Source organism: Lacerta agilis, chromosome 5, assembly GCF_009819535.1.
Source record: "Lacerta agilis isolate rLacAgi1 chromosome 5, rLacAgi1.pri, whole genome shotgun sequence".
Classification (NCBI taxonomy): domain Eukaryota; kingdom Metazoa; phylum Chordata; class Lepidosauria; order Squamata; family Lacertidae; genus Lacerta; species Lacerta agilis.
In genome coordinates, this window is record NC_046316.1 from 2,282,890 (window position 1) to 2,388,855 (window position 105,966).

The 105,966-nt window shown below is 41.6% G+C and overlaps 1 protein-coding gene across 1 annotated transcript; it reads right to left on the minus strand.

Annotated features, from left to right (window-relative positions):
* Positions 1 to 14,722: 14,722 nt before the first annotated feature.
* ATXN10 (ataxin 10) lies at positions 14,723 to 84,488 on the minus strand. The gene is made up of 11 exons (XM_033148023.1): positions 84,337 to 84,488; positions 78,643 to 78,834; positions 76,719 to 76,801; positions 61,357 to 61,453; positions 57,670 to 57,834; positions 51,112 to 51,192; positions 44,675 to 44,822; positions 42,960 to 43,068; positions 40,528 to 40,691; positions 28,989 to 29,052; positions 14,723 to 15,094 (listed from the first exon to the last, which is right to left on the minus strand). Exons 1-11 carry the CDS (start codon positions 84,486 to 84,488, stop codon positions 14,904 to 14,906), a joined length of 1,446 nt encoding a protein of 481 aa, XP_033003914.1. The 3' UTR covers positions 14,723 to 14,903.
* Positions 84,489 to 105,966: the final 21,478 nt, after the last annotated feature.

Here is a 105,966-nt window from a genome sequence, read left to right on the forward strand (position 1 = left end):
AGACCAAAGAAAGGCCACGGGAAGGTCAGAAAGTGAACCAACAAGCATCTCCAACCTGGCTCCACAGCAGGTTCCACATCCTCCTGCTCTTTACCCAGACTTGCCTACGCCCTTGAGAAACTCCTGTCCCCAGCATGACCTACATTTCCAGCTGGTAAAGCCTTCTGGCATTCCCCACAATGTCATGAGGAAAATTGCAGAAGGCATTTTGAAAAGAAAAATATCTGGTCACCCTAACTTAGCTTCAGCATAAACAAAGACAAACTAAACAACACAAACATGTGGAACAAAAACAAAAGAATACCCAAACCACTTTATTGGAAACATGTCTTGAGTCTTAAAGACATTCATTGAAATTCAGGGACACAAAATACCCAAAAAATACCCCCAACATGTCCAAACTCTCTGAAGTGTCCCTTTCACTCCTCCAATCTGGGTTCCATCATCTTCTCCCATACCCAAAAAGTTGTGGTGACCGTAGGAGTATGAAACAACTTTTGGTGTAACCACCAGAAGGAACTTTCCGTCTGGCGAAGGAAAGCCATGTGTTCTCCAGGAACCAAGTTTTGCAGTCATAAAATGTTTTTCAATAGCAACCATGTGACAGGCAGTCCTCCAGACTGAAAATAATAATTTATTTTTGGAGACTGGATATGTAATGCCACTGGGAAGTAATCATGGCTAGCCCCACCCTAAAGGCCAGATGTCAGGGACAGGAAGGAGTCCGGGGGGGGCAGAGGAGGCAGGGGGCAGGAGGATATCTAGGGCCAGTGATTTGTGGGGTTCTGCACCACCCATGGGGCAGGGGGAAGAGGAAGTGGCCAGGCAGTCAGAGATGGGGGAAGAGGCAGGGGGAGAGGTGCAGGAAGGCACAGACGGGGAAGAGACAGTCCCAGAGAGAGTCCAGCCTTTAGAATCTCCTCCATCCTCTCTCCCACTGTCTCCAAGGACAAGAAGGAGCTGAAAGTGACAAGAGCAGCTGGAGATGCTGCCCAGAAAAAGTCACTGGTTGGTTGCTTGCATGCACCACACCAGGGGGAGTTTAAGCATGCTGAAAGGGCCATGGTCGTGCTCTGGCTCCAACTGTCTGGGGTCAGAGCACAAGTCTGAAGAAGGAGATGCCCAGCTAGCTTACTTGCAGGGGTGGGGCATGCGATTCTTGCACCGCAGGAGCTGATGTAATGGAGTGCTTTGCCAGCAAAGAACTAAACTTCCAATTGCATGTCCTCCTTGGGGCTGGGGGGGGGGCTGGGTGTGCTCAGGACACCAGGCTACATTAAAAGCAGTGCAGTTGTTGCTGGATTGTGTGCCATTCCATAAGGCAGGTAAGGAGGTCAGTGAGAAAACTGCACATCAGAAAGAAGTGTTTGTCGGGCTTCCTTTCTGACATGGTAGCTTTATATCCTGGCCACCTGGTGCAATTTGACTTGGCTGTCAAATTAACTGTTAGACAGCATAGCAGAAAACTTCACAGAATTCAGTTGTCTTTGCTCAGAACCAAACTAATGTCCCTCAGTGCAATTTTATCCTTAACTAATGCCTTGTTCATTCATTCTCTACTATGGTACCAGCTGGATAGCTCAGTTGGTTAGAGCGTGGTGCTGATAACACCAAGGTCACAGGTTTGATCCCCATATGGGATGGCTGCATATTCCTGCCTTGTAGGGGGTTGGACTAGAGATGATCTTCAGGGTCCCTTCCAACTCTACAATTCTATGATTCTATAATTTTCTGGACCCAGTATACTTTATGTGAATCAGGTCCCCCATGCAACACAAAAGAGAGGACAGAAATCAGCATATCCTGATTTAAGTGTGCAGATGAATTAAAAGAAAAGTGCAAGAATAATCCAAGCCAAACATCGCCATGATGTCCTCCTTAGCAGAGCTATGACGAGTGTCAACGACTGCTGGACAGATCACCGATTAATACGTTACACGATGGCTATCAATATTATATCTCAACACAGGTTTCAAGGAAGGAAACCAAGGCACAGAATGAACACTCAAGCCCTTCAAGAACCCATTAAGCAGGATTGCTTCCAAATGACTCTTAAGGTCCATCTGCTTTCAGAGTTCCCTGATAACATCGAAGAATACTGGATCAAGCTAGAAACATCCATTATTGCAGCCTGCAAACAAACTACTGGATACCAAACCAAGAAACACCAGGACTGGTTTGATGAGAATGACAGTGAGATTGAAGGCATTATCAACAAGAAAAGGAAGGCCTTTCAGAGCTGGCAGAGATAGAAACTGCGCCACTAAGAAAAAAGCCCTATTCCAACACTAAGGCTGAGGTTCAAAGAAGAACCAGAGAAATAAAGAACTCCTGGTGGATAAAGAAAGCTCAAGAGATCCAACACTCATGTCATTAATGGGCCAATAAATCATGGCATATGTTCAATAGACAGTACTACACTTCTACATTGGTACCACAGTTTTCAAACAGCTTAGTTCCTGAACAACTTGGAAATCGAACACTGCAAACCCAGAAGTCAGTGTTCCGGTTTGCAAACTTTGCTTTGGAAACCGAACGTGCTCCTGAGCTTCCATTTGTACTGTTGTGCTGCTTATTTGCCCCCCCCCCCCGCCATTGTAACTGAAGCCTTCCGTTTCTGATTGCAGTGTTCTGAGGTGATATTTGGTGCTTTTGTTTTTGCTATTTTTTGCGTTTTTGTTTGTGTGGTTTTTTCGTTTTTGTGACTGTGGCTTGCTGTTCATTTTATGGAACTCTGACTTGTGACTTCATTTTTGTGACTTGTTTTCGTGACTGGAACCCAGTTGAGCTACTGATTGATTGGTTGTGTGACTGTGGAAATGGATAAAAGCCCCCCGCCCCCATCCAAACAATGACTATCATCAGTGCAGGTAAGAAAAAAAACTAAGTTAATTTTTTATCATCTGCAATACTGTCTTATTTATTTTATAGTACAGTACATTTATTATTCCTTTCATTTTATGGATCAACGGTCTTGTTAGATAGTAAAATTCATGTTAAATTGCTGTTTAGGGGTTGTTTTTGAAAGTCTGGAACGGATTAATCCATTTTGCATTATTTTCTATGGGAAAATGTGCCTTGGTTGTGGAATGGACTTCTGGAACGGATTAAGTTTGGGAACCAAGGTACCACTGTAAAAGATAAAGAAGCTGTTGCATTGATCTGGAAAGAACATTACCAGCATCTCCTTAACTGCAACTCCCCCGTAGTTGCTGAGATCCTCTCACAAATCCCACAAAAACAAATTAGAGGTGAGCTTGCAATATCTCCAAATCTGGGAGAGTTGTGTACAGCTATTAACCAAATGAAAAACAACCAAGCCAGCGAACCTGATGGGATACCTGCCAAAGTCGTCAAAGTGGGTGGAACTGATCTTACACAACAACTTCACAAACTCATCAAAAAAAAAAAATCTGGAAGAAAGAGGAGATCTCAGCAAACTTTTTGTACCTTTTTGTAACTTACACTCTAGTCTTTAAGTTGCTAAGCTTTTAATTGGGCTGAGGTCTACTCTTGCACTTTTTCATTTAATTCATCTGCCTCTTCTTCTCTATCTTCTTGGTGATCACTCATAGCTAAGTAAGATTGTCTTCCATGAACACGGTCTTAGCAGTGAGTCCGTAAGTGACAGTGGAGACCAATTCTGGATCCACAAGTCCTTCCACAGTGGGGATGTAGGTTTCTGGCCAGGAGTTGGTCCCGGTGAGGGTTTGCCAAATGTGCCTTCCTCTGAGCTCATTTCTCCTTTTTGCCCTGAGTTCGTGCTTCTTCAAAGTCCATGACCCCTTTGGTAAAGGCTGTTCTCCAAATGGAGCACTCGTAGGCCAGTGTTTCCCAGTTATTAGTACTTATACTACATTTTTTTAAGATTTGCCTTGAGAGCATCTTTAAATCTCTTTTGTTGTCCACCGGTTTTTCGCTTTCCATTCTTAAGTTGAGAATATAGTAGTTGATTTGGAAGACAATAATCAGGCATCCATTGCTTCTTTCAGTACACCTTTAAGTTGGATTTGTGGTGCTACAGAGGGGTTGTTTTGTGCTTGTTGGTGCAGCACTTTGGTTTTTTGGATGTTGAGCGATAGGTGAAGCTTTTTGTAAGCTTCTGCGAAGATGTTTAGGATGGTTTGGAGATCATCCTCTGAGTGTGCACATGCTACATTGTCATCAGCATACTGAGGCTCTATGACGGAAGATATGGTAACCTTACTCTTTGCTTTCAGACTACTCAGATTAAAGAGCTTTCCATCTGTTCGATATATGATTTCTACTCCAGTGGGGAGTTCCCCTTCAACAATGAGTAGGCTCATGGCGATGAAGATAATACATAGAGTTGGAGCAATAACACAACCCTGTTTAATGCCCGATCCCACTGTGAATGGTTCACTTTGAGAGCCATTGTTTTCCGCGATTGTTGCTGTCATATTATCGTGGAGGAGCCAAAGGATGTCCACAAATTTATCTGGGCAGCCGTTTTTCAGAAGGACAGTCTGCAGGGCAGTGCGATTTACAGTTTTGAAAGCCTTAGTCAAATCAACAAATGCCCCATATACAGGGGTTGGTTTTGCTCTCTGCATTTTTCTTGAAGCTGTTGAGCAGTGAAAATTATATCCACTTTTGCCTTAGAAGGTAGAAAACCATTTTGGGATTCAGGACGGGGAAAAGACAAACAGGAGGCAGGCGGAAGTTCAATGGGAGAAGCTGTGGGGAGGAAGGTGGAAGTGGGGGGGGAGACAGAGAGGTGCCAGGCAAGAGTTCAACAGGAGAAGCTGTGGGAAGGCAGGCAAAAACGGGGAAAATATGGAGAGGAGGCAGGCAAGAGTTCAACGGGAGAAGCTGTGGGGAGGAAGGCAGAAACGGGGAAAAGACAAACAGGAGGCAGGCGGAAGTTCAATGGGAGAAGCTGTGGGGAGGAAGGCTAAAACGGGGAAAGACAAACAGGAGGCAGGCGGAAGTTCAACAGGAGAAGCTGTGGGAAGGAAGGCTAAAATGGGGGAAAGACAAACAGGAGGCAGGTGGAAGTTCAACAGGAGAAGCTGTGGGGAGGAAGGCAAAAACGGAAAGACAAACAGAAGGCAGGCAGAAGTTCAACGGGATAAGCTGTGGGGAGGAAGGCAAAAACAGGAAATACAGAGAAGAGGCAGGCGGGAGTTCAATGGGAGAAGCTGTGGGGAGGCAGGCAAAAACGGGGAAAAGGCAAGCAGGAGACAGGCGGAAGTTCAACGGGAGAAGCTGTGGGGAGGCAGGCAAAAACGGGGGAAAGACAAGCAGGAGACAGGCGGGAGTTCAACAGGATAAGCTGTGGGGAAGCATGCGCTTTCTCTTTTACATCTTCCTTTTCCATTCCACAAAATGAGCCACAGCAACGCGTGGCTGGGTCAGCTAGTAAAATATAAAAATTATTAGAAGCACCTTAACAAAGTTTTGGGCAACAAGATTTGTTAACCTCTCTTATAGTCAAACATGGGTATTCCAAGATATCTAAAGTAGTCTTTTTTCAAAATAGGAAGTTGTTTTTAAACTTCACACAGGCATGAACACATACAAGCTCAATTCAGGCCAAGGCAATGAGGCCAAAGCATCAGAGGAGGGGGGTACACAAGCTGACTGTATTTACTGTATGCTATTACGTAAGTTTCTCTGTACTCCTCAATTTTTGAACATATCTTAACTGAACAAACCCAGAACCATTCCTTGACCAATCCAAATTTGACTCAGTGTACTCTGTGCCAAAAGTTTGATCACTGAAAGTATCTTAGATAGCAGCTATAATCTGAACTAATTGCTAATAATCTTGGTGCTTTCAGAAAAGCCTCCACAGGGCTTACTTCCAAGTAATCATCTTCTGAATCGGATTCTAAAGTGGATTAGAATCAATGTAATAAGATGCGCCTTTGTTTACAAGTGTAAGCCAGGAATTGGGGCCCTGGAGTCTAGATTCAACACACAAAACCATTTATCTGGCCCCTGGGTAGATATTGACTGGGCCTGGTCAACTGGAACACATTTCACCAGTCTTGAAAAAGTTTCTGAGCACAGCTGAAATCGCTGGCTCACCTTTCATGCCCAAACATTTTGGGACTTTAAAGAACCACCTTCTCCCATGTGAACCTGTCCCTGTATTAATATAATCCTTAGAGGCACATCTCTAGGTTTCATCTACCAGGTAGTGCCTAGGCACAGGGTCTTTTCAGTTGTGGCACCCAGGATTTAAAATGCTCACCCCAGAGAGGCTTGCCTAATGGAGACTGTGGTGTTTTTCTGCACCAGGTGAAGACATTTCTATTTCCCAATACCTTCTAAATCTTAGTTTTCATGCTGGCTACTAACTGTTTTGCTAGTTTCAATCATTTGTAATCAGTATTGTTGTTTTAAATTATTGTAATTAACAAATGAATACATTCTTGAAACATCCCCCCTGGTGCCTTCGTTACATATATTTAGGCACCAAGCAAAAACATTCCCCTTCTCCCAGGCCTTTGACTAATTAAATCATCTATGGCCTTTTAAACTGTGTGTGGCGGTGTTGTTGCTTTTGTTTGTTATTATGGTATGCATTTTTGTGTTGTTTGATGCAAACCGCCCAGTTATCTTCCAATGAAGGGTGGTATAGAAATTCCATATAATGAAATCATCATCCACATTTCCCTTTACATGCAATTTCCACCTTGGGCCCAAGGGCCTCCGTTCCAAGGGCCTCTGAAGTATGTACTTCCTGCTGCATGGCACCATATTTAATACAAAGTCTGACTACTTTGTGAGGGGAGTGGATCAGTTTGTGAAGCAAAATGCATTTCTGGCCCCCAGATAATTAAGTGGCCTCCAAGAAAATTTTCCATGGCGTAAGCAAATAGCCCCCACAGCACTTCATGGTGGGTTGGGCCTTTTTCTGTTACACATAATTCAGGAAGGTTCCAAGATGCAACTTTTTTTTTAAGGACAAGGCAAAAGAGACAAAGAATACACATGTCCACTACGGCAAAGAGAGAGAAAAGACAGGCTGGGACCAGTCACCAGGGCTTGTCAAAGCATTCCAGACTTCCTCTCAGAGGTGTCCTTGCCCTTTGCTAACCAAAGAACAGACTTGTCAATGCAACCCTCTGGATTCTGGGGTTTCTATTTTGTCACCTATTCCTGCAATCTCCCCAGGGGATCTGCTAAACAAGCCTCAAGTTTCTAAACAAACAAGACTTTAATTGAGAAGCACATGCAGAGACAGAAAGAACTAGCCAGCCGATTGGAATTAATAATAATAAAAAGGAACATATTTAGAAGTGTTCATAAAAGAAGAAGAAGAAGAAGGGGGGAGGAGATGGGCCCCAAGAATACGTCATACCTGTAAGCACACAGTATTACTCCTTTCATAAGATCCCCTTGATGAAATGTGTAGGATTTGACTGCACCCTGTGAAGAGCTGCTTTTCCCAACAAGCTTTTCCCAGGGTGTTGAAAAGCTATCATTCATAAAAAATTATTGAGGGGGAAGGAGGTAGCAAAGGGGAGTTCAGGAGGCCACTAGCTCCAGTCGAAACTACAGAATAAGGTTCTCTGTAGAGCGAGCACCTGTTTTGCAGCCTCCACAAAAGCTGAACTAGAAAGCCTAAGATCCCAAACAGGGGGCGGAGGGAGAGGAAAATATCTAAATGAGAGCTTGTTCTTGTGTCAAAATACGAGTTTTAACCCACAGACTGCTGCATGAAGTCTACTCTAGAGTGGAAAGATACAACACACATTTGCAATAAATATGTATCAGGCAGAGACCCACACAAAAGTTGGGTGGAATCTAGCCTAAGGCAAGCTTTGTCTGATTCTTGTGATACCAATGGGAAGTTAAGTATTTGCTTAAGCCTTGGCCACTGAAATCAATGAGACCTAAGAAAGCTTAGCTTTAGGAGGCTCATGTCTGTTAATACTAACGTTTATTAATTAATTCAGTGGAAGGATCAGGTTTATTGTGGTGGTGAGGGGGTAACCTCAGGGTAGGCTGATGCGCTACAACTGCTGAAAAGGAAGTTTTGCCACAGTTGTCCAACTCCAGTTTGGTATGACTCATTTAGTACACCAATTTAGTGTTCATAATAATGGAAGTACCGTATTTTCCGGCCTATAAGACGACTGGGCGTATAATAATAATAATAATAATAATAATAATAATAATAATAATAATATTTATTATTTGTACCCCGCCCATCTGGCTGGATTTCCCCAGCCACTCTGGGCGGCTTCCGACAGAAATCAAATACAAGAATATCAAACATTAAAAACTTCCCTAAAAAGGGCTGCCTTCAGGTTTTTTCTGAATGTCAGGTAGTTGTTTATTTCCCTGACCTGTGATGGGAGGGCGTTCCACAGGGCGGGCGCCACTACCGAGAAGGCCCTCTGCCTGGTTCCCTGTAGTTTTGCTTCTCGCAGTGAGGGAACTGACAGAAGGCCCTCGGCGCTGGATCTCAGTGTCCGGGCTGAATGATGGGGGTGGAGACGCTCCTTCAGGTATACAGGACCGAGGCCGTTTAGGGCTTTAAAGGTCAGCACCAACACTTTGAATTGTGCTCGGAAACGTACTGGGAGCCAATGCAGATCTCTCAGGACCGGTGTTATGTGGTCCCGGCGGCCACTCCCAGTCACCAGTCTAGCTGCCGCATTTTGGATTAATTGCAGTTTCCGGGTCACCTTCAAAGGTAGCCCCACATAGAGCGCATTGCAGTAGTCCAAGCGGGAGATAACCAGAGCAAGCACCACCCTGGTGAGACAGTCCGCGGGCAGGTAGGGTCTCAGCCTGCGTACCAGGTGGAGCTGGTAGACAGCTGCCCTGGATACAGAATTAACCTGCGCTTCCATGGACAGCTGTGAGTCCAAAATGACTCCCAGGCTGCGCACCTGGTCCTTCAGGGGCACAGTTACCCCATTCAGGAACAGGGAATCCTCCACACCTGCCCTCCTCCTGTCCCCCAAAAACAGTACTTCTGTCTTGTCAGGATTCAACCTCAATCTGTTAGCCACCATCCATCCTCCAACCGCCTCCAGGCACTCACACAGGACCTTCACGGCCTTCACTGGTTCTGATTTGAAAGAGAGGTAGAGCTGGGTATCATCTGCATACTGATGAACACCCAGCCCAAAACCCCCTGATGATCTCTATAAGACGACCCCCAACTTTTCCAGTTAAAATATAGAGTTTGAGATATACTCGACCGCAGATTCTCCACCCGGCGTATAAGACGACCCTGACTTTTGAGAATATTTTCCTGGATTAAAAAGTAAGTCTTATAACCAGAATATACAGTAGCTTTGCTGTCCTTTATCTGTTGTAGAGCAGAAAACGTCTCAGACATTCAGAAACCACAAACTATCAGGAAATGTATTAGAATATTTGGCCAATATTTCATGTTGGTCTAACATGGAATTAAGATTCAATGGTGCTATTCAGCTAATTTTGCTCAGAATCAACCCACTGAAATTAATAAACACAACTAAGTTGGATCCATTCATTTCACTAGGTCTACTCTGAGTAAAACTTAAAACTTCCCCACCCACAGGGTTGTATCCAACATTTGCAGGACTTCCCCCCTATCTCCTACCTGTGTGCCTCCAGGCTCTCTGAATATGCTCTGAAGTGTTGGGAATCCCCAGAACAGATTGGGGGGGGGGGTTCATGGAGAGAAGAAATGTGTTTACTTTTTTATCCAAAATGATTTAGATTTTACGGTTAAATAATTCTATGCATGTTTGCAGCTTAAGATTCCACCGAAACATTAGGAAGAACTTCCTGACAGTGGGAGCTGTTCGACAGTGGAATTTGCTACCAAGGAGTGTGGTGGAGTCTCCTTCTTTGGAGGTCTTTAAGCGGAGGCTTGACAGCCATCTGTCAGGAATGCTTTGATGGTGCTTCCTGCTTGGCAGGGGGTTGGACTGGATGGCCCTTGTGGTCTCTTCCAACTCTATGATTCTATGATCACTGAATATCTTTGGTTGTTTGTGGATAAACATGGAGAGAACTGGTCTGTAGTATATTTGGCAATAAAATAAAAAGGTAAAAAGAACTTGCCCTATGCCACCAGGCAAATTTATGTATGTTTCCATAGACTCTCAAGTATCAAGATGATATATTATTGATGATTGCACCACCACCCAACCTTGTCCTAGGACTCTGATACAACATTTCATTCCGTTTGTTTTATAATGAATTTAAAATGTTAAAATACCCAATTATCAAAATAAACTATCTGGATTGCTGCATTATGCTTTGAAATGAATTAGCATTAGACTGTTAGCATAATGATGTGTTGGTATGCATTTTTGCTGTCGTGTTGAAAAGCCCCTTTGGGCTCACAATTGAAACTGAGATAATAAATACGCAGTGTCATCCATGTGCATAATTCTGTAGAGTACAAGAGCACAGCTCCTTGCTGCTAAGAACTTGCAGCTTGAAATTAGCAGAGGAGAAACAGAGAAAGGAGAGAAAGGAAGTAAGCAAGGGGGGGATGTGTGTTTGTTTTCATTTCCACTTTAATAATAGTTTGCCTGATATTGCATGTAGGTAAACTTGAAAATGTTGTTTTACCTTGTTTTGATAAGAGCCTAAAGATCAGTGGAAAAGTTCAATACAAATGTTGGACTCTCAGTATAAAGAAGAACCCTGATGATCATGTCAGCATTTTAAAGTGAGTTTGACTTTTAAAAAGTTCATACCTTGGGGGTGGGGAGGCCACCAGTTCTTTTTAGTTTTAAATTTAATGTGGGGGAAAGAGGAAATTATCCTTCTGTTAAAGTGTAAGCAATTTTAATTAAAGCTACAACCACCTTAAAAAAGCTTTCGTAAATTGAATGTCTAATAGAAAATTCTACAGGTAATGCCAACGAAGTACTGACCAAAACAGATATGCAATACCACTGTGTCGTAATGTGAAGAAATTGCAAAAAGGCAAACAAAAAAACCTCATTTGTTTCCCCCCAAAGTTTTTCTAATATTTTAAGCCTTTCAAGGACAAAAATACTCTTCAGAGAAGCATTTTATCAGAACCTTGGACAGCACTGCAGACTCTCTTCGTCTTATTTTGCCCCAAGATGTTTTTTGCATTTATTGTGCTTCATGAAATTCTGAATTTACAATCTTCCATTTTGATCCAAATATTGAATTTCATGTAAGTTGCATTTATATTGTGGAACCTACCATGCCAGAATGACCAAATTAGAATCACTCTGAAGCATTTAAAGGAAAAATTTAACATATTTAAAAACCAAACCAAACCAGTTTTCAGTCAGCTTCAGACTGATTTTGCTTTTAAAGAATAATTGTTAGTGAAGGGGAATAAATTAGAAATATTTCTTTATAATGGCATTTTTAAAAAGCCCACAGCAAGTCAAGAGTTACCAAAAGGCACAGTGTACAATTCAATTAAATAATGGATTCATACCTTTCTATCTGATTTTTGTAAAAGATAGCACACACTTTCTGCTAGGATTCAGTTACCCATTATCATGAAAACCCAAATCCTCACTTGCTTTTAAAGAAAAGGGAGAGATTGCCACAAGCCTTGCTCTGACTACTCTCTTTCCTTTCAATCTTGTTAAGGCATTTTCCTATCATTAGCTGATGCCCTGTATTAATCCTCAAGTGTGCAAAGCACACCCCTCAGAAAACACAACACCGCTGAAGCAGGGCAGGGAAGTTGTTGAGCTCAAAATAATTAATCCATCCTGGAAAATCAAGAGCTGGTCAACCTTAATACAGTAATCAGCATGTTTCCCACTGTAAAAGTCTTGCATTTTCTACTTAGAACTAAAATGTTACCCATTACAACAAACAAACAAAGGAGAAAATGCTTCTCTATCCATTTGTTCTTCCTGGCCTCTTATTTATGGGCTACATAATACTCAGGGTTCCTTCCAACTACAGTTCTATGCTTCCTGATTCTATGCGCATGTGCACACCCCACAAGTCGACACTCTTCAAGTGCAGCCACTGACACAAAGGAGGAAAAGCAGAACCCCATTTTTAAAAATATTGCGTGCTATCTGGGTATACTTGTAGCACACAATTTTTACTGTCATTCTGAATTGCATTTTCCTTCCAGCAACCATTTCCCAGAAACGTGCTTTAAATATTAACTATCAGTTGCAAACACCTACAGTGCAACATTCTGCATGTCTACTCAGAAGTAAGTCTCAACACAATTATAGCCTCAGGTACAGATAAGATTACAATGCTGAAGTTTCAAAATTCCAGTTGAATTTGTAATGCTGTCTTTTCCCATATTCTCCACTAAAACTAAAATAAATATTGGAAGGGGTGAAAAGAAACATTAAAGAATAACGTTATGAACAATTTTATTTTACCAGAGCATGAGTTCTTATGCATGATTTGAGATTTTATTCTTACAGATGTACTTTTATTTCCCATAACCACAATAGAAGTATACAGATTACTCAGAGATGCCCCAGTGAAATGGAAGTAGTTTATACAAAAGTATTCCAGTTTCTCATTGGAATTATGTTTTTTGTTTAAGCACAATTGAAATGCTAGATGCATGGCAGGTTTTTTTTTTTTACCCAGCATGCTCACATCACTTGAAAGAAGTGCCTGTCAACATATTTGTGCCTCTAGTTAGATTTTACTGCCGCCATGAAGCTGTGCTGCTGATCATGGGGGGGAAATCACCACTGGAATTCTGTGATTCAACTTACAGGGCATATGAAAGCATCCCTGGTCTTCTTATGGGAATATTTCATTTATACCAAATACATAGCTGAACTTCCTTCTGTTCTCTCCCATGTGTTCCATTTAAAAAAGGAATATATTGCTTGTGTATCGTTTAAATCACATTCCTTTTCTGCTTTTTTGGGGGTGGGTATGCGTGAGAGAGAAGACGGACATTATGTGAGGGAAGCTGCAGTAGCTTATCTTAAAATAATACACATTTTTGGAACACATGCCCAAAGTTTGGTAACTGAAGGAAGCGTATTAAAAATATTAAGAATTCATTTGTTCTGGTTTTTGTTTTTACCTGAGAAAATGAATTTGGGGCACAGGGAGTTAATTGACCACTGTCTCTCTCCCACCCATCTCATTCATGCCACATTCCACAGTGGCAGAGTTCAACAACAATACAGAATGGTATCCAAAATAGAAAGGCAGCGCTTTCCATTCTCCAGCCTCTCTTGAATTAATTAACTGGAAATGAGTTTTGTCAATGTTTAGGGAAGGCACGGGGTGAAAAGAAATTGCTAGAATTAATCACAGTGAGAAACTACCTCTTAAGTCTTCCAGAGTTTAGAAAAAGCTCATGAGAAGCAAAATAATAATAAAGGGGTAAGTGGGCTGACTTACCAAGGGAACAAATAAAACTCAAACAAACATCCCGTTCTCTAGAAACAGAGACAAGCCCTGTGACAACTAAACCTAACACCTGCTGCTGCAGCAGCTTCTGCGTTTAATCTCTATGCAAATGTTAAATTACAGAAGAACACTGATGTGTAAGTAGTGTGTCAGTTTTTTTGCAATGATAAATTGATATTTGTAATAAATAAAAAAAGAGCGACAAACAGTTCTAATGGTTGCAACGTATGAGGCAAAGCTGTCAACTTTTCCCTTTTCTTGTGAGGAATCCTATTCGGAATAAGGGAATTTCCCTTTTAAAAAGGGAAAAATTGCCAGCTATGGTACGAGGGCACATTTCAGTAATTCCTTAGAAGATGGCTTCTCGTGTTCACCTTGAAGACAGAAAATTCATGAGTGACTAAGAATCTGATATGTTGTGTTTACACAAGGGAAAAATGCATTATTGCAGGTAGACATATTCATCTCCCACCTTTTCATAACTTGGAGGTGAGCTTCCTTTTTTGCAGCTTTAGATGAAAATATGAATACTAATAATATTGTTTATACCCTGCCCATCTGGCTGGATTTCCCCAGCCACTCTGGGTGGCTTCCAGCAAAATATAAAGGGGGGGGGGTCAAACTTTAAAAACTTCTTGATACAAGTCTGCCTTCAGATGTCTTCTAAGAGTTGTGTAGTTCTTTATCTCCTTGGCATTTGATGGGAGGGCGTTCCAGAGGGAGGACGGCACACTGCCGCGAAGGCCCTCTGCCTGGTTCCTTGTAACTTCTCTTCTCACCAGAAGACCCTCAGTGTCTGGGCTGAATGTTGGAGGTGGAGATGCTCCTTCAGGTACACTAGGCTGAGACTGTTTAGGGCTTTATAGGTCAGTACCAACACTTTGAATGGTGCTTGGAAATATACTGGGAGCCAGTGAAGATCGTTTAGGACTGGTGTTATATGGTCTTGGTGGCAACTCCCAGTCACCAGTCTAGCTGCTGCATTCTGGATTAATTGCAGTTTCTGGGTCACCTTCAAAGGTAGCCCCACGTGAAGCGCATTGCAGTAGTCCAAGCGGGAGATAACCAGAGCATGCACCGCTCTGGCAAGACAGTCTGCAGGCAGGTAGGGTCTCAGGCTGCGTACCAGATGGAGCTGGTAGACAGCCGCCCTGGACAGAGAATTGACCAGCGCCTCAATGGACAGCTGTGAGCAGGGAGTCCCCCATACCCACCCACACCCTGTCCCCAAGAAAATTAGTTCTGTCGTGTCTGGATGCAACCTCAATCTGTAAGCTGCCATCCATCCTCCAACTGCCTCCAGACATCTAGCAGCAGTGAATTAGTTTGGTAGATACACAGTATTTTTTAATTAATGGAACAAAAGAGTGAAAAAATTATCAGCCAGGTATCCATAATTTGGGATTTGCAGTTTATTTGGTACTAACATTTTATTCAATCTAGGAAGGTTTAAAATTAACCTTTGACTTTGGTAAGAAATAATGGCAACAATCTGGTTGAGTGTCCACTTTATACCACACTGGTATCGTATCTACAACAAAACAGATGAAAACCATTCACCCTGCAGTTGCTTATAGATGTGGTGTCTTTCCACTGGATCTCAAAATCAACTTCTGATCTTGTTTCTCAACTTTCAATCCCATGTTCTCAAGGACAGAATTGTCAGCCAGGCCCTGCTGCTCCATCTGTGCAATGAGTTCTTGGTTTCTTTCATTCTGTTCCGTGAGGTTGCGGATTGTGTATACTGCCCACTGGCTTACAACTGTTGAAAAGAGTTAAGGAATTTATCCCATGTTTATTTCTAGTTAATGTATATATTATGGGGCACATGTTACAAATACTTGTATTTCAATAAATTAAACAGACTGATTAAATCCATATTGTCATTTACATAAGTCACTTTAACCACCCAAAAGTCTGTGTTAAGGGAATGTCGGTTCACAGATATCAGAAAAGCAGGCCATGGTCCTGTACTCAGCTACTGTACATGTTTGCCACTCCTATGAAGGTCAAAGTAGAAGCTCTCATGACTATGCACAGAATTATACAGGTGAAACTCGAAAAATTAGAATATCGTGGAAAGGTTCATTTCTTTCAGTAATTCAACTTAAAGGTGAAACTAATATATGAGATAGACTCATGACATGCAAAGCAAGATATGTCAAGCCTTTATTTGTTATAATTGTGATGATTATTTACAGCTGATAAGAACCCCAAATTAACAATTTCAACTTTGGGGTTTTCATCAGTTGTACGCCATAATAATCACAAACAAAGGCTTGACATATCTCACTTTGCATGTCATGAGTCTATCTCATATATTAAACTCCAATAGCTAATGAAAACAATTGCTTACATAAATGGACTTTTCCACAATATTCTAATTTTCCGAGTTTCACCTGTAGTTAAAATCAAAGGTGTGACCAAAATATTCAACATGAACCTAGTATGATTTTCATGCAGGAAATTACGTGTAAGAAAAATGCATCCAGACCAAAATCTTTTCTCACCCTTACATTTTAAATAGCATAAACATAAAAATAGCCTGTTGGGTCCAGAACTGTGTTCCCAGTGGCGAATAAGATGACAATGCAAGCGTATTTTCCATATTTTAATACGTTCTATCATTATTGGTTGTACTTTATATTTAGTTATTTCTTGACATGCGTTGCTTCTGTAAAATGAAAAATGAACTACCTTTTTAAAGTCACCAAACTATAAATACTGGTTTTGGAAAGACACTTGGGGCTAGGATAGCCTGCAATGATCCATTCCTCTTTCATGGTGGTCTCCCTTCAAGCAAAGTTTCAGGCAAATGTTAGATCCAGGTTTAATAATTTCCATCACCATCAATAAACTACATCCTGAGCATTCCATTAAAACTATTTGCTTAAATGCTGCAAGCAAGGTGTTATGTCACAAAATGTAATTGCTCTCAAAAACACCTACAGAGGAGACAAGGAATTCCAACTCTCCATGCAAGAACAAAAGGCCTGCAGGGCACCAATTATTTGCTACGTGTAGCTTCACATACAAGAGAAAGCTGTGCATAATTTACTCATATCCTTCATAGTTTCTTGCTAAGTTCCACATGGCCATTCACCTGCAGGGCATAGGCAGAGCTGTCTGGAGTCTGGGTGTGGCAAGAATACCAGTCAAAAGAGTGAAGACTAGAAAAGTATGGAGAAGTGTTGGTCAACATGGATCATTGCTGTGTATCCCATATAAATTTAACAAACAAGAAATGCCTAGTTTGAAGTTGGATCTTCGAGTATACCAGACTACTTATTTTTACTGTGAATTCACTTTAACAACCTCAGACCAAAGCATGAAACACAACTGTTTATGACCAGAGATATGTTAATTCAAGAACAGATTTGAAGCAGAGCTCCACCGATTTTATTCACTAACCCACACAGAGAACATGAAGACCTTTCGGAGAGCTGTACCATATTGTCAACTTGGCAGAAAAGGATAGTGATCAATGGGATCTCCAAGTGTCACAGATTCTAATTATGGTCACATGACACTCAGCAGCACATTATTAGCATTTGATTGACTTGAGTATAGCTTTCTGGAAGAAAGGGTGCTAGGAAGTTGTTTCTTTAAAGCTGGTGGCAATGTACAATTGTCTGCTTTTAATATGAAAAATTAGACCATTGAGGATATTTGCCATGTTAGGACAATCCAAAAGGGTTTATTGCACCCACAATATAAACACGAGTACCAAATAATATAGTTTTAATTATAAGAGAGTGATCCAGCAGGGCTTAATAGAGTGATGGAGCCACTGTCCCATCCACAGCTCCACCGGACATATTGGCTGGGGTGGAAGGGTTGGTGCCATGAAGGAGGGATGGATCATACTTGTTGCCATCACAATGGCAGCAGATCCTTAACCAGCCCAGTTCTGCCCCATCCTGAAACACCAGCAGTATGGGAGACACATGGAGGCACTTCTTGATGGACATGCCTATGTCATGCAACCCTGCTCCAGTCCAGTGCATTGGGGCCCTGAACAGGGGCTCTCAGTAACTAAACAAAGGGTTGGGGAAAGCAGGTTATCAATATATAAACATCAATATGGATTCTCAGTGTTTTAACAGAGCCTTTTCAAGTTTATTGTATTCTGAATGTGTTTATGTCAATAAACTTTTAATTTTTTAAAAAAAGTCCACCATGTAGAGAAGATCAGCTTCATGAACTGGCCTGCTAATTAAGAGTGTCTTCAAATATTTGCAAGGGGAGAGATCTTAAAATTAAATTACAATTAAAGTATACTGCCGCAGAGTGTGATTGAACAATACAGGTGCTATAAACAAAACAAATCCATGATCTAAATTATAAAGCGTCACATGGTATCTGTGTTTGTCAGATCCCCCTTTTCCTACTACCAGTATATTGCCTGCTTGGGGGGGGGGGCGGGGGAAGGTTTGTGTGCTGTAGCTTGCTCACAGCTTTCTCCTTTCCAAGTGCACTCTTGCAATTGAGAGTCATGAATATGTATGATTGCTCTTAACATGCTGAGTGAGCCTGAGACTTCTGGATGGCTGGATGCAGACCTATACAGACTTAAGTGTCACGAGAGATTAAAGAGAGTCCCCAATTAATATTCACATTACCCTCTTGTTCTTACCCAAAAGACAGATAGAAAATTGAACATATTCTGAAGTCCATAATCCGACCAACACTTTAAGCACTTTATTGTATAATCAGCCTTAGAAAGAGAGTGCTTCTAAAGTTTCCATAGTTACTACAAATAGGAGCATGAGCCCATTTGTTGCCAAACCTCACAAAATAAAACAAAACACAGCAATCACAGTAAACCCAATTTTGCAGGTTTGCTTTACATATCTAGAAAACCAAACAAATGCAGTATTTTGCAGTATGCAGGATCTTGTTAATCATATGACAAGGTAATCAATTGGATCTTCTATGAAAAAATATAGGAACCCCCCCCCCAAATTAGTTCAATTCTGTGTCTTCAATTACAATTTTACATATTTTACAGTAAAATCCTATGAATATTTACTTGATGCAAAGTCTTGATTTCAATTAGATTTTCTCTCAGATTTTGCACAACCTTTCCACTGCATTCCCAATCTCAGCCTATAAAGCACTAAAGATCACCACTTTCCTAAACAGTTAAAAAAAGAGAGCTCCTGTGTTTGTGTGTGTGTGCGCATGTTTGTATTTTCCAAAAGAACTGCAGCTTATCAGGCAAACATGCAGTTCCCCCATCTAGACTGAGATCTTGTGCTAGTTTCCCACTGAAAATTTTGTGCTCTTCAATTTTAACACTGCAGGATCTTACGAGCACAAATAGCAGCCAGGGAGGGGGTTGGTGGAAAATGTAATAAATGCCCCCACATGGCCATTCTTCCTTTAAAATAAGAACTGGTATTAACTATACCTTTAATTTAAAAAGTGTGAATAGTGTGAGATAGTTTGGCTCCGGTACAAAAGTGTAGACTGGCAGAGGATGGTTAACTGCCTGATGTTCCCCTTGAAATGCTCCCCAAATCATTTTTTCTCACAGCAAGACTCCATGGACTGCTTGTTTTTTTCCTGAACCAATGGAGTTATAAGAAAGGAGATTTCAACGGAAAATCAGGAAGAACCTTCTGACAGTAATAGCTGCTTGATAGTAGAACAGATTCCCATGAGAGGTAGTGGACTCTCTTTCCTTGGAGGCTTTTAAGCAGAGCTTGGATCTGTCATGTATGATCTCATTGAGATTCCTGCATTGCAGGGGGTTGGACCAGATGACCCTTGGGGTCCCTTCCAGCTCTATAATTCTATGACTTAAAGTAACCTACGAGAACCAATGGGTGCTGTTAGGATCAAGCTTCACCCCCCCCCCACTGATTATCTCCTACAAATGCTGCCCCACCCTGTTTTTCTTAGCAAGCACCAATTTTGGGACATTTTTGCCCAATTGGTTTCACACTGAGCAAGGCTGATGTAACGTCCAGTCAACATGACCCGATTGTATACACCTGTGAAGGGAAATGAAATCTTAATAATATTGCAAGGGTTAAGGAAGTCCTAAAAGTCCAGCACCCGATACCTGATACCACCACCAGTGGCATCCCCTACCCCCCAGGGCACTCTTATAAGTGGGTGGGGCAGGGGCAGAGCCCAGCACCCCAATGGCTGTGGCCTACTGGGCAACAACAACAAATAATAAATGCTCCTATTGAAACAGGAACTGAAAGTTTATGCAAGCAAATGGCTTCAGGTGGAGAAGGTGAATTGAGACTTAGCCACACGCGACATGGCAAGTTGGAAAGAGTCACAACTCTTATATCCACTACTCCTTTAGAGGTAGGGACGGAGGAGGAATTGGTTAGGCCTGCTACGATTGGAGGATTTCCTGACGCCTCTCCCCAGTGGCTGACCAATCCGGTCGGCTGAGGGGAGGGGCCAACAGCCCTTTAACTGGAGACGGCGGGAATCCTTCCCCCTCTCCTTTCGCTGCCCCCAACTGCATCGGTTCTCCCGCCCGCCCACCCTTTAGGTTAGCTATTGACTTTGCTATGGACTCCGGTTGGTTGTCCCAGTTGGCTGGGGGGCCTGGTAGGACTTTTTCCCCATTTGGACTAGCCAAATCGGGTTTTTTCACCTACCTCGTAGCAATTCATCACAACTTTGGTTTTGACGGTTAGGCACTGGATAACATCAATAAAGGTTAAAAGGGGAGGTAGCGCCATCACCTGCCCCTCATTGGAAGGGTATTCCGTTAAAGGTTTCCGGGGGCGTGGTCCCGTCCGAAGCCTAGGGAGGTCAGGGCCGAAGCCACGCCCCAATGGTGATCACGGGGGCAGTTCCCCTTGATCAGCATCAGGGGTGCTGACCTTGCTGGTTAACCCTTCACGGACCTCCAACACCCGGGTTGGGGGTCAGATATAGTGGTTAGGATCCAATGCCTAAGCCAATACCGCTCAACATCCGTAACCAATAAAGTTGTGGCCTTTATGCCCATTTAATTCGAAGAATGTGTCCTGTGTCGTTATTCACCTGGGAGGGAGGGATATAGCCACGCAACTTCGCAGTCCGATTACACAGTTTGCCAGATTTAATGATGTGGTTTCAGTGTTTACTAAGCGTGTACAGAAATCCATATTTTATGTAAATAGAAGGCACAAAATGGATAGTTTAATGGGGAAATGCATTGAAAATAATTGAAAAATGCACATTTTATATAAAAACGTGTATAAAATCCATACAATTTAAAGGCGGGGTTTTAATGCGTTCTTTAAACACACACAGAGAGAGAACAGGGCAGACCTCTGAGCACCAGCGAAACCAAAACTGCTGCAGAATTAGACTGCTCAATCCCTCCCTATTTAAAGGACATGGGCTCCATTTTGTGGCTGAAGAGTGTGAAGGCATATTGAGAAATGAGAATGAACCCCTCCCCAAACATGGAAAATTAAGAAGAAAAGCCGACAGAGTGATGCCCGTCTCCCACACAGATTAAAGCCCCAGCACTTTAAAAATAAAGGAATTAGGCACTGAACTGCCCTCCACCGCAAGCAAACGACAGCCAGAGTGCACATGGAGGGGATCTCCACGTTAATTTTCTGTCTTCCAGCAATTCTTCACCCAATAACAGATTGTGTCTGTTATTGCTACAACCCCCCCCCCTCCAGTCTTTCGTCTTTTCCTCCCTATGACTAAATTATGTGTTGTGACCTCACTAGAACTCAGCCTAGGGAGAGAAGTACTTCCAAGCCTACACAGGGTGTTTTTGCACCACCACTAAATAATTACCCCAAAACTCAGAACTCATCAGCAGGTTGCCCTGAAAACCAGGTTGGCACCCCTGGTTTCCTTGTTCTTTCTCTCCTTTTTTCATTCCACAGCAATAAATAAAATAAAATAAAATCCCATTTTGCCTCCAATCAAGTCACTGAACTACAAGGTGGGTACAACTACAGCGTTTGGCAGAATCATAGCTATGTAGAGCTGCCACAAAGGGGGACACAAATGCAACCTGAAAATTTGTACAATTGGAGATGGGGGGGCACATTACATTTAAAAGCACTTTAATGTTTTTAATGCTTTTAATCTTCACCTAAGGCAGCTTACTATTAACAAAGCCCAAGAAGCGCAATCTCCTAAGGCAGGCGCTCCTACATCATGTGCTTGAAAAGCAGAATGTCAGCTCAAAGCAGTGACTTCTGATAATTAATTTTTTTTAAAAAAAAATGGAAGCAGTTTCATTATTACATCTTAGGACAATTAAGTATTTTAAAGCTCATAGGTAAGGCACCTATTAGGCTTCCTTTGAAAGTCTCTCAAATTTATAACGTCTACTTTTAGAAAATATAACTTTTTGTAAAATAAAATCAGGCACTAAATTCAAATGTATAATGCTAGCTTGTATGTGGCACATACATTCTTGCCACAGAAGCTGCCCATATTTTTAAGTGACATTTTTAATAGAAACCTATAATTTATATGCAACTAAAAATCCTTTGAGTTTAAAAAAGGAGAAGGGAAAAAAATCACACTCTTGGACAATGTAAAGCCAAAAACATTCCATGCCTATGATAGTTTTAAGAGTTATTATATATCTATCTCCAGATGGGAACATATGCAATTAATTTTCAGTGTTTAAACACTGTCATAAAAATCCATGGAATCAGAATAACTGAATGTGATACAACATGCAACAACGCAGTTTACACACTGTTGCTTTATCCAGAAATATGTAGAGTTGTGAAATGTCACTTTAATTTATTTATCTGTCATTAACACTCTCTACCACCTACACAAACATGCCAGTTGGGTAAAAAATTGTTAACGAACAATATTTTGATTCTAGTGGGACGTACAGCAAAATGTGGCTGAAAATTGTGGCTGACCTGTGAGGGCCGTGGCTTCCAAACTTTTTTCTTTGGGCCACACTTTCAGAATCAAAATCTGCTCATGCCACAATGAATTTTTCATTGATAAGATATACATTGGAAAACAAAACACAGAACACAGCTGCCTTATAATATGATCGTGGCACATCTAGGAAGCTACCTAAGAACAGTTCCTGTTCACAACAGTAGGTGACGGAGAACTGTAGAAGCATAGCATATGCTCTTGCTCTCATTTTGAAAATATATCTATCCACATTCTGCAAATAAATAAAACACATTTTGATACTATACTATACCATACCATACACCATACTGAAATGCTTAAATGTTTCTTTGATTGTCCTTGAATCTTCCTGCCACATCCTCTCCTGTCGCACCAGTGTGGTGGTGCACCTTCTGAGAACCACAGTGTTAGGGATTCACACGAATCAATTCCCTCCCGACACGTTTTTTCCTTTCCAACTAAGATGGAACATTCTGTAGGTGCTAGTGTTACAACAAGCAGGCTCTGTCCACATTTGGCTGTTGTAGGATGTGGGGAATTTACTTTTTTGTATTTCTGAAAATCTTGGCGCTCTCACCTTGCTTCTTGGTGCTCCCATTTTTGTTCCAAACCTATGAGAATGGGGGCACCAACTTTACCATTAGGGGAGGTGACAGTAAAAGAAATGAAAATATTAAGAGGGCTTTTCTTTTAATGATAGTGTAGGGTTTTATTAAAATAAATTTTAACGGTAAAGGTAAAGGGACCCCTGACCATTAGGTCCAGTCGTATCCAACTCTGGGGTTGCAGCGCTCATCTCGCTTTACTTGCCGAGGGAGCCGGCGTACAGCTTCCGGGTCATGTGGCCAGCATGACTAAGCCGCTTCTGGCGAACCAGAGCAGTGCACAGAAACGCCCTTTACCTTCCCGCCAGAGCGGTACCTGTTTATCTACTTGCACTTTGACATGCTTTCAAACTGCTAAGTTGGCAGGAGCTGGGACTGAGCAACGGGAGCTCCCCCCGTCGCTTGGATTCGAACCGCCGACCTTCTGATCAGCAAGCCCTAGGCTCTTCAGTTTTAGCAATACAATACACACCAATATTATGAAAGTATGCAAACATACAAATAAAAAATAACAAGTAATTCAATATCATGAAATTGCAAACATGGTATAGATGTTCTGCCAGGTATCTTTTTCTGAAACACTGATCCCCATATGGGCAGGTTGCTTAGCAGCATTCTAAGAAGGGCAACGGTCCTGATATCTTGGAAAGAGGCTACAATAATGGGTGTACAGAATGTGCCACAAGTTTGGGATTCTTAACTATTTTTTAAATAAGGGAAATCTGACCTTTGTGCTACAGAACTAATGATTTTTCTTTTAGTAGCAGCATGCCTACTAGTGACACAGAATTGGAACATCTGTGTATCTCTCGTTGAAAACAGAATATATGGTCTACTGCTGTATTAGGAAAAAGAAAAAGAAATTACATGCATTGAATAATACAAATGATGTAGATGATTTTGTTGAAATATGGCATCCATTTATAAAATACTTTACTGATAACCCTGAAGAATGGCAGCTGCCCAAATCACAGATTGGACTTTGGCAAAATTAACTAGATTGGTTAGTCCTGGAGGTGGGAGAGTTGGAATTTAGTTTTTGTATTTTTTTTCTTGTTTTTTGTAATCATTATATATTGGAAATTAATAAAACTATATTTTTAAAGAGAAAGAAATGTCAAACATAATCAGGGCCAGAGAAAGGTAGACAAAGTGCTAATAGTTTTACCTAAAATGAGAGTTTGTTTATATCTTACTGGAATGACAGAATGCCGTGAATCTATATATGTTTTGGGGGGAGAAATAAACATTAGCAAGTAGTAAATCAATTGGATCCTTTGGCATTTGTTGACCTTAATTATTAAACAAATGAAATGATATTGTTTAATTACAGATAGATTGGGTGACAGGACAGTTAAATTCAAATAATATTGTAAATGTATAATTATTAGCATGCTATTTTGTATATTTACATAAAATTAGTTATATTTGATGAATCAAGCAGTTAAAAAAAAGATTAACCAGCTAAAACATTCCTTAAAATATATGTGACCAACCATTTCTGGGCCAAGGGCCTTAGTTCTCTCTCTGGGGGCTGCATACCATTAGGGTTGTGTGTTTTTTTACACATTATTAAAAATGAAAACAACAACAACTTCTTTAAAAGAATTGACACATTTGGGGGAGCACAAAAAGCTTTTGGCTTCACAGTATCTCAGTTAGACATCTATCGGAGCAGTCAGTAAAAGCATTTTTAATTAATTTTTTTATTGGGGGACCGGGGGACAGCAAAATACGTTCTGGGTGGGGGAACCACAATGGTACTCAAATATGCAAATAATTAATACTAGAATGGTTCTCAACTGAGTTATGAACAAACCTCTTAGAACAAGCCTACCAAGTTTCCAACCCACAAACCAAATGCAGCCCATAGAAATGAATTGTGGCTTGCCAGGGGCTTAGCAACACTGCTGCTTTTGCAATCCCAGATAGGCAGCAAAAGGGAAAGGTTTCACAAGCCCCTGGTGGGGCTGGTGTGTACTCTATTTGGTTTAAAGAGTTGAAAACTGTGCATGCTTGGCTTAAAATCCCTATGTGAAAGCTAAAACTATCCCCATTTATTTTGCCTTCCTCAGCAAAAAGCCAGTTTGTGTCTTGCAGATGCACCATATTACATCAAATGTATTCTTTTTGTTATTTACATTATAATTTGTAAGAAACAATATAAATGACCAAAAAAATGACTATTCCCCCCCAATGGTTACAAATCTATGAAAACATAGCTGTTGTCAAATAAAAGTACTTGTAAATCATATTTGATCGCCGTTTTTAAGCTACTGTGTTCTATTAGTTGTCTGTTTTGTGGCAGCTATGATAGTTTGCTCCTTCAGAACTTAATCACATCCCTGTTTTCTGCTCTCCTCAGCAGCATGGATTGTTTTCACAGCATGAGGCCCGTCTCATGCTACACTTTTAAATATGAAATGCTCATCGGTTTCCCCAAGAAAGTCTTTCCTGGCATGACACAAAACAAACTGCCATTGTTATAGACCATAGCAACTTGATTTCTCCTAGATTTAACCTGAGGTTTCATAAACCACAATTATACTAACCGTTGCCATGAGGTCAAAAGTATTTTGAATCTACCTCTGAGATGACTGTCAGACTGAATATAATGACAGAAAATGTTCTTCAAATGGGTATATGTAAAAATTAGCTCGCATTTATATTTTCGGTATTTTATCCAAACTAAAGGGTCTGTATGTGTGGATCAACCACCACCATTGCAATAGGAGAGCATAAGAGAAACCACAGGTTTTCCTTTCACAAACGATGCCAATTTTGTCTCCTCAGTAGCCAGCTGAATGATCACCCAGAAAGGCAGCCCTGCTCTTTCCTCTCCAAGTATTACCGACATTTTGGTCACAGGAAGACTTGCCAAGCTGACGTTAACATAACACAGAAGCTTTACTATAAAGGTCTTTGGAGTCAAAGAGCCACTTATTTTCATCAGACGTTAAATGGCAAATTATCAGCGGAACCTTTTCTCACTACCTAACACAAGAACTGAATACAGGATCACTCAGACTACACTCCTGTCATAATCTGCTCTAAAGCAGTTCCAGGGACTCCCGTGTGACTACAGTAAATGGACCCTGTTTCTCCCTTCTAATGCTGGAGGAGTTTTCTCTTTAGAAGAGGTAATCCCTTTAGAAGATGGCAGTAAGCTGGTTGCAACATAAGTGAAATATTTAAAAAATGCATTGCATTTAAAGTTTTACCAACATTTAACAGACTGACTGGGATGAACTGGTGGTCTTATGGAGTAAACACTGCACTGAAGGAGAGTAGGGCTCACTTTCTAACTCAAATGAAAACTTCCTTTGCACTCTGAGGCAAATTCGTATAATTTGTGGCCCTCATACTATCCAAACTGAATTCAGCTCAGTGCCTTTGGTCTGAAAGTTGGATAGTTTAACCAACTAGCCTCAATTGCTGCCATATGTAGAAAAGCTGGGAGATTTGTTATTACTTATTTATAAATGCATTTATATACACCACCCTCTCAATGGAAAAAAAGTCAAGGTGGTGTACAACAATATGTGTATAATAAAATATAAAATAGAAAAACCATGAAAAATAGAAATAAAATGACAGGCTAGTCAAAAGGTTTTAAACAACTGCATAGGCCTGTCAGAATAAAAAAAAAAGTATTCAAGAGACACCTTGAAGCCAAGAAATGCCTGCCATATCTCTGCTGGAAGAGGGTTCCATAGCATGGGACTGACGGTACAGGCAACCCCCCCATTTGCAAGGGGGTTGCATTCCAGGTTATTGCACAAGCCTGTTCCACCCTGCCCCCTTCAACTGAATGCATGCAAAATGGTTGCTGCCTGCACTAAATGCAGACTTCTGGCTGAGGCCTGTTGGGCATCTGAAAGAAGCTACCCATAGAAAAAATATTCGGGGATCTATGGCGTATATTGCAGTAACAGAATTCACAATGTTGTAGGAGTATAAATCAGTTTTAAATGTTAAATACTAACAAAAGTGTGTGGGTGCATGTGGGTGTGTATACATATAAGTATATGTATATGCATGTGTGAGAAAGAGAGAGATAAGAAATAATATTCTAATCCATACAAAGATGGTGCTCTTCTTCTTATTCCATCATTAGAATATATTCACAAGCAATACTGGTAGTACCACACTATGTAACCAATACCACAAAGTATTATCCATCCTTGTAGCATCTGAAGAGCAGTTAAACTTCTCTAAAGTTGCCACAAGAATTCTGTCCAGAGCTAAACCCAAAACAAATTTTTGGAACTCTCATATGTAAAAAATTGAAGATTTTTCAAGGAACTGTGTAAGAATCTTGAAAAAACTCACTTCTGAGTAGACCCCAGATTTCACTTTAAGCAACATTTGAATTCTGCAGGAAGAATTCTGCAGGAAGTCAATAAGACTCAAGAGATTTCTCAGGATGATTTTGCTTATTTCCTTCATTTCTTTCATGCCCATTATTGTCTCTTACTCTTAATTTACCCTTCCCTTTTATTCTGGGATTAAACCTAAATAATCAATTTTTGTAATATGGTTTTGAAGAGTACAATGGGCTTTACTGGCTAGTCATAATAATTAAATACTACACACAATATTTACCCAGCTAGCTCTCACAACATTTTTGCTTGCATACTGACAAGGCAGATTATTTACTACATACTCACTTTCAAAAACAACCTTCTTTAACAAAGTTTAATAACCAACAGCCATCTTTCTTAGTGGTGGTTCCACTGGAATTTCTCCACCAGTCCTAACAACAGAAATATCTATTGTTCTTTCATCAGATAATACCAGATATACGAGTTGAAAATATTTTTTCCACTGGTCAGATTTAATAAGGTATGTAAAACTGATGAGCTGCTTACTAACTCATCTACCTGTTTATTTCAGCTGACTGGTCAGATGTCAGTTGAAGCAAAAGCTTCCAAGACCAGCTACAATGACCAAATTTGGTTAGATTCCATTACAATCCGTAATCTAAAGTGACAACAATGATTCTGGGATATTCAGAAAGTTAGAGAACACGAGATAATGTTCAACCAGGCCCATTTGTTTTAAGACTCAAAAATAATGTAGTTTCTCCACTTCAAAAGAGGCCATTTTTGTATTTAGTTAAAAGATTTAAACCTCTCTGTCAATTTGCTACCCCAGCCAAAAAAAAAAAAAACCAGCCTCAGTGTTGTTTTTTACCCCCTCAAACTTGTTTGCATTAGTATTTTATGATATTCTGATCTCATAATACAACATTCCCAGCAATTAAATTTCATACAATTAACAAATATAACCCAAGACAAAAGAGTAGACAGCCAATAAACACACAGAAAAAGATTTACAGGAAATCACTTAAAATGTGTTGCGCAAAATGAAAACTAATGTCCTTTGAATAAAAGTGTAATTACTCTTTTCATGTTAAAAATTAAAATAAATATGACAATAACCCTTTTCTGATGCAAGCTTTAATTTTTCCTAAAATAGGCAGTATAAATTATAATGTAGGTTTAGTACTGGTGGTAAAAGGTTAACAAATGAGTGTACCAGAACACTAGAGTCAGTGGTCAACTCTGACAACTTGAGATAGAATCCAGAGGAAGTTAAAATAAGTCAATGCTTATTCTATACACACTCCCACATAGGTTCCCCTGGATTCAATGGGACTTTCTTTTGAGTTGTTATATATAGGATTGCCCTTTGGGCAGAATAATTCTAAGCCAAGGTCTCATTGGATTGGAGCGGCAGGGACACCACCGCATTCCAAACCCTGCCAGCTCACAACAGCCAGGATCGAAGGAAAATTTCCTTGCTGTTTGTTTGTTTGTAGCTCTGGGAATGGCTGAATGACCCAAGGAGTGGACCCGTCTATGGGATTTTGGACCTGCAAACCCTGTTTTGAGGCTACTGTCAGAAGAAGAACTGGCTGTTGCTTCTTACTGACCACCGACCCACAAGCCACCAATTATGGGGAAATGGGCTAGGATTGTGCTATGTCTCTCTGAAGTCTTTACAACTGAAGTAATGTTTTCTGTAGACTGGAGTTTTAAGATACTTTGAGGCACAAGGACAACACACATTATCCCCAAAGCTTTCACATCTACAACCCCACCTCCAGCTCAAATTACGTTAGAAGGAGTAATTATTTATCAATTTAGAAAGTTATTGAAAGGATACAAGGATTATTGTCATCAATGCTGCAGTTATCCAGGATCAATGGGATGCCATCTAGATCATAAACCTGTAAGAAAATAAAAAAAAACATTTTATAAAATATTTCTCCTTGGTGGGTAAAAATACACAAACATAACCCATCCCTAAATAGATAGGTTTTGTATATATTTATGCAGTGAGAACCATGGTTATCTATGATGTAGGTATTCAGACATAATGCCTAACAACTGGCCACAATCCAATATTTAAAACTAATGGTGTGAAGCAGGTTTGGCAAGGAGTTACATCTATACTTTAGGCCAGATTCTGCTAATGAGTTCTGTTAGTGGAATCCCATGCAAGGACTTCCATGAACAAAATGGTGTTTCTCTCCTCCCCTGACTTGGAGAGGTTGGAGAACCCCTAGAACAGAGCACAGGGGAAGGCAATGGGGGGGGGGAGAAGGATTGTTCTGTTTGCCAAGCCAAAATCCTTGCGTTGATGGCAAAACTGCCATAGCATGCATTAAATTCTTCCCTTTTGATTTTCTGAGGGGGTTCTGATGCGGGGGCTACCTTTGAAGGTGACCTGGAAACTGCAATTAATCCAGAATGCGGCAGCTAGACTGGTGACTGGGAGTGGCCGCCGGGACCATATAACACCGGTCCTGAGAGATCTACATTGGCTCCCAGTACGTTTCCGAGCACAATTCAAAGTGTTGGTGCTGACCTTTAAAGCCCTAAACGGCCTTGGTCCTGTATACCTGAAGGAGCGTCTCCACCCCCACCGTTCAGCCCGGACACTGAGATCCAGAGCCGAGGGCCTTCTGGTGGTTCCCTCACTGCGAGAAGCAAAGCTACAGGGAACCAGGCAGAGGGCCTTCTCGGTGGTGGCGCCCTCCCTGTGGAACGCCCTCCCACCACAGGTCAAGGAGATAAACAACTACCTGACATTCAGAAAATACCTGAAGGCAGCCGTGTTTAGGGAAGTTTTTAACCTGTGATATTTTAATGTATTTTAATATCTGTTTGAGGCTGCCCAGAGTGGCTGGGGGGACCCAGCAAGATGGGCGGGGTACAAATAATAATAATAATAATAATAATAATAATCTCAAGCGTTCTAAACCAACTCAAGCTGCTTCTGAAATGGTCAAATCTGAATTGGAAAGTATCGTATTTGTTGCAAACCCCTGCCATACACACTCTAGATTTTTTTTTAATTCCAGCAGTTCTTTTATTGTTGCCTATTTAATGTATGTATTTCTGTACAGTGCTTAAGAGATTTATATATGTGTGTGTGTTAAGCTGTTTAGAAATTAAATAATCACTCAATTTCAGATTAAACAATCTCAGTGCATACACAACTAAAACCAAACTTGCACCTATCCAAAACATCACAATACACTATATAAACTAGTCTCCTACAACAAAAGTATAGCCATATACTTTTCAAACATTTGGATATGCCTAGGCATGCCAACTCTAAGTGCAAAGCTCTCTTTGACACAGTAATTACCAATTCAGACAGTTTTCATTCCAGAAAGTAAACATCAGAAGTCAGTCAATTTCTAATGGAAAGTTGGGCAACAATGATAAGTGAACATATAAAAAACAAAGGCCATTCCCAACCCTCATTACTGTGAAATGGTTTTGAAGAGGTGTTGCAGTGTCAACTGAAATCTCAAAAACATTATTATTATTATTATTATTATTATTATTATTATTATTATTAGTTCCCAATTCAGAATCCTCCATTAAATGCCACTTCATCCGTGCCCTCACTAGGTGACCTTCTGCAGGCGCCTCTCTCTCAGCCTTGGGCTTCCCTGTTTGACTCAGGCCTTGGTCAATCGCGGATCGTGCCCAAATAGAGAGGAAAGGAAGCCTGGGCAAGAGGGAGCCCAGCCCACTCCCAAGCCCTGCGCCAGAGGGGAAGATCGGCCTCACCCAAAGTATATGAAGCACTGCTCACCTACAAAGAGGCAGTAATGTGTTTGAGGAAGGATTAGAGGCTTGCACTGCCTTCCTCCTTTTAATTAAAAAACAAAATCCCCTTTTAGCATTTGCACAAGGAACACGGCAATGGTAAGCCTTGTTTTTGTTGGCACACTTGCACATGCACACAACTGTATACAAACAAAAGTGTGTTTAGCAGGCAGAAATTGTAGGATTTCTGCCCATGGGCGTACCCAGGGGGGGCAGGGGGCAGCTGTCCCCCACCCAGAAGCAAAAATAATAATTAAATGGTTATCGGTAGCCTAAAAAGGAAAAAAAGCTCAAGACTGGTCTTTCTCCCCCTCCCAAATCTCAATAACAATTGAGCTGTTCCGCTCTTGCCGAGGCAGTTGGCCACTCGTGTGTGTGCGTGTGTGCGTGTGTGTGTGTTGTGCTGGCTGTTTCCCCCTCCCTCATGCCGACAAAGAGCTGGCGTGCCTATCAGAGACCGGATCCTAGCCTGCGCCCTGCTTGGTCAAATGGGGATGCAGGCTGAGACTTGGGCAGTGTCAGGGGGAGAATTCATCGTTGCAAGGGAGCTTGGCAAACTGAGTTCCCTTGCATGGTGAGTAGTTCCTTTGCGAGGACTGAGGATCCTGGGAAACTGAGTTTTTCAGCCATTTGAGGCTTTCTGTTTGGGGGGGGGGAGTTTTTCTGTTTTTTGAAGCTGTTTTTGTTTTTTGAAGCTGTTTTTGTTTTTGAACCTGAACGACCATGTCTCCCCCCCCCCCGTTTTGATTCTGGGTACGCCCCTGCTCCCCTCTTGAAGCCTGTCACATGGACAAGCAGGGCCCCACAAAAATGTGTTGTGCCGTATCCCTGTTGCAAATGTTGCCTGATCTTGTAACTGAGGGCTTGGGGTGGGGGGACTTCGCAAAGACGGAAGTCCCTGCTCTAACTTCAGTTCTAGTTTTTCGTGCCAATGAACCAGCCTGGACGTCCAGTGAGTCACAGCAGCTTCCAGTTAGCCTGTTAGACTTTAGAGATAGGCAACCTGCTGTCGTTAGCTTTATATGTGGGGTATTGTCCCCACACAAAGGCAAGGTGCAAATTCATGTCTAACCCAAAGAAAGATGGGGCATTTATTCCCTACTGTTTAGAGATCTCAGAGCCCAGGGTACAGGCATGTTGGCTTCTAATGTATGGCACTGTGGCTTGTGGCAAACAAGTCTATTATTGGAAGCTACCACATCCTGCAAAACTGCTGAAATACTTGTGGCTCTTTTCCCCCAGGACATATGCTGGAATGGCAAAGGCTCTGATGTGACATATACTTCCCATACGAGATGGATGGCGTAAGGAGCGGAGATTCTTTCGCAGCCACACCAGGAAGCCCCGTGCCCACCCATTGAAAGCAAAACTACGATCATTGCCTCTAGCATACTTAAGAATTGCGTTGCTCTACTGACACTAGGAAACATTTAAATATATACATCTGAGGGGAAAACTTTTTCCCTCCTGCAAATGTAATGAGAATTTTGACCTTCTCCCTGAGAAGTCTATATATATTTAAAGTGTCATTCAATAAAAGTGGCTGTCTACTGACACAATTGTATTAATGTCTTACAACAGAAAACCTATTGAAATTTAAGCTGACTGTACTTATGTAAAATATTCTCATGTCATTAAGTTAAACAGAGTTTAATACACTCAAAACAAAGTGAGAAAATGAGTTTGCAGTCATTGAGAATGTTGAGGACGCCCTTCTTTTTCTTATTATTAACGTTCCTCCATTCCTTAACCTCAATCTACTGCCCATCTTTTCCTGTACTACTTCAGCATTGGCATAGCCAGGATTTTTGTTAGGTGGGGGCATGCCTTTTGTTGTGGGGGGGCAGAACCTCAGTTAGCTATGTATTTTTATTGATTGTTATTCATGTAAAGGGGACCCCTGACAGTTAAGTCCAGTCACAGACGAATCTGGGGTTGCGGCGCTCATCTCGCTTTACTGGCCGAGGAAGCCGGCATACAGCTTCTGGGTCACGTGGCCAGCATGACTAAGCCGCTTCTGGTGAAACCAGAGCAGTGCACAGAAACGCTGTTTACCTTCCCACTGGAGTGGTACCTATTTATCTACTTGCAATTTGACGTGCTTTTGAACTGCTAGCTGGGCAGGAGCTGGGACCGGGCAACGGGATTTAAGGAGCTCAAGGATGCTTATATGGTTACTTAGTCTTCCTTTTGGTTGCTACTATTGCATATGAAAATGTGCATGTGAACTGCATTTACCTAATTAACATCACATCTAATCTTGCTCTCACATTGCTCTCATTCATTCTTTGAAAAAGCATTTTTGAAAACGTCATTTACCGTATTTTTCGCTCCATAAGACACACTTTTTTCCTCCTAAAAAGTAAGGGGAAATGTTTGTGCGTCTTATGGAGCGAATGTGTGGTCGATCGCTGGTTCCCTTTCTGGCCCCGCCCCCTTGCCAAGGCCTCCATTGTTGAATGTTCTGCAGAGGGAGGCTGTTTGTTTCCCCAGCAACATGTGACTGTCTGATTAGATTATCTGTCTGGAAACTGTAGAAACGGCTCCCTTTCCTTTCCTAAAGAAGCTGCAGAACTGTGAGTTGAACCCCATAAAAACAGGATTTTTTCCCTTTGCAAAGTAAGCTCAACAACTTTGAGTTGATCCTCAAAAAACCGGGGCTTTTCGCCTTTGCAAAAGAAGCTGCACGTCTATGAGCTGAACCAAAAAAAATGGTGCTTTCCCCCTTTTCTCCTCTAAAAACTAGGTGCATCTTATGGTCAGGTGTGTCTTATGGAATGAAAAATACAAGACTTGTATGGCTTTAGAAAACTAGCTTCAGCTTACTGACTGCATCAACACTACCAACCCCATCTGAGATGCATGTGATGAGCATTACTACTGTAGCACAGTAACTGAACATGAACACTGGAAATCAGGGGTGCAGCACAGCTTACAGGGTAGCAAACCCTGACACAAAGCACGTGTTGGCCTTCCAGTGATCTGAGCTACTAAAGGACTGGAGTTCAGCAGGGATAAGATACTGTCCTGCTAGCTGGAGGAAAGCAGCTGTTGGTTACAGCGAGAACACCCTGGTTAATATTTCACTTTTATTTCTTATACTACGAAAAATAATACAATGAGATACATACATTCATGCATTAAAAATACATTTCAATGGGGGGATTCAGCATTATCATCTGTAATGTTGGCAATAAGAGACTGGAGAAATGACTTTTCAGGTTGCATTCATAAAGGAAAAAAGATGTGCTGTTGAACTATATGCACTTTAGTTTTATTTTGTTTACATAATTTCATATTTAATTTTCTTATTTGAAAGAAGAACTTGCTCTTCACACAGCTTCAAATGTTTTGTAATGAGAATATAAGAACCCACCATTCCATGAAGAGTTCTTTAAATATATCCATGAAAGCAGAATTATTCTGAACCTTAACTTGATTAGCATAGTTTCTAAGAACTCTCTGTTATACATGATAATTCTTCTACGGAGTCAGAAAGATTTCCAATGTAGAAAAATCATTACTTATAAAGCAGAACAATATAATTCTATATAAAATATTTGAGAAAAGAATGTCTAACTTTGAAGGGTCAACTGCCCTTTTGTTTTAATTTTAGTGTTGAGCACATACTATAATGCCTTAGACAAGAATCAGGTCAACTTATGCAATCAACAGTACAGACACCTTACTTAATTTGTTTAAAATAGCGTTGAGATAAGAAAAGTTGAAGTGGACTTTGTAAGGAGTGTACAGTATATAATAGAAGATTTCTCTCTCTCTCTCTCTCTCTCTCAATCCTGATCTCATGCTGAGGTTGCAATTCCCAAGATTCACTTGCAGACTGAAGCAGAGATCTCAGCACCACAACCACCCAAGTAGTGGCAGCTTCCCAGAATGACACACCCTACATCCTATTGCAATTATGATTGGACTTTATTACAGTTTCCACAAGTGATCCACACACACACACACAAACTGCAGTGTCATTGCTGAAAATATCTCTCATTTGACAGCTAGATGGTAACCTTTCATAAAGAAAACTGATGGACTGCAACTTTAGTAATTTTTGCATTGCTTTTACATTTCCACTGTTTTTATAAAGGAGAATATACAATAACCAAGGTATGCAATGTTTTAGTCCTTAAGCATTACAGTATAGAGATGACTGGAGCCTCAAGCGTTTCTGAACAGGGCAACACATGAAGAAAACTATCACTAGATTATATGCCACTTTTTAAATGTCAAAGTGTGTTTGCTTTCTCTAGAAGCCTGGCAGCCTAGCAAAAACCAAAACAGTGTGTGAAACAGCACTGATTTTTCACATAAGAGGAAGAAATATACTACATTTCTACCAAATACTTGCCCTAACTAATCTAGAAACTGATTTAATAGAAACCTTTAAAAATATTTCACTTCTTAAAAACCATTTCACTTTTTAGTTGTGTTTCCTTTCTGCCACATCTACCAAACTTCTGTTTCAGTGTATCTGAAGGAAGTGTGCATGCACACCAAAGCTCATACCAAGAAAAAAACTTAGTTGGTCTCTAAGGTGTTACTGGAAGGAATTTATTTATTTTTTTGATCCACCAAACTGTTAGTCTAGAAAAAGAAAAAATACTGACCTACGATGTGGGCCCTATGGGTTCACAGAAACATTTCTATGAGCACATTCTAGAATGTGTGGGCTCGTTCCATTGGAAACCATTAAGCTGGAGATCATTGTGAGATCAGAGGCACAGCATTCCCCCCTTAAAAGGTGCAGAAGGCTCTTTAAGGATGGTGGTAGCAGGGACTGGGGGTGGGTGGGGAAATGGAAATCTTGTCACCTGTTCTGAAACAGGAGAGGAAGACCCTACCATGACTGCAGTGTGCTGCATCCTCCACAACATCTGAGACAAGAGATGTACATCCAGATCTACCTAGCCCTGGTGCCAAGAGGGATACAGTGTTTGCAGGCTATGTTCAGCATCCCCCTCCTCTACTGATTAAACCCAGTTTGTGGATGCCAATCAAAAATGGACCAAAAGAAAAACCACCAAACAGTTTATCTGGGACTGCAATCCTCACTTTCCCTATGGCCCAAGTGACCTCTTGCACACATCTTTCCTGCAAATATTCCTGAAATCAGTGCTATTTTTCTAGAAAAAGAGGAACAACATGAATGCCTCCCTCATTCTCTTAGAATGGCAATGGCACCTACCTGAGAGGTACAAGCACTGAGTTCTGGTGAGTTCCAGCTGGAAAAAAACCTTGCCTGAAATACTCCTTACATGTACAATGCTGTCCCTATCTATCACAGCCCTCCTCTACCACCCAGCCATGAGACATCTAAATCAAGGTGAAGATCATTCAACACATTTCTGAACATTGAGGAAGATCCTGTTGCTCCACAACATATCACTCTGCGCATGCAAAGCATTAGCTAGCAAACCCCATGTGGAGAAGCAGTTCCTTCAATGATAGGTTTCACTGATTCCTTAATTAGGCAATACAAACAAAAAATAAAATCATTCCTGATCCTGCTACAGTTGTGTGCTACTAGCGGACCTGGATGGGAATGGGTGTTTCCAAAAAGGCACACCTGACCTGTTCAGAGGGACCCAGGTGAGCCTGTTCAAAGGGACCATATCTGTATGCTTACACACATAAGTCACCCTTACAGAATGAGGGGTGAAGTGGATTTTACTGTGATGATGAAGATGATGATTACAGAAATTGTTTACAGGGTGTCTGTGAGCATACAAATCAATATGGTTAACCTGACCCAAAATACCCACCAACCCCACTCACACAAGAAACCAAAGATCACCACAGCCAACCACAAATGAACAACCATACCCCAAGCCAACTCCGACCTCTCTCACCGCCAAACGAGCACAAGCAAACAACAGAGAACCTACATAAACAATGCTGACACCAAACCCTACTCATAGCAAGTAAAAAAGAAACACAGTCACCCCACCCCACCTACCTCCCCGTCCCACCCACCTCTTCCCCCTCCCACCTTCCTTTTCTAATGTCTCACGAACACAGACTTATAAAAATGTTATATGGAAAAATTCGCGAGAGACACTGTACTACCTTTGAAAATCTTAATAAAAATATATTTAAAAACAAATACAGGGTGTCTGTGACAGTTCAACCTTTCACTTAACAATTGTTAGTACTGTATGAGGTTATCCAAGAGGATTTCATAGTTTCACCTCTCTCCCCCCCCCACTTTCATAGGTTGATTTTGAGAAAAATTACTCTAGGCAAATATAAACCCCACTGGCAAATTAAAAGATCCTATAACATTATCAGTATAATTATGTCTATTTTCTTCACATCTTTGAGACTCCACTCTCTAAAAGTTTCAATTTAAACCAACATTTGTTCAGCCTTTAGTTTCCCCAGTACTTATACATCCAGAAATTAAATGAGGCAAGAGAACTGAAATCTAGCTGGACAGCTTGTTTTACAATTGACCGTGTGTCCATCACAACCCCCTGCATCTTCCTGAATAAGAATGGAGACATTGTAAAGCAATCCCCTCTTCACCTACAAAGTATCACTGTTAATTCAGCAAGATTCCCCTTCAAACATATTAAAAGTTGTTGAAAGATCTGTCCTTATTAAAACTCACCAATTCTCTATTCTCACAATTACAAATGAATCTTTTAAGCAAGTATTAGTTGGTTAAAAATCCAAGTTTTTTTCCCTTACATCCATTCAGACTTTTTAAAACACACATAGATTTGACCAATTTACACATTACCGTTGCTATATAGATGCTGCCACAAAACTGCTTCCTTGTGATTTGCTCCCACATAGCAGCAGCAATGGGTAAAAACACAGAAAATGTGGCTTGTGCACATCACACGGGCAACTCCCATGTTGGATCAGGGCAGGGGGATATACTGGCACAGCCACTTAGCCACTGACTGCATTCCGTTTCTTGCAAGACCTTATAATAAAGCAAGCATATATGTAAGGCAGAAGCGGACAGGTGCAGAGAATGTTCATCAGATGGAGGGGGGGTGCCATTCTTGATAGGGGAGGATTCCCCCTACTGGAGACAGGCAGGGTCTTCAGTTTGCAAGGTCCTCTCCAGAGGGGAGGAGTCAACCCCTTCTCTCCCAATGACCCTGCATGCTCAAGGGATGGTTGGGTCTTTGCGTCTCTCTCTCTGTTTGGAGAGAAACACTTGCAGGAGTGCTTGTTTTGTGTGGATTTCCCCTTTGTCTAGTCCTCTCCTTCGTCCTGTTTGCTGTATCATCTTTCTGAGTGAGTTTCCCCCCCCCCACTCTGTTTTCCTGTTGGCTGCCTCCCCCAGCTTATTCATTTCTACTTCATTCTCTTCATTTTTCTCCCCCACCCTGTTCTCTGGGGAGAGTGTAGGGAGCAGCTGGATTCCGACTGGATTGCCAGGCAGGCACAGGAGAAATCCACAGAGGTGACACAGGGCCACAAGCTTGCATTTCCTGCCTCTTTCTAAAAAAAAAAAAAAAAAAAGCAGCAACACCATTTTTTTTCAGCAACTCAGCGTTTCTGCAGGTGGCCCCAGCAGCTCCTAGAGATGTGATCGCTGCACCTGTTGGTGTAGTGGTTTCAACTGGCTGCATTATCCCTGCACCTTTGTGTCCCAGTACTAACTGGGAGTTTGAGCAGCTGCTGCAGTGTCCTCAGTCACATTGCTTTCCCCACCTTTTCTCTGCATCTGTGCACAGCATGACTGCGCCTCTGATTCTGAGACCTTCCTTACTTCAAAAGAATTCCCAAGATTGCTTTGGACCTCTCACGGAGGAGGCACATGAAAGAAGAGCCTCAGAGGATGATCTCAGGGTCCAAGTAGGTTTATGCAGAAGTATGAACCTCATGCCCCTTGAGGTATTGTAGTCCTGAGCCATTTAAGGCTTTATAGGTCAAAACCAGCACTTTGAATTGGGTCTGGAAACTAATTGGTAGCCAGTGCCGTTGGCTTGCCCCGGTGAGCAACCTGGCCATTGAATTAACTGTCTTCAGAGGCAGACCTACAAATATCGTAATGGGAGGGGGGTGACATTCCACCTTCCTCTATCTTCCTCTGGTTCTATGCATTGCATAATTTTTTGACTTTAATGGCTGCTGTGGTTGATTTGTAGATTAATATGGGGAGGAGTTCTGGGACATTAACTTTTGCATTGCTGTCTAACCACACGTTTTGTGTCTGAGTGTCCTGTGTTCCAGCAGTGGGACTGGCGTATGGGCAGCTGCTTGAGGGTTGAGGTGTTATTCTGCTCTGCTAGATTAAACCTCCCCTCTAGAGAGGACATTGCAAGCTGAAGATTCCCTGTCTCCAGTAGGGGGAGTCATCCCTATCAGGAATGGGGACTGATATTCTTGGTAAGAAAAAAAAAAACAACCCTGTTTTTTATTGCCAAACAAAACTCCAAGCATTTCAAACACGAAAATTCTTCCCCAAGGGAAACTATGAAGACACAAACCTCACAAAACACAACCTCACGCAAGTTGTCAACAAGTGAAAAACCACTGTAAAAAGCACTTATTTCAGTTCAGTGAGCTATTTTCATTGGTTTACAAATTTTTTAAAGGCTGTAACACCTACATAATGGCAATAATTTTTCTATATGTTGAAATTGAAAATTACACTGCCGCAGGTCAGATAATATTTCAGCCTATTAAGCCAGGATATGCACAATCATTTTTCTTGCACAAACAGCCCCTTCACTCCATTATTCATGTAAGAGGCAATTAAAGCAGGAAGTAAATATACCATTTATAGTTTCCCATTTTATCTAAAGCAGGAAACTAAGGCTACCAGTTTGGGACAATTAAACACTTTCTAAAAATGGTGGTGTAACATCTTGGCTTGTTCCAAATCTGGTAATCAGTTTCCCAATTCAGATGAAACAAGGAAGTATGTTAATAAGAGCCTTCCTTGTTTAATTGCTGCAAGTCACAAAGGGAAGAGGAAAGGGAGGGGGGGAGGTCTGTGCGCCTCTTCACTTAATGAACTGAGATAGGACAATCTGAAGATTTCTCAAGCATCAACTAGTCAGTGGCTTATTAGCCCACCTTTGAACTATGGGGAATTTGAGTCACTAAATGCTACCCCTGTTCCCAATGGAGGCTGAGTTTGTTGACAGATCAAATCTATTTTAGAAGATCTGTGATGAATCATCTCCATCTCAATTTGCCTTGGAGAATAAAAATAAATGGTGGCTGATATTTAGTGCAGAATTAGTTTCTTGATATTAGTTTCAATGTTGGTTTTCAAAAGTATTAGCTCCTACAGCTCTGAAGCTATGCTTGAAAGTTTGCAGGCACTGCCTCGTGAAATCTCAAAAGTCAGCAGGGTGGCACAGTCAGCTATTACCTTCCCTATAATAAGTAGAAATTTGGTATTTTTAGCATATACATGCAGTCCTACATGAAACACCAGGAATTAATGGCAGTGATTTTAAATATTACAACTGACTTAAAGCACCTTTGGAGATTATCAACATTATGCAGCATACCATATTTACTTGAGACTTCTTTTTGCAAAATTTTGTGAACTGCACAACGAATTGCTTACATTCTTTAGTTTTTCTTACCTTGTCTTGGTTAGCCTTATTCTTGTAACATAAATTTCCAATCAAACGAATTAGATGTGACTTAAACCCCACAGCTGGATGACAGCTTTGTTCTTGCCCAGAGTGAGTCACCGTGAAGATGTTTGTGCTCTTCTTCCCAGCGAGATGTGCAAGCTGCAAAGTTTCTAAACAGAGAAAATAATTCTCTTATTTTTTTTAAAAAAAATCTTTATAATGCCCATGCTACTTAAGTTTTGTTTTACTTCATAGTTATTAACACATAGTTACAAAAGGAAATCAACCTACATCCTACTGCTATTGAAAGAAACACTACTAAAATCTGGAATAGTTTGTCCCAGAAGTCTCCCCAGGAGGGGAACCAGATGGTCCTCTTTGCAAGGGCAGAGAGCTGAAGGAGAATCTGGGCACAACCCAGGAGGGGGAAAGGTGGTATGGGGAGGTCAGAGGGGTGATATTTGTGTATTTGAGGTCTCTGAGAGTATCCTGGGCAGGGGCGTAGCAAGGTAAATTGGTACCCGGGGGCCAAAAAAAATTGTCAGCCCCCCCCCCCAGGCATGGGAAGGTCAGGTGGTACCCAGTGTGGAAAATTTCTTGTTTGTCAACCCCCCATTGATTCCCCCCCCCCCCGCAAAAATGGTTTTACGTTATTTCATATTTTCTTACAAAGGAATAATAACAAGTAATAATAATAAAAAACTTTTATTTATATCCAACCCTACCCGGCCAAAGTTGGGCTCAGGGTGGCTAACATCAGATATATAACATTGGTATAAAATCAAACAATAATTAAATTACCTCCTAAAAACATCTCAAAATCAAATTAAAGTCTAATTAGATGGCTTTCCACAGGGTTAGGGTTGGGAACAGTAAGTGTTCTCTGAACTGAAATTTCAGCCTTCATGACATAGGAAAACAGCCAAGTGAACAGCTATTTTGGTGGAGGAGGGTCAAGATATTAACCGATATGCATGAAATTTCATATATAGCTATATAATCCCTAGTATAGTAAGATAAGACCGTCGGGGGAGGCATTTCCAAAAAAAAAATTGTTCCTTGATAATTTGTCACCCCCTCCATTATGGAACCCGGGGCGGCCCACCCCTCTCGCCCCCCCTTGCTACGCCCCTGATCCTGGGAATCATTCCGAAAAGTAAAAACAGAAAATACATTAGATAAAATATTCCTGTTCAAGATCAGGTTCCTGTATGTGACATTCTAACTCATGTCCTAAATGCACTGGTTCAATTAAGGCTAGTATAATGAGTCATATTACTGCAGTTTTCTGAAGTTAGCTAACGTTTCAAGCATCAAGTTGAATGCATTTTGCAGCATATTTAAATATGGCTATGAATGTGTGGGAATCCTCAACATTAACATATGGTTTCAATGTTCTATGCTATCCTGTGTTTAATTAGTCAGCTGGGCTATTTGGGTCAAAATTCATAAAAGTACTTATTGATCTCTAAAGCTCACTGGTAAACTCCTTTGCACCAAAAGTAGCAAATATTGCTCAGTGTGCAACTTTAGAAATTATTGTTTAGTCCTCTGCTCTAGTACAATAGATAAAAAATCAAATAGAGCCTTTTAATGTTGAGGGTCTCCACCCCCATCATTCAGCCCGGACACTGAGATCCAGCGCCGAGGGCCTTCTGTCGGTTCCCTCACTGCGAGAAGCAAAACTACGGGGAACCAGGCAGAGGGCCTTCTCGGTAGTGGCGCCCGCCCTGTGGAACGCCCTCCCATCAGAAGTCAAGGGAATAAACAACTACCTGACATTCAGAAAATACCTAAAGGCAGCCCTGTTTAGGGAAGTTTTTAAACTGTGATCTTGTATTGCATTTTGGTATTTGTTGGAGGCCGCCCAGAGTGGCTGGGGAGACCCGGCCAGATGGGCGGGGTATAAATAAATAATAATAATAATAATTATTATTATTATTATTATTATTATTATTAAATTCATAAGCCTCATAAGTCTCTCAGCCCCACTCAACTCACTCTTCTTCTTCTTCACACCAAGGTATTACCCAATAACATTTACTACCAAATAACTTCACAGGAGCATTCAAGTTTGAAGTCTGTTTCACACATTTTGTACAATGTGAAGAATAAAGGCATGCAGAAAGTAGTGTGTGAAAATTGGTTCATATATGTAATTTTTTAATACAAGATACACAATATCTTGGAATAAACATATATAGCACCAAAGCTTATATGTTTTACCTGATAGTTAGCTAATCCTTTAGCAAACCTTTCAATACCTTTTTCATCCAAATATAGATATTGGAAGACATGCTATCAATTTTCTGCTTCCTATTTTTAAGTTGTTGGTCACAACTGTCAAGTGTTCCTTATAAAACCTAATTTCAAGTAAAATACAAAGCATTACTCCTTAGATTATTACATTTTTAAAAACGTTTGTGCTTCCTACTTACTGACAGTCACCTCAAGCAAATCAGGGCAAGCCTGCAGACATTCCAGATGTCCAGAGTTTGATGTCATTTCACAAAGAACATCAACAAGCCGAATCGTGACTAGTGCTTCCTATGAAAAACAGGCAACAGTTTGAAATCTCAGCTTTCACCTTCTTAAGAAGCAAATTTCTAGCACCTATGGCAGCAAATGCCTACTGAAATTGACAGATGGTATTAGAGGATATTGCAAATGGTCATGGGGTAAGCTTTACTTGCAAACACAATTCCTTGTCCCAATGTAGTATAAATGCACAATTATTCGAAACAAACAAAACTGCATGTTTTGTACAGACTGCAGAATTCAGTTTTTCTTGGCACTGAACTGAAATTTAATTACCCTTGTGAAGAATTTTTTACAACCTTCTTTGGTACTGATGTTTTTCTAACTCAAAAGCCTTGCAACATAGTCAAATGCAAACCTCCATAAAAATGAGCATATTGGACTACAAATATGCAATCCACCTCAGAATCACAAATACATAATCAAGAACAGAAATACTGCTGCAAGGGTGATACTCTAAAAAATAAACACAAACTTGAAATAAAGAAATATAGAAAGTCTCTAGCTACATTATTTTCAATATAAGATTGTTCTGCAACAGAATTATAATAGTTTGTGGCAAAGTAATTATATTTACATTAAAGTTCAATAAATATTCATTTGAAATGATAAACACAGTATCTGTGATTAGATAGAAAGGGAAATTATTGTCATTTGCATATTTTTAATTCAACCTGAGAACTGTTGCTTGGAACTGTCTATCTCCAGCTGGATTGATCTGTACCAACTGTGGCAATTGCAAATCATCATCTGCAGAAAACAGATCATATAAAATTTAAGACTAGAAAGCGATAATTATTGGCTACAGCGGCAGAGCCGTGTGTTTTATTATGGCTTTCCTGAATAAGACAGGAATTGCCCCTGCAACAGAAAATCCAGTCTGTAAGATAGTTAAGTGTTAATGTTTGGATAAAGGTCATCATAAATCCAGGATTTTCTAAACTGCATGAACAAACCAGTTAACAGAAACAGCAGATCAATCTGTTCCTGGATTATATCCATTTGAGAAGATGGTATGATTGTATATTTCCCTCCTTTCCAAATATCTATAAAGAACTAGATTTCAGAAAGAGATATGGTTCCAGCCTTCTCCTTGACATTTTTTTCAAATCAGAATGCTATTTTTCTTCCCACAGGGAAGAATTCAAAGAAAGGAATCCCCCGTTTGTAGCCTGAGAGTACAAGTACCGGTAATTTTCAATGGGATCTAGCCACAAGTATTAGGACGAACTGTATCAGCTAATATATCAACTGTGTGGCAATATTACAAGTTATTACAGGGACATGCATATCCAAACATCTCTGATATTTCATGAACTTGATACTACAGACTCAATCACCACGATCTCATAAATTGGCTCATGCGCTGTTTGCCCACCCACAGAACATCCCTATTTGTTTCAAGACAGCAGAAAAATCCATGGATGTAGATGACTATTAACATTTGTTTTTTAAATGTCTGCTTTCCTATCAATAACGTCTTTCAGGACATGTACGGAGTAACTGTCTGTAGTGAGCTGAACTGGTAAATGCAAACGAGAGCCACAGAGCTCTAGATCAGATCACGTTTCATCAGGTTTACATCATCAGATAAAAAGATACTTCAAAATCTTACCTCATCATCATCATTTGCTGCAAAAGCCAAGATGAGCACGGCTTGACATTTCTCCTTGAAACAATTTACAAGAAATTTGGCTGTTTCTGCACTGATAACTGTATTGTTTTCACCAATTTCTGACTGTATTAATTCTAAAAACGAAGCCCTAGAATAAAAATGCAAGCCTTGCTTATTTACATTGAAGTATACCAAATGGAGGGCACAATCAATATATTTAAATTAGACCACAGTTGCTAGGCCGCCCCAGACCTCCTGATGCCTCATGGAGTCTCTGACCAAAGAAATTCCAATCCACGCCTTAAGTATGATTTTTACTTACCTAGTTATAAAAATATTTATATACCACTACTCATTTTTTTAAAAATCAGAGTGGTTTAAAACAATTAAACTGAAGTAAGAGGTAATATTTTGCTCAGTTCATCCTTCAATCTATACCAGATGTCTGATATATTTCTTTTATTAAATTCAGGAAATGACCCATTTTTTGTTTTTCTTTCTTGTTTAAGACTACAACTCCCATAATCCTTGACCACTGGAGATGCTGGCTGGGGCAGATGAAAGTTGTATTCCAAAACCACTGACCACTAGCAAAAGATTAACTATCAGGTTTCTTTGGTACATTCATTATACAATTTAGAACAATTGTTAGTACGCTATGTCAATTTGCAAACTGATCCTTATAACTTGAACCCAATTATTTTGAACTGTGGGACATCTTCATAACATATAAGTCTGCATCCACCATTCCACATTTCCAACATCCAAACATATCCATTCAATATATTCATTCTTTGATGTGTCACATATTATCTAGAGTATCATAAATTAGGTCTCTTTCAATTATGTACTGGCAGAAAAATGCTTTTTGGCTCCTATATTTTCGGCCCTACCTCTCTGAAGAAGAAGTTCTAATAACTTTTCCCCAAATGATAACCCTCATTTTTTTTTATTTAAATGGCAGTAAAGTTTGATAAGATACACGAATATACTCCTTTAACTTCATAAGGAGTCAACTGCCTAGGTTACAGTATTCCCAATTCTTGTGTTACAAAATGTTAACAACCCCCACCCCAATTTAAGTTGTCCAATTATTGTTCAATTAATAAGATGCTCCCTTGTGACAAATCCTGATTCCCAAACTATATCCCAAGTCTTAAAACTTACTAGCCTGTAAAAAGAAATTCTCTGCTATTTCTTACATGAGGGCCTTTTAGAGGTTGGACAGAGCACTTGGTCCCTTCTTTGCCAGCCCCTGTTAGGAGTAAAAGACTATTAAAAAATAAAAGAAAATGTCAAGCTAGAAACGCAGGAGGAGGCCACTCTACTGCCCCTTCTACTGCGTTCTGGCTGCTGGGGCTGCGACCAGAAGTGGCAGGCTCTGTGTGAGGGAGCCCCCTGGTAACTTTTTATATTTATTTTTGTTTGTTTGTTTCATAAAATATATACACTGCTTGATTTCTTTTGCCTGCTATTGCTGACAGTTCTACTGCTAGCACCAAGAGTGAAAAGTGATAACTGACAGCCTTGCTTGTTCCTTATGAAGCTGATGAAAAGTCTAGACCCCGGGAACAAATTGCCAAGGTAACAAGCAAGTCAGATGCCTGGGAAAAGGGAAAGTACTGTGTTTACCAACGATTTATTCATTTATTTTCTTAAGGTACAACTAAAACTGTAACAAGGGGAAAGGCAATGGGCGGCAGGAGCTTGACCTAAACCCTGTAAAAATTATAGCTCAGGAGTGCCGTCCTAGGGGTGAGAAGTCTGTTGAAACTTCTTTTTCCTGCTCTAACTCTAGCAGGGCAGCCTTGAGAGACTGCAGCAAACCGCAACTACAACCATAGTTCAGTTTCAAATTTAGGGTACGAAACAGACATCTTAAAACAAAAGAGTAACTTATACGTCTAAAAACCTCAGTGGAAGCTTACCACAGGTTCGACTTAAGGTTAAGTGCAGCATATAAACTAAATGGTAAGGGCAGGCCTCAATCCAAGTTGAAAGCTCAGCTTTTGCTTCAGTTTCAAAATCAGTAAAAACTGGTTGAGTTAAAAAAACATTCAGGCAAGTGTCCATGTGCTCACCTTAATACTCACTTAAGACTGTAATCATAACTAAGTCTAATCAATAGGGCTAACTCCCATGTAAGTGGGGTTAGGAATGCAGAATAGATCATCATACGTCTGCTCTGCAGAAAAAAATCCCATCCACAGTGTGCTAATCTAACCTAAACCCCCTTTCAGATTTCTATTCACTAAATAGTGGTGCAGCCAGTAGCTGGCCCACATATCGTTGTTGTTGTTGTTGTTGTTGTTGTTGTTGTTGTTGTTGTTTTAATGAAGCCTGCCTGATTGACTTGGCCGCAGCAGCAGCTAAGGAAAGACTAACAAGGCTATAAATTTAGGGCAGCTTATTGAGAGACACCTGTTCTACAGAGAGGAGATGCAAAGTGTTCCGGCCTCAGTGAGAAAGAGTTAGCATGACAAGTAAGTTAGGCAGCTGTGCAGTTTCAGCATCAGGATAAGCCAAGGAAAGACTATCCTTCCCTACCCCTCCCTTTATTAACCCAAATTCCAAAGAACAGTAACACAATAAATGACAAGAGGCAAACAGGAAGAAAATTAGCAGGCTGCGTTTTGTACATAAGGACCCTGAATGTTGTATGTCCCGGCGGATGATGAAAAGAGTGGTGGGGTGGCCAACAGTCTCACTGACCTCTTGGGAGTCATGGTGGATGACTTAATGAAAATGTTGACCCAGTTTGTGGCAGCCATGGAAAAAGACATGCTCCACGTTGGGAACCATTGGGAATTGGATTGAAAATAAAATTGTCGATACCATAATGCTGTTACACAAATCTATGGTGTGACTGCACTTGGAATAGTGCATCTCAAAAAGGATATTGTGGAGATGGAACAGGTTCAGAAAAGGGCCAACAAAAATGGGGCTGGAACAACTCCCCTACAAGGAAAAGTTTCAATAATTTGAAGCTTTTTTGTTTAGAAAAGAGGCAAGTTAGATGCTTAGAAAGGTGGTGTGAATTTTAACCTGTTTTAGTATTTTAATTTTTGTGTGTCTTTTACAGCAAACAATTGAATTTTTCTCTTGATTTTAGTGTTGTTGTTTTTTTGGAAACCAATCTGAGTAGGGGATTTTCTGCAATCAGGCTGTGTGTAAATATTATGTAAAAATGAATGTACAAAATTATATGTGTTAAGAAGGAGAATTTTCTCTATTTCTCATTGTATTAAAACCCAACAAAGATGAATGTTGGAACACAGGCAAAAGGAAATACTATGGAATTTGTTATCACAAGATGTAGTGACGGCCACAAACTTGGATGGCTTTAAAAGGGCTTTATAAAAATTAACTGAGGTTCAGGTGATCAAAAATTAACTGAGGTTAAGGTTATCTTGGTCCACATACTGCTTAAGCAGTATGTGGACCAAGAATTCCCAGAAGTGCAAGCTGGATTTCGAAGGAGCAGAGGAACCAGAGACCAAATTGCAAACATGCGCTGGATTATGGAGAAAGCTAGAGAGTTCCAGAAAAACATCTACTTCTGCTTCATTGACTACGCAAAAGCATTTGACTGTGTCAACCACAGCAAACTATGGCAAGTTCTTAAAGAAATGGGAGTGCCGGATCACCTCATCCGTCTCCTGAAAAATCTGTATGTGGGACAAGAAGCTACAGTTAGAACTGGATATGGAACAAGTGATTGGTTCAAAATTGGGAAAGGAGTACGACAAGGCTGTATATTGTCTCCCTGCTTATTTAACTTATATGCAGAATTCATCATGCGAAAGGCTGGACTGGATGAATCCCAAGCCGGAATTAAGATATGCTGATGACACAACCTTGATGGCAGAAAGTGAGGAGGAATTTAAAAATCTTTTAATGAGGGTGAAAGAGGAGAGCGCAAAATATGGTCTGAAGCTCAACATCAAAAAAAAAAACTACGGTCATGGCCACTGGTCCCATCACCTCCAGGCAAATAGAAGGGGAAGAAATGGAGGCAGTGAGAGATTTTACTTTCTTGGGCTCCATGATCACTGCAGATGGTGACAGCAGTCATGAAATTAAAAGACGCCTGCTTCTTGGGAGGAAAGCAATGACAAACCTAGACAGCATCTTAAAAAGCAGAGACACCACCTTGCCGACAAAGGTCTGTATAGTTAAAGCTATGGTTTTCCCATTAGTAATGTATGGAAGTGAGAGCTGAACCGTAAAGAAGGCTGATCGCCGAAGAATTGATGCTTTTGAATTATGGTGCTGGAGGAGACTCTTGAGAGTCCGATGGACTGCAAGAAGATCAAATCTATCTATCCTTAAAGAAATCAGCCCTGAGTGCTCCGAAGGACAGATCCTGATGTTGAGGCTCCAGTACTTTGGCCACCTCATGAGAAGAGAAGACTCCCTGGAAAAGACCCTGGTTTTGGGAAAGATGGAGGGCACAAGGAGAAGGGGACGACAGAGGATGAGATGGTTGGGCACAAGGAGAAGGGGACGACAGAGGATGAGATGGTTCTCGAAGCGACTGGCATGAGTTTGGCCAAACTGCAGAAGGCAGTGGAGGATAGGCGTGCCTGGCGTGCTCTGGTCCATGGGGTCACGAAGAGTCGGACACGACTGAATGACTGAACAACAACAAAGGTTATCAATGGCTACTAGCTTCCAGTTTCAGAGGTGAGATGCCTCTGAATACCATTTGCTGGAAACTACAATTGTGGAGACTGCAATTGCACTCAGGCCCTCCTTGCATATTTCTCATTGGCACCTGGTTGGCCACTGCAAGAACAGACTGTTGCACTAGATATGCCTGCGGTCAGATCCAGTGGGGCTATTCTGCTTACATAAAGTGTTTGAAATTATACAATCTACTAAAAATGCATCTATTTGGTGAAATGTCTCCCTTTTTGTCTCTAAATGAGGCAATGGGTCTCCTATGGTCTAGTCACATTTTGGATCAGCTAACAGCAGGCTTCCTCAACCTCAGCCCTCCAGATGTTTTGAGACTACAATTCCCATCATCCCTGATCACTGGTCCTGCTAGCTAGGGATCATGGAAGTTGTAGGCCAAAGCATTGGGAGGGCCAAGGTTGAGGAAACCTGGCTAATAGCCATCAGTAAATTTTATTGATACTAACCCCGCTTCGCTACCTAGTTCTGGTCTCAGACACAATCTATAGAATATGCTCCAATATTGCATAGAACTAGAATTCCACAGTTGTTGTTTTTTATTGACTTCTATAACAAGATTGTATACTTCAGGGTATAATATACTTTTAGCAATATTCTAAATCTTCCTTTTGTTTTCTTCCATTGTTTTGCATGTATTGATTGTTTTCTCACCTTAAAATGGATAAACACTAAAGTAAGTTATTCAAGTGTATGGGCGACAACTCCCAACCTCCAACACAGGTCATGGTTGATAAAGTGGCTTCATGACAATGGAATAATTTCTATTGTGTTTAGCAAGTTTGCAACATGTAGAGAAAACAAATTTTGTTTCCTTAAAATGTCTATGCTGCGTTCAACTATATACAGGGCAACTTAAAAAAAAAACATCGAATATAACAACATAATATAAATATTTTTCAAAATATGTAATATAATGTGGGGGAGGAACTGGCAACTATTAAAAGCCTGGTGCTAGCTATAGTTTTTCTCCTATATGTTGTTGTTCAGTCGTTCAGTCGTGTCCGACTCTTCGTGACCCCATGGACCAGAGCACGCCAGGCACCCCTATCCTCCACTGCCTCCCGCATATATTTCTCTTATATACTCAGGCTTAAACAGACAGAAGTTCAAGTAATAATATAGATGTGTTAAAAATATGTATATTGTAGATTCTGACCTCACTTTATATAATGTTCAACTTGTACCCAACCCATTTCCTTTTTGCAGAATAGCACACTCGCTCTTTTCCATACACAGAATTTATGTGCATGTTTGTGTAGATTGAGATATAAAAGAATACAGATGGAACAAATGTATTGTCACATTCATTGTGCACTTCCTTTGCAAGGTAGTGAAGCATATCTAATGTTATTTGGTGCAAATCTGTTTTTTTCCCCCCAAATAGCTATTAAATGGCTGTATAAGTTGAGCCATAAAATACAACAGGGTGCGGTGCACTTATGAAATCAAGGCATAAGCATGAAATCTTGTCTTCATCTTCTCTTTCTTTCTGTGTGTGCGTTTCTTACAGAGTAAGGGCGCCAACCTGGATTCTGCAACCCCTATCTAAATCCCTGCCAGTTGTGGCTAAATTGTAATGTTAACCAACCAATTTAAAACCATTACTGACATAGAAACATGTATTTAGAGATTCTGTGCCAACTATGAAACCACACTTCTTCTTTTTTAAATCATGTGAACAGGATACTCTATATGGAATGCTAAATGCTGAAACCCACAGTGGTTTTTGGGGTTACCTTTCTTGATTGCTCAGTTTGGCATACATGGCTTTGACCAACTCGGGGCACTTCAGCAAATGGTTGGTAACAATCAAGAACCTGAAAGAGGAGGAAAAACAATAGGACAAACTGTTGTTAGCTGTAGGAAAACTGCAAAAGTTGCTACTTTGCACTGTGCAAAGTTAGTTCACACTGGCATTTTATAATTTGTTGTTTAGTCGTTTAGTCGTGTCCGACTAGTTGGTCACTAATCAAGTTACATTTCTATCGGTACCTGCTAAACTATATAAAAATACAACAAATCTAACTATTTTTTTTCTTTCCAGCCGTGGACATGTGCAGTGCCGGATTTACATATAAGCTAAACAAGCTATAGTTTAGGGCAGGGGTTCCCAAACTAAGGCCCAGGGGCTGGATGCAACCCGGTCACCTTCTAAATCCGGCCTGCGGACGGTCCAGGAATCAGCGTGTTTTTACATGAGTAGAATGTGTGTTTTTATTTAAAATGCATCTCTGGGTTATTTGTGGGGCATAGGAATTTGTTCATATATTTTTTTCAAAATATAGTCTGGCCCCCCCACAAGGTCTGAGGGACAGTGGACCGGCTGAAAAAGTTTGCTGACCCCTGGGCTTAGGGCCCCACTCTCTTGGGGGCCCCCAAAAAATTAAAGGGGGAAAAACTAGACGTACTTTTCCAAAATATAAGTTCAACAATTACTTTGATAAAAGACATATTTTGTTATGTGCAAATGGCTTTAGATACCTATTAGGTCCATAAATTACCATATAGCATATATTCAACACAAAAAAACAGTGAAAATTTGTTGACAAAGGACAGCCGGAAATATAAAGGGCCCCATTACCTTCAATAGCTTAGGGCCTCATCAAACCTAAATCCAGCCCTGGTCATCTGTCACAGGCAATCTTTTTTTTAGAAATTCTAGCCTATAAATATATTTACTAATTGCTACTGCAATCCCTAACCTCCTAAATTCATGAAGGACCACGTGCGCAGCCTGGGAGTCATTTTAGACTCATAGCTGTCCATGTCAATTCTGTGTCCAGGGTAGCTGTCTACTAGCTCCATCTGGCTAAGATCCTACCTGCCTGCAGACTGTCTCACCAGAGTGGTACATGCTTTGGTTATCTCCCGCTTGGACTACTGCAATGCGCTTGATATGGGGCTACCTTTGAAGGTGACTCGGAAACTACAACTAATCCAGAACTGGTGACTGCGAGTGCCCATCAGGACCATATAACACCGGTCCAAAAGGATATTCACTGGCTCCCAGGACATTCCCGAGCACAATTCAAAGTGTTGGTTCCCTCACTGCAAGAAGTGAAGTTACAAGGAACCAGGCAGAGGGCCTTCTTGGTAGTGGCGTCCTCCCTGTGGAACGCCCTCCCATCAAATGTCAAGGAGATAAAGAACTACACAACTTTTAGAAGATATCTGAAGGCAGCGCTGTATTGGGAAGTTTTTAATGTTTGATGTTTTATTTTGTATTTATATGTGCTGGAAGCCGCCCAGAGTGGCTGGGGAAACCCAGCCAGATGGGCAGGGTATAAAATCATCATCATCCTCTTCACCAGCTTAGGGTGGTTGGCTGCCACAGCAGAGGCACAACTTCATCCAGACAGGTGGAAGCTATCACCGGCAGTAGAGAGCAGGAGGTCCTGAAACAGGGCATATCCAGGTGGAATGGGTTGCCAAAAGCTTTGGTTCTGTCAAATCCAAAACACCATGCATTCCACCAAGTGGCCCAATCCTCAGACCCCTCTAGTACTTGCTAGTTTAGTGGTAGCATTGCAAAATTTAACAAACGATCCCCTGCTTTCTGTCCTGAATGACAACACTTCAGAAGTTGGTCCATTGCGCCTCTGTTCCTTGACCCCAGTTTAAGGAGATTAAATAGTAAATGGTATTTTTTAAAAAAGAAAATCTAAATAAATGAATTGGATATTGTTCAGACAGACTTAAATGTAATATACAGTAAAGTAAATGGGAGAAACAAGAATACAATCATTTGTAAATATCCAGAAGACAATACGTTAAACATGCTAAACAGGTAAATCAATTATGATACTGAATTTGATATGCACACCAATAGTTGGATTAAATTGCAAGCCAGGACATCTTTGATAACAGAAGTAGGCAAATTCCTCTATAGATTTTCCTAAACTACAAAAACTGAGATTCCCAATCCAATGTTCTTTCCACATGCACTCCTTTGTCCAATGGATCATGCACTGTTGCATTACAAGGAATGCTGTAAAAACATTTGAAACCTTCAGGACTCAGTCTTGGACAAAGATGGAAAAAACAATGTGTTGGTTTTTTTAAGATGTTGACTGTGAATTTCAGGTGATCAGGTAACTAATTAGGCACTTGGTTTTTGAGACAGTTAGAACACTAAGGGTGCAATCCTATATATATATTTACATGAGCATGAGCTCCATTCAAGTCATGTGCTAGGATTTTGCTATAAACAGGAGAAGGGAAGATTTACCCAATTTTAGGATTATTTCATCTCAAACCAAAATAGTTGCATTTCCTTAAGAAGCAAAATTACACCCTATTCCATTTACAAGTAATAAATCTGACTAAGAAGGGGATTGGAAAACAAACAGAATCACAACCGAGTTACACATTAAATGCAAAATGGGGGTACCACCCAAAATGTCATCACCCATAATGCTTGCACTATGCAATGACACCATTGCATTCTGAGTTTTTCCTCTCTCCACCAGCCTATGATAAGGAATGAGACAGGAAAACTCACAGAATGACTTCACAACATGGCGTAAGTGCTCCTAAATATTACAGATAAGAGAAGGCAAATTCACCAGGGGAATATGCCTTTTCGGCAGCATCCTCGTAGTGTGCAAAGTATGTCACTTGACACTCAAAACAGCCAAATCCACTTGTAGCCCAACCCACAAAGGCATTATTATGTTTATATTATGCAATGTGGCTCAGCTTCAGTGCTGAGAATAGGACCATTAGATGTGCTCTGCCCAGCTTCAGCACAAAAATCATTTCCACATGGTGTTTGTGATTATATTAGTCACAATTCCCATTCAAAAGTCAAATATAGTCATGGCTTTGAGAGAAAACTATTAAAAGAGTTCTTGTAGAATACCAGCATTGCTTCTACAGATGTCAAGTATCTGTTGCAACACTACAATTAAAGAACATTTTTTCCAGTGAGAAATAGCTATCAAACCCTCACTTGCACTTGGAACTTGTAACATGAGGAAACTCCAACTTTCCAGGAATTAAAAACAAATTTGGTCTTTTGGAGAGCACACAATTTTGTAGGGGGGGGGGGGGAATAAAACTATCCCAAAGTTAGAAAGGAAGGATTTTCAACCCGTAAGAGGGCTGAAAAATATTTTTACACACAGCTAGAGAATACTTTACACATTATAGCATAATGATTATACAATTTCATGAATCCCTTTTCAAACTCTTCCTCACAGGTTCTGGTCACAACTACTGGCTTTCCATTCATGATTAGCTCCACAAGCTTGAAGTACCTACGAAGTAGGGAAGGATAACCCTATTTCCTGGTCTTTAAACTTGTAGAAGTGATGTACAGAATCAGCTATATTCATATATGTTTATTCCAGTTAAGAACAAATACCGTATTTTCCGGCGTATAAGACCACTGGGTGTATAAGACGACGCCCAACTTTTCCAGTTAAAATATAGAGTTTGAGATATACTTGACCGCAGATTCTCCACCCGGCGTATAAGACAACCCCCGACTTTTGAGAAGATTTTCCTGGATTAAAAAGTAGTCTTATACTCCAGAATATACAGTACTAAGCAGGGCACAGTTTAGTTTCTTCTCCCCTATTATCCTCTCCTCCACTATAACTATATCAATAGATAAACATGGTTCCTGCCCAAAGAATTCTGCTTTTTTCTGGACTTCACATGTCTAGGTACAAACACACTTGGAATAAAGTTATTGTTTCCTCACCTCAAAAGGAGTATTTCAAAACTGGAAAAGATGCAGAAAAAGTCACCAAAATGAAGCTTACCGGTTTAGAGAGAAGGTGATTAAGAGATATGATAGAAGTTATGCATGGTGTGGAGAAACTAGACCGAGAAAACTTTTCTTTCAGTCTTATAATACTAGAATTTGGGGACATTCAATGAAACAGAACGTTGGAAAATTCAAAATGGGGAACGGGAAGTACTTCTTCACACACTGTATACTTATACTATGGAATTTGCCATCACAAAATGTAGTGACGGCCACCAACCGGGATGGCTTTAAAAGGGGTTAGACAGATTCATAGAGGTTAAGGCTATCAATGGTTACCCCTACGGTGGTTGTGTATTACTTCCAATATCAGAGGTGAGATGCCTCTGAATACCATTGCTGGGAATCACGAGTGGGGAAAGTGCTATTGCACTCAGGCCCTTCTTGCAGGCTTCCTATCTAGCTATGAGGCCTGAGCACTAGTACCTCCATTGTCAGAGCCGGCATGCCTCTGAAGACTACTTAGTGGGGAACACAAGGGAGGGCACTCTTGTCCTGCGTATAGGCAGAGCACAGGCATCTGCTTGGCCCCTGAGACTAGGTGGGCCATTGGCTTGATCCAGCAGGCCCTCCTTAGGTGCTTAGGAGGGAATGCTTGTTCTAAAATTATCTAAAGACAAATCATGCTTTTTCTTCAAATCAGTAATTTTAATATGACAAATGTAGCTGACTGAAGCTCGTTGACTAACCCTTCCTTAATGGAGCACCAGTCCTAAATCTAGTCTGTAATTGAATATCCCTAGTTTTTCTAAATTAGCTTTTAGAATATATACTGGAATTGGTTAGGATAAATTATAATGCATCTTTGAAGCACTTTTCCCTATCCGAGATATACAGTATGTGTTTGCAGGTTCAATGTTTAAAATAGATAACATATGGTGTCCAATGTTGTTTCTTTCCCCTCTTACAGGCGGTAGCTTTCAAAAGACACAAGGCTCTTCTCTGCTGTTGATTAGAGGAAACCAAAATAGAAAAAATTATCTGACTTCTTGAAGACTTTTAAATTTTCCAGTGCCTAAGGCATGACTTTTCATCTGCTTGCGTGTAAAGAAGTGTTTTTTTATATATATAAAGGGGAGGGGGAGGGAAGGAAGAAATGCAACTCAGAGAAGCAGTTGGATCAGTTTACACTGCAGTTCATGACATTCCCATCTTATTTCTGCTATCTTCTCTCCCTCTACCCAAGAAAACATATGAGTAGATAACCACAGTAATGATTACAGGACTGGGATAATAAACAGGGTAGAAGACGATGGATACATATATATACAGAGACTATATATCTATGATTTGGCACAACATGTATTGCACAGAACTCACACTCTCAGTTAGCAATGCAATACATCCACACAAGATCCTTGCTCTATTATTATTATTATTATGGCCAATGCTAATCATTACAATATATTTAGCACAATACTGTCCACTTTACTATCTAGCAGCTATCCAAGGTTTCAGCTAGAAGTTTTCTCCAGCCCTAGTACCTGAGGTCCTTTTAACTGGATATATTGTGAACTGCTTCGGGAACATTTATACTGTATATGGAAAGCCTTTTGTCTCTGACCAATCGACTTGCAAGTAAGCTACCCTAGGTTGCGCGTAATACAGGATACAGCCAAGTGGACAGCATCCCATCGGCTCACAACCCTAAGCCCATGTTTCTGCCACAGTGAGATGCCAAGTATGACTCTTAAAGATCTACTGAGTCCCAAGACCTTGGCCAGACTAACTTCTAAGGAGACCAAGTTAAATTTTTAAAAGGAACTTGTAACCTACCTCAGACAGTACAATTCTGCACCTGAAGAAATCCAGGTTATCATATCTAGTGAGGCCAAGATGCTCAGTTTAAGCAGTGTATATTTTTGGTAGATGGGTTCAACTTGTTTTAGATGAAAAACAACTGAAGAAAGCCACACACACACACACACACACACACACACACACACACCTTCAACATTAATAAAATGCCCCCCCCTTTTTAATGACACAACTGTGCTAGAAAAAATAATTCCCTCACTTAAAACAACAGCATATACTATATCTGTATATAGAGTATATCAGTCATCATTTAGGGAGGGAAATGCCTCTATGTAAGAAAACAAAAATGAGTATACTGGGGGTTTGAGGGGGCGGACAAGAATAAATATGCTAATAAATTTGAAACTAAGACAACCACCCCAGGGTATCAAAGCAAAGATGGTATCTTGCCTTTCACATTTAAATATATAAAACCATGGCTAACTCTTCAAGAAGAATCTCAGAGACAAGACTTTTTAATAAACAAAATAGCTATTTCTGAGCACAATTCAAAGTGATGGTTCTGACCTTTAAAGCCCTAAACGGCCTTGGTCCAGTATACCTGAAGGAGCGTCTCCACCCCCATCGTTCAGCCCGGACACTGAGGTCCAGCTCTGAGGGCCTTCTGGCAGTTCCCTAAAAGCAAGCTGCACATCTCATCTGAGAAAAGACAACTATCAAAGACTTAAGGTAATGTATTGGAGGGAAAGGGGGGTATACATACGCCCATTCCGATTCCGGGTACTTTCTGGAAGCCCGCAGAACAGCAAGGGCAACGTTCAAGTTGTTTTCTTCCTGTAGTTCTCTTGTCCTCTCAGGGTTAAGACAAGTGAAAAGAACCATACAGCAATAGGCAACCATTTTCTCATCTTGATGATTCAAGCAATTCCTCAGAAACAAAACAAAAAAGCAGGAATATTTATTGTTCTGGATTGTTTAGGCTATGTACCAACAGCCAATGTGTAATGCGCCCAACTCTTCAAACGGTGCTGGGTATTTACTGAATCTAAGAATGTTGGAAGGGACTCTGGGGCTTATTTTATTCTAATGAGATATCCCCAATTAATCCCTCAATGTGTAATGCATAAAATTACAGTGGTACCTCAACTTACAAGCGACTCGACCTACGTTTTTTTCGACTTCCGAATGAGTTCCGGAAGCAAAAAAATGGCCGCCGCTTATGAATTTTTCGACTTGCAAAGGGAAAGCGGCGGCACGATACCTCGACTTAGAAGTTTTGAATGCGGTTTTTTCCAACATACAAATTTTTTTGCCGTTTGGAGATGGCGCCTTCGACTTACAGAGATTTCGACTTACGAGGGCACCTTCGGAACGCATTAACTTCATAAGTCGAGGTACCAGTGTATTATTATTATTATTAATAATAATAATAATAATAATAATAATATACCACCTGAAGATCACAGGGTGGTTCACAACATAAAAATACAAAATAAGAACACAAAATACTTAATAAAACAAAAACAAAAAAAACTAACCAATAACCCCCCTCCCACAAACACCTTTAAAAGGCCATAGAATGTAAATCAGCCAAAGGCCTGTTTATAGAGAAGTGTTTTCACCCACACATCCATCCATCCAAAAATTTACCTGAAACTAGAAAGGTTAGGATTGGTTCTAGTCTGATTATGTTAATCTAAGAATTGCTACTGAAGCAAGCAAGCACTGAAGGTGTATTATTATGTCATCCTTTTAGTACCAATTGCTTTGACACTCTTTGGAAACAGAGAGGAAATTCATACAAAGTTAAGCACATATGTTTATATGAAAGGAAAGGTAACTAGAAATGTTTAAACTGTTATGCTGTTAACAGTGTTTTTTACTTCATTGTTTGCTACCTTGCCCTCACAGTTTTGGGAAGCAGGTTAGAGTTAAGACCTCTTTATGGCCAAGTAGAGATTTTTAAATGAAGATTTTTCTATTTGAGCCCCCCAAACTCTGTCAAACTTTGTTCAAAAACTTTGTTGCCTCATGACAATGTTTATGCAGCTTTAAACAACAATTAATCAACCCGGTTTTCTTGAAATCCATAGCAGTCCTATTAAAACCTAGCTGTAAAGAATTTCAAGATCCTGTTCTAAATTCATAACTCAATTTTTTGATGTAAACTGTGATATTTTAGTCAAGATAAACTTGTACTTAGCAAGCATTAATGAATTAAAACCCAGTGTACCTACCTGCATATGATTTAGCACAAAACGTTAAGCATATTAAGCATACTGATGATCTTGCAGTCTATGTTGAAAACCAACCCAATCTATGGTCCAGTTAACCTGATTCCTGTGATTGTTGTTGTTGTTGTTTACTTGTTTAGTCATGTCCACCTCTTCGTGACCCCATGGACCAGAGCGCGGCAGGCAGTCCTGTCTTCCACTGCCTCCCGCAGTTTGGCCAAACTCATGTCAGTAGCTTCGAGAACACTGTCCGACCATCTCTTCCTCTGCCGTCCCCTTCTCCTTGTGCCCTCCATCTTTCCCAACATCAGGGTCTTTTCCAGGGAGTCTTCTCTTCTCATGAGGTGGCCAAAGTACTGGAGCCTCATCTTCAGGATCTGTCCTTCCAGTGAGCACACAGGGCTGATTTCCTTCAGAATGGATAGGTTTCATCTTCTTGCAGTCCATGGGACTCTCAAGAGTCTCCTCCAGCACCATAATTCAAAAGCATCAATTCTTCGGCGATCAGCCTTCTTTATGGTCCAGCTCTCACTTCCATACATCACTACTGGGAAAACCATAGCTTTAACTATACAGACCTTTGTCGGCAAGGTGATGTCTCTGCTTTTAAAGATGCTGTCTAGGTTTGTCATCATGGAACCCAAGAAAGTAAAATCTCACTGCCTCTATTTCTTCCCCTTCTATTTGCCAGGAGGTGATGGGACCAGTGGCCATGATCTTAGTTTTTTTGATGTTGAGCTTCAGACCATATTTTGCACTCTCCTCTTTCACCCTCATTAAAAGATTCTTTATTTCCTCCTCACTTTCTGCCATCAAGGTTGTGTCATCTGCATATCTGAGGTTGTTATTTCTTCCGGCAATCTTAATTCCGGCTTGGGATTCATCCAGTCCAGCCGTTCGGATGATGAATTCTGCATATAAGTCAAATAAGCAGGGAGACAGTATACAGCCTTGTCGTACCCCTTTTCCAATTTTAAACCAATCAGTTATTCCATATCCAGTTCTAACTGTAGCTTCTTGTCCCACATAGAGATTTCTCAGGAGACAGATGAGGTGATCAGGCACTCCCATTTCTTTAAGAACTTGCCATAGTTTGCTGTGGTCGACACAGTCAAATGCTTTTGCGTAGTCAATGAAGCAGAAGATGTTTTTCTGGAACTCTCTAGCTTTCTCCATAATCCAGCCCATGTTTGCAATTTGGTCTCTGGTTCCTCTGCCCCTTCGAAATCCAGCTTGCACTTCTGGGAGTTCTCAGTCCACATACTGCTTAAGCCTGCCTTGTAGAATTTTAAGCATAACCTTGCTAGCGTGTGAAATGTGTGCAATTGTGCGGTAGTTGGAGCATTCTTTGGCATTGGGATGTAGACTGATCTTCTCCAATCCTCTGGCCACTGCTGAGTTTTCCAAACTTGCTGGCATATTGAGTGTAGCACCTTAACAGCATCATCTTTTACAATTTTAAATACTTCTCACTTGGAATATCATCACTTCCACTGGCCTTGTTATTAGCAGTGCTTTCTAAGACCCATTTGACTTAGAAAGTCCAGGATGTCTGGCTCAAGGTCAGCAACCACACTACCTAGGGTGTACGAGACCTCCATATCTTTCTGGTATAATTCCTCTGTTTATTCTTGCCACCTCTCCTTGATGTCTTATGCTTCTGTTAGGTCCTTCCCACTTTTGTCCTTTATTATGGTAATCTTTGGACGAAATGTTCCTTTCATATCTCCAATTTTCTTGAACAGATCGCTGGTTTTTCCTATTCTGTTGTTTTCCTCTATTTCTTTCCATTGCTCGTTTAAGAAGGCCCTCTTGTCTCTCCCTGTTATTTTTTGGAAATCTGCATTCAGTTTCCTGTATCTTTCACTATCTCCCTCGCATTTTGCTTGCCTTCTCTCCCCCACTATTTGTAAGGCCTCATTGGACAGCCACTTTGCTTTCTTGCATTTCCTTTTCATTGGGATGGTTTTCGTTGCCAATTCCTGTGATTAGCATACACAAATAAAGTAAAAACAAAAACAAACAAAAAATCCTTCCAGTAGCACCTTAAGGACCAACTAAGTTTGTTCTTGGTATGAGCTTTCGTGTGCATGCAAATAAAGTACTACTCTCTCATTCTCCAAAAATACATTTTAGGGATAGTAAATAAGGTAACTTAAAATTAAAATATAACCATATAATATTTCATTTGTTGATGGGCAGGATAAGATGCTTACAAGAAAAGTGAAGGGAAAGCAAGAGTCCAAATCCTGTGCTGAGAATCTTTGTTTCCAGTTGCAATGTTTCCAAGAAACTGGAGGCTACAGCGAAAAGCTGGAGGGGAAAAGAGAGAAACATTTACTTGCCCAGTCAAAATGCCTTACAACATATCAAAGCTATCCAAAGAAATCCACAATAATCTAGTCCAGCAGCACATTAAAAGCACATTAATGTTGCAAAGCTATGCACATGTGGTTGGAACTAAATGCAATTTAAATCTCGGGGACTTACTCTGAGGAAACAGGTATAGGAACAACTATGATAAACATGTTCACAATCTGTAAGCTTGCTATTCACAAATTACTAGATCTACACCTATTTAGAATAATTTCTAGAGTGGTGACTATGTTAGTCTGTTACAGCGAAGTCTTCTGGCATGTGAAAGACTAACAAATTGATCATTTTATAAGCTTTAATGGACTCAAGTCCACCTAATAAGATGCAAGGAATATTATTTGAAGGAGGCAGGCACATGGCTATAAAGTTAGAGAGAGAGAAATACTAGCAGTGATATCACAGGGACACGAAATGCAAGAATACAGACTTATAATTCTTACAGCTTAAATGGGAAAGGAGTGGGTTCCCTGCCAGGTGAGCGCACCTCTGGGGGGTGAAGGACAAGCAGCATTTTGCAGCCTTGCAGGTGCAAAATGGCCTTCTCAGTGCTGCTTGGTCCCCCCTCCTTCTCACCTCTCCCTCCCTTTTTGCAGTTCTGCTACAGACAGCCACCCTGACGGCAGGGACGAAAGCCTTCCACATCTGCAGCAGGATGTCGCCACTGCCTCATTCAAAGGGCCGTGAACCCTCCGTGATGGTGCTGAGAGGTGGCAGCGCAGCTCTGGGCAATGGCAACATCCACCCAGGGTTTGCTACCAGTCATCTTTGGTTTTTCGAACCCAGGGCCTATGTTCAACAACAGCCTGAAACACGGGGACGACTTTAAAATGTATCTCTTACAAGATGGCCCTTTTCAATCTGCTCTCTCTTTTACCTACTCGTCACTCTCCACTCTTCTCCTTCCTCCCTAAAAGAGAAAAAAAGCCATCCAGCAGAAAAACAGTGGTGGTACACAATCCACCTTCAGTGGGTATGTGACCCAGGCTGTGGGTCTCAACACACTAATTAGACAAATGCTATAGGACAGAGATGGCGAACCTTTTAGAGACCGAGTGCCCAAACTGCAACCCACAACCCACTTATTTATCGCAAAGTGCCAACATGGCAATTTCACCTGTATAATTTTCTGTGTGTTTCATGTTTCTTCTTTATGCCTGCTGTTGTAATAAATAATCCTTCATGAAAGTTATTACATTACATTCTTCATTAAATTGTCTTTCCATTGATATATAATTTTATGGTATAACTCAGTGCTTTTTTTCTCCATTCAGTTCCTTTCTCTCTTAAGTCACACACCCCTTCTATTTATTTATTTATTTATTCATTTATTGAATTTGCATACCGCCCTTCAAGTGCAGGTCTCAGGGCAGTTCACAGCATGAAAATAAAAGATAAAAAACACAAAATACATGATGAAAACAAGAACAAACCAATAACCCTCCTCCCTCCCAATACTTATTCCATGTGTAAACATCTACATTCACAAGATAAAAGGATAAACACAAACCACATGACCCAAAAAGGGTCACCCTTCTGCCTGCCAACAATTAAGCACCTGTTTATTGCAAAATGCAACCTGCACAAGAGTGTTTACATGCACCCCTCTCAGTACCACGGGAAGTCAGCTGGCTGAAGTCCTGTTGATCCACCCCTCAGATACTCTTTATAATGGGAAACAACCCTCCAGAGAGGCAGTGGTGGAGGAACCCTCTCCAGCACCCGGGGCGGCACATGTGTGGCACCCCATATGGACGGCGCACGAGAGCGGCAGCCCGTATGGATGCCGTGCCTCGCCCGCTTGACACCTGGGGGGAGGCAGGAGCCATCTTGTTGCCCCTCCCAGAGTGGCACCTGGGGCCCTCCACCCCCCTTCCTACGCCACTGCAGAGAGGGCACCCATCCCTCACACCCCAGTGTCGCCCACCATGTCGCTCTTAATTCCCTTGCCTACACCTTGCCCGGCTTCCCTCCTCCTGATTCTGCACACCCTTGCTCGGGAGTAAACTCCGCTGACCTCGGCAACGCTTCCTTCCCGAGAAAGCCTGCCCTCCTCTCCTCCTCACTCCTCCCCTACCCCTGGCACGTAAGCTACGGCATTAGGCTTTGGACATGTCCATGGGCGCTCCTCCTCCTCCCACCTCCAGCACAGGTGGGGCGACTGTGCGCATGCCCACAGAGAGGGCTCTGAGTGCCATCTCTGGCACAAGCACCATATATATGCCACCACTGCTATAGGATAAAGAAGGCAATCACAAGACTGTCCCCACTGCAATTGGGAGGGAAGGAGAACTTTGCAGAGAGGGATCGAAAAGGGGTTCATATATTTGTTACATATATGGTCTTCTATCCAGGCATGTCCAACAGGTAGATCGTGATCTACTGGTAGATCACTGGACGTCTGCAGTAGATCACTGGTAGATCACTGGCTTCCCCCAAAGAAGCTGAACAACTGTGGCTCCCCTAAAAAAAAGCTCAATATTTTACCTCCTCCGTGAAAAAACTCCACAACTTTGACCCACCCACCCCCCAAAATGGGCCTTCCTACTTCCTAAAAAAAAGCTGAACAACTTTGACTTGAACCCCCCCAAAAGGGGGTAGATCACTGCCAGTTTTTAACTCTGTGAGTAGACCGCAGTCTCTTGGGAGTTGGCCACCCCTATTCTATACTCAATAAAGCTGATGCATAAACAACTCCATTTTTAATTTTAGCATGGCAAAGGGGGAGGATCAATTGGCACTGCAGAATGAATGCAACTGTTATACTTCAAAACAATCTAACATGCCAGCATGCCCCTCTAGCACCACAGCATTTCTAGCTACAGGCATGCTGTGGAGACACAGCCTTTAAGAGCATGTAAATGAAACTTTTTTTCCCCCACCTATAAAATAAAATAATACTAGACAGCATCATTTTCTGCATACACCTAATGATTTCCCTTAATAAATATCTTGTTCAAAATTCAAAACTAGGTTGTGGTATTTTGTTCACCGTAGAAGAACTCTGGATGAAAAGGAACCTGGTGGAAATGCAAAGATTATTTCCCCGGGGCAACAACAGGATTAATATGCTTTAACTTTTACCCCTATTTTTGTCTGCTTTGCCTCAAGTACTTAAAGTATTTTTCAACCTGTCACATAACAGAAAACTTAAATTTTATAGTGACTCAAAGAAGCAAACAGCAGCGACTATGGAGCAAAAATAGAATCTAATGGAGGAAAAAATATTACAGTATTGCAGGGTGTAGGGTGTAAAATAGCAATATTTCAAAGGGGAAATGTTGAAGTCACTCGCTACTAACTTTATTTTTAGGCAGCTTGGCAAACCACTGCAATTTGCAGTCAGGGAACTCAACACCCTAAAATCTCCCTTCCAGAAGACTGAAGCCAGAGAATTTTGCTTCCTTACCATATTGGCCCGAATATAAACCGCAACCGAATATTAACCGCATCTTTAAAATTCAGGGGGGGGGGGAGAAAAAAGACAATGCCTGAATATAAGGCTCTTCCTTAAAATTCCACAGGCACTCACACCCGTTCCCTTTTACCGTATGCCTGCTTCAGCAGTGATATCATAAATGCCAATTTTTGTACGGTAATGTAAATGCATCAAGTATGCTAGTAATGCAAGCTATGTATTATTTTCAGTTAAAGAAAACTATTGATTTTCAATGAAATATTAGTCAAGTTTGTAGCTAGGACTCCAAAAGAAGAAGGCCAGTAAATTTAAATAAGAATAATAAAAGAATTCCAGTCTATAAAAGTCTAAACATTAGCATACAGGACACTTTGGGCAAGACTTACAAGTTCTCAATTTCTTCAGTTGCTTACAGGCTGGCTTATAAACATACTATTACATATTAAAATATAGTTAAACAGATATTACTAAGAGGCAGCCCATTGCAAATGGAAGTGTCCTTTGCCAGGCCCTGGAAATAGCAAAGGAGTATCCGCTTGAAAGGGACGGAGCCAGCTGGCAACCAGAGTTGCTAGAAGGGCCTGGGAACATTGCTCCTTTGGAACACACAGAAAGAAAACTTGGAATAAGGTCACTTGGGGTTAGGCACAAAGCAACCCCTGACTTTTACTTTCTTAACTTTTTAAAACTTGTTTTTTCTTCAAATCTCAAAGATTTAAGAAAAAACTGTTTAAATTAGCGTTATGTTGCCTATCTTTATACAGAAGGGGACATGGAACCAACACTGGACATAGCACTCATGCAAGAGAATCAAAACAACTCTGTCTCAAGAAGCTTACAATTTAAATGTCAGTCCTAGGAGAAATGAGAAGAAGAATGAGAAAGGCAAAGATAACAGGAGACCTCTGTGAGCAATTGCTGCTACAGAAACCACAATATGCATGCATGCATACATACATACATACATACAAACACCAACAGGAATTTACAACAATTATCGTAACTATAAGAAATCAAAATTATATGAGATAGATCTTAAACGCTGACAGCCTATGATTGCATTATGATAACCTATGAGTACATTTTATTGAGTGCTTTGAAACAAAAGGGAGTAGGAAGAGATAAGAGATACAAGTAGGAACAAAAACTTGAATGACTTGAATGACATGTCTGCATCAAGTTCCATTTGTAAGTTTTGCCTTTAGAATTTTCCCACTTCTGCCCTCTCTAAAGTCATGCTTGCTTTTAGCAAAATTAAGTAATCCAGAGTCTCTTGAGCCAAAAGTCCGTAGCACATCATTTAACTGCTAAGTCGGTTCTATCCTTAACCAACAACTATCAGTTACAGGTAGGTAGCCGTGTTGGTCTGCCATAGTCAAAACAAAATAAAACATAAAACAATTCCTTCCAGTAGCACCTTAGAGACCAACTAAGTTTGTTCTTGGTATGAGCTTCCGTGTGCATGTTGTATCTGAAGAAGTGTGCATCATGCACACGAAAGCTCATACCAAGAACAAACTTAGTTGGTCTCTAAGGTGCTACTGGAAGGAATTTTTTTATTTATTAAAAAAACTGGGCAAGTCCACATACTTAAAAATAGCTTACAACTTCACAAATATCAAATCATTATGTGGATGGATCAACTTCAAAATTCTAACTGAAGTTAAATATCACCAAAACATAACCATCATGCTTTTAAAATTTGAAAGGTATGGTGATTCAATTATTTTGTGATATAAATTAAGATTCATTTCAAATGAAAGACTGATGTTAAGAATCTGTATTTACTACAAGATACTTGGCCAATGAGTCCAAAGCATCATGAAATACTGCAACAGTAAGATCATTATTACTCTTGGCTTATAAAACAAGCATAGAAAGACAAATGTTCCAAACGCCAATGAAGTCACAGCTTTGCACTCCAGCTTGGGGTGGGGGTGGGGGTAGGAGAAGCAGGGTGGGAATAAATCATCCAGTTCAAATTATATAGATGGAGAGACACCTATTTTAACTTAAAACTGAATGGATTTAAAGACACATCTTCATGTGTGCTTGGCCAGTTTAGACATCAAGAAACTGTGGCAGAGTTGTGGCTCTGGGGACACCTCTGGGCAAAGGTCATAATCTTGTCTAACCAGTTGTCAAAGAATGTATTACAAGCCCCCTCTAGTGGCAAATCCCTCCAGTTCAACCAAGCTGTTAGCAGCAACCCTTGTTTTTAAAATCACTTATAAAGCAGGTCGAAACAAAATTTAAAAATTCCTTCCAGTAGCACCTTAGAGAGCAACTAAGTTTGTTATTGGTATGAGCTTTCGTGTGCATGTGCACTTCTTCAGATACACTGAAACAGCTTTTTCCTGTAAGACCAATTGCAGTCGTTAACAGTCGTCAACAGGTTTTCCACACCCATCAGCCAATCCCCCATTCCCATCACCCTTCTGAGTAATACCCTTCCCCACTCTCTCACTATATATAAGGGTCTGGTGACTTCTGTTTCAGTGTATCTGAAGAAGTGTGCATGCACACGAAAGCTCATACCAAGCACAAACTCAGTTGGTCTCTAAGGTGCTACAGGAAGGAATTTTTTATTTTATTTTGTTTCGACTATGGCAGACCAACCTACCTGTAATTATAAAGCAGGTGACATACATCCCATTTTAGAAGCAAATGGGTGCTGAAGCTTAATCCCTCCAGTATTTTGCCTCCTTGCAAACTTACTGTAGCCAATACAAAGAACGGGTTGTGGTATATGCTTGGTGACCACAATTACCAAAGAAGGATATGTCCCCTGGTCAAGGAGTCTGCAGCTTAAGATTCACAAATGCTAGGTCATAGTGGATCTCGGGCTTAAAGGATTGTTAGCACAATATGCTACAATTTAGGACACCAATTTATATCAGGCTATGTGGCTATCTGAACAGTAAAAGGAATATTGATTGGCCACATGTTCATCTTACATCAAAATTTGATTGAATTCAGCCACAAACCACTTAAAAGTTAAGGCTAGGTTTTATCTGAATTGCACAAAAAGAAGGCCTATGCCTATTATAGATCCTAAATATCAAAGAGCAATCCTACATAACTGACCACTGGCAGACTTGCAACCTGGCAGGGATGGCGTACAAAACCAGGTAATAACGGCTCTTCCACACAGGAAGTATGTGGAAGACCTCTAGATTCTGCATGATCACGGTGGACCTTTTTCAAACTGCTGCAATTCTACAAATCATGGCAGCCGCATGACCTACATATCCCCATGGGAGAACATGGCACACAGAGAAATCACACTGTTTTGTTTAAAGCAGGGTTGTGAGCATCCTTTGACCCTCCATATGTTGTTGGGGTCCAACTTCCACCGGCCCAGCCAAGGTGGGAGCTTTAGGCCATGAACATCTAGAGGGCCACCGGTTTAGCTACCCCTGGGTCTACAACAAATGATGGGGAGGCTGCTGTGGAAGACCACCAGACAATGTCACTTCCGGTGAGAGCTGTTGCCCAGAGGAAAACCCTCCAGGACCTCCAGAGCCCTGAACACTGAGATTGCCCACCAGCCTTGGGCTGGAAAGCAGACACTGTAAAGTAAAAAAGGCTGCAGCTGGTAGCCCTGAACACAAATTAAAAAATTAGCCGGCTGTCTACACATGAAATAAACAGCTCCTCTAGTCAAATTGTGAGCTACATTTCCATTCTATTATGCCTTAGGAACTGCTGGAGACGGAGCCCCATCAGAGCCTTTCACCCTTGGCAAAGGCAAGAAGTTATTTAGGGACCTGGGAAGACTATGTGTCCTTTGGAATTTGAATCAGGAGTCTGTCTTCTCAGCCTTGGAAGCAGTCTTTCGTAGGCTAGATGGTTTTCTCTATTTGAAGGAGAAGAGCTTCTTTTCAGTCCATCCCTGATTTCTAATTTACATTTGATTTTAATCTTCAGGTTTAAATGACACACACACACACACACACACACACACACACGGCCCTTAGTGACTCTACAATGATTTAAGCAAGGTAATACAAAAGGTTTTTTTCTGTGAATGAAACTGTAGGCAAAGAATAAAATAGTTGTTTTCAAGTTGTTAAGAGATTTTGCGTAATTTAATGGTAAACTTTAATTCTGGACTTTCAATGCACTTGCACACTTGTGTGCCATGCTTTTCTGAGCTGTGCAACAACGCTAAATGGCACCAGCCTTCTTACGAAGTTGGATAACTTGTGAGAGGGCCGATTTAAGGCAGAATATATTGCCAGCCCAAGGCCACAGTTTGGAGAAGACAGCAACCCCTGAGAATACAGAAACTGGAGAGGGTGTACAACATCTGGTGTTAAATGCAAGTTTTAAAACATGCAAATGTTGGTAAGGGGTGTGCTGATAATTATCAGGGTTGCAGCAGGCATGTGGGAGGTTAACTCTTTTCTCCCCAGCTCAGCAACTAAGACAAATTTGTCCTCTTAAGGTTGTTTTTGCATTCTCTTATTGGCGCTAACAGCTGATACTTTTTGGATTTTAAACCTACAAGTTAAATGTAAATCTGCATTTAAGGTCACATATGATATGGCCCTTTGTTTTTAAAGGCCTATGTTTACAGGGACAGAAGGCAAGTTTTACTCATTCTGTGGTCTAAAAACCAATGCAGAAATTTCCTTACCTCTGTTCGTTTTTAGTGCCCCAGGGCCTGCAAGTATAATTACTTTGAGGAACTGAGGGACTAAATTGTAGTTAATAAATTAAACATTATTGATTGCTTGAAGTTCCTTTAGGCTTCACCAGTCCCCGATGCATTAGAACAACAGTTAATCTTTCTGTTAAAGAACAAGTGTTCTCATTTCAGATACCTCATAGCAAACACAATCCTGGGATTAGCCCTTCATTTAAGCATATAATCAGGCAACAGTATCCCTTCAAAGAGCAATTGCATAAAATCAGCAGAAAATGAATGGTCTGAGTCTTAACCTGAACTTCAACCACACTTGGTAACCGAGAAAAATAGTGAACAGGGCTGACCGGCCACCCACTATGAGTTATTCATAGTGTCCAGCTGCTGTATTACATGGCCATATGACCTGCCAGTTCACAGGATGCAGCAGATGTTGCAAACTTAGATTTATAGAGATGTCTGGATGGACCGGCTGCTTCATTGAATTTCAAAGAATGTCAGTCTTCTGTGAAAATGAGGGATCCTAGCTTTGCTTATCAAATTCCAAGATTACATCCCTGGAGTTGGGAACTATACATTTTAAAAGACAGGCTGTTTTGTTGACACAAATAGGCCCAGAACTCCGCTTCCGTGACAAGGACAGCAAGCAATAGGAAGGAAGGTGGAGGAGGAGTTCGTAGTCAGACTAATCGTCATCGAGCCCTTTATTGTTTACTCTGGTGTAAGTCTCCAGAGCATAGGCGCCAACTCCCAGGGGCCGTGGGGTACTTGCCCCCCCCAATAAAATATTTGAGGGTGCTGCCCCCCCCCCTAGCTGATGGGCATGGCCATTCAAACGGTGTATGCGGGGCGGGGCTTACCTGGCTCCCACCCCCAAAAAATATTCAAGTTGTCACCCCTGCTCCCGACTCTCAGGCAGAGATGTTTCACATCATCTGCTACTGAATGCTCTTTTCTCCTTGCACTGTTTATTTCATTTCTAAACCGGAGGTGCCAGGGGTTGAAAACTGACTTTCTGCGTGGACAGCATGTGTTCTCCCACTGAGCTAGGGTATCTTTATTGCTTCTTTTATTTCGTATATTACATTTTATTATATTACAATCTGGACACAAGAAAGCACAACTGATAATTTTGGAACGGGATTGCCAATCTTTTTCAGCCCAGGACCACATTTGGAAATCGAAGAAACTGTTGTGAGCACCATATTGCTCACAGTAGAAGTGACAGTCTGTTTTACAGCAGATATTTATAGTGTTAACAGTTAAAAGGCCACAAAGATTGCTTTTTGCTTGTTTGGTTGGCTGGTCAACAGATTGTAAGGCATGAAACTCACACACACCATCCATTAATCAAATAAAAATTTGTGCATGTGTTTACATTAAAATTTTGATGAGTGTAATGTATTTGTCATATGCCTGCAATTATTCTGAGAAAGTAATACAGTGCTATAAATTTTATTTTGACAATGTAATTACAGCTTCTGCTTCAACCACAGTAGCAAAATACTGGCCTCAATTCCCTGTCCTGGAAGTGCAGAAAGACAAAGCAAAGATGTAAATAAGTAGCTTTTAAGCTACTTTTCTTATGTAATTAAAGAAAAGTCAACACAGATTAGCATCGCAGTCATTATTGCTATTATTTATTTGTCACTTCAAACCAAAACATTTAAGTGGTTCCATTAAAACAACAAATATACAAAATACAGTAAAATATAATCACAGCTACAAAACACAAGCACAACTATGTAACTGAATAAACATTGTGTGGAGATAAAATACAGTCTAGTATTAGTCTGGGAAGATCTGTTCAATAAGTGTCCAAGAATATACCAATTTGGTGTTTGTCTAAAATACTAAGGGACAGAAAGGGGACTACACAACTAAATGTTCAGTGGTGAGTAACAAACAACTGGCCCACACATGCACATAGTAGTTTAAAAAAAAAAATCCACAGCAGACCAGAGCAGACAGTCAGGTATATAATGGGAAAGGTTTATCTCAGATAATCAGGTTCTGAGCTATTCAGGGCTCCGTATGCCAATACCATAACCTTAAACTTAGCTCAGCAGCTTATTGGCAACCAGAGCAAAAGTTTAACAATGGTGTAGCTTGTTGGTATTAAGTCACTGCACAGAGCAACCTAACAACCACCAAGTGCAGCTTCCAGATTGATCTCTAGGGCAGCCCTGCATAAAGCACATTGCCACAGTCTAGCCTTGAGGTTACCAGGGCAGAAAGCTCCATGGCCAGATTATCTCAGTGCAGGAAAGGTAGCTGGCACACCAGGCAAAGCTGGCTAAAGAAATTCCTAGCCACTGAGGATGCTTGGCTTTCCAATGACAAATGGATCAACCCCATCCAGAAAAGGTACTTGACCAAGTTTCCAGGCACTTACCAATAGGGATTCAGCTTCAGTTTATTAGCCCTCACCCAGCCCATTACTGCACCCAGGCACTGGTTCAGAACTCTTACACATATACAGTACATAACCAATCACACACACAAACACACCTAACAAGCTATGAGGGGGCAAGGGTTGAAGACGGTATGTCATCTACTGGATGTCCATTTGAGGATGCAATGGCAGAGACAAAATAGCCCTTTTTTGCCCATCATTGCAACATAGTAGGCATTATTGTGTGCTCTAAGGTGTGTTGGGTCACCTTTGCAATGGTTTTGTGGCAAGAACGCTATAGCCGTTGTCCATCTTGCTTCATAACTCATAGCTCCCTAGAGCACCAAGGTGTGTTTCAAGCTCCACAACAGTGGAGAGGGCACTCAGGAGGGGAAGTGTGGATAGCCCTACACATTTCACTGTTACAGGGGAAGAGAGAGGCCTCAGTAACATTGCCAGTTCTCTCCATTAGATTCCACAAGTCTCTGGGATTTACCATCTGAATAGGTCCTGAACCCCTGCATGGGGAGATAATCACCATGAGACCAAACCTCACCAGGAAGTGGTCCATCTATTGTCAGACCACACACCGCAGACTAAATCTGTCCTGCTCTGTGGGTTGGGCCACTGGTGAGCCGATAGCTCCAAAGCTGTCATGGAAGAGGCCTTGGCATAGACACTGAAGTCGCACAGAACCAAAGTCCTGGGTTCTGCCAATACCACTTCCATCAGCTTGGCCAGCAATGCTGTCTTAGAGGCATATGTAGAGTTGGAAAGGTCATCTAGTCCAACCCCCTGCAATATAGCAATCACAGCTAAATAATCCCTGACAGATGGCCATCCAACCTCAGTTTAAAAACCTCCAAAGAAGGAGAGTCCATCACCTTCCGAGGGAGGCCTTTCTATTGAAGGGTGGTCAGTACACCTTAGGATCCCAGATGCAGAGGTTTCTGGGTGAGTGGAATAGAATATTCACTCTGCTGTGAATATTATAATCTAACTGTACTGTATTGTGAAACTTGCAAAAGGAAATCCCAATTTCAAAAATAAAAATTAAGAGAATTAAAACAGTAACAGTTAATTGCAAAAGAATGAAATTTATCTTGGGGTATTTAACTGGTGCAAATGGGGAGTTTTCTCACAATACAATTATTAGTATCAGAAAAGGGATTTTCCTCAGGAATGCAGCAGGGGATGAAAGGATTATATTCCCCTTTCATACTTGCTACAAAATGATTAATTTACCAGCTTCCTCCTCAGCTGATGCAAATTTCTTTTTTAAAAAAACCTGCATAATAGATGTAATGATATAGTTTACATCACATACAGTTTGGTTTTAAATTGTAGAATATGATAATACAATTCACAAAGTCAACAATACTCCTAACTCAATCCATTAACTGAATAAATATTCTAGAACGATATAAAAAATGTGATTTAAACTTCTTTATATATAATTGCATATTGGTTGTATGCAAATTGGTCTTAATATAGAAGCTGTTAATTGAACAGCTTCTAAATTATGATTGATAGATCTAAGTAAACATGAAAGCAGGAACAGTAAACAAAATGGGTTAAAACTTTTAGAGCAGGGACTTGGCTGTTCCCTTATATAAAAATGCCTTGCTCTCATTGCAAATTGCAAATTGCAGTTTGACCTAACCAGATATTAGACAGCAGTTATTTAAGTCACAGCGCTTTGCACGGTATTTCCTCTTCTGCTGCTTTATTCATTAATACATCGTTAAAAATAAACTCCTCCCCACAAGTCAGCCACAGTGGTAAAAGCAACTGCCAGGCACACACGGCATACCACTTCAGAGTGTGCATTACTGATTCCAAACTGTTGGGACACTCTGGACTTTCCTACCCACATTATGAACACCACAATAAAAACTTAAAATAGATGTTACTGGATGAGAGAGAAACGCATAGCCATCGAGATAATTAACTTAAAAGATTTTACTGTATTCTTTCTTCCTGGTTAGAAGAAATGCAGGTCCCCAATTATGCCATTTAAATATAGGTAGAGTACATTCAGACATGCTTGAATAACATCATCTCTCTGCTTTGAGAGGCCCAGAATTGTTGCGACAGAATGCTCCACAACAAAACTACATCCAGGCACTTTGCGGGAAAGGGGTGTGTGTGACTGCAGCACTGAAACAGGCTTTCACAAGCTTAAAAAGGAACCACTACACCGCTGCCATCACAAATGGAAAGATACGCACAAACACTTTTGAATGATTTCTGCCATCACCAAAATTACCCCCATTTTGGGACTCGTTAATCCCCTCCCCCCCCAACCCCCAAACACATTTGAGTAAAAAGTTCTCCTGAGAGAGCTTGCAGCTAAGCACTAGTTTGGGGACAGAAAGAGCTACTTTTGTGAAACAACCTACATCAGGGAATGGGCAGAGGAAAAGTGACCCCACAGGTTGTCTTCGACCTCTCAGCTTTCAATAGCATCCATCACAGGATCAGTCTGGACTGAAAGCCCTGGAAAGGAATCCCAGCGCTTCCAGGGGACAACTCTGCCTTGGGGATCTATTCTGCCCCTCATGCTATTTAACAACGAAATGAAGCCACTTGCTGAGCTTATTTGAATTTTTTAGGTGAGGCGTCATCAGGAGGCCAATGGCACCCAGTTTTGTTTCCTCCTTTTTTCTCTAATTCAAGTGTTATGTGGATGTTCCTTGAGTCAGAAATGAGCTGGATGAATGCTTCCAGAGCTATAAATTTATTATACTTGGGCTCACAATGAAGCAGACCCCTTTACCACTTGAAAGTGCATTGTGCAGATGCAGAAATAACATTCTCTTAACCATCACCACCAACACGGAGTAGGCTCTAGGGAACTACAATTCAATCCAGACAAAGGGAGGTATTCTCCTGATGGTTTATGATTTAATAGACTTTGAAGTGATGTTGGCCCATAACAAACGAGATCCTGTTCCCCTTAAAGCAAGGCTCATAGCTTGTGGGTGCAGATATACCTGTGGCCAGGGATACCTTTCTGCTCATTTCAATTAGTATGCCATGTTTCCTTCTGTGGTGACTTTGTCATAACCGTACACACCTTGGAAACCTCCCAATGTTGTGTCAGACTGCCTCTGAAAAGCAGCCTCAAAAACTTCCAACTGGATCAGCATATGATGGTCATGTCATTTATTTTAATCTGTTTTAATTTTAATTTGTTTTAAAGTAGGGTTGTGTTTTTTTCTCGATTTTATTGTCTTATCTTTTTGTAAACAGCTTTGGGGGTGTTTTTTTCCAATCAAGTGGGTTATAAATTTTATGAAATAAATAAATTTTCTTGCCTTATGTTATGTATTACTCCAGCGCTTGAAGAGCTTCGCTGTATTTCCAGGTAGAATTCAAAGTGCTGGTGGTGGCCTATAGAGCCCTAAAGCACTTAAGTAAAACAGGATGCTTTCTTCTGTATGAACCTGATAACAGAAGGTGGCTACTAAGATACAAAGCCTTTTCTGTGTCAACATCCAGGTTGTGTCCCCTCCAGAGAAACTGGCTTGGCACCTAATCTTGTCTTTTCACATCAAGTTAAACCTTGTTTTGATTACATGAACTCTTGGTGGAAAATAGTTTGGAATTATTCTACCTTCCCCTACCATTTAACTCCATTGCTGTTTTATCTGTTAACTCAGGTTTCATATTTCATTAATGAATGCTGATGTGCACCTCCTTGAACAGGGTAAAATGATCATTTAATTTAATAAAGATGGCAACAACAACAAAATCAGTTTCTCCAACCTTGACAGTTAATGTCTTCCCTTACCTCCCCCCCCCCATCCTTTTGACTGGGATTGAACTTGGGGTTGTCTGCATGCAGAACGCATTATCTAACACTGAGCTATACCACTCAGTTTCAGGCTTGCAAAATTAGAGAACACCTGCTTTCGAAGAAAAGTCTTTTGGTTTTAGTCTGTTGGTATAGAGACCTGTTATAGTATCCATCATCAGCACACCTGGCACTAATAAGTGCCACTACATGCTAATTTGGAGGTCAGCTGGCACTCCCATAGCATGATCTCATTGATAAGAGTTGCTGAGGACAGCTAGCAGTCCCACATCATTTGGACTGCACCCCAAGGCCTTACACTGCCACGGCGGCAATTTGCTAGCAAGATGATCTGTTTGTCATGGCTTTGTAACAGAATAAAGAAATAACTCTCTCTCTCTCAAAAGAGCATACTGCTCCAGAGTGAAGGAAGTAAAAGTACCATCTAGTCTGCCTTGGCCAGACTACACCTGCAATAATGTGTCCAGTTCTGGGTACCACAATTTAAAACTACTGACAAGCTGGAATGTGTGCAGAGGAGGGCAACCAAGACAACCAAAGGTCTGGAAACCAAGCCTTGAGGGAGTTGGTATGGTTAGCCTGGAAAAGAGGATACTGAGAAGAGACAGCCATCTTCAAATATCTTAAGGGCTGTCACATGGAGGAGGGAGCAAGCTTGTTTTCTCCTGCTCCAAAGGGTAGGATGCAAACCAAAGGCTTCAAGTTACAAGAAAGCCACAGAGCATCACGGGGGAAATCGGGAAAGTTCCACAGTTCTAAGAGTTCTACAACATGGAGATGGAGGCTGGACATGTAAAGTCCTTTTGTTCAACTGAAATAGTGTTGTCCTTTCTTAGGTATGTGTGAGCACACAGGCAAGTAAACATGTTTGTAAGTTAGTAGCTATGTGGGCTTATGTACGTAGCCCCCGCAATGTCTTACCTGTCAATAATGACTCCAGATTAGTTTCTAATTTGTGAAGTAATTGGATCAAGTGTACAGATGCCTCAATTAGCCCCAGGTTCCTGTTATAAAAGAAGTTTTAAATTTAAAATTCTCTGAAATAAAAAAGCAGAGAAGCCAGTTATCAGCAAACCCCCCTCCCCACGGCTGGTAGCATCCCAGGACCATTTGCAGTACAGGGAACCACCCTCTTTGTTCACCAGTTCGTCATCCCCCTCCTCAGGAGGAAGCGATCATTCCTCCAGTGGGGAGGGGGGAGTTGGAGGCAGGAAGTCGGCGCAGGGGCTGTGAAGGGATCGCAGAGCCTGAGCACCAAGGGGAAAGCGGGGAACAGGGACAGCTTCCCGCGCCCCGAGTTCGCAGACAGGAAAGACGTGGAAGGGGGAGGCGGGGGTTTAGAATCCCACGCCTTTTTTGCTGGACCAAGAACCGGAAGGGTTCATTCCCGGACTGCTGCGGAGGGATGAGATGGACATTTGAACTTTTGCTCCACTGTAAATATCTGCACAATAAAGAACTTAGTTTTTAGAAGTTCTGCGTTCGGCTGATTTCTCATGAGCAACCACTGAACGACCTGACATAATAATATAAAGTCCTAAATTTGTAATACATATTGTAATGTAATAAATGAATTCTGTGGTGGTGAACTCCCCTAGGATTAATTTTCTGAGTTTCCCTAAGGTAAGAGTGACAGAAAGGGACTGAGTAGGAAGAAAAGCCAAGGGAAGGAAGATGGTTTTAAAAATACTAGGAAAGAACAGACTGTAGCTTAACAAACAACAAGCCCAGAGAAGTCTAGGAAAGGGAGGTCATACTACTACTAATAATAATTTATTATTTATACCCCGCCCACCTGGGCAATTATGAAAAGGAATTAAAATAAAAAGACGTAAGGTGGCAAGGCACACCAGGAGAGAAACCAGGCAGGAGGCGGGTTTCATGGTGAGGAGCTGGAAAGAGATAAAGATTCACAAAAAGATTCAAAATAACTAACAATTCATTCTTACCCCTCACATGATTAAAGTGCACTTCTGCATTGAGGATCCTTGTCCAGCCATGGACGCTCCCTGCACAATGAACAATTCTAGAAAATCAGGGTTTTCAACTGTGCAGGGAACCTTCATGGATAGACAATGTTCCCTTTTGCAGTGCACTTTAAATCACATGAAGAACACCCCAGAATTCACCTGACCTCAGGGGCAAATAAAATGCACATCCTTGCAGCCAACAAATACTAAGTAATCCAGATGCACGAATAACAAAAAATCAGATCTTAAATACAGTGGTAACTTGGTTTGCATAAGTTTTGGATTACAAACATGTCAAACCCGGAAGTGTGTGTCCCAGTTTGCAACCTTTTTTTTATTACAACCCCCTTTTTTTTGGATTACGAACAAAAAAATTTTGGAGGCCCCATTGGCGAAAGCGCACCTTGGGTTTTGGTTTACAAATGGACTTCCGGAACGGATTATGGCTGTAAACCAAGGTACCACTGTAATCACAAGACTTGGTGAAGATAATGTCTCTGAAATCTCACTTCATGAGTATTTTAAAAAGAGCAAATCAAAGGAAAAAACAGTTGTCAGAATAAATCTTGTGTTCATGCACCCTTGATTCTCTTGCACGTTAATTTACTTTCAGAGAATATGTAGATATATAATGATTACACACTGGTCAGTTAGCCTGAGCCACACAATTTAACAAATGTGGGCAATTCACTCACAAGGTTTCCACTCAAATGCCAAGAGTATACAGCAAAGTGAAGTGAACTAGTGAGGAGTGAAATGCATTTCAAAGAGAGCCTGCTTCAAAAGTTAAATCAGCTATGAACTCAGTTGGGTGAAACAATTTACTGTAATTTAACATTTAAAAAACTATGCAAGTATGGGAGCAATAACCATACCTCATAACGTTCTGATTCTTGGTACACTGAACACAAGCATTCCGAAGGCATCTGAAACATTCTGATACCAACAGGAACAATGAATCTGTGTGTTCCAGTGTATTATTTTGCTTGTAGGTTACATCAATTTCATAAGATGCCTTCCTCAAAATTTGCAGGAGATCTTGGAATAGGCTTTCTGTTGCTTTTTCCCTGAAAAGAAAAATACAGTAAATGTAAAGTAGACAGCACCAACAGTACATTTAAAATATGTATACATAAAAGAAGGATATCATTTGCAGCACCATGCAATATTTCTTTTTAAAAAGCTAATCCAAGCTGTTTTGCATATTTTGTATTCAAAATATAGAAAAAATATAACAAATAAAGGGTTACCCTGGCTTTGAAATATTTACTATAGGTAACCAGGAACTCGGGTATTTTATCCAGAATCTACAAGCTTCATAAAATTGTGAAGAGAATTCATAAAAATTGGAGTTTTTTCTAAATTCTGAAGTTAAGTTCCCAGGGCAAGTCGAAAGGTGAATTATTGTTTGAAGTTAAGTAGAGCTTCTAGGCAGTATCCCATCAGGCTTTGACTACCCAGACCTGCTTAGCTTCACCAAGGTGGCTGTATTGCCTTCAGAATACTGTATGATCTTGCTGCAACATGGCAGCTCTGGGTATGATGGATGCTTGAACTGGAACATAAGGAACTGACTTCAGACCACTGATCCAGCTAGCTCAGCATTACCCACAGTAATGACAGAAACTCTCCAACGTTCCAGAGAGGAATTTTTCTTGGCACTACCTGGAGATAACAGGATTGAACCTAGGAGTTTTTTGCATGCAGAACTGGCTCTATCACTGAGCTACATTCCTTCCTGTGGTGCCACGGAATGAAGACAAGATGTGAAATTTTAAAAGATTAAGCCAGGACTGATATGTATTTCGGTATTTCCCACACTTCTGACCATTAGGTGAAGCACACTCCCCCCACCCTAAATTGGAACTGCAGACACACTACCTTGCATGGCATAGCCCAGTGGTAAAGCTTCTGTTCTGCATGCAGAAGGTTCCAGGTTCAGTCTCCAGGCAGGGCTGGGAATGTTCCCTGCCGGAAATCCTGCAGAGCCACGGCCGGCCCCTGTAGCCAGTCCACCTCAGTGTAAGGACACCTGCAATGCTTCTAGTAGCCAAAGACCTGGGCAGGCTCAGAAAGGGGATGCGTGTGCAAATGTGCTAGCAGTTTTATTACTACGTATTTTATTCCCCCCCCCTCCCTTGCTCCTCTCCCTCGTCCCTTCCAATAAATTCTAATTGTTAGTAATACAAAATAAATGTTAGTTATGGTCATTACATGTTACTATGCATTACACGATACTACTATGCATCATTTCATATCTGTAATAATTGCAACAATTTTGCTAGGCACACTTTGACACACTCAGGAACATTTTACTCCCATGTTTCTTGCTGCTTTATTTTTAATTTTATGTAAAAGTTGCATGTGATACACTTTAATGTTAAACACTTTAAATATGAGAATGAATAGAATCTGTGTTACAAAAAAAGAAAAAGCTCCTATTGGAGTCAAAGAACCGGTTCTTAGGATGCTTCTTCTTAAACTGTCTGAACCAGGGTGAGGAATGTACACAGAACCTGCAAGATGCTGAAAAGCAGCATCTTCTACATAAGATTTGTAGCTAATACTATAAAGCTGTATTATAATATTATTATTATTATTATTATTATTATTCACAGGAAAGAAAGAAATGCAGGTATATTTTTAAATACATGGTTTTGTATGTTTTGTGATATTTTATGCATTGTGATTTTCATTAATTACAGTTCGGTGATTCTTTATTGTAACTGAAAAGTGGAAGCTGTTTATTATTTGCTGATATTTAATTTTAATATTTGCCATTATATTCTAATCGATTATTGAATATTGCTTTATTTGATTTAAGTTCCTTAAAGTTATTGTGACTTTTCTGTATTGGATCTGATCGTTATTATTAATGTTTGACGTTTTATTATGTTTTCATACGTGTTGGAACCGGCCCAGAGTGGCTGGATGCAGTCAGATGGGTGCGGTATAAATAATAAAATTAGTGCTATTGTTGTTATTAGTACAGGTATTAGTATTTGTACCCCTGACAGGCACTCAAAGCAACTTATGCCTACAAAAAGCAACAGCATCCAGCGAAGAGAAGAAGCACGAACTTTTGACGCATTGTATTTCTAGACACCCCTTCATGGATCACTGCCTTGTCGTGGCGAAGGGGCTTGAACTACTCAGGCAAGCTATGGACAGGTCAAGATGGACAGGTCATAGCGGAGAGTTTGGACCAAACGTGATCCACCTGGAGAAGGAACTGGCAAGCCGCTCCAGTATCCCTGCCAAGAAAACTCCATGGACAAAGACAACAGGCATATAAAAGATATGACGCTGGAAGATGAGCCCCTCAGGTCGGAAGGCGTCCAACTTGCTACTGGGGAAGAGCGGAGGACAAGTACAAGTAGATCCAGAGCTGATGAAGCGGCTGGGCCAAAGCCGAAAGGACGCTCAGTTGTGGATATGCCTGGAAGCGAAAGGAAAGTCCAATGCTGTAAAGAAAAGTATTGCATAGGAACCTGGAATGTAAGAACCATGAACCTTGGTAAGCTGGATGTGGTAAAAAATGAGATGGCAAGAATAAACATTGACATCCTAGGCATCAGTGAACTAAAATGGACAGGAATGGGCGAATTCAGTTCGGATGACTATCATATCTACTACTGTGGGCAGGAATCCCGTAAAAGAAATGGAGTGGCCCTCATAGTCAACAAAAGAGTGGCGAAAGCTGTACTGGGATGCAACTTCAAAAATGATAGAATGATCTCGATACGAATCCAAGGCAGTCCTTTTAACATCACAGTAATCCAAGTTTATGCACCAACTACCAGTGCTGAAGAAACCGAAATTGATCAATTCTATGAAGACTTACAACACCTTATAGAAATGACACCAAAGAAGGATGTTCTTCTCATTATAGGGGATTGGAATGCTAAAGTAGGAAGTCAAGAGATAAAAGGAACAACTGGCAAGTTTGGCCTTGGAGATCAAAATGAAGCAGGGCAAAGGCTAATAGAGTTCTGTCAAGAGAACAAGCTGGTCATCACAAACACTCTTTTCCAACAACACAAGAGACGACTCTACACATGGACATCACCAGATGGGCAACATCGAAATCAGATTGATTATATTCTCTGCAGCCAAAGATGGAGAAGCTCTATACACTCAGCAAAAACAAGACCTGGAGCTGACTGTGGCTCAGATCATCAGCTTCTTATAGCAAAATTCCAGCTTAAACTGAAGAAAGTAGGAAAAACCACTGGGCCAGTAAGATTCAATCTAAATCAAATTCCTTATGAATACACAGTTGAAGTGAAGAACAGGTTCAAGGATTTAGATTTGGTGGATAGAGTACCTGAAAAACTGTGGATGGAGGCTCGTAACATTATACAGGAGACAGCAACGAAAACTATCCCAATGAAAAAGAAATGCAAGAAAGCAAAGTGGCTGACCAATGAGGCCTTACAAATAGCGGGGGAGAGAAGACAAGCAAAATGCGAAGGAGATCGTGAAAGATACAGGAAATTGAATGCAGATTTCCAAAGAATAGCAAGGAGAGACAAGAGGGCCTTTCTAAACGAGCAATGCAAAGAAATAGAGGAAAATAACAGAATGGGAAAAACCAGAGATTTATTCAAGAAAATTGGAGATATGAAAGGAACAGTTCGTACAAAGATTACCACAATTAAGGACAAAAGTGGAAAGGACCTAACAGAAGCAGAAGACATCAAGAAGAGGTGGCAAGAATACACAGAGGAATTATACCAGAAAGATATGGAGGTCTCATACACCCCCGGAAATGTGGTTGCTGACCTTGAGCCAGACATCCTGGAGAGTGAAGTCAAATGGGCCTTAGAAAGCCTTGCTAACAACAAGGCCAGTGGAAGTGATGATATTCCAGCTGAACTATTTAAAACTTTAAAAGAGGATGCTGTTAAGGTGCTGCACTCAATATGCCAGCAAGTTTGGAAAACTCAGCAGTGGCCAGAGGATTGGAGAAGATCAGTCTACATCCCAATCCCAAAGAAGGGCAGTGCCAAAGAATGCTCCAACTACCGCACAATTGCACTCATTTCACACGCTAGCAAGGTTATGCTTAAAATTCTACAAGGCAGGCTTAAGCAGTATGTGGACCGAGAACTCCCAGAAGTGCAAGCTGGATTTCGAAGGGGCAGAGGAACCAGAGACCAAATTGCAAACATGCGCTGGATTATGGAGAAAGCCAGAGAGTTCCAGAAAAACATCTACTTCTGCTTCATTGATTATGCAAAAGCATTTGACTGTGTCGACCACAGCAAACTATGGCAAGTTCTTAAAGAAATGGGAGTGCCGGATCACCTCATTTGCCTCCTGAGAAATCTCTATGTGGGACAAGAAGCTACAGTTAGAACTGGATATGGAACAACTGATTGGTTCAAAATTGGGAAAGGAGTACGACAAGGCTGTATATTGTCTCCCTGCTTATTTAACTTATATGCAGAATACATCATGCGAAAGGCTGGACTGGATGAATCCCCAACTGGAATTAAGATTGCCGGAAAAAATATCAACAACCTCAGATATGCTGATGATACTACCTTGATGGCAGAAAGTGAGGAAGAATTGAAGAACCTTTTAATGAGGGTGAAAGAAGAGAGCGCAAAATATGGTCTGAAGCTCAACATCAAAAAAACTAAGATCATGGCCACTGGTCCCATCACCTCCTGGCAAATAGAAGGGGAAGAAATGGAGGCAGTGAGAGATTTCACTTTCTTGGGTTCCATGATCACTGCAGATGGTGACAGCAGTCACGAAATCAGAAGACGCCTGCTTCTTGGGAGAAAAGCAATGACAAACCTAGACAGCATCTTAAAAAGCAAAGACATCACCTTGCCGACAAAAGTCCGTATAGTTAAAGCTATGGTTTTCCCAGTAGTAATGTACGGAAGTGAGAGCTGGACCATAAAGAAGGCTGATCGCCGTAGAATTGATGCTTTTGAATTATGGTGCTGGAGGAGACTCTTGAGAGTCCCATGGACTGCAAGAAGATCAAACCTATCCATTCTCAAAGAAATCAGCCCTGAGTACTCACTAGAAGGACAGATCCTGAAGTTGAGGCTCCAGTACTTTGGCCACCTCATGAGAAGAGAAGACTCCCTAGAAAAGACCCTGATGTTGGGAAAGATGGAGGGCACAAGGAGAAGGGGACGACAGAGGATGAGATGGTTGGACAGTGTTCTCGAAGCTACTAACATGAGTTTGGCCAAACTGCGAGAGGCAGTGAAGGATAGGCGTGCCTGGCGTGCTCTGGTCCATGGGGTCACGAAGAGTCGGACACGACTGAACGACTGAACAACAACAACAATTTCTAGACAGATGCAGATATAAACACAACTGCAGGGAGAAACGGGGCTCTTGAAATTTCTGGAAGCTTCCTTGCAAACTCGTTAAGAAGAATTAGAGGAGGAGGAGGAGGAGGAGGAGGAGGAAGCGAGCCCCCTCCGCCTGCTTCGTCCCGTCCCTCCTCCGAGACGCAGGCAAAACCACACCCGCCGCAGCAGGAAGACACGCGGCAACGCGTCCACACGTGACGGAGCCCCCCCCCCCGCGGCCCTTACCTGCCCGCCCGGTCACGAAAGAGGGCCGCGATCTGCCCGACGGTTGCCAGGCGACCGGGCGCCGCCGCGGCCTGCTCCTCCTCGGCGTTTCCCGTCAGCCGCGCGGCCAGGGCGGCAAGCAGCGGCCCCGGAGGCGCCTCCGAAGACGCCATCGCCGCCCGGCTCGAGGGCCCCGCTCCGCCCCGCAGCCGCCACTCTAGGCAGGCCTGGGCCTGAGGAGCCGCTCTCCGTCCGCGGCCTCGCCAGGGAGGAATCCCCGCCCTTTCCTGCCTGCTTCTCGCGGGAGGCGGGGGCGCCTCGTGGCCTTGCTCGCAGCCTTCGCGCTGCGCTTCCCAACCAGCGCAGCTTTTTATCCCCCCCCCCCCTTATTGATTCTGTCAAGCTGGATCCAGCAGAAAGGGGTGCAGCCCCTGCGCAGCTCCTCCTGCTCCCGACCCTCTGCAGGAGACTCTCCCGAAGGGGCAGGAGGAGCAAGAGGGAGCCCAGCTCCCCACTTTCCTGGGAATGGAAGAAGATGCGTTCGCCTTCAAAGTTAGCACTTCTTCCATCTGCCATAGCTGGTCCTGAGCAGTACAGGAAAAACAGGAATTCCAAGAGTTTGAACGCCAAGAAGGTTTTTAAAAATGTGTTTTTACATGTAACCAGTTTATATTTCCTTCAGTGGCTGTTCTCCTATGACAGGGTGTTTTTTTATTTTAATTTGCACATGCATTTCCACCAACTAGGGAAACTTACTTCCTGTAATTCCAGTTCCAGGTAGGTAGCTGTGTTGGTCTGCCATAGTCAAAACAAAATAAAATGAAAAATTCCTTCCAGTAGCACCTTAGAGACCAACTAAGTTTGTTCTTGGTATGAGCTTTCGTGTGCATGCACACTGGTGACTTCCGTTTCAGTGCATGCACACGAAAGCTCATACCAAGAACAAACTTAGTTGGTGTCTAAGGTGCTACTGGAAGGAATTTTTCATTTTATTTTGTTTTTATTTCCTGTAAGATATCATAAATGCTAATATCGATCTGATTCTTCCTATGCTCATGGAGCTGGACCACCACAGGAGAGCTATGGGCTGTCTTGCTGAAATCTAAGGTTTGAAGGTGCACACAAAAAAATATTTTGAAAACAGCTGCCATGGGGTTGAAAACCTTTGTAAGATCTCAGGGTAATGGAGTATTGGCTACAGGCGGGGCGACGACACTACCAATAGGTGAGAGGATGGGCTTGAATGGAGAGGACACACATACCTTGAAAGAACCATCTCCTCCTGCATAGGTGACTGTGGTTCACACTGAGAAACAGGGATGGAGGGCCAAGCTGCCCATGGACATCCATGGATAAATTAAACAATTCAAGCGCAAGTGTTCATGGAGCACAAATGTGCCCACCCTACCCCAGCCTCTTTTTTAGAAAAAGCCCAACCCCATAAAAGAGTCCAATAAAGACTGAGGATCCTCATCATGAAATACTGGCTTGAAAGGGCAAAACTCCAGGGGAAAGCTGAATTGGAATAGTGGCTGGGAGCCTCCACACTACCAACTTCTTGTTGCAGGGCCCCACTTGTCAGGGGCAGCATGAGGCAAAATGGGAGTGTGCCCCCCTCCCAAACCTTCCCTACCTGGGTCTTGCAGCTGTGGTGACTTCCAGTGAGATCTCTCGCAAGATCTCGCATGCAACCACAGCCACACAATGCCAGCAGGCCATGCTGCCCCATGGGTTTCTGCTGCCCATGGCGGCTGTTTTGAGTCTGTCGCTTCTTTCTTTTCCGTTTGAAAACTGATGGAGCCTTACATTTACTGACTATGTCATATGGCATTTGTCCAAAAGTGTTTTACTACAGTATTAAGTCTTCTTAATTACTGGAAATACGTCATCCTGATGTGTGAGGACTGCTAATGGCAGGAGGAGCTTTATGCTCGCACCCTGGACTTTTACATGTGTGGAGCTTTGTGGATTTTGTAACCGCTACCTTAACAGGGACGCGGGTGGTGCTGTGGTCTAAACCACTGAGCCTAGGGTTTGCTGATCAGAAGGTCGGCGGTTCGAATCCCCACGACGGGGTGAGCTCCCATTGCTCGGTCCCAGCTCCTGCCCACCTAGCAGTTCAAAAGCACGTAAAAGTGCAAGTAGATAAATAGGTACCACTCCGGCAGGAAGGTAAAAGGCATTTCCGTGCGCTGCTCTGGTTCACCAGAAGTGGTTTAGTCATGCTGGCCACATGACCCGGAAGCACAAACACCAGCTCCCTCGGCCTATAGAGTGAGATGGGCGCCGCAACCCCAGAGTCATCCGTGACTGGATCTAACGGTCAGGGGTCCCTTTACCTTTTACCTTAACAGGGCAGCCTAGAGGAGGCATAGCTTAATGGCAGAGAACATACTTAGGATGAGAAAGGTGCCAAGTTCCATCCCAGGCAAAATAGTTTCGGGTAGCAGGGCTGGAAAAGGTGAGTGTCAGAGACAATCTTGGGCCAGAGGGAGAAGTGGTGTGACCCACTATAAGGCAGTTCCACATGTACGGCTATGAGGTTGTACTGCTGATTCGTATGCATAGCTCTGCCCACCCACACCTCTCGTGTGTGTTACATTCTACACATTTCACAACTGCTGCCGCTCCCGCACCCAAGCTGAAAATAGCTTTGCTGCTTCAACTTGAATCCATGATGACTTCATCACTAGATTTTCACATATGCATGCCTCGCCCTGCTCTTTTTCCATCTTCTTTCCCTCAAAACCCTTCCACATCGTAAATGCCCTCCCCACTTGTTCCATAAAATTAAATTCAGTCATATTTTATTAACACAAGAAGACATTCAGGTGTTGCCAAGGTGTAAACAAGACCAAAAGCTCATGTTGCTGTCAAAGACTGATAAGGATCAAACATTGGCCCAGGATGGGACTTTGCTGCATTTAATTCCCATACATGCCAGCTTGATGCAAGAGTACATCTTCACAATGGAGATAGGATTTCACTTCCATTAGGGAACCGTCTACACAATAAAATGTATTTGAAAACTAGTCCATCTGTACTTTACAGCGGATCACGCCCAGAAGTTGACAGCAGCCCCATTCCTCCTTCCCAGTGCGCTCTTACCAAAACACACATAAACAGTTCTTTTTGTGGCATGGCTTTAAGAAGAGGAGTTGCTGTGAGACGCAGAGTTAATGTGGGATTTGATGTGTTGTGAGTATGAAAAGAATGGGATTGCTGCTGCATGGATGTAGGAAGGGGTTTCTCTGCAGTGGGAAATGGGGGGAGAAAAATTGTGGGCTGTGTTTACGGTCTGGATCAGATCATGAGTGGGACGCAGAAGATACTTAAAAGGACAATCTTGCTCTTTCAGTACATGAAGCTTTGTACACAAAACTAGGTGTTAAGCAAGTGAGGGAAAGGAGACAGGGAGAAGAAAGGCTAGGCTGCTTGTCCAGGACAAAGGATCTCAATGGGGTGAGCATTGGAAGGTGGGAGCATAGCTGTCAACTTTTCCCCTTTTTTAAGGGAAATTCCCTTATTCCGAATAGGATTCCTCTCAAGAAAAGGGAAAAGTTGACAGCTGTGGTGGGAGGCAGGCATTTTTGAACGCTAGCTTCACTCCCATATCTATCAGACTCACCTTCAGAGCCCTCCAGATGTTGTGGACTTCCATCAGCTCCAGCCAGGTTTGCCCCCAACCCTGTTTCTCATCATCATATATAAGAGGAATATCCAAGGCTCCATGTAGAATCATAGATTTGCAGAGTTGGAAGGGAGTCTCAGAATCATCATCTAGTCCAACCTGCAATGCAGGAATCCTTCACCCAACATGGGGCTCAAACCCACGACCCTGAGATTAAGAGTCTCTTGCTCTACCAACTGAGCAATCCCTCTATTTTCAGTGTTCAGGAATGTGTCCAAAACCGTACCATCCATGCCCAAGGGGGAAGTATTAGCAGGGGGAATGCCCCCCCCCCAATATGCTGATGGGTCTTAAAAGAGCATGTTAAATTTGGTACCGTGGCCATTATATTTTGTATAAACCATGGGTAGGCAACCAAAGGCCCGGCGGCCGGATCTAGCCCAATCGCCTTCTAAATCCAGCCCGCGGACGGTCCGGGAACCAGCGTGTTTTTACATGAGTGGAATGTGTGCTTTTATTTAAAATGCATCTCTGGGTTATTTGTGGGGCACAGGAATTTGCCCCCCCCCAAAAAAAAATAGTCGGCCCCCCACAAGGTCTGAGGGACAGTGGACTGGCCCCCTGCTGAATAAGGTTTGCTGACCCCTGGTGTAAACCAAAGCAAATGGAAGATGTAGGATTACATGATCACCCTACCTAGAAATCTAAGATGCAGTGTGGGCTTCATTCCTGAAGAAAGGAGTGCCCAGAAAACAGGACTCCATTATAAATCATGTTTTTAAGTGCAGATGGCAAAGCTGCATAGCTGTTGCCTTAGGGAATCTGTCTAATTTGTCAGCTAAAATTTACTCTCTTGATAGAAAACTAGCCCATTCATGCTGCTTGAAGCTAATTACTCATTGAAAGAATCTGTTCAGGGAACTGGCAAATATATCCTGTAGGATTGTGGAGCTTTTACATGAGGGAGGTCAGAATTATCCCCTCTGAAACATGGATTCTCTCTCCATGTGAATTGATCAGAGCACATCTCAGCAATGTTAAAACATCTTCCCATCTATTTCTGGGCACAGTTCAAGAGCTGTTTTTAACCATAAAACCCCGTAGTTTAGGACCTGACCCCACAAACCTGTCTGATTGTTGAGGTTTTCCTCTTTGGGCCCTCCTGCCACCCGAGGAGGAGCACACATAGTGGCCAAGCAGCAGGTCTTCTTGGTTGTAGCAGTAACTCTTTGTTGCTGAGGAAGTTCAGACCTTCTCAGATGCTGAGTTCTCCAGTCTTCTAAAATCAGCTAGCTTGTGACCCAGCACCCTGGTTGTGAAATGCTTACCTCAGGAAAAAAAACATTTGGTTTGTTCTGGACTGCCAGCTGCCAGCTTTTAGTGGCTAATGGTGCCAGTGTGGTGTCAGTAGAGAGTTAGACTAGGACTGGGGATACCAAGGTCTCTCTAGGTCTTTTCTTCGTGAAGCTTTGTATTTTTACATGATTGTCCTCATCCCACTATTTTTTAGGGATCTGTTGTCTTTTATATATTAAGCAAGACAGACAAACCACCCGCCAACAGTCAGATTTAAGATTCATTTAGTCCATTACCAATGCCATGTCTGTAACTTCACCTGAATTTAATGAAAGGGATAAGAGTTGGGTGTCATCAGCATATCAACAGCACCTCACTCCAACTTCCAGGTGGATCTTGATCGGTGTTTCTTGTGAACGATCTAGAATCATAGAATTGTAGAGTTGGAAGGGACCCTGACGATCATCTAGTCCAACCCCCTGCAATGCAGGAATATGCAGCTGTCCCATATGGGGATCGAACCTGCAACCTTGGGGTTATCAGCAACACACTCTAACCAACTGAGTTATCCAGGCTGAGTTGTAGGGAAATGGTTGTTATAGTTAAGACTGTTCATGATAATGTTGAGAGTTTGTATTGCCTTGCTGTTTATTGAAATCAAATATGGTGTTATGGAACTTTTAAATAAGCCACTAGACATAGCTAATATGTGAATATGTAGAGACAAAACAACAAAGGATTTGGTGGAATAAAACTCAAGAGAAAAAAGTTGTCTTTTCCTCTATTTCATGGCACTCTCATATTAACTTTAGTACATTTCCTGCCTCACCCCATTCACAAATGATTCTAACAGCTCTAACAGGACAATCATGGTTCATGTGAATATATCTTTGATCTTCAACATGTACCACATAAAAATTGTTAAGATTCAAGTTATCTGTTATTTACCAACAGTATTTAGAAATCAAGAGAGGGTTGTATGCAGGGCAATCCTCTATGAATTTGCTCAGAAGTAAGTCTTATTGAGTCGAACAGGGCTTACTCTCCAGTAAGTATGTGCTTAACATAGTAGCCTTAAGAACTTCTGTCCAAGTACACATTATGCTTTTAAAGATCTAATAACCACATTTAATGTCAGAAGAATGCAAATTATCTGCATTTTCTATTTCATTATTATCTACCCAAATCTTTTACTTTGACCTTGTGATACAATGCCTTTTTTCTTTTTCTTTTCTTTTTGGTAAAAGCTTAGCATTTTCAACCCTCTTCTCAATCATCAATTCTTTACCTTATTGAATCTGAAACCATTTTTGTAGCTTAAAACACATACACACTATGATCAGTAACTTAACATTTCAAAAGAAGTGTAATATGGGAAGAAAGGCAACAGTGTTTATTTAAAGGCAGTGTTAAGTGTTTGCTTTTAAATCAAATAATACCATATGTAATATCAAATAAAGAGGAAGTATGGTACCTAAATCACTCTAGCAAAGTTTAAAAAAATAGTAATATGAATTAATGATTGACTCAAGGTTTATTCATCTGTTTGCTTTGGTATTCATAAAAATGCATCGTTACCTTAGTAACACCAACTTCATACAGATTTTAGTCTATCCTTGATCTAAAGTGCACCCTCTTAAAGAAAGGCATACAGTTTCTCTTGAGAACACTTTTCCTTGTTTTCTTTGTTTGTGAAGGAAGAAATAATGAATTGGCTTCTCTTTAATGGACCATTTTTGATCTTTTCCTCCCCCTCTCCCCCCAACAATATCTAACTTCCAACACTTGCTTTCTGGATGCTTCAGAAAACTCTAGAATGGTGTTCATGGCTTTCTCCTAGATAAGTGGGTGTCGGATTGCAGCCCTGGTGTCTTACAGACAAATTTTGTGAAGCTAGAAAAAATGATTGCTGTTTGTACTCCACTCTCTTAAGAGATTTGTTTTTTATTTCCACCACTTCGTACTTTATGTGCACACCAAAATGAGTAGAAAATGCGCCTTTCTTGTTTAGAAACAGCACAGGACACAATGTGGTCCAATAACCCTACTGGCACCAGTTTGCTGGGGAAGGAGTTGGCGCTGTCTTCTGCCCTGTTCCTGGATCCTGTTGGCGATCCACTTCTCTGTTCTGTTGAAGCCTGGGGAATGTTAATAATTTCTGCCTAACAGCAAGTGTGGAGGAAAGGGTCTTGGGAAGTAACAGGCTGGGAGGTGGAGAGAAAGCAACTTCTTCCATTACTGTGTGAAGATAAAGTTCGTGAAGATACAGGTGGGCTCTCCAGATCGATACCTGGACCAAGAACCATTCGCCATAGCTTACATGAGCTAGTGCTCCTAGCTAAAGTGCAGATGCATTTGGTTTCTGAACTCCACTATCAATAGAAGACCAAGTTATGTAAATTTTACATTCAGCTGGGTTGGTTACAGGTTATGATTTTACAACACATTTGCTCCTGACGTGAGGTAAAGTGCTCATTGCCCTTTAATGGTATAATACACATGACCAGTTTGCCAAGTGGTTATATACACCCTGGCTTACAGAGGCATATATGAGGCAAGGTGAGGCAACTGCCTCAGGCGTCAGGATCCACGGGGGCAGCAGAACCAGCCTCCAAGGAATGCATGTTCACTGCCCAGGTGGCAGCAACAACACAGGCCTGATCTGCCGCCCCCTCTGACAGCAGCCGCTGGGTGCATAGGAGGTGCTGCTGGTGTCCCCCCCCCCCGCTCCCAATATAGATCTTTATCCACCCCCACCCACCCCGTTCCTGATGCAGATCTTCACTCACCCCTTCTTCCCTGGCAGGAAGAGAGGGCCATTCTGTTTTTCACCTCAGGTGCCAAAATGTATTGTGCCAGCCCTGGAATGCACAATCGATCTTCCCCAAAAGAGTCACAGATGTAGAAAAGATTCCCTGAAGCTGGAGAATATGAAGAACGCTGGGGAACTTTACCATACCGTTCATTACCAAAATGCTGTTTCCTTCTCCCCCCGCCCCTGGATTCAATACTTTTAGTTTTATTGGAGGGAGGGGGAAATCTGATCACATAATTTACTTTTACTTTGGCTTTCCTATATTTCCAATCCAATATCAATTACTACCCAGTAGTGTTTCTGAAACTGGTTTTTGGTGCAGCTTTGGGGATGGGAAAATCAATTACCAATTGTTTCTAGGAATTCCAAAACTGTCAGACTAGAAAGTCTCCAAATTTTGCAAGGGCTAGAAAATTTGCTGCTGTGTGGCGTTACTAGAAACATCAGTGCAAATCTGGCAGCATACCATGACTCTTATCAAAATTACAAAGTTTCTATCTTCAGTGATTGCTCTGTGGGATTGATGATTATCTTTGCTTGGTTTAAAAGCTGTACAGCAAATGCGTTAAATGGGGGAGGGTGAACCTTAGGGAGAGGCTGAAATCTACTCCTCTAGCTCCACCTGTTGGAGAGACCAAAATTAGAAAAATGTTAAACAGCCAAGTCTCTACTGCAGCTGTACATCATTATCCTTACAGGTAACAAAATAGCACACAAGCTGTGGATGGTGGATAAGATTGGGTAAAACCCCAAAGAGAACAACGAGAGCTAAAATATTCCAGCACAGGAAGTTAAACCAACAATCCATTCCAAACACTATAATGAATGCTGTAGGTATCCAAGGAAGTGTTTTGACTCATCTTTTTCCATTCAATAAACTCAAATCTGGTGTATTTTCCTGGTTCCCTGACTGCCTCCTCCTTTTTTCCTTCAGGAAAGACAGCCCAGCCATTATTAGAGTTTCTGCACCTTTTCTGTGACTGTTAGCCCCATTTCTAAAATAATATGCAGATAAAATCAGCAACATAAAAAATTGAGAATGCATAGCTAAGTCATATTTCTGGGACTACTTGCTGAAATGCAAAATAGTTTTAGTATAGCGAGGAGTTTGTTTAATGGTCAGATTTGCACCATTGTTTAGAAAATACATAAATAGGAATCAGTAGGAAATTATTTAAATCAATAACTTAAATCAACCTCTCTCTTTTTGCTGATTTAAATCAAACCATCCTGATATGGGACGGCTGAAGAGTCCCCAGAAGCTTGATTTAGTGTGAATCACAGCAGCCAGCTTGTTCACTGGAGTTGCCTATTGGAGTTGCTTAAACAGCTGCACCGGCTTCTCTTCCTTTTCAGAAGACTTTTTTTTTTTGTTAAACACTGGGAATTTGTTGGAAGCTGGTTTAATTGCCTTCTGATTTTGATTGTGGTTTTAACCTCTGCTGTTTTTAGGTTTCGGTAGCTCCTGTGGTATGCCATTGTTTAAATTGACTATTGGCCTTCTCAAAGTATTTTGAGGAAAGGCAGAATGAAAATGTTTTAAATAAATAATAAATGAAAGAAAGACATCCCAGAAGATACTCACAAATCACAAAGCCAGCCTAACCCTGCTTAAAAAAAAAAGTTTCTTGATGAAGATCATAGAATCATAGAATCATAGAGTTGGAAGAGACCCCAAGGGCCATCCAGTCCAACCCCCTGCCAAGCAGGAAACACCATCAAAGCATTCCTGACAGATAGCTGTCAAGCCTCCGCTTAAAGACCTCCAAAGAAGGAGACTCCACCACACTCCTTGGCAGCAAATCCCACTGCCGAACAGCTCTTACTGTCAGGAAGTTCTTCCTAATGTTTAGGTGGAATCTTCTTTCTTGTAGTTTGAATCCATTGCCCTGTGTCCGCTTCTCTGGAGCAGCAGAAAACAACCTTTCTCCCTCCTCTAGATGACATCCTTTGATATATTTGAACATGGCTATCATATCACCCCTTAACCTTCTCTTCTCCAGGCTAAACATACCCAGCTCCCTAGGCCGTTCCTCATAAGGCATCGTTTCCAGGCCTTTGACCATTTTGGTTGCCCTCCTCTGGACACGTTCCAGCTTGTCAGTATCTTTCTTGAACTGTGGTGCCCAGAACTGGACACAGTATTCCAGGTGAGGTCTGACCAGAGCGGAATACAGTGGTACTATTACTTCCCTTGATCTAGATGCTATACTCCTATTGATGCAGCCCAGAATTGCATTGGCTTTTTTAGCTGCTGCATCACACTGTTGACTCATGTCAAGTTTATGGTCTACCAAGACTCCTAGATCCTTTTCACATGTACTGCTCTCAAGCCAGGTGTCACCCATCCTGTATTTGTGCCTTTCATTTTTTTGCCCAAGTGTAGTACTTTACATTTCTCCCTGTTAAAATTCATCTTGTTTGCTTTGGCCCAGTTGTCTAATCTGTTAAGGTCATTTTGAAGTGTGATCCTGTCCTCTGGGGTATTAGCCACCCCTCCCAATTTGGTGTCATCTGCAAACTTGATCAGGATGCCCTCAAGATGGCAGAGTGCTTTTACTCCATTGGAGACCTTGGTTTCACTGGTGTTGCCTATGGCCTTTCTACTCACATTTCACTTGTAACTTTTCTGAGTAAGTGTTGTTTTGTGCAACAGTCTCATCTTTGTTCAGTCCCACTACCTTGTTGCTCTTTATTAGCCTCTAATCCCTGTCACAGTTTCACCTTTGCAATGATGAGGTCACAGCTCATGTTGATTGGGAAAGGAAGTGGTGGTGATAGCTGCTGACAGAAAGCTGATAAAGCTGGGTGTTTCTTAGCAGCAATACATTCTCACTTGCAGGACTAATCTTTATGCTAGAAACCAGCTTTTGCAGGTCGCTCTTTTGACATTGGCTGCAGATATTTTCCCGTGCTTAAATCTACCTTTGGAGCATTCATATACACCTAAGTCCTTGCACAGAAGTACCTTCTTGGGGCTCAAAACAAGCCCCAAGTCATTTTGGAGCGGATAAACAAAGCACTACAAAACAAACTAGTGGTTTCCGAAAACTTACTAGCTAGTGGAGGGATGGAGAGACATTTGCTTTTAAATGTGAACCTAATTCACCCATTTGGAAGCAAGAGGGAAGAATGGCTATACATTTGGAAAGGGATCCTAATCTTCCCTTCTATGCACTCCGTTTATTGTACCTTTGGTACAACAGTAATTCCACTACTCATGAATACAGTCATACCTCAGGTTATAGCCACTTCAGGTTGTGCCATTTCTGGTTGCGCACCGCGCCGAACCCAGAAGTACCGGAACGGCTTACTTCTGGGTTTCAGCGCTTGTGCATGCGCAGAAGCACTAAATCACACATTGCGCAGAAGCACGACCTGTGGGTGCGCAGAAGTGGCACTGCGGGTTGTGAATGTTGCAGGTTGCGAACATGCCTCCCGCACGGATCACGTTCACAACCCGAGTGTCCACTATGCCAGTATAACTGGGATAATCTCGAAAAAATCTTATGCTGTATTTTTATCAGCGCACCTGTATTTGTGCAGCAGCACTACGTATTGATGCACCTGCATATATGAAAAAAGTGCTTTTTTTAGTGTTTCATTGGTGCATTGCAACCACACTAATGCAACCCAGAGTGGCTGGGGAAACCTAGCCAGATGGGTGGGGTATAATAATAATAATAATAATAATAATAATAATAATAATAATATGGTAAAAGGTAAGGGTTAAGGACTCCTGGACAGTTAAGTCCAGTCAAAGGCGATTATGGGGTTGTGGTGCTCATCTCGCTTTCAGGCCAAGGGAGCCGGCATTTGTTCACAGACAGCTTTCCGGGTCATGTGGCCAGCATGATTAACTACTTCTGGCACAATGAAACACTGTGACAGAAACCAGAGCACACAGAAATGCTGCTTACCTTCACACCTATTTATCTACTTGTGCTGGTGTGCTTTCAAACTGCTAGGTTGGCAGGAGCTGCGGCACAGCAACGGGAGCTCACCCCATTGCGGGGATTTGAACCACCGACCTTCCGATCGGCAAGCCCAAGAGATTCAGTGGTTTAGACCACAGCGCCACCCTCATCCCATTACTACTACTACTACTACTCATAGATCAGTAAAACACTGCACAAACACTAATGCTTGCCATTCAAGCTACACCTGCTGAAATGTCTTCTTCTACGGAGCTATTAAACCATGGGCAAGATACCACATCTGAAGGCAGAATAGGTCACCTGACGTCTGGTGATTGGCAGGTGGGCAGCTCTGTCCACCTGTCAATCTTAGCCTCTGAGGATGGGGGAGATAAACCATAGTCTGGCTCTAGGCCAAAGTCGGGAAGGATTGTCCAAAATGATCCACCAACTTGTGCAATTAGTGGGAAATCTGAAAGAAAGAATACATGTTACCACACAGCCCAAAACATCAGTCACCATTTGCCATTAATCCTGATAACTCTAACGTACTCTGCAAATCCTTGTTTTTCCACCTCCCAAATAGGTTTGCTTTTCTTTCCATCTATGGCCTCTCCATAGTTGAACACTACATTCCTGCCTACTGGTTTCTAATAAACAACTGTAACTAGGGGTGGTGATACAGTATGACTCATTATTGGCCAATGTTGCAAATGCCTCAAGGCCCCCAAAATATAAAATGATGATGACAGTTTGTTGGTGCTGAAAGGATAAATTGGCAGTGTTTACTTTGCAGTCCGTGACAGTACTAAAGTACTGATTAATGGTTCTGCTGTGTAGGTGGGTTGTACATTGCAACCTTACAGTTAAGGTTTACCCAGAGTTTCACTCCCAGAAACTCCAGGAGTTAAAACATTTGGACGAGTAAATTTACTCATGGTCATAGTTGATTGAGGGATTGCTGTCCCCCAACATCTCTCTCTTTCTTCTGGCTCTAGATTTTATTTTGGTTTATAACTTGTGACTGCCACTTTGGTTGTTACTATAGGCAGCATAAATATGAGATAAAAACGTTTTTAACAGTAATAGTTTGGCACCTTCAGGAGGGGCGGTATATGGGTGGGGGATCAACGCATGTTGAGATTCCTGCATTGCAGTGAGTTGAACTAGGTGACTCAGATCTATGATTCTATATGGAAATAATAACAATAATAAATTTGAGGAAGTCCAGACATGCCCCATGGGAGGTGCGCACTGCGCAGTGTGCATGGATCATGAAACTAGGCTGTATTTGTTTTGTGCATACTTTGCTGCACATGAACTTATTTGTGGTACATGCAGAAGAGTGTCATTTGTATGTGGAATTCACTTTCCTCATTCCAAAACAATTTGGCAGAATCTTTATGACTCTCCTTGGTTTGTCTGTTACAGGCACTGTCGCTTTTGAACCTTCAGATTAAGCCATGCCCTTCATTTTTTCCTCCTCTCTGTCAGAAAATTGCCCATCTTTTGCTTTATTTGATTTCTCATCTGGAGCATCATTTCTTGAATACTTTCATCTTTGGGCCAAAGATGGAGTGGGGAATGCTGAGCTGCTGGTTTCTGCCCTTTCAGTGCCATTGTTGCCATGCACTAGCCAGTGTGGTGTAGTGGTTAAGAGCGGTAGACTCGTAATCTGGTGAACCGGGTTCGTGTTTCCGCTCCTCCACATGCAGCTGCTGGGTGACCTTGGGCTAGTCACACTTCTCTGAAGTCTCTCAGCCCCACTCACCTCACAGAGTGTTTGTTGTGGGGGAGGAAGGGAAAGGAGAATGTTAGCTGCTTAAAAAGCAAAGATATCACCTTGCTGACAAAGGTCCGTATAGTTAAAGCTATGGTTTTCCCAGTAGTAATGTACGGAAGTGAGAGTTGGACCATAAAGAAGGCTGATCGCTGAAGAATTGATGCTTTTGAATTATGGTGCTGGAGGAGACTCTTGAGAGTCCCATGGACTGCAAGAAGATCAAACCTATCCATTCTTAAAGAAATCAGCCCTGAGTGCTTACTAGAAGGACAGATCCTGAAGTTGAGGCTCCAGTACTTTGGCCACCTCATGAGAAGAGAAGACTCCCTAGAAAAGACCCTGATATTGGGAAAGATGGAGGGCACAAGGAGAAGGGGACAACAGAGGATGAGATGGTTGGACAGTGTTCTCGAAGCTACTAACATGAGTTTGGCCAAACTGCAAGAGGCAGTGAAGGATAGGCGTGCCTGGAGTGCTCTGGTCCATGGGGTCACGAAGAGTCGGACACGACTGAACGACTGAACAACAACAACAAGGGTAGTGATAAAGCGGGATATCAAATCCAAACTCTTCTTCTACTTCTTCATCCTTCATTGATCTTTAACATTTCACTGTAAGCATTTGGAGCATCAAGTTAAAAGGAATAACTATTGTAAGTTCCATTGTCATTTTTACCTGAACAAAAATTATGCACATTCAGTGAAAGATGCTGTAGATTTGGAGGGCTTTATCAAATATTCAGGGCCAGCATTTCGCCACATAGGAATGGCAAAACATTCCATTCTAATTTCTAAATGCTACACAGCTGGCAACAGTTAAGACACCATCTAATACTTTCTGGTTAGCCTTCCTTAAAGCACATATCAGTAATTTCCAAAGCCTCAACTGCAGTTATGGAGTTATGAGGATATCCATTACACTGATGCCTTTTGTCATTATTACTGCTTCCGCCCCCAAAATCTGGCAGTCACAAAAAATTCAACTGCGATATATAATTTGAAGTCACCCCTTATCCGAGGACAGGGTGGTCTTTCAGATCAGCCCTGAGGTCGGTGATAGGGCAGGGAAATCTACTGGTTGTCCAATGGAGTATGATGAGTCTCTGAGATCATATGTCTAGAGTCATAGCTCATAGGCTGGATCAATGAATGAAAGGGTGAGGATCACACTTATTAAGTGGGGGAGAGAGTGTCTACAGTGCATAAGTAGTGGCGTTTCGCAAAAAGAGACACCCCAAGCCCAGCTGTGGGACACCAGCAACTATCAGGACATCTGCAGCATTAAAATGCCAACCATAAAAGACCTTTTCTGGTAGATGAAGGATCACAGCTTTGAGACGTTTCACAGAGCTGGATTCAAATCTGAAGGCCACAATCTCAGATAGACTAAGATTGTTGTTTGTAGCTCTTAGGACCTTCAGAAGTACAAAAGAAAGGAATCCAGAAGAGGGGTTCCAACAGGACTGGATTAACCATTAAGCGAAATAAGGGAGGGGGAGGCGCCACAAAAAAAAAAAATCATTGCCAGATTTTTAACATTAATTGTCACAAATTGCTCAGCTGAGCGTTCATTTTCTCAATTGGAGTACAGTCATACTTTGGAAGTCGAATGGAATCCATTCTGGAAGTCTGTTTGACTTCCAAAACATTCAGAAACCAAAGGGCGGCTTCCGATTGGCTGCAGGAAGCTCCTGCAGCCAATCAGAAGCCGCAGAAGCCATGCTGGACGTTCAGCTCCAAAAATTGTTTGAAAACCAGAACTGTCACTTCTGGGTTTTGATCATTCAGGAGCCGATTTGTTTGGGAGCCAAGATAGAACTATATATTTAAAATCCCAACAGAAGAACCATGCAACATGGCAGGCTGAATGCCTCATCTCTGCTAAGTATAGAAACAAATGTGTATGTAAGATTAGTTTTGAGGATCTGATGAAAGACTTTGCAATTTTAAAAGTAGGATATAAATAAATATAACTATAAATTAATATTAAATAATATTACTTATAAGTATGATATGAATGATGTGATATGAAGATACATACAGAGACAAAATTGATGAGAGATCTGTGTGAGAGTCAGAATAGGGTGGTTTTTCTCAGGATGAGGAAGATGGGAACTGTCCCAGGTAGGAGCTGGGAAGATGTGGATCACTGTTTGTGAATGGAAGATTAAGATAGAAGGTTGATAGAATATAAGATTTTGGGTTGGGGGGGGGCTATTTCTCCCCTCCCTCTTTTCTTTCCCTTTTTCCCTTTTGTTCTGTTTAGATACTAGCTTTGTTTGGTTTTTGTTTTATATATACATATATATATATATACACACACACACACACACACACACACACACACACATATATATATAGTGGAAGTATACAAAAATAAACATTATTTTCCATCTTACTGAAGGTTTTGTTTTATTTCAAAAAATAAAATTTTATTTTACTATTTTATTGTTTATATTTTGTTTATTATTTTGTTTAAAGGTAAAGGGACCCCTGACCATTAGGTCCAGTCATGGCCGACTCTGGGGTTGCGGCGCTCATCTCGCGTTACTGGCCGAGGGAGCCGGCGTACAGCTTCCGGGTCATGTGGCCAGCATGACTAAGCCGCTTCTGGCGAACCCAGAGCAGCGCACGGAAATGCCATTTACCTTCCCGACGGAGCGGTACCTATTTATCTACTTGCACTTTGACGTGCTTTCGAACTGCTAGGTGGGCAGGAGCTGGGACCGAGCAACGGGAGCTGACCCCGTCGTGGGGATTCGAACCGCCAAGCTTCTGATCACCAAGCCTAAGAGGCTCAGTGCCACCCGCGCCCTATAATATATTGTTTATTAATGTTTATATTTTGAATTAGACATATATGGGGGCACCAAAATCTTTTAAGTGCTTAGAGGTCTTTATCTGGCCCTGGGATCTTCAGCCAGCTTAAGAAAGGCTAAGGTGTCCATCTGAGAAATTTTCTAGCACAACCCAGTTTGTGCCTTTGTGAGGAGCAAATTCTGACCTTTACAATCTCAGTGCCCATTCAACAAAAGCAGAGAGAGAGAGAGAGAGAGAGAGAGAGAGAGAGAGAGAGAGAGAGAGAGAGAGAGAGAGACTGTGATCAGATCCACGAACGCAAGTTAATCATTTTCTGATTAACCATCACACACTAAATGTCACATAGTGGGCAACGAATGTGTTAAGAAACAAAGCACCCAGAAGTGGGCAGCTGCTGAAGATGCTCCTTTTCTGTGGCAACATTTGGCACATGAGGGGATGAGGCTTTGTGCTCACATAGAGATTGCTGGAGGCTTTTTCCTCAGGTAAGGTTCCCCCTCGGTTTCACACAAACACACCTGTGGGGCTAGAACTTGCATGCCTCTGGATCCTGGCAGCTCATGTGCTTCCTCTGGTCCTACCTTTAACCACCGACCTTTCACCCATCCCTTACCCAGTGGGTTCCTGATACTATGAATATAAAAGTCATTGCCAAGCTATGCAACACCTCAATGCGTCTCTGAAAGGTCGGTGGTGGGGTAACTTCCTCACAATATGGGATAAGATCAGAATGAATTTTCTGGGGTCTTTTAAAAACTAAATCTCCTACAGATCATTTCTCTGTCCCCAAACAAAATTAAAAGAGGGGTGAGCTGTAACAAATTTGTAGAGAGGAGTTGTTGAAAAGAGCCAAAGGTATCTAGAATCATAGAATCTTAGAGCTGGAAGGGACCCAGGGGTCATGCAGTCCAACCCCCTGCAATGCAAGAATAAAGTTGGGGGCTGTGTGTTGAGATGCATGACCCTCTGTTCTGTGAAAGAGAACTTTAACTGATTTCCATATTCTCTGCCCTTTGCCACATTTTCTTTAAAATCACACTTGATCTTTTTAGTTTTTATTTTGTGCAAATCCTAATCCAGGGGTCAGCAACCTTTTTCAGCCATGGGATGGTCCACCCTCCCTCAGACCATGTGGTGGGCCAGACTATATTTTTTTGGGTGGGGTGGGGAATAATGAACGAATTCCTATGCCCCACAAATAAGCCAGAGATGCATTTTAAACAAAAGCACACATTCTACTCATGTAAAAACACTAGGCAGGCCACACAAATAACCCAGAGAGGCATTTTAAATAAAAGGATACATTCTACTCATGTAAAAACACACTGATTCCCGGACCGCCTGTGGGCCGGATTGAGAAGGCAATTGGGCCGCATCCAGCCCCCGGGCCTTAGGTTGCCTACCCCTGTCTTAATACAACTAAGGACACGGGGAACAGCTGAAATTGCAGGCAGTGATGTTGCTCAGGTGAAAAGACGCCGGAGTCCTGCCAACAAGCTGTTTCACAAGGAGAGGGTGCTTGGGAAGAGAGGAAATGAATCCAGCACCCCACTCGTCCTTCCCTATAGCTAAGCAGCAGGATTCCAGCATCTAAAGGAAAGACCACCTCATGCACAGCTCTGGGGACAGGTTCAAACCAGCAATTGCAGGTAGGACCCATTATTCCTCTTCCAGTTACAGTCCTACGGATAAAACAAAATAAAAAATAAAAAATTCCTTCCAGTAGCACCATAGAGACCAACTAAGTTTGTTCTTGGTATGAGCTTTCGTGTGCACGCACACTTCTTCAGATACACTGAGATGGAAGTCACCAGTGTGCATGCACACGAAAGCTCATACCAAGAACAAACTTAGTTGGTCTCTAAGGTGATACTGGAAGGAATTTTTTATTTTTTATTTTGTTTTGACTATGGCAGGCCTGTAACTGGTCCTACGGATGTCTTCATGTTTATGTCTGTGCTTCCCTTCCTAGCTGGAACAGGGTAATGATGTTATAGTCATCTTGCACTAGGTGCATTAGTGCATTGCCTGTTTCTGCTGTGGCCTCCAGTAGTTCAGGTTGTGCTACTGTGGTGCCTTCATTTAAGGGAGGCCTGACCAACAGAGAATTTTGACAGAACAATATAGAGCTTCATGTTAACAGAAAAACAAGCTGAAATTGCAGTGACCAAAATAGTGGGTTAAATGTCATGGACAAATTCATGGATACAAGTTTTCCCTTTAGACCCACTCAAATTACTGGCATGTATAAATAACAACTACAAATAATCTTATATCTTTGTGGAATTTGCAATTACTGTACTTTAAATCAAAGATGGACTTAAAACAGATGAATATTTTACCCTTCTAAGCATTTTTAAATAATCTAATTTACTTTCTGGCCCAATACATGGGCACAAGCAAGTACAGTAAACGATGAAAAAATTTGATTAGCCTATCTTCTTAGGACATCAGAACAAAGCTGCTTGCAATTGTAAAATAATATTTTTTAAAGTATGTTACTTCCCAGGAACATGCTGTTTTCAAGGACCTTTTCCATTATGTATTACTTAGTTAGAAAAGAGGGGGGGGAGAATGATGTACATTAATTGATTGGGAGTGACCCCAAAATGTTATAAATCTCTATCCTAATTAAGTAAATACACATATTAAAATAAATACTTATATACTTGAGTATAAGCCTAGTTTTTCAGCACATTTTTTGTGCTGAAAAAGCTGCCCTCGGCTTATACTCGAGTGAGGCGGGCGGTGGGGGGCGGCGAGAAAGAAGCCCTTTCTCTCCGCTCGTGGCGCCACCCGCTCTCCCCAGTCAACCATTCCTTAAGAAGCGTACAAGAACGGCGGTTCTTTACTCTCCCCAGGCAGCTTGTTCCATTCCTGAACTGCTCGCATAAATGCAAACTTGGCAAAGGAGGAAGAGGAAGGAGCAGCCCAAAGGGCTGCTTTTGGGCTGCTCGTTCCTCCTCCTCCTCCACAGCGGCAAAGGTGAACCGGCTTATACTTGAGTCAATAAGCTTTCCCAGGTTTTTGTAGGAAATTTAGGTGCCTCGGTTTATATTCGGGTCGGCTTATACTCGGGTATATACGGTAAGTGGGCGTGTACACTGCAATTAAGAAATGCTAATGGAACAAGAGACTGGGTGGGGAGACCTCTCTAGGGTCTCAGGAATAAGGTTTTCTAAGTCCTGCCAATTAAAAATAAGCACAGCCCTTCTACTATACATTAAAATGTTCATTTGCTTTTGAAAAAAATTTTAATTTAAAAAAATCTAAAGAAATAGTAGATCTAGGTTATTACGTATCTTCATTCCAACCAGTTTCATCACATTTGGTTCACGTCTGACTGAGCATAGGATGTATTTTCTTTTCTTTTCTTTTTTAAAAAACCCTGGCTACTACAGAAGCAAGCATTGCCTTGAAATTTTGGCACGTGTGAACATGAGAGCTTCAGGGACCCCAGAAATTCCACGCAAGCAGATAATGCTCTGTACACTTCAATCTAGCAAGAAATGCTCTGTATGTACACCCCCACTGTTCCAGCATTGTCATAAGATATACTTCTAGCTTCAATGTCCTCTAAAGCTTTCGAAAGTAAGATGTGGCTTGCTCACTTGCAAGACTCTCCTCACCAGATTGGTTTGCTTGGAGGGGCAGTCTTGGAAGTGTTTGTTCCCAACGACCAGAAGTGGTGCCATGTTCTTGGTGACGGAATGGAGGTCAGCCCAGCTGGCTCCTCCTACTCTAGCTGTCCAGCCTCCCCTGTTGCTAGGGGATATCTCCACTCCACAAAATGGGCAGAACAGGGAACAGTGGAACTGCCTCCCCTTCTCTAGTATCTACAGGAAAAGAGGTAGAGACCCCACCCTCCCTCTCAGGCTGCTCCCTGCCAAGGACATGCTCTGCACTAGTGCTTTTCAAACTCGGGTTCTCAGCTGTTGTTGAACTACAACTCCCATCATCCTTGACTACTGGACCTGCTAGCTAGGGATGATGGGAGTTGTAGTCTAACAACAGCCGAGGGCCCAAGTTTGAGAAACACTGCTTTGCACCTACTGCTCCACATCTCCCTGGTCAGACCAATATAGACCATGGATGGATGGCAATCTTCAGGGGTTCCACTGATGATTCTTAACATTAACTTCCATTTTAATTCTTTCCCTCACTTCTCTCTCTCTCTCTCTCTCTAACACACACACACACCTTATCTTTTGACTGCTTATTCCTTATGATGCACATTGTGAATATTCAGTTATATTGAATTAAGGGAACTTGGATGAACAACTGTTAAAAAGAAAAAGTTTATTTTCCTAAAAACGATACATGGTTGAAAGAAACTGTAGATACAAACAACACTCATTTATTGAGTTTCATTACATTATTGGGTCATACTTCAGTATGATACATAAGAAGCCTCATACATGATTGCTCCAATCCAACAAGAAGCCCTTCTGGGTGCATAATAGTGGCCTAAATCCATGCTCACCTGAGTCCTAGTGGGAGGACTCAGTGGGATGTGCCTCAATGTAATGTCCATCCACATCTGGAGCCACCAGCTGTTCTGCAGCCCATCACTGCAACTGGATTGGGCCCTTCACCATGACTAATTTTAAAAACAATTTTAGCTTCTAAAACACCAATCCCAATCTAGTCTGTATCCACAATAGGTACGTACTGTTTCTATGTACATATCTCTGCTGCTGGCATAAAGGTTTAGCATTACTTGGTTCCACTGCACTGTTGATTTCATTCTAGTGTGTCACCAATGAAATGGGGAACTCAAAAGCCACGAAAAGTACTATAGTGTACAGGATGGGAATCAGAACCTGCCATCCCTGGACAGCTGTCAGGGGCCCCCACTCTGGAAGGGCCCTCTCCTTTTCTAACCTAAGAGGTGGAACTCTAGGGTAGTATCTGGGGTCTGCAATGCCTTGAGTTGTTAACGCCTTTGGGGGTCTTGCAGATTAAGGAGTACCGAATCCACGCATTTCCCCCTTCAGTTCTAAACCTTCAGGATGCACAGCTAAAAGAAGATGGAGAAGAGAAGAGGCCTGCAAGCTCAAAAAAGATGAATGCTTCTTGCTGTTGCACATTTTTAAATTTATTTTTTGCTTTAAACAGCAGGTTCTCCTGCCGTATCACAGACTGCTTTTGAAACTCTCCTCTGTTTAAAAAGCAGGCTGCATTGTGACGTGAGAGGTTGCTGTTTGGGGTGCTGTTTGCTGGGTTGCTGTTTGCCATCTGGACTGTGGATCCAAGACAATGAACCATGAGCACATCCTTCTCTTAGCGGCTGATTTCACATCAGGTACCAAATGTTAAGTGACATTTCCCCCAATACTGGGGTCATTTAGCCCCTCAATACCTTGGGCATATACAATGTTTCATTTTTC

Coding starts and splice junctions, on each gene's coding strand:
- ATXN10 (XM_033148023.1), bottom strand. CDS start 84,488: ATGGCGTCTTCGGAGGCGCCTCCGGGGCCGCTGCTTGCCGCCCTGGCC. Junction 44,823..51,111: donor AAACTGAGCAATCAAGAAAG/GTAACCCCAAAA, acceptor TTTTTATTCTAG/GGCTTCGTTTTTAGAATTAA. Junction 29,053..40,527: donor ATAAGGCTAACCAAGACAAG/GTAAGAAAAACT, acceptor ATTTTCTTACAG/GTTTATGATCTAGATGGCAT.